Source organism: Aquarana catesbeiana, linkage group LG04 (assembly GCF_042186555.1).
Source record: "Aquarana catesbeiana isolate 2022-GZ linkage group LG04, ASM4218655v1, whole genome shotgun sequence".
Classification (NCBI taxonomy): Eukaryota; Metazoa; Chordata; class Amphibia; order Anura; family Ranidae; genus Aquarana; species Aquarana catesbeiana.
The window spans coordinates 412,798,501-412,942,679 of NC_133327.1; the positions used below are offsets into that span (position 1 = coordinate 412,798,501).

General features: G+C 42.1%; 1 protein-coding gene across 1 annotated transcript; it reads right to left on the reverse strand.

The window, feature by feature from the left end:
- Positions 1-11,465: 11,465 nt before the first annotated feature.
- Positions 11,466-116,024, reverse strand: MOXD1 (monooxygenase DBH like 1). Its single transcript, XM_073627293.1, has 12 exons — positions 115,413-116,024; positions 79,486-79,632; positions 79,194-79,358; positions 67,775-67,858; positions 36,597-36,776; positions 36,189-36,291; positions 23,796-23,962; positions 22,536-22,727; positions 20,238-20,297; positions 18,878-19,020; positions 18,394-18,562; positions 11,466-11,758 (listed from the first exon to the last, which is right to left on the reverse strand). The coding sequence occupies exons 1-12, from the start codon at positions 115,719-115,721 to the stop codon at positions 11,603-11,605; spliced, it is 1,875 nt and encodes a 624-aa protein (XP_073483394.1). The 5' UTR covers positions 115,722-116,024; the 3' UTR covers positions 11,466-11,602.
- Positions 116,025-144,179: the final 28,155 nt, after the last annotated feature.

Here is a 144,179-nt window from a genome sequence, read left to right on the forward strand (position 1 = left end):
GAATAAAAAGTTAAAAAGAAATGACTATAGAGCTGTAGCACCTACTCGATGAGACTAAGACCCCTTTCACACTGTCAGCGTTTTCAGGCGATACAGCGCTAAAAATAGCGCCTGTATAGTGCCTGAAAAAAAGCGGCTCCTTTCACTCCAGTGTGAAAGCCCGTGAACTTTCACACTGGAGCGTTGCCCTGGCAGGGCGTCACAAAAAGTCCTGCCAGCAGCTTCTTTGGAGCTGTGAAGGAGCGGTGAACTCACCTCTCCTCCACCGCTGCTCCCCATTGAAATCAATGGGGCAGTGCTGTGATACAAGCGGCAGCGGTGTTTTGCGGGCGCATTTAACCCCTTTTCGGTCGCTAGTGGAGGGTTAAAACCGCCCCGCTAGTGGCCGAATAGTGGTGATAAAAACCTTTACCACCGACGCCCCCCACGGCTCGGTGTGAAAGGGCTATTAGAGTAATATAGGTATACAATAGGTTTGATTTTTAACCACTTGCGGACCACCCACCGTACATACAGTATGCCGAGGCAGGGTGGCCACTCTTTGCCAGATCATGTACCTAGTATGTGGTACACTTCTGGGTCTGGGGCACATGCACACTGCCGGCGACCCGCTCCTGCTGTAATCACACACAAAAGGAGCCCAGCGGCGGGTAATGTGCACTTGATGTCCACCGGCACCCATCGGTTGTTCAGTACCCAGGCAGAGAGGATATCTAACTATGTAAACAAGGCAGATCACCGTTCTGTGAGGAGGGAAGGCATTGATTCTATGTTCTTGCAAAGCAGGGCAACAGATCTTGCCTTCCCTTAGTAAAAACACCTCCCCCACAGTACACAAGCACTGGCTAGGAACACATTTGACCAATTGATTGCCCCAGATGTTAACCCCTTCTTTGCCAGTGTCATTAGTACAGTGAAAGTGCACATTTTTTTTAGCACTGATCACTGAATTAGTGTCACTGGTCCCCAAAAAGTATCAAAAGTGCCAGTTAAAGTCTGATTTGTCCTGGTCAAGAAGAGGGGTAAATCTTCCGGAGATCAAATGGTTAATGTAGAAGTAGAGCCTGTTCACTTAGCAAAGTGTAAGTTCTCATAGTGAATGCTAGTAAAAAAAAGGTGAAGCTGTGTTCATTTTGAAGGAAATTTTAAAAAAAAAGGTTTTTGTTAGCACATGACTGGTTAAATGGCATGAACACAGCTTTACTTTATTTCAGTGGCTCTCAACTCCAGTCCTCAGGACCCACCAACAGGCCAGAATTTAAGTATTAATGGGGAGATGCAGACTAGAATACTGCAATCACTGAGCAGCAAATGATATCTTTCAGTTATCTTGCAAACCTGGCCTGTTAGTGGGTCCTGAGGATAGAAGTTGAGAACCACTGCTTTATTTACTAAGCTCAGGGAACGTTTACTTTCTCAAGTGAACAGGACTGCATGTTTAGAAAATCAGCCCAACTCTCTGTCATGTGGAACACCAAACATTGTTGAAAAGAATGCTGTGTGTAATTTGTCACTGTAAAGTTTAATGCCAACTACACATTGCCCAATGAAGGTTTTTTAAGCATACCCCTACTTCCAGGAGGAACAATAGACAAACCTGCATACTTTCTGAAATGTAAGAACCATGCTGCAAGCTGTTGGTGCTCAGTTAACCCCAAAAGAATCCTGTATGGAAAAAATACATACTGTAGGGTGCCATGGTAAACTTCTTCTAAGAATTCTAGTTGTTTGACTTTCATGCTAACAACTTTAATATTTTCTGAGGTACTGACCCGGAACTTATTTCCTACTGAGGCACTCTCTTCAGATAAGGAAGGAGGATAGTTAGCCCTAAAGTCATAGCAGAAACCTTATGGCACCACTTATGCAGAAATTATATTTCTTAAATTTAAAGTGACTGACATAAATTCACTTTTAAGAACATAACTTGCGATTATTTCCAGGATTGAAATGCACATCCTTTAAACAACATCTTTAACTTCTGAGTTCAAAATAATCTAAAAATATTATGCCCATGTTTTTTAATCGCCTCAGCCCTGGAAGATTTTACCCCCTTCCTGACCAGAGCACTTTTTGCGATTTGGCACTGCATTGTTTTAACTGACAATTGCGCGATCGTGCTACGTTACACCCAAACATAATTGATGTTCTTTTTTTCCCACAAATAGAGCTTTCCTTTGGTGGTATTTGATTACCTCTGCGGTTTTTGTTTTTTGCGCTATAAACAAAAAAAAAAAGGGTGACAATTTTGAAAAAAAATAAATAATTTTTACTTTTTGCTATAATAAATATCCCCCAAAAATATATAAAAAAATGTTTTTTTCCACAGTTTAGTCCAATATGTATTCTTCTACATATTTTTGGTAAAAAAACCCGCCAAAAGCGTATATTTATTGGTTTGCGCAAAAGTTATAGCATCTACAAAATAGGGGATAGTTTTATGGCATTTTTATTATTAATTTTTTTATTAGAAATGGCGGTGATCTGCAATTTTTATCATGACTGCGACATTATGGCAGACACATCGGACACTTTTGACACTATTTTGGGACCATTGTCATTTATACAGCGATCAGTGCTATAAAAATGCACTGATTACTGTGTAAATGACACTGGCAGAGAAGGGGTTAAACACTAGGGGTGATCAAGGGGTTAAGTGTGTCCTAGGGAGTGATTTTAACTGTGGGGGGATGGGCTTCCACTCACATGACAGCGATCACTGCTCCCGATGACAGGGAGCAGTGATCCCTGTCATGTTGCTAGGCAGAACAGGGAAATGCCTTGTTTACATAGGCATCTCCCCGTTCTGCGGCTCCTTGACACGGTCGCCCGCTGGCCCAATTAAAGCCCATTTGCCCGCCGCTGCCATTGTGCCGACGTATATCGTTGCATAGCGGTCGGCAAGTGGTTAAAGCTTACCAAATAATTGGCATTTGCAGATTCTGTAACAAATACTGGATGGTTTATGATAACCCAGCAATGTTGACTAATAACAAATTTAAAGCTTGCTGCATAGTTAGAGGGAACAACCATGCTAAGGCAATTTTACCAAATATGCATGAGCCTTTAATTATTTACAGTACAATCAATACTGAAACTTCATATTAGAGGTTCATTCAAATTAGAGTTTTTGCTCTATAAAGAAGCTAATTTTCACATTTTTTTTCCTGCTTTTGTACATAAAATAAATGGCACCTCAATAACTTGGAATAGGGATAAGCTAACCAGCACAGTTTGGTTCACTGGTTGTTTGGCAAACCATGGGGGGGTTTGCAAACCCTGAACGCCGAACTCCATTGAAGTCCATAGAAGTTGTGATTTGTTATTTTTTCAATTCTTTTTCCACGGCCAAATTTCAAGCTTCTGTAAAAAAAAAAAATTGAATGGGTAACTCGCCACTGCGTGGGGGACGTGCACCCATGTAAAAAAAAAAATCTGTAGAGAGACGATATTTTAATGCTCCTTAAAAGGCAATGTTAAAAATACACAAATACTTTAAATAACCAGCTTTGGAAATACTGTAAAGCTTTATTTGAAGTTAGCAGTAGGATGTAGTCCTTAAAGTAACATGTTTTGTTTACAAACAACTGTCATTTACACCCCATTCACACTTGTGCACCTCGTCATATGACTTTGGACATCAAAGTTGCACGACAAGTTGTACCCCATGCTTTCCAATGATAACTATTCATATATGTGCGCCTTAAAGTTGTAGTGACTTCAAAGTAGTTAATGCACTACTTTGGTCCGACTTTCATGTAACTTGAGAACCACAGACTTCAATGTTAACCCTCAAAAATGAAAGGAAAATCCGGATGGCTGCACACCAAAGGAAGGAACCGCTTACATGTTTCGCACACATGCTTACATGCTTTATTTTGTGCAAAACATGTTCATGTTCTTCGTGGTTTTATGCGAATAAAGGCATTTGGATCTCAGTTTGGTGTGCAGCCATCTCCATCTGTATTTTCCTTTCATTATTACTTCAGCTGTGACTGGGCGAGCACCCTGCAGTGGGGAGATCATGCTGTTGGAGTCGACTCAGCGTGGACCTTTTGTTTGTTAACCCTAAAAAGTTGCATGAACATCATACCTGAATGTTTTTACATTCAACAGTGTGAATGGATAATTAGCGGTAGAATTACTGCTGCTAAAAGATAAATCCCTGGCCTGCTTTTTTTTTAAGCAAACCTGCATGGTCATAGGGATATCTGGTGGTCCCTGTGGTAAAATGAGGGATTCCATATTTTCAAAAAATTCCTTCCTCCACCAAATCTTCTTCAACATGGGGACAAAATGCCTTGCAATGGGGGAGTGAGGAGGAGGCTTTGCCACCCTCCCCCACAGGTAGTTTACCAATGCTGAGGGCATGTGGCCTGGTCTGGTTCAAGGATTCAAGAGTGGAATAAAACACATTTGCTGCCCTCCCTTTCCTGGCCACCCAGGGCCAGGTAAAAATCTTAAGGGGGGCCCTTGTCATTTTTTAAGTGTACTGTTCCTTTAAAAAATAAGGTGTGTTATCCTCCTTTAAACTAACCTGGCCCTAGGCATGCAGCCTGGTTGGCCAATAAAAGGAGGGCAACGATTGTGCAAGGCACATAGTCCTTATGTTGAGAGGACAAAGGCCTAATTTGCACTTCATGTGCCCAAAAAAGGATGTTTCAGAATCTGGAAGCCCCCTTTATGATAAGGAGGGTCCAGATTTCCAGCCTTGCCCTTTATGAGAATAACTATGGGGTACATAGTGCCACTTGCTACTTATCCCGCCTAAAAATATAAATAAAAAACCTCTGGATGACGTCATTGGCCAAAGGGAAAAAAAAACGCATGGAATTCCTCTAAAATGTATACCAGGTCTAGTATGTAAAAAAAAAAAAACATACCACACAGACATTCATAACCCTAGTGAAGGATGAGTACATGGCTTTAAAGTGGTGCCATACAGAATTCAGCAATAAAGAGAAAACCAGCACGTCAAGTAAATTCTGAAGCAGATTTACTAAAGTTCCATATCAGCTAAAAATTTGAAAACAATGTTTCAAGAGCACAGTGTTCCTCTTTTTCAAGGTGACAGATAGAGGTCAGTAAATCTGTTTCAGAACTTACTTGGTGTGTTGGTTTTTTTCTTCACTGCAGGCCTGGGTGTCTAGAAAAGGAATGTAGCATGCTTGTCCCCTCCCCGAACCATACCGATTGCTGTATGTTGCTCACCTATTGTGATGATTACCCATGTGTTATCCACATATTCGCACAGTTGCTCATTTGCTGTCCATGTATCGTCAGAGTTATCTGTTTCTTGATTGTGTACTGTATTGTTAATAATTTTGTGTTTGTTGTCCATAAATGATAGCCTCACAATTTGTCAGTATAACCCACTTATTTCTGGTATATTTCTATGAAAGCTTTTTTTCTTGTACATTTTCATGCCTGTCACTATGGACCAATTCTTGTTTGCTTCTGTTGGAATATCTTTTCATTTCAAACCTTTTGTTTATTGTGCCAATTCTTCCTTATTGCAACATTTATTTTTATTTTTTCTAGGGTAAAAGAGACATGTAGTACCTTTTTTGCTATGAGCTATTATTTGTGTAATGTTTCTGGATATACTTTTTCCAGAAAAAAAAATCAATCAAATCAAAAATATATTACATTTCATTAAAGAAATTGCATTTGCTTTTCCCACACTACACACTACACATTTCTATTTCATTCTTACTTGTTTGCTAGACTGGATGTACTGTAACCTTATCTCCAGATACAAATTCTTTCTAGTAATTCTTCAAAACATATTAGCTACAGAACATCTTATGCTGCGTACACACGATCACACATTCCGACAAGAAAAAACTTAATTTATTTCGGGTGTTGGCTCAAATTTGTCTTGCATACACACGGTCACACAAATGTTGTCGGAAATTCCGAACGTCAAGAATGGTGATGTACAACACGAGCAGAGAAAAATAAAGTTCAATAGCCAGTGCGGCTCTTCTGCTTGATTCCGAGCATGCGTGGAATTTTGTGCGTCGGAATTGTGTACACACGATTGGAATTTTCGACAACGGATTTTGTTTTCGAAAATTTGAGATCCAGATCTCAAATTTTGTTTGTCGGAAATTCCAATGGAAAATGTCCGGTGGAGCCTACACACAGTCAAAATTTCCGACAACAAGCTCCCATCGAACATTTGTTGTCGAGATTCCGACCATGTGTACGCGGCATTAGAGGAAGCAACATAGAAGCATAGAAGAGTGACGTCAGAAAAGACAAAGTGTCCCGTCGAGTCGGCCCTTTTTTTTTTTTTTTTTTTTTTATTTTCCAAGCCTTCCGGTTTTAGTTTTAATTAGTATTTGTCCCAAACATGCTTAAATCATTCGGCATTAAATCGTTTAAGTTGACTGACTCAGTACAATGCCCTCCTAAATCTTATTCACATCCTTGATGTATTTAAAGGTTTCCATCATTTCTTCACTTTCTTTTCTTTCCTCCAAACTGTACATATTAAAGCACAACACTAGGATGAAGGTAATTCCTCTCCCAGAACCTCCCTCAAAACCTTCTCTCTTTGACCGCTGGCTTTACAGAGAAAAATAATAATCTCAAAACCCTCTCTCACATCCCTGAAGCGGCTGTCATGTGATTATCCAGTGCTGATTTTTCTTCTTCTTGATTTCCACATCACTGCCTGTGTGATGTGGAGAATTCCCATTATTTGGCCAGTGGAGGGGTCCTCTTAGGTTTGTAGGACAGGCGGGTGACATTCCCTCCATGTCCCATGTTCCCCTCCTCATGGGCGACACTCCTTCCATGTTCCCCTCCTCATTGGGCGCCAAGTGTTGGTCACATGGAAGGCTTACCCAGGGGTGGGTTCTTCTGGGCTATGCTTGGCACCTTGAACAGGCTCTCTTGCCTTGCACATGGGGTACCTTTACTTGTGCCATGAATGCCATGCACGGCACCATACTGACCCTTTTGCATTTAGTTGGGGCACACTGACCCTCTGCCCTCTCCACCTGTCCAGCATATCTCTGTTACCTCACTAATAGTAATGGAATGGGATCCCGCTGAGCACCTAGCACAGACTCCATACATGCTCTATATTAACTCGTTCTCTTCTGTACCTGTACACAGACCGAGAACCTCTGTGATGCTGATCTGTTACTATGGGGGATGGACCGCTCATAGAGAGAGTGCGGACAACAACTCCTCCTGCATGAGGCTATCCCACCTGTCACCTGTAGACACTTCATGACAGGATGCTAGAGAAACCTTTGTTACCCTTGGTAACCACTTGCTTTATTCCACACCACATTACTCCTGCAGTGCTGTCTTCATACTCCAATGTGCTTTCTGACCCAGGCTGAAAACTACGTGTGTGTTCTGGTTACTTGCATTACACCTCTTTAGTAACTTCAAACCAGGCAAGCACAAAGTTTCAAAAGCTTTACTGAAAAACATGGTCATTCCAGATAACAACAGTAATAGTCTTTCTCCTATCTTCCCTAATCCCTAACACTAGGCCTGTGGCTGCCCCAGCATTCCTACACAGGATGAGAGTCCATTCATGGCAGAGTCCATAGGAGCAGGTCTCCAAAACTGGTATCTTCAGGGAGGACTGCAGGTCCCAGCAATCCCACTACATGGTGGATGTGACAACAGGCAGGCTTGCTCTCTGCGGTGGAACTGCTCCCCCTTCTCTCTTCTCTGTAAGCAGCTGGAGATTACAGCTTATGTGGCTTGTCTGTGTCTTCTTTCCCATGTAGCAAACTGTCCCTGTCTGGGCAAAACCCTCCCCCCTTTTATGAACAGCATAAGGAAAGAGGCAGAGCCCAGCAAAAAGTGTGGGAAACCAGGTTTAATGTTACCCTCCCAGCCGTGGCAGCAGCTATTTCACTAACCATCATTTCAACCAGCTTACAGGTTTCTGAAGAGAGATGATGTCAGACCAATGGGAGTGAAGGTGAGCTGTCCATGCAGGAGAAAACGGTGTCAGCGAAGAACCTGGTTGGGGGACCCAGGCGAGTAAAAACTGAGTTCACAAGGCAAAGAAAACTTTACTTTGGGAAGGATGGGTTGAGGCGGGGGTGGTCAAATAATCATTTTTGAATGAAGTTGGGCTTTAAGTTCCTGTGATATCTTCTGATATTATTTATCCCTCAAATCTTTCACTATTTTTATTGCCTATCTCTTGACTTTCTCTGTCTTATTGATATCTTTTTGTGACCCCTCTAGTGAAACATCCCAGATATCTAACGCCTTTCCTTACAGCTTGGCATACTGTTTGCCCATTTTGCAATCATCTAAAATAAGCAGTCCCTATTTGTTGCTCTGACCAACACAGCGCCCTAATATTGTACTCTGTCAGAAGACTTCTTTTCCCTAGGTATATTCATTGGCATTTTAGAAATGTTGAGTTAAAGTTTTCATTGTCAAACTAAATGCAAAATCTTCCCCCATATAATAAAAATGTACAAACCTGAGTCTGAGATTATCCCATACTATTGCAGGCTCTAGACAACAGTCTAGACAACAACATATCGTAAATGTTTTAGCTGGCTCATTTCCTGGCTGGAGGACAGCAAGCATCATCTAAACCTTTCCTCCTGAGCCTTACTGTTTGGGGGGCACTACTTTCATTCATTATATTTTGAGTTTTTCAACCATGGAGGCTAAGCAAGCATCACATGTGGGTGTTACCTAGGGCAGTCTTTATGCAAACACAGGGTATATAAGAATGTCCACTCCTCAAAACTGACATCCACCCATCAAGGCATTTTGATATTTGTATAAAGCCTCCCAAGAGCCAGCCCACTGCTTGCATTATGGTTAAAAGTACTGATGCAGGTTGTTGTGATGTTTTGAGGATGCTACGAACAGGATACTGCTATCCCCTCCCACCAAGCATGATCTGCCTGCATTGCATAGTGAAGAACGGATACCCAGTGATGATGTCACAGTGTTCATAATAGCTAGATAATATAAATCTAATGGTTTTATTTAAAAATGTATTTAGCATTTTGATGGTTGGAAAAGGAGGAATAAAGGAAGGAAAAAATAAGCTTAAGTGTACTAAAGCTTTACTGTTGCAGACCAAGTTAACAAGATGCAAATCAAATAACTCAGTGATGAAGAGTTCAGATTTCTGGTCCAAATGTTAAGACTTTAGTACTATCTTGAGAGGGTTGTTTTTTGCCTATAAAATCATTAATTAACAATCTTGGATACTTATAAAAAGTGATGACATAAAAAAATTCAACAATAAACAATCATATCATTGTAATGTATACAAGATAACAGTCAGTTTTACGTGAAATATAATATTTACCTTTATACAGACATAATAAGCAAGAATATTTTTGATGAGGCCTAACGATAACAGTCATTTCTATATATGGGGAGTCTAAACAAATGTTTGGAAAGAAGGAATAGTATGTACGGCATAAACACAATAATGTTTGTTTGGGTTAAAATAAATATTACCATATGAGATAAGACATGACAATGTTGTCAAGGGAAAATAAAAGCCGATATGGGAATCCTTGCTTATTGATATGATGTGAATTTTATCAAATATGATATGACAGGAAGATGTCACAACAATGAGTTTTTAGAGGAACACCACCAAAAACCGATCTAAAATAAATACAAGAATTCCTTATTGATCCACCTTTTGAATGTCCTCCGAGCAATGGGAAGTAAAGCCACCAACAATAGGAGGTTGGTTTACCAGAGTGGATATTCAGCCATTATGACAACAGAGGATCTAAATGCCTCCCTCACAAACATGACTAAGGAATACACAGAAACCTGGTACTATGGGGTCCAATTCCAGCAAACCAAGAAATACTTGGATATTCTATAAATTGAGAAAGAGAAATGAGAGCACAAATGGGCAAATCAAATTTACTGGCTTGCCTACAATTTCTCTGTCCCTACCCCCTTTTAATTAATCTACCTTCCCCAACCAGCTTCTGCTCCCTTCCTCTTCAATTTTCATATATACCCCAAGGTAGCCAACTATGTCTTCCCCATGTCTGTCTCCCCTGTTAGACTCCTATACATATACAGTATCTATATTTTGACTAATAGGTAAACACCTCTTAAGGAAATAAAATGTTTAAAAACATTGTATGTGCTATACATTAAACCAGTTAAAAACATTAATTAGATGAAGACATTAATTACTAACCAAGCTAATTAAATATGGTGCAGGTACTGCCTATAAAGAAGTTGGTGATATGCCTAGATTGTGAGCTCTCTGATTCCTAATGTATTAAATGTATTGCAATTGTACTGTCTGCTCTCATGTTGTAAAGTGCTGCGTAAACTCTCAGTGCTATATAACTACTTTATAAAAATAATAAAAATAATAATAATAATACATATATATATATATATATATATATATATATATATATATATATATATGTGCCAAACTATTGTTATCACCATGTTCTGCCTTGTTCCTACACTTTAGGGGATAATCTGCATGATTTTTGAGGAGCCAGCCTCTGTTTGAATCAACTGGTGTCGGACTAAGCCTAAGAAATATTTCTGAAAAGTTTTACCATTTTTTATTATTTTCAATAAAGTTTTTTAAACTGGAGATTTAACCTATTGATGCTTTCCGTTGAAATACACTATTATTCGATGTATATTTTAAGCTTGTCATCTACTTTATTATTTGAGCATTTGTCATTTAGGTCATTTGGAAAATCACTAGTTCTGTGAGGGGAAAAATGAGGATACCACGCTTCATATTATTGCTCTTAGATTTAAAATAGATGTACATCTCTCTCCTCCCTCCCAAAAGCCATTTAAGCATTTCCTGAGGCAACTGTACTTTGCTTAAGTGGATGTCCTTCATTTTCATATACGATAAGTACAGAGCGCTCCAGAAATTTAAAGCACACAGCAAGCTGCAAAGGCGATGCAGTGTGAAAAGACCTTTTTCTATTAATGATTTGCCAGGCTCTCACTTTGCCACATAGATTTCAGAATAATATATTTGGGGCTCATTTGTGGTGTTTTGATATTCCATTATTACATCATCTAAAGTAAAACTTTTTCAAGCCCCTGTAGATCTCTCCTCTGAATTTTAATGTATATAAGTCTGAACAACATAATTATGGTGAGTCTTAGAGGAATAAAAGGAGATTGTCCTGAAAAACTAGGACACATTATAGCCCAAAGCATATTTTACTGTGACTATATATAGTACATCTTCATAGCAAAAAAAGCCCTTTAATACACAGAAAAGCAAAATAAATCTAACATAAAAAAATTAGTGGAGAGGTACAAGTGGAGTTTTTTTGCATTTTTTTTTGTCTGAAGTTGGCTGAATGCTTTGAACACGATCCCTACACCTATGTACCCAAACATTATCCAGTTATGGTTCGATTTCCATGAAACTGTGCCTACTTTGTGTCAAGAAATCCAGACAAAAAAAATCCAACAAAATAACATAGTAAAACCCAGATCAAAAATTTTAATATAAAATATTTTACTTTACTGTGTAAAAAACATAATTTTAATAGTGCAATTATACATGGACCTTAATGATAACATTTGTGTAAAAGTATAATGCCTTCTAAAATCTTCCAATTTATAACATTTTGTGTATCAGTGTACATGCCGCAATCACCAGATTTCTGACAGTTGTCGTTGAACAAGATGATAGTGAAGGCAAAGGGGAGACACATTCATTTTCTTCTAATGTATAAGATTTCCCTTCGGGTGGTGATATGAGCATTCCGTGAATCTGTAAGAAAACAAATATTTCCAATAGAATCAAAAATATTTTTAGTTCAATTGCACAGTTTTTGTTTTGAAGTGTTCATGGTGATTAAAGATAAGATTTTTTTTTTTTTTTTATCTGGGTTTACCTGGGCTTATGGAGGAGAAGGGAGCATAACGGAAAATTGTATACTCACCTTTCCGTAATTTTCCTTTCCTGTCGTATCTTCATGGCAGCATACACTTTGGGGTTGTGACTCCGCCCCCACAACCTGATAGGACTACATAGCTATAAGTTGTAGAGATGGCCCCTGCCCAGTATTCTCCGTATATATATATATCTCACCTTAGACGGGTGGGAGATTGTATGCTGCCATGAAGATACGACAGGAAAGGAAAATTACGGAAAGGTGAGTATACAATTTTCCGTTTTCCTGTCGCATCATGGCAGCATACACTTTGGGGAGTAACTCGCAAAGACTGGGTGGGAATTCAAACTAAGTTTATTAATCAAATAATAGAGGAATTGGCCTGGATAACGGATCTTCCGAAATCCACCGTGGATAAGCAGGCGGAATCCACCTTGTAATGAGACATGAAGGTGTTCCTGGAGGACCAGGTAGCCGCTCTGCAAATCGTCTCCGCCGAGACTCTACAATATGCCGCCCAGGAGGTTGCCACTGCCCTGGTGGAGTGTGCCCTTAAGCCCTCAGGTACTTGATGGTTACTCAGTGAGTAAGATCTCTTGATGGTCTTTACTAGCCATGAAGCAATGGTGCGTGAGGATGCCGCTTGACCTCTCCTGAAACCATGTGGGATAATTAGGAGGTTTTCCGACTTTCTGATGGATTTTGTTGCTGAGAGGTATTCTATAACGGTACCCTTAACATCTAGTGGATGAGGGTCTCCCTGATCCGTGCTGAGTGCTGGAAGATTAATCTCCTGATTAAAATGGAAGGATGAGGACACCTTGGGGATGAATCGATCCGAAGGCCTTAGGACTAGCCTGTCTGGAAGAACAACCAAGTATGGTTCGTTAACCATTAGAGCTTGCATCTCTGACACTCGCTTTGCCGATGTTATGGCTATTAAAAATGAAACCTTCAGCGTCAGATCCCAGAGGGATATGCTCTGCATTGGAAAAAAGGGTTCCTTGGATAATGACTCTAGAACAATTGAGAGATCCCAGACCGGGAATGACGGTTTTCTGGGGGGCCTCAGCTTTAGACAGGCCCTCTGAAACTGAACCACCAGAGGCTCTTGCGCCCATTTAACTCCTGTCAAGGCAGACAGGGCCGATACCTGGACCTTCAGGGTGCTTGACCTAAGGCCTTTCTCTAGGCCTGATTGAAGGAACTCCAAGATGTGAGACACCGACGGGGAGGACGAGTCCCAACCTTGCTGGTGGGAGAAGGAGACAAATTTTTCCCAAACTCTTCTGTACGTGATGTTGGTAGTAGGCTTTCTGGCCTGGAGTAAGGTATCCACCACCTTCTGGGAACAGCCCTGCTCTAGGTACCTAGCCCTTTCAGTCTCCAGGCCATCAAGTGTAGCTTCCCCGGGTTCGGGTGAAGAAGATGTCCCTGGGAGAGTAGGTCTGTCGTCAATGGGAGAGGCAGAGGCTCTGCCGTGTTCAGCTGCATGAGGGTAGTAAACCATGGCCTCCTCGGCCAGAAAGGGATCACTGCTATCACCAATGCTGTTGACTTCTTGAGCCTCAGGAGGAATCTCGCTATGAGAGGCGTCGGGGGGGAAAATGTACCCCAGGTGAAAGTTCCAGGGGTGTTGGAGGCAGTCCGTCCCCTCTGCCGAAGGAAACGGTGTCCTTGATAGGAATCTCTGACACTTTGTGTTCTCCGGAGTTGCTGCTAGGTCTATCTCTGGAGGACCCCAGGTTCGGGATATGAGAGCATAGGCTTGTGGACTCAGAGACCATTCGTTGTTGGAGTGGAAACTTCTGCTTAGTGAGTCGGCTAAGGTGTTCTGGACTCCCGGGACATAAACCGCCCTTAGGTCCAGTAGATTCAGCTGCGCCCATTCCAGAACAGGACGGACCTCCTGTAACATGGACCTGCTTCTGGTGCCCCCCTGCCTGTTGATGTAGGCAACGGCCACCTTGTTGTCCATCCTTAGGAGGACGTGCTTCCTCCTCAAGTGAGAACTGAAGGCCAGGAGAGCCTGGAACGCTGCTCTCATCTCCAGAACGTTCGACACTGTATCCTGTGCCCTGAAAGGCCAACGACCCTGAGCCGCAAGGTCCTGATAGTGGGCTCCCCATCCCTGTAGACTGGCATCTGAGGTCACGGTTTCTTGATAGGGAGTGACTATCTGCCTGCATCTTCCCAAGTTGTGAGGACGTACCCACCACATCAACGATTGCTTTACCTCCTGAGAGATGAGGATTGGTTGGGACATTGATGTGCCCTTCCACTGACGTAGGAAGGAGATCTGGAGAGGCCTCGAATTCCATTGCGCCCATTGGACCATTGGAATGGTGGAAGCTAGGGAGCCCAGGATACTGAGACAGGTCCTGGCCGGGAGCATTGTAGCGGAGATTGCCCTTTTCACCTTTTGAATTAGAGGAGGGATTTTTTCCCCCGGAAGTTCCACCGTATTCTCCCTTGTGTCCAATTCGGCCCCCAGAAAGACCATTCTCTGTGTGGGATGGATGTTGCTCTTTTTCCAATTTATCAGCCACCCTAGGGACTGTAATGTGGAGACCAGGATTTCCCTGTGAAGGACAAGAGAGTCCTGGCTGTCTGAGAGAAGTAGGATGTCGTCCAGGTAATGGTGGACCCTCAGCCCGTTTTCTCTCAGGTGGGCTATTACAGGTAATAGGACTTTTGTAAACGTCCTGGGTGCGGTAGAGATCCCGAACGGAAGGCTTCGGAATTGGAAGTGCCGATGATTTAGGGTAAACCGGAGGAATTTTTGGAACTCGGAATGGATAGGGATATGCAAATACGCGTCCTGGAGGTCGATTGACAGCATCCAATCTCCCAAGTTTATTGCTTGGAGGATTGATTGAAGGCTTTCCATCTTGAATGTTTCCAATCGTATCGACCGGTTGAGGTTTTTTAGGTCCAAGACTGGACGAAGGTCCCCTGATTTCTTTTTCACTAAGAAAAGTGGGGAGTAGAAACCTTTGCCTCTTTGGGATGGCGGTACCTCCACTATTGCTTGTTTCTGGAGCAACTCTTGGATATACTGGACTAGGGATAGTCTTTTCTCTTGAGAGGGAGGAAGTCTGGTTGAGCAGAATTGGTCTCTTGGAGGACGACCTCTGAATGCCCACCTGTGTCCGAAATGAATGGTGGACACCGTCCATGGGTCTTTTATCATTCCCGCCCAGACCAACTTGAACTTTGTGAGTCTGGCCCCCACTACCGCTGGTTGGGCGGGCGAACCTTCAAAAGGACTTCTGGTCATTGGAGGCAGGGGTCTTGGGTTTCTGGAACTTAAGGAAGGACGTCTGGGGGTTCTTCCAGCTCCTTCTGTATTCCTTCCCGGGTCTATAGGATTTCGCATCCCTATATCTTTCCGGAAGGTTACGTTTAAAGGGAGGTGGCCTTTGTTGCTTCGGCCTTCTGTCCGATGGTATGAGACCCGACTTCCCGCCTGTTACTTTAGAGATTGCGGTATCCAGCTTTGCTCCAAAGAGGTTCACCCCATCATATGGAATCCTGCACCAGTTTGACTTTGAGGCGGGGTCAGCCGACCAAGGTTTAAGCCATAGCGCCCTTCTGGCCATTACAGAGGCTAACATGGACCTTGATGTGGATCTGATGGTATCTACGGAAGCCTCCGCCACGAAATCTCCCGCAAGGCTAAGTTCTTGTAAGGCCTTAGTGATCTGTCCTTGATCTGCGCCCTCAGTGACGAGCCTCGCTGTAGCTGAGGACCAGCTGGAGATAGCTTTCCCAACCGCCGCTAATGCCACCGCTGGCCTGCAGGCGCCTCCTGCGAACAGGTAAGCTCTCTTAAGGTCTGTATCCACCTTCCTGTCAAGCACGTCTCTGAACGTTACTGCATCTTCAATGGGGAGCGTCACGTGCCTGGCTAGACGCATCAAAGATGCATCCACTACTGGAGGAGAAAGTAAAGGAGATACTTTGGGTTCCTTGAGAGGGTACAGTTTGGTGAGTCTGTTGGACAGACTGAACTTCTTTTCCGGATTCTGCCACTCCTCCTTAATGAGCTCTTCTAACTCGTCGATGAATGGGAAAGCCTCCGGAACCTTCTTGAGGTTTGGGAAATATTTTCTCTGTTTAGGCTGTGTCTCCTCAAGCTCCTCCCAGTTAATCGCTTCCTTAACCGATCTGATGAACGGTTCTATGAGCGCGAAATCAAAGCCAGCTGAAGCTTCCGGCTCCTCATCATCCGACGGTAGGTCTTGCTCTCTTGATGCACTGGGAATGGTGGGTGAGGTGCTATAGGCCGTAAACTCCACATCAGGAGTTGAGACCTGGGGAGTAGAGACTCCAGTGGGTTCTATGGAATCCGGCTCTTTCTCCCTGGTGGCTTCATCTATGCACTTGCGGCAGGCTAGTTTGTCTGGGAGGGCCGTGGCCCCACATACCCAGCAAGCGTTCCCGGCTGGACGGGAAGGGTGCGTAGAGGATTGGTGTCCTCGTGCAGGGGATCTTCTGCGGTGGGAACGGCTATGCCTTGAGTGGGATCGACTCCGTCTGCGACTCCCCTTGCGGCCTGAGCGGCTTCTTCCGCGTGAGCGGCTGCGTCTATGGCCGGAGCGGCTTCTCCTGTGCGAAGATTCTCTTCGTCCTGATTTAGATGATCTTGCGGACCTGACAGGGCTGACCAATTAGGTAGCATTAGTACGGTCCTGCTCTCTTTTTCAATCTTCTCTACTTACCGCTGGAATCCCCCCCCCTTACCTATTAGGCTGGTGGTGATCTGCTGGGGCAGCGGCCTCCATAGGAGAGGAAGGTGAATACCTGAGAAAGGTATAGGAAGGTAAGAGCATGCAGCCAGGTCCCAAAAAACAGTGCATAAGTATTAGACACTTACCCAGAGGGAGAGGGTAGCTTTAGGAATGCAGAAGTTCAAAACAGCAGCAGTCAGAAGTCTTCCAGGGAGCAAGGAGAGTTCAGAAATGAAAAACAGGGCTTTTAAATCTGCCGCCATGGCCGCCGAGGTCACGACCCGCTCGCACATGCGCAGTAGCGGCGCGATGCGCCCGGCGCCATCTTGGAAACTGGCAAAATCGAAAGGACGCCCTGACGGCGCGCACTGCGCATGCGCGGAAGTGCCGAGACGCTCGGGAAGCCTGTAGGGAGGCACAGAGGGACCACAGAGCCCAGCATAGAGGGAAAAAGACAAAAAGTGAGAAAAAGAGGCATGGCGACCGCTGCACAACAACTAAGCCTGTTTAAGGCTTATACCAGACCGCAACATACCCCCGAGATCACCAGAGCGGGGCTCCTTCCATCTAGCTCGTTTAGAGGCTGTACAGGTAAGGACTTCCACCCAGGAGAGGCTAGAACCTGGCTGGGGCGAATTCGGTAAGGGGGTGCTTCTGATATGTTCAGTCCTTCAGGTGAGGAAAAATAAGAGAATACTGGGCAGGGGCCATCTCTACAACTTATAGCTATGTAGTCCTATCAGGTTGTGGGGGCGGAGTCACAACCCCAAAGTGTATGCTGCCATGATGCGACAGGAAAGGTGTTGTCCATCAAGTTTCCTAAATACTGCACTCATTTTTTAAGTCAAACACACTTGTAAAGGAAATGCAAATGAAAATATTGTAGAGATAGGGGGTTTTGCTAAACAAGCTTTTTAATTTAGGTTTTTTTTTTTTTTTTTTCTTACTGGGGGACAGGTGTTGCTGTCAGCAGTGGCAGCATAAATAATACTTGAATGACAGGTTTTGAAGGAAACCCTGAAGTGATATTAAAGCCTTGTTTTTTTGTTTTTTTTTGTTTAAAAATAACAAACATGCTAAACTCCTGCTCTGTGTAGTGGTTTGCATCCTCCTCTTCTTGGGTCCATATTGTGCACTCTCCAGTTTTGGTAAATCAGTCCCCTTATGATACTTTTATGTTCTTCACGACCTCTCTGCAAAATACTCTAGGTGGTCAACCCTCGACCATCCTGGCTAAACAGCAGGGTGTGCCAAATGTTAGAAGTGTGCCCTCAGTGGCTTTGCCCATGTGCATTACACTCTCTTTCCCTCTATCAGCAGAGGCTGAGCTCAGCTTCTGCTGATAAAGGAAGATACGGTAGACTGCACTGGGCCTTACATACAACTTAAAGTGACTCTGCCACCACAGGATCACTTACAAAAAAAGTCCAGACCTTTAACTTTTTAACATATCACAAGTTGAAATGCTGCCACTTCAGAGGCAGCTGCAGGTTATACCACAATTCTAGATGTGGGGATACCTTCTTCTTACACTGCACACAGTGTTTTTTACCACCAGCTCCTACATTATTACAGGACATACAAGCCAGTGGGAGGAACTAATGCATGTGGCAGGGGAGTCTAAAAAAAAAAAAAAGTTTAAAAACCTAGTGTGTTCTCAGTTTTTACTATTGCTTTGGTTCCTTGAAGTGTGAAAGACAGTGTGTGCAGAGAAAGCCAAATAAAAGAAAATGATTTGCATCTGTATAGTTAGTTTTGCAGAAGGTTTGAGTACTTACCGACCATTCTCCACTTTCATGTTTAGAACACCTCACATTTATTGGCATTTTTCTGACTCGCTCATTGAATGCATTTCCTTTCTTCCTAGACCACTGAAATATGTTCATAGCTTCCGTAAAGGTTAGATTATTGTATCGTTTTGGGCTCTTAATTATTAAGGGCCAGGACCTGTAGGTGCAAAAAAATGTTTTTATGATACACAAATAAAACATCTTCATAATCTATCATTACTATTAAATTGAGGTATTTTAATTACTGCCAGAGTAGAATAATCAATAAGAATATTAATATGGTCAAAGGGTAATGGTATTACATACAGGTATCTACTGTATGCATTTTCCTGGCACCTTGATTGAAATCTAAACTCCAGGCAGGTGTTAAAAACAACAATTAATAAATATATTGAACATTTTACTTTGCAAAAAAAAATAAATATAGGATTTGACATTAGCTTTAACTGCTACAAAAACTGTATTTACTTACGTAACTGGCCTGTATATTTCTTTCACACCAATGAACTGAAGTTGCTCTTTTATTTCAGGGATGCTTTCACATCGAGCAAGATTAATCTTTGGATAGTACATTAAATAGGAAAGGCACATCTCATCTCTTGCACTTAGACCACCCTAAAAAAAATTAAGAATGTAGAATTGATTGGTGATGAAATTCCCTACCTGTTGCAAATTCTTATACAATAATTAGTTAGCCCCATAGGCATGCGCACGGGGTCTGCCATTGTGCCTGGGTACACCCTGATCATCCTGTGCGCTACTGACCCCAGGGGCCCAAGCAGCTGGGGAATCGGATGTTGGCAGGAGAGGGGGTGATTGGTGCAGTGGGGAGGCATTCAAAAGAACTGATCCCGTTATGTGTCTGTCACTGCAGCAGCTGAACGCTGGCTTCTCCTCCTCTTCCTCCTGCCTCTCCCTCCTCTCTCTCCTGCTGCAGGGAGAGACACATAACAGCATTAGTTCTTTTAAGTGCCCCCCCGCCACACCTATCACCATCCCTGTCCAAGATTCTATCCCCCTCCTGCCTAGGCCTCCCCTGTGTGCTACCCAGCTCCCCCCCCCCCCCGAAGTGCTACCGGCTTCCCTCAACTCCTCTCCCACCAGTTGCTGCAGGCACACAGAGCGTGGGATCTTCAGGATGGAGGGTGGGGAAGGGGTTGATAAATATGTAATTTACTGGCCCCTTCCTTTTGTGAATGGACACAATGAGTGATTGGTACAAATCAGTTCTTTGAAATGATAAAATAGATATATGTCGTTAATAATTTGCTAAAACTGTTCCCAATTCTAATACATTTAGATATGTTTGATATATTCTCTTTCTCAAAGCCTATCTGTTTCAGGATTTGCAAAAATTAGGACTTTTCAAAGGATTATTTTAATGTAGACATTAAAAATATTAGGCTCAATTTACAAAGCTACCAGAATAAGTATCCTTATTTTCAAAAAAGGGACAGTTACTTTTTTACGAGTCCAACAGAATTTGAAATGACAGGCACATGGCTGAAAACAGATTGCTTTGGGCTGGTTTTAAAGCTTTGGGAATTGAGCCTACTGTGTAAAAAGGTTGTATTTACTTTACTAACAATAGCACAACTATGTAATTATTAAGCATATACCGTATTGTAGCTATTTCCAATGGTAAATCAGTGTAGTGAAACATACAGTAGGTTATAGCTGGCAGAATCAGGTTCCATATAATAGGTTTAAGTAAAGACATAATTCTGTTCGGAAAATGAATAATGGTACCTATGTCAAATGTGTCAATTCTATCTATGAAATATCATTATAGGCAACAACGTGTATTAATTGCATCACTCTCTCTTTCTTACCCACGTCATTGTGGATCGGCTCTTTGTATTGTACTGGCATTCTGTAATGATGTTATCTCCCTAAAAAAAAAGTGGATTAATTGGTTGACTCTAGAAATGCAGTTGTTTAGTATGAATACATGCAGGTTTGTAAATGAATGTTTATTGCTTATTGTTTATCATTATTGAGCAATAATCCATACAATGTTTGACTAATGACCCACGTTGAAAAAAAATCTATGTAAGGAATTATACAGGGGTTTGACAAAAATATGAAAACTCTACATGATTCGCAGATACAAAAGTAATGACATGTTTTGCATTGAAAGGGGAAGTGATGTAACATTCTTTTGCTTCTGCCGTGATGAGACACTTAGCTAGGTGGGAAGCCTCACTTTCGTCATTCACTGCGTGCGCTGCTAGTAATACGGAGTCATGTCAGAGCTTACTGAGTTTCAAAGAGGACAAATTGTTGGTGCCCACTTAGCTGGTGCCTCTGTGACTGAAGTTGCCAATTTATTTGTGGTATCGTGAGGTACAGTATCAAAGGTTTTGACGGCATATCCAGTTTCCGAGAAAACGTCATCTGATAAGCATAAGTGAGGTCGACATGGTCAACTGACCGAAAGAGACAAAAGGACATTGTGCAGGATTGTGACCTGGATTTTTGCATGAAGAGTGGTGTTATTAACTATTTACCATTGTCCACCATCCAAGGCTTATATTTGTCAATTCCCAGGAGAATTCAGGCCGTCTCGGATGCCAAAGGAAGTCCAACACCATATTAGGTAACAAATTTTTCTTTTACCATACTTGTTTTCATAATTTTGTCCAACCCCTGTATATAGCATATTTGAGCTTCAGATAATAGGCATAATTCACAAAGCTTTAACATAGGGATAAGGCTCTCTAACGTCAAAAATAAGTATAATTGAAGCTGTCATCTTAGCCTTTGTTTGATCTGTAGTTGCCATGGTGCTGCACATGTGATCAGCTGTGGCAACAGCCTTTTGTTGACTTAACATTTCAGTTGGGAACTAACATAAACACACTAGAAACTGTAACAGCTATCATATTGAGACATGCCTTAAATGTAACTGTTTTTGGAAACAGATGAATCATTGTGTTTAGTTCCACTTTGAATATATTCTAACAGGTAGATGTAGATGCTTAAAGTGAACCTGTGGCTGAAAAAGCTTTTTGGAAGCAGGTACTTAGAGGTGCTTACACATTGCTTTAAATTCCCTTTTAATTAAAGCCAACCTTCACCCATTTAAGAAACTAATTTGCATCTGACTCCTACCCTCTTCCACTTGTAATGCTGCCATGCAGCACTTTTGTCTTTCTCACCTTGGTGTGCACATGTGTGTAGATATGCTGCAGGGCTTTGGGACCACCAGAGAACTGTGGCAAGTATGTGCATGTGTAGGGGTTTTCCCACACATGAAGGAAGATGACAAATGTATGAGGTCCCGAATGTCAGGGGTGCCTCTGCATGCTTGGGAAACCCAGCGCATATGTGCAGGTGTGCTTTAGGTCTCTGCTGTCTGCTGGTTCCCATAGTCCAGGCAGAGCCCATCTGTGTACCCACCAGATTTTTAAACCTGGATGGGCCAAATCATGGTGGACTGAAAGCTCTTTAACCAGAGAGTTTCATGCTAGAGTCAGTGTTAGGGATAAGAATGCACTTTAGATGTTCATTTTTGGAGGATGAGGATAAGTCTTAAGGGCTCATTTTCTGAGTTAAGTTAAGCATTATAGTTGGATAAGTTAAATGTTCAGGACTTGTTTAAGGGGTCTGCTGTTGGGAACATAATTAAATGTTAATGCTCTTTTTTAAGGAATGGTTACAAGCAAATAGCTAAATATACAATTGAAATACATATTCGAGAACAAAGGGGTTGATTTACTGTGCATGGTAGTCAATCAGCTTCTAACTTCAGCTTGTTCAATTAAGCTTTGGCAGTAAAACCTGGAAGCTGGTTGGTTTCTGTGCAGAGTTGCACCTGGTTTTGCGCTCTCCTGCTTTAGTAAATAACCCCACAATGTACAGCTGTATAATTTTAAGCTGTTGGAAGTGATAGAACTCAATAAGAAACTGAAAATGTCTGCTGGACCTATGTGTGCAGGGTCTGTATATATCCCTGTGTGCGGGGGTTTGGTGGTTGTCAAAGAACACAAAATTTGGCTTGGTTTGTGTTTGATACCCATTTGGAAGGCTGAGCGTTTTTTCTTCTAAAAAAGATGCACAATGCTATTATTAAAATAGTGTTAAGAAACCTATATTCTGAAAGCATGCCTTTTTTTAAAAACACATACAGGTAAGATAGTTCTTTCTTCGTCCAGATATTGGAACTCTTGAAAATTGAAATCAAATTCATTGTCATAAGCAAGTAACTTCTGCTCAACTCCTTTCCTGAAATGGCGAGCTCGGAGGACATGACCAGCTTGATGAGCATGTAGAAGAACAGCAAATACATGGATACCATCCGGCTTTTCATAGTTCAGGGCCTAGCAAAAATGTAAATAAAAAAAACCTTTATTTTATTGTACAGATGTCCTAAATAATATCCTACAAGAAAAAGGTTTGCTTACATTTCCCTGATAAATGTGTTTATGGATAATATGATGCAAAAGTCTTTTCTCTAAATTACATGTTCCTAAGAACACTGAATGTTAAAGGAAAAAACATTTGTTGTCAGAATTCTTTTTTTTTTTTACATCTTTGACACATCTGGTACATGGGGAATGGAGACAATTATCAGCTTCTTGATTTGGCCACAAACAAATGTTTTGTTTCTTTGGTTCAAAACACAAGATTTTTAGTATATTAGAAATGTTTCTGCTAGGGTTATTGTCTACAATCTTTTAGAAAACTATGCCTATAATGTGATTATATTTATGAGTTGTAATATGCTATATATATTTAGTGAAAAATGTACCACGGTCGTGTAAAAATTAATTAACTTCAGAAGATTCCATCATTGTTTTAACTGTTAATGTCTTAAAGTGCATGAGAGTCTGGCGTTACAGCATTCTTTCCAACGCTGTTGTCTGGGAAAACCACAGTGTATTGGCTGAAAAAAAAAATCCAACCGAGTCAAAAGACAGTCATTTTCATTCAGAGAAAACTCAACATGTAATCCTAATGAAATTGCTAGGACAGCACAATTATATAAGGTTCCCATAAAACAGGGTTGTGCAGATTGGCTAAGGGGTAGATTTAGTTCAGTTCAGAGATGGGATTTTGCACCTTTTTCTTTCACATACTTGTATGTATAACCATTTTTTACAGCTCTAGCTGTTCAGCACCTAGACTGAGCATTAATTTGTGCATAGAAAATAAAAGTATTTGCATTGTGATGGAATACATAGAAAATAAGAATTTTCACCCAGTAGATTTGATATTGAAAAGGCTCTGAACAAGCAGGGAGCCTATTTCACCCTCAAAAAAGGCCAGCTATGATCAAATTTGGCAATTTTAGTATGTATGGGCACCTTTGGTTAACCAATTATTTAATTGCTAAAACAAATTCTGTTAAACAATTTGATTAGTAATGTGGCAGTCATTAAACACACCTCTTCCAAACATTCCACAGTGCAGTGTCCTTCGGAGCTGAATGCAGGCATACCTGGTGGGACCATGTGATATAGGCTAACCCAAATGCCTGCCTCTAAAACACCAGCATCATATTTTCTTGTGTGCGGAGTATAATAGAGTTTAAGTCCTGAGTTATCAAAAAAACCTTTCAAAACAAGAAAACGACGTGGTTAAATAATACAAAAACAGTACAAAAACAGTTGGACTATACTGTACACTATATATTAGTATGGAATGGACATAATCCAATCCACTGAAATTTCAACTTGCTTTGTAAATTAGCCTTTATATTGTTCAGGACTACAAATTATATATTTTAAAGTTTACTTAATAATTCTAAAACATTACATGTAAATATGAAATATTAACCAGTTGCAGTTGGCATTTGGTGAATATAAAAGGTAGCTGGTTTCTTACCAAGCTGTGATATCAAATTACACACACAAAGACAGGCATGAAAGTCAAAGCAGGCTAAGACAGGCCATACACAGTGCAAATTTCTTTCCTTCAACCAACCCGCCAGGAGAAGACAGTGATTATCACTAGTGGCTATAGCAGCCACTAGCGATAATTGCAAGAGAATCCAGCAGGCTGGTTGTACCCAAGTTAATCGATCAATTTGGTGCATTCAGCCTGCCCATTAATGGTTCAGCAGGAATTGAATTGAAATTATTTCCGTACAAGGAATAGCCATTTATCAATCACACCGCAAGTCATGGTTTGAAGCGAAATTGTGACATGAGGTATTCAGTGTACAATGTAAACCATAAGTTTTAACATTACAGATGGGTGTCATGACAGATATGAAAGAGTAGCGGACAAATATTGGGTAACAAAGCATCAAATGTGTAGTGCTTTCTTAGGTAACTGAACAGTAAAGTATATAGATAAATTGAAGGAAGGTGTTGAAGAACAAGGAAAGGGGAGAGGTCAGGGGAGGGGAGGGCATTAAGGTTCTCACTCCTGGAAAAGGGGTAGTATGTATTGAAAGGCAGGGGAGGGCGTATTAAAAAAATGTCAGAAGAGGAAAAATAACAACTGAGGCTAATATGATCCTCCCAGGTAAAAGATATTCTAGGAGGTGAGTGTGTCCCGTCAAAGTATGAAAGAGGGAGAGAAAGAAAAAAAAAGGGGGGGCGGGATGAGGAGAGGGGAATTGAGGCAAGGAAGGGATAGTGGGGGAGGGGAATCCTGTCTATGTTTTTTTTAATCTTCTAGAACATGCAACAATCTCAGAATTAGTCCTGGGCTTTCTTATTAGACAATCATTGTTGCATGTTTTTATGATAAGGATTGTATTCAGATTAGCAAAAGTATACTGCTTGCAGATACTGGTTAAGCAGAGGGTGAGCTAGCTAGAGAGGAATGCCTTATAACTAAAAAGTGAGATAGCTGCGAATGCATGGGCTGTGACCAAAGGGTGTGGTATCTAGGAAGGAATGCACATGACTTGTGGATCATATTACTGCCTCTCTTCTTTCCAGACGGTGTGCTTCTTCAGCCTGTTCCATGTGACGCATGGGTTATCAGTTGTGACTCTGCTCCACAGCATGGTCTTCACCTACTCTTTGTGGCATTATATACTCCTTATTTCAGCAGTGGCTACAGTGTGGGGCACACCTTCCTCTCTTGGAAGCCTGAGACTGTTTTTGCAGTAAGAAATGCTGGGCTACAAGGAGAGGAAGGTAAGTCCAACATCCATGAGAGTGCCCCTGGAGCAACAGTGGCATAGTGTGAGAGTTAAAGAAGAAAATATCTGCATAGAATCTACAGTACATGTAACTGTCTCCATTGAAGGTGTCATTTCCAGTCACTCCCCTTTTAGTACTATAGGATCATAGAAATGCTATCAAGTATCAATTTATGAATTTTTCAAAAAATAAACATACAATTGTCCAACAAAGCTATAGTTTCCATTTAAATACGACATCTATCCAAAGTTAATATTTTAGTATTGCATGATTGTTAACACATTGAAAAATGCTGGATCCTATTATATTTCCCCATGTGGTCACCTCACAATGAGCCCATTACATAAAAATCACAATCTTCTAGCTCTAGCTAAATTCTCACTTTATTTGTTTATTTTACATGATGTTGAATTCATGTGGTGCAGCTGTATCAGGATTTTTGATGGAAATCTTTATGATAAAATACATCAATGGAAAATGAGGCTTTCAAGATTAAAGGACCAGTTATTTTTTTATTGCCCTTTAAAGCAAAACTATAATGGTTAGGAGTCTGTTATTGTATTTATTTTGAATTTCTGTTTTTACATCCTTTGTTTTACAAACAATACATGACAACGCATCCCAAAGCACTATAGGTTAGCTAACAAAACATCACAGCAGAAGCTACATGCCTTTTACCTTACTATGTCTGACTGAGGTGTCAGATAAAGCTGTTTAATAAGGTATACGTTATTGTTCTGACTCATTTACTTGTATGTGTAAATTTCATCTTGAGTTCACCAGTCTTTTTGCTGCCATCAAATTCAAAATGACCTTACTTTTTTCTTAAAATGGTAAATTTTCTAATTTTAAACATTTGATATGTTTTCTATTGTATATAATATATGAGTGTATGATATTTGCAAATCATTGCATTCTGTTTTTATGTAGATTTCACACAGCATCCCACCTCTTTTGGAATAGGGGTTGTAGAATGTTCTATTTACCTGACTGAAAAATATTTTTTTACATTTACATTTTTTGCTCTGACCATAAAAAGGAAGAAAGATATACAAAACCATTATACAGTCTCTTTAAGAACAGCGCCATAGTTAGGATTGTATTAACCAAGTTCAAAATGCCTAATTGTAATGCCTAGAACGAAAGTTTTTTTTTTTTTACATGACCAAAAGTTCATGAATATTTGTGGTCTGCCATAAAATAACTGCTTTTACTACAGTGGCTAGCTGGGCAATCTTTTTGATCTTATCAATAAATTAAAATCAAAAGCAATCAGTGCCAAAAGAATGTTTCATTAACTATTTAAATGTAATATCCTGCAGATATTTAATGAGTTCATATGTAAGCAATGTTAGTGCAAGGATGTAATCACTAGTACATTTTAAATGTTTTAAAGATAAAATTCCTTTTCAGAGTGCAGATTCCACAAAGTACATGGTACATGCTATAATCTTTCTTAGCCTAAATATTGTCTTCTGGAACCATAGATCCCTGATTGCTTTTTGTCAGTAGAGCCTAACTGCTCCAATTTTGGAGTTAAGCCATAAAACCAAGCCATGTGCACTGCCTATCCCAATGTCCAATAAGTGCATCTTAGTACCCAACAACAAAATACTCTGACTAGAGTGGATATTAGGGATGAGCTCCCAAATGAGCTACATATGTTTGAACTGGACTTTGCTTGTTCAGTCATTCATCTAAATTGTGGACTTTCAGCCCATTTGACAGAAGCTGAACATCATATATATGAGGGGGGGTTCTCTTGTTACTGTACATGACAGCTTCCTTCATCCTGTCAATAGTTGTCAAGGAATCAGCAGGGGCCGGAACCTGCTGTGACCTTAGCAACCAGTGACAGCATTTGGCCAATTGAATATCTGGGTAATCCCTAGACACTGTAAACAAAGGAGCCAGGGGGAGGAAAAAAAAAGATGTGTTACCCCAGGTCCTTCAAATCTAGTATGAATTTTAAATGGGACACCACACAAACAAAAGAACAAATGACATGTGATCCCCGTAGACCGTTTGAGCCTGGTATGGATTTTAAAGGGAAACTCCTTGCAACATTCAAGAAAAAACCCATGTGTTCCCCCCAAAAATTCATACAAGACCCTTATCCAAGCATGCAACCTGGCAGGCCAGGAAAATGGAGGGATGAGCATGTGGCCCCCACTACTGAAACTTACTAGGCTAGGTGCCCTCAACATCACCTTGCCAGTGGGTTTTACGGGTGGGGCGGCTTATCTAAATCTGAAAGCACCCTTTAATAATAACAGGCTCCCAGATACCATCTCTCATGTGAATGAGTAGGGGGTACAAAGCACCCCTACTCATTCACAAAAAAATACAAAAAAAAAAAAGTTTTTTGACCAGTCCTTAAATACCGTTTTTACATAGTTCACCTTTACAACCCTCCTATGTTCCAGTTAGGGAGGCCCATATTAACAAAAAGCACTGTGCAGATTAAATAAAAGCAGCTTCTTTCATTACCTTTAGCCCCAGTAAAGCTGCTACTTCCAGTTGTAGGTATTTCAAAAGGCACATTTTAGATTATCCTTATCTGTACCTCCTCTTCCTGAATCCCATGATGCCTTGCTGTTCTCCTTCTATCTCTCTCTCTCTCTCTCTCTCTCTCTCTCTCTCCCTCCCTGCATGCTCTGCACTTGTCTGTGATGCCCCCTCGTCACCAGAACTAGCAGAGCTTGTGCACAAACATCTATAGGGGGTATAGGGGGGCAGTGTGCCTTTCCTATAACTCTCCATGATGCCTCCCCTCCCCCTCAGCATTGGTAGGACCGGGTTTTTGTGTTTACTAACTTGCCTATCTACAAATATATATATATAGAAATAGAGAGACTACCTAATTCTGAAAAAAAAAAAAAGAAAACCTTTATAGCAACATGCGCTTTACTAATAAACATACAAATCCCATGTGTAAAAGTGTATACATATGTGAAATATCATCTAAACATACATTGTGCAGCATTATGGGTGAGACTACCCAAAACAATTCCCTTTTCAATTAGTATGTGGAAAAAGTAACACACACAACATATACAGCAAACAATTTCCCAATAATCCCCCAAAAGCGATTTATAAAAATAATAAAAATTACATGCAGTGTTTAGTAGCGCTGATATATCAGGCACTTCTCAGACCTCTTATAACATGGAGGAGTGTGGAGGAGTGAGGGCATATCATTATTGATGTGGGATAGGGTGTGTTGAAGAGGGATTTTTTTCTGGATATATCAGCATTACACTGGATTTGAATTCTTCTTTTTTTGTCACTAATTCCTTTTGGAGAATTATTGGAAAATTGTTTACTGTATATGTTGTGTGTGTGTTATTTGTTTTCCACATACTAATTCAACTGGGCCGTCTCACCTACAACGCTGCACAATTTATGTTTAGATGATATTTCACATATGTATACACTTAAACACATTGGATTTGTATGTTTTTCATTAAAAGACATATTTCTATAAATATAGATAAATGGAGAGAGGTGTGTATGAGGAGGCTGAGAAATAGAGAGGAGGAAAGAGATACAGACAGGGAGACAGATAGAGAGAGGCTTGGAGAGAGAGAGAGATACAGAAAGAGTGAGAGGTATAACAAGATTTCTTATATTTCTTGCAACTCCCCATTCTTATTATTTTTACACTCATAATCATAGACTAGTGAGACAGAATATCTGTGTCTCTTCTAGTTCCCCCTCCCCAAGTCACAGCAGTGTGGAGCTCACAGGGGGGGAGGAAAAAGCTGAGCAGAGTGAAATGCTAGTGCACGTGCCAGCCCCTTCTATACAGGCACAAGGGTAATGTTTCATGGGACTTGTAGTTTCTTATTAGTTCAGTGAACTACAATATCAGAAGGCATTGCCAGAAGAAAGTAGGTAGCAGAAGAGAAGCTTTGAATATTTTTTTTTTAAATAACTCACAAAAATGGGATAAGCAGAACTCAGGGGTGAGTAATTAAAAAAAAAAAATATGCACATGAAGATTGTCACCAATGTTAGGCATGATTTATATAGGAATTCGATTTTTAGTCCTGAAGGTGAACTTATGCTTTAAATACAATAAAACACAAGAAATCTCACGATGTACATCCATTTTCAATCACATCCCCTAGTGTTGTAGATCTACGTCAATCAAGATGCCCGAAGCTGGCCAACCCATTGAAAGAAAAAAACACTAACATACAGTATGTGTATTCCAATTGCTTCCCTCAACCAAATGACAGCCCTGGTGGATGACAGATGATACTGTATAAATAAAGGGGAAGAGTCTCCCGAGGGACATCATTGACCAAATGTGGACACGTGGACCATATTTTGTCAATGACAGCATGAGGATCCCTGTAAAAAGTATTGGTGTTTCCAATGTCATCCTTGAAGTTGCATAAAAAGAGGACTTTCTCACCACTGTACCCTACATTTTTTATTAATTTTTGTTGCATTGGTACATGTCCAGCAGAGCATGGCCCAGTTTCCAGTGACCTTTGTTTGATGACCCCTTGCCCATTGGCTTTGAATATGGCCAGAATAGATTTTTAGGATTTGCAGTCATCACTAGCTACTTATTGAAATACAGTTTGATAAGCAAGCATGTCTTCTAGATCCTTTCTTCAGCAATATAAAAGGCTTTTACCTCAGTAACAATACTATGTTCACAAATATTAATGCATATATACTAAATACATCTATTTATATTAAAAATAAGAAATGAAATGATCACATGTTTGTGTTATGCCCCGTACACACGGTCGGATTTTCTGATGGAAAATGTCCGATCGGAGCATGTTGTCGGAAATTCCGACCGTGTGTGGGCTCCATCGGACATTTTCCATCGGATTTTCCAACACACAAAGTTTGAGAGCGGGATATAAAATTTTCCGACAACAAAATCCGTTGTCGGAAATTCCGATCGTGTGTACACAAATCCGACGGACAAAATGCCACGCATGCTCAGAATAAATAAAGAGATGAAAGCTATTGGCTACTGCCCCGTTTATAGTCACGACGTACGTGTTTTACGTCACCGCGTTCAGAACGATCGGATTTTCCGACAACTTTGTGTGACCGTGTGTATGCAAGACAAGTTTGAGCCAACATCCGTCGGAAAAAATCCTAGGATTTTGTTGTCGGAATGTCCGATCAATGTCCGATCGTGTGTACGGGGCATAAGTGTGTTGATAGTGTCCTATACTGTTATAAAACTGGTGGTTTTGTGGGGTATTTAAGAAGGCTTTTTAGATGACCTTATATATTATTAATAAATATGTTTGCATTTTGATAATACCTGTTTTTTATTATCTTTTCTTCTCATTGTTAGTTTGGTTATGTTACCATATACCTGATTTTGGATCCTCTAGGCCAGTGTTTCTCAACTCCAGTCCTCAAGGGGCCCCAACAGGTCATGTTATCAGGATTTCCCTCAGATGAAATGGCTGTGGTAATTACTAAGACAGTGAAACTGATCAAATCACCTGTGTAAAATAATGGAGAGCCTGAAAACATGACCTGTTGGGGCGCCTTGAGGACTGTAGTTGAGAAACACTGCTCTAGGCTACCCACTAAACACAAATCTCTTGCAATCCTTCTTTACATTCCTTCAAGGAACAAGACTTCACGTATGATGTACTGAACAAGCTGCAACTTACACTTGTTTATGTTACTCATTATCTAAAAATGTCTCACTTCAACCTTTCAACCTATTCATGTGATGGGTTCATAATATGCTATCCTATTATGACAAGGACCACTTCATTACAATGGTAAAGAATCCCTGTTATTTTAACTGCTACATACCCATACCCATACCATACTGTACTTTTAACTGCTACATACCCATAACATACTGTACTTAAAGTTGAAAATTCTAGCAAAAAAAATAAAATCCCGTATTCCTTTCTATGAAACAAGTAATCACCTTTCCTAATATACTTATTTATTCCTGCCCAGTTCAGAAGTAATTTGTAAGAAGTAAGTAAGAGTAAGTAAGTAAGAAGTAATCCTGACATTCTGCACCACTCCTGTGCGTTTCTGCTCTCAGGCTAAAGACTTTTGGTAATGGGATTACTGAAATAAGCATTGGAATTGAATTACCATAGATGCCAGTGGACTTTTTCATGTTTTCAAGCTTTATAACTGCTTTACCAAAATTTCTGTACTGGAGAATCTCAAATATAAATGAACAATACATTACTTACTACTTGACACGAACAAAACAATGACCAAAATGCAGCCAATTTGGTTAGGAGTTTTTGATATAGCTAACTTTTGAAACAATACTCATTTTCACTTACTGGCTTCAGAGGCAATTGCTGTAAATAATAGGTTATATGCACACACAGTTAGTGTCCATAAGTATTCCAGTAGACAAACTGATGATGTAGAGATGGTGCTTTAGATGTCTCCTTGCAACTGAATTGTTGTGTTATAATTGAATAATTTGTTGGAAAAAACTGACAGATTGTTCTTGATAACTGACCACTAAGGATGAGCCAAACACCCTCCTGTTCAGTTCGCAGCAGAACATGCGAACAGGCAAAAAATTTGGCAGAACACACAAACACCATTAGTCTATGGGACACGAACATGAATAATCAAAAGTGCTAAGTTTAAAGGCTTATATGCAAGTTATTGTCATAAAAAGTGTTTGGGGACCTGGGTCCTGCCCCAGGGGACATGTATCAATGCAAAACATTTTTTTTAACATGGCCGTTTTTTCGGGAGCAGTGATTTGTTTTATACTTAAAGTGAAACAATAAAAATGAAATATTCCTTTAAATATTGCGCCTTGGGGTGTCTATAGTATGCCTGTAAAGTGGTGCATTTGTCCCGTGTTTAGAACAGTACCACAGCAAAATGACATTTCTAAAGGAAAAATTGTTTAATAAAAACTGATCATGGCTGTAATGAATTGTCGGGTCTCGGCAATATAGGTAAAACTCATTGAAAAAAAGAGCATAGGATTCCCCCCCCCCCAGTCCATTACCGGGCCCTTTGGCTTGGCCCTTTTTATTTTTTTATTTTTTAGTAAAGCACTTGTCCCAAGCTGTCTCTTGTCTTTTTTACCATTTTGACACTTTTTTTGTGAAATGGTAGGGTTACTTGTACCCCGGTACCAATTCACACAGGGGGGAGGCCAGGATATGGGGGTCCCCTTGTTAAAGGGGGCTTCCGGATTCCGATAAGCCCCCCGGAAGACCCCCACAACCACCCAGCAAGGGTTGTGGGGATGAGGCCCTTGTACCCATCAACATGGGGACAAGGTGCTTTGGGGGGCTACCCCAAAGTACCCTCCCCATGTTGAGGGCATGTGGCCTGGTAAGGTTCAGGGGGGGGGCGCACAGTTCTGGAGGGGGGTGTTTTATGCTGGTGGCATTAGATAGACAGAAAGAAAGAAGCTCCAACAATTGCTCAGTGAAAATGGAATCAACAGATGTCTTAAATACCATATACAGCTGTAAGCAAGAGAAATCTGGAGCTGGTCTAAAAATGTAGTGTATTGAAAATACAGTAAAACCTTGGATTGTGAGCATAATTGGTTCCAGAAACATGCTTGTAATCCAAAGTACTCGTATATCAAAGCGAATTTCCCCATAAGAAATAATGGAAACTCAGATGATTCGTTAAACAACCATTTATTCATAAGTCCTTCAGTTTATAGTCCACATAAAAAGATTATAGCAATGTGACCAGGTTGTGTAACAATAAAATGTCAATGGAAGCCTCCACAAGGGGATTAGAAGCAAAATCCAGCAGGAGCTACAGAGTATAAAAGGTTAGAGAGGCGCCTCTAAGTGTAACAATGTGGTTACATTTAATGAAGATACAACATTTAGCAACTCACATGGTTGATGATTAAAAGAGGCACATCTAAGTATGCAGGCATCCGGGGTAAAGCTGTCCACATAGACCATCCTCCGCACCGCTGTTTCTCACCGCTGTCAGTCTGCAATCGTGACCAGGAAGACTACCCTGCAGTAGAGTGATCTGAAAGCGAGGCTTGAAGGGCTCAGGGAGCGCTGGGTGGAAGGGATGACATTGATGGCTGTGCGGAGGACAGTCTATGGACAGCTTTACCCCGGATGCCGGCATACTTAGATGTGCCTGTTTTAAACAACCATGTGAGTTGCTAAATGTTATACCTTCATTAAATGTGACAACATTGCTACACTTTTAGGGGCCTTTTTTCTCTTGTATACTCAGTTGTGACTTGACGCTACTTGTATATCAAGACATCACTTGTTTATCAAGTCAAAATTTATAAAAAAAAAAATAGCTTGTCTTGCAAAACACTCTCAAACCAAGTTACTCTCAGTCCAAGGTTTTACTGTATACTTATTTTTACAGAAAACTTGGCAAAACCCAATTATGTTAATCTATCTGAAACCAGAATATTCATTTATTTATTTTTAATAGCATTGTTAGAAGAACCTCTGTCGGGCATTAAATTTAGTCTCTGTTACTGTTGTTGGGGTGAATCACCTACTCTATTTGTTCTGTTGACCATTTTACAGTTTTCACCAAAACGGAGTAAGGCGATAAACCTCCAATGTAGATACCTGTACTGGTGACAACTGGCTAAGTGGAGATTTCCACTCATTTCCTGTTAGGTTTCTGGTACAGACATGAAAAGAAATCTTGCCAAAAATGAAAAGAAATCTTGCCAAAGGTAAAACAGCCAGTAAAATGGTGAGCATATGGATAAGAAACTGGTGATTGTACTTCACAAAATTGCTTACATTAGATCATAAAGTGGGAGTAAACTCCCATGTATGATTTTTACCTATAGGTAAACCTACAATAAGGCTTACCTATAGGTGCACCAAATATCGCCTAAAACGTGCACCATTTAGGAGATATTTACTTTAGATGCAGCCGGTGATGTCACTGGCGTATACGCTCTGAAGGAACGGCATACCCGTGACATTCCTTCAGAGCCGCGCTGTAAACTTGTGGTAAGCATGCGTGGGAGTGACGTCATTGCTGACTCGGCCATGCATATTGCCAAAGCCCGCAAACCCAGAAAGAAGACCTGGTGAAGATGGAAGATCCTTCAGCAGTGACAGCGCATTTCACTGTGGACGGGCAGCTCATACAGACACAATCACGTACCTGTACGTCAAACGTGTCTACCGGGTTCAGGGTGTGCACTCCCCCCCCGCAAACTTTTGTCAACAGGTTTCAGCCAATGATTCATGTGCGTTGACACACAGGGCTCTGTACACAAGGAACGGTCTGTGTGTTTCTTCTCTCTGCACAGCAGGGAGAAGGCACAAACAGATATTTAATAAAAAGCAGCACAAATTACACACGTTTACACTTGTTAGGCATACACTTAACCTCTTGATTACCCCGAGATGTTAACCCTTTCCCGGCCAGTGTCATTAGTACTGTGAAAATTGTATAGTATTATCACTGATCACTGTATTAGTGTCACTGGTGATGTCAGTATCAGTTAGTCAGTTAGTTTACCTCCCAGCCAGTGTCAGTTTGTGTCAAATTTCTCACCACACTATCACAGTCCCACAATAAATATATGGCACGCAATCATATGGCAACCTTAGGGGGTCTCCTCTCCGGCACATAGAGTAATGTCTTATTCTCATAATTACCTCTGAAGAATGAACTTCACATCACAGAACAAACAGACCTATCTCTGGGCCAATTGAAGACAATATTGAAGATTTTCTTCAATCACAGAAAAGAACTTGCTACTTAACTGGGCCAAGCTCCGGGACCAAAATGTGGCCACAGGTTTGCTTTAAACCTAAAGTGGTATTAAACCTGAAACCAAAAATATAATATACTGCAGCTTGCCAATCATTAGATGTGGTGGCTGCATTTGTTCACTTTTTTAGGCTTTTTTCCCTTTGTTTTTACCAAGCGATCTGGCCAGTAACCATATGGTTGAACTAGATGGACTTTTTTCTTTTTTCAACCTGTATGTAACACACCTCCTGTATTAAAGTACCTACACTCTGGATGAAGGAGCACAGAGACAATTTTGGACAGCAGCCTTCTTAATCTGGGGAGGGTAGAGTTAGATAAGCTAACTAATTAAAGCAAACAGGTTTTTTTTTTTTTTTGCTCTTGGGATAAAGATTTATATAAATATTTAAAAGCTGACCATTGTAAACATCCCTGTCCGTGTTAAAATGGTTTATCTCAACCTTCTAACTGCTACATCTGCAAGACAGTTTGTTCTGATGAAAAACAACAGACCTACTGTCTGGATCACAAGGTGATAATAAAAGAAAGAAAAAACAAAACAATGCAGCCACAATATTTAACAGTTAGTAAGCTGTAATATAACAAATGTTTTACTTTTGGGTTTAATATAGCTTTAACTATCAATTTCAGTCAGCAAACCAGTGAACACTGCACTAGTTTTAGGTCATGAAGTTAACTCTGTTTAATTTGAGTTTTAATCCACTGCAGTCACAGCAACTGATCGGGGCTAGTGTTAGGGGCAGGAGCACATTTATAGAGCAATGAACATGACTTTCAATAAACATTCACTGACTGTGAATTAGGCGCAATTATTTAAAACACATGCAGCTGGAACATTCACCCAAGTTGAATGTTTGGCAAAGTTCGGACTTTTTGCTTTATAAATACGCCTTTTAGAGATTACAGTCTGTTTTAATTTGGGACAAGCCTCCTTACCTTCTTGCTGAGATGGATTATCATAGTGGATTTCCATTAAGACATATGTTGGGTCCTCAGGCATCCCAATTGACAAGCCAACATTAGGTGGATATGTGAATCCCTGCAACAGTTTTAATACACAAGGACAAAAATAATAAGCAAAAACACAAAACTACAGCAAGCTAAAAGTGTACAACAGGCTGGTAAATGGTTAAATGAGTGAATGAATTTGTAAGGAAAATGAAAGGAATATTGCATGTAATCATACTCTATATTCACAGAAAAATATAAATAAATGTGATCCACATCTTGTGCTGAAAAGATCATTGTGTGTTTTGAAGAATTATAGCATTATAGTCCGTTATCTGATTTGTCATATATCTGGTACACTTGTAGTAAAGTGATGGTCAGAAAATAAAAGCTTACCTCTCCTCCAATAGCCCAAGCATATAGTACTGTCTCACATGTAAGAAATACATCAGGCATATTGGGGTGGTAGCATTCATGCCCATATTCAAGGACACTGTCATTTGCATCTCTTTCGCATTCGTACAGTAGTATGTGATGTACCAAACTCTCGTGACCCTTTTGTATTAGTGGTTCAACCTAGAAAACAGGTGTCAAAAAAGATTACGTATCTCATAAAGCTCGCTGAAACACCATACGACAAAGAGGAGAACGTGTACATGCGTTAACCACTTCAGCCCCAGAAGGATTTACCCACTTCCTGACCAGGCCATTTTTTGCGATATGGCATTGTGTCGGTATAACTGACTATTGCGCGGTCGTGCGACATTGTACCCAAACAAAAGTGATGTCCTTTTTTTCCACACAAATACAGCTTTCTTTGGTGGTGTTTGATCACCTCTACGGTTGTTATTTTTTGCACTATAAACAAAAGAAGACCGACAATTTTGGAAAAAAAAAAACAATACTTTTTATTTTCTGATATAAAATACACCCAATAAAATAAAAAATCTAATTTCTTCATCAGTTTAGGCCAATTTGTATTCTGCTACATATTTTTGGTAAAAAAAAAAAACAATAACCGTATATTGATTGGTTTGCACAAAAGTTATAGCTTCTACAAAATAGGGGATAGATTAATGGCATTTTTATTTAATAATATAATTGTTTTTACTAGTAACGGCGGTGATCTGCAATTTTTAGCAGGACTGCGACATTGTGGTGGACAGATCGCACACCTAACTGACATTTTTTACACTTTTTGGGGAACCAGTGACATTTTTACAGTGATCAGTGCTAAAAATATGCACTGTACTAATGGCACTGGCAGGGAAGGGGTTAACATAAGGGGCAATCAAGGGGTTAAATGTGTTCTCTCACTGTGTGTTCTAACTGTCTGGGGGGATGGGCTGACTGGAGCAACACACAGATCTGTCTTCCTTTATAGCAGAAAGACAGGATCTGTGTGGTCCCCTGTCAGAATGGATATCTGCCTTGTTTACAATGGCAGATCACCATTCTGTCACAACGGGGAACAATCACAGGTGGTCGGCAGACATCGAGTCCGCCGGACCCGCAGATTGGCTTCCCCGCTGGCCAATGGGTGCTCGTGCGCGCAGAAAAATCGCTGTGTACGTGCTTGACGCACACCTATGGCGTTTTCGCAGTCGAGCCTACCTGCCGCAGTATAACTGTGGCGGCTGGTTGGCAAGCGGTTAAGAGGTTTTCTTTGACCAGCAACAATATTTACACAAAGATTTTTCATATTTAGATTTGATCTTCTGTAGTGTTATTAATGTGGTTGCTGGTATAAATTAATTTTTGGCACATTCATGTGAATTGAAAATCTGAGCCAAAAATTAAAAAACAGAGAGGCTAAGAATTAAGCAAAGACCTTGCTTTTTAGGTGTCTCTAGGAAATATGACTTTATGTCAAATGTGTGCACTGAGATTGTACTTTACCCCCCTCCCTGACCAGGCCATTTTTGTGATACAGCATTGCGTTACTTCAACTGACAATTGCGCAGGCGTGCGACACTATACCGAAAATGTATGTCCATTTTTCCCACAAATAGAGCTTTCTTTTGGTGGTATTTGATTACCCCTGCGGATTTATTTTGCGCCCTATTTGCAAAAAATGTTGAAAAAAAAAACAATATTTTTTACTTTTTGCTATAAAACAAACCCCAAAAAAACGTGTAAAAAATCTAACCTCTTTATCAATTTGGGCCAACATGTATTCTGCTACATATTTTTGGTAAAAAAAAATCCCAATACGTGTATATTGATTGGTTTGTGCAAAAGTTACAACGTCTACAAACTATATATAATGTTAAATGTGTTCCCTGGGAGTGCTTTCTAATTGTGGGGGGAGGGGGGCTTTGACTGGGGAAATGTAAAGATTTGTGTTCCTGCTTGGCATGAACACAGGATCAGCAGATTCCCCTCCACAGAACGGCAATCTGTGCCCCAGACCCGGAAGTGTCAGATCACGTACCAGGTACGTGATCTGGCGCAGATCGGCCATCCTGCCACAGTAAATCTACGGTGGACAGTCACTAAGCGGTTAATAAGCACCAATAATTAAACAATACTAAATTATCACTCTTCCCTCCCCAACACAACTGTAAAGCGCCAGGGTCTGCCAAATTTGTTATTAATTGAAAAGATTGCTTAGGTAGGACTTCACATCACATAATGTATGGATGTTCAAGTGCATGTTTGCGTAAAATAAAACAAAGTGTGATATATCTCTGCAGTACATGCACATTATGTTTTACCTCTTTTAAAAACACTGCAATTACAGAAAAATACATGTTGACCCTGCCAGAAATTCAGTGATCTTCTAACGTCCTGTGCACTCTGTCCCTGCTGCAATGACACTCCAAGCAGTGTTAACAACTCTGCCCAGTTTTTTTCCACTGCACTACAAAACATTTCACCGGTGTGTTAAGGAAAGGTTGAGAGTGGGAAGAGGTCTTATGTGCAGCAGAAAGTGGTCTGGTAGTCGTATGCTGGTAAGTGGACTGGCTCACCACAAGCTCTCTGTTTGTTGCTGATTTTTATAATAAATATAGTTTATATTGAACTTTTATCATCATTATTATTACTGGGCTCATATTTAATAGATTTTTTTTATTTATGGTGGCTTACAGCCAGTAATGAGGGCACTTTTATATTGACTTTGGTATTCTTAGTCTGTTAAGTATGAGTAGTTAATTCCTGCCCTTAAAAGGCAAGTGGTATTCTGAGTTATTGTATTTTCCATGTAACTGCTGTTATCGTGGTCATTTTTTGTGAAATGGTGAGTATATGTGTTTATATACTGTATGTTATCAAGTCAAGAAAGGTTGTTTAGGCACTCTGCACAGATGAAGTCCCTTTTTGGGCAGCAGCTGACTTTTGAGGCTTTAAGACATTCATCAGTTTACTGAATGAATCTGGACATACACGGAAAGGTTTTAAAACAGATTCCTCCATCCAAGCTATTTAGCACACATGAACGTATCTGTAGTGCCTGCTATTGCATTCTGAGAGCAGGCACTTGGCACTGCATTTAGTCCCCAGATAACATGAATGGTTGGGGCATATACCTGTTAAATTTTGCCATCACTGAGGATGACCACATTTGTTATATATTGGGCTACCCGCTATCAGGTAGAAGAAGTCAGTACCAAATTAGCTCATGCGTGCATAGTTTAACAATAAACCAATCTCACAGTATATACATGCAGGAATCAAAATCATAAATAACAAAAATGTATAGGCACCATAGCTGCTACAAACCTATGCCCTCTTTGTGAACTGTGCATATTTATCCATAGACCACTTTTGGAAAGCAATTGAACACTGCCAAGCCTAAGATCTAAATCCTTTAAAGCTTGTGCTTAGAACAACATCAATTGCCGAAAACAGATATATCTTTGTTTGAAATCTATTGATGTCTTTCCTCTAAGCCTTCCAAATGTCTTCCAGTCAACTGATGTTCTAACAAAGAAATTCATGACAAAGTATGACATTTTTTAAACATAATATTAACCCTTTTGCTGTATGCAAATAGTATTCAACATTAGGACGTATTATGATTACAGTCATATAAAAGCTTATTGTAATTTTACAACATTTCTCTGTATTTAAGACTCTTTCTTAAAATGTCAGTCTCAGTCAAAATATTCACTAGATTAGGAAACAGCTACTTAACATTTCGCATGTTTTGCAAATATTTGAGTCACATGTGTTGATTTTAAAATATGGATTTTCTGTTTTTCTTTCATTCTGTCTTTCATGTCAGCCCCATTAAATTATTTTCAAGGAAAATGGTGAAATACATACATTGTTAACACATGTATTGTGTAGCAATGCCATGCTTTATTTGCTAAATTATCTGTAACAAATGCACAGACTTAAACTTAAATACAGCATGGTTAACCTCATAACCAGTTCGAACAGATCATATATTTTAGAAAAAGAATTTAATTAATTGAAACATTTCTCCACAAGAAAGATAAGACATAGGGGGGATTTACTAAAACTGGTGCACACGGAATCCAGTGCAGCTCTGGATATTTTAACTAATCAACTTCTAACTTGAGCTTGCTCAATTAAGCTTTGTCAATAAAACCTAGAAGCTGATCAGTTACCAGAGGCATCGTTAGGGGGTGGCTATTGGGGCTATAGCCCTGAATCTGGGGCCCGTAGCCCCGAGTCTCTTGCCCCAGGGGGTCCCTGCCTAACCAGTGGGCCGTGGCCTCTCTGCAGCCTGGCCGCGCATGTGGCGGGCGGGCTGCATGAGAGAGCCAAGCAAGCCGATGATAGAAGCGAGCAGGCAGACGAGCAGAGATTACATCATCTCTCTCCGCCCGCCCCCCCCCCCCCCTGCATCACCGCTCTCCTACTCTTACTCGCAACCGACGTGTCCCATCTGGTCTAGCTGTTAGCGGAGCTTTCCTCAGTCTCCCGGCAACCCCTGTGTCCTGTGACAGCTGCTTGTGATCCTCCCCTCATGGTTTCTTCAGTCCATTCTTCAGTGGAGCCCTTCATGGATAAACAGGATATGGTGGCTCCTGACGTTGACCTGGTGACTGCTAACAGGTATCTCACACACACTCAGATTCCCCTGGCATCCCTGGTGTGTGCAGTCTGGCTCTCTGTCTCAGTGGCCGGGAGACCTGCTGAACCATCCATCTGGGGATCCTAAGTTCTGTACACATATAAGAGCAACCTAAATATGATATTGGACTATCTATCATTGTTTTTAATAAAGTGAATTATCTTCTTCTTCTTTTTTTTTTTTTTTATATATATTTTTTTATTTATTCGAACTTTGGCTACCTTGCTCTTTCTGCTTGCAGTTCCTGTAAAAGCTCAGTATATGATGTGGACTCTTTGGGACACACTGGGTTGACTGCTTGTTGTGACAAATACCTTTTTGTACACATGAGTTTGCGAACTGTAACATTTCAGTGGTGTTTTTCATGGACCTTCAATTTAGATTGATTTAATTTGATTCAATCTGATTTAATTTTATATATTTATTTATTTATCTAATTAATTGTCATCGATTCAATTCAATTGATTTATTTATGTATTTTTTTGTTTTTTTTTTTATAATAAATAAAATATTTTTAATTATTTTGAAATTTATTTACATTTTTTTCTCCTTTTTCGTTTGTGAAAGTTTTTTGCTGGCTGAGAAGTAACTTTAACTGTAATTTTGTTAGCAGCAGGCCTGCCATGATCTCCAAATTGTAACCGCCATGGCTCTGCCTATACCCACCGCCCAGCTGTGAGTCATTTAATATTACAATGTAACAATAGAAATAATGCACTACAATCACTCTGACACCATAACAACCATGGTGCCGTGATGATTGAAGCGCCCCCCCGCCCGGCCAGCAAAAAGGTTGGTGACAGCTGTTTTGGGCTCCAGCCCCAGATCTTTTGTAGACCTAGCAATGCCCCTGTCGGTTACTATGCACAGCTGCACCAGATTTTGTGTGCACCAGTTTTAGTAAATCTTCCCCATAGAGTCAGATTGGCTGCTAATGCATTTAATGTACCCCTATACTTAGTAATACAAGTTTGGCTGTCAAGCAGGGATTCATTAGCACAGTTAATGTGACAAAGAATTTAAATAAAAATATCTGTAGCATGAGTATGAAGAAGAGGGGCACCACTGCCCATATGACAGTGCCTAGGTACCTGCCCTTTTTTTAGCCTCATATGTGCCTGTTGGGACTTTGATATCATTAGAGGCATATCCCACCTTCCCGTGTCACTGATTATCGGTGTTATGTACAGATACCAGCCAAGTGATCTGACAAACAGTAATGTGCAACTTATAGAATGTAGATATAGATTTATAGATATATACAGTAGCTCAGAAAAGTGAGTACACCCCTCACATTTATGTAAATATTTTATTATATCTTTTCACGTGACAACACTGAAGAAATGACACTTTGCTACAATGTAAAGTAGTGAGTGTACAGCTTGTATAACAGTGTAAATTTGCTGTCCCCTCAAAATAGCTCAACACACAGCTATTAATGTCTAAACCGCTGGCAACAAAACTGAGTACACCCCTAAGTGAAAATGTCCAAATTGAGCCCAATTTGTTATTTTTCCTCCCCAGTGTCATGTGACTTGTTAGTGTTACAAGGTCTCAGGTGTGAATGGGGAGCATGTGTGTTAAATTTGGTGTTATCGCTCCCACTCTCTCATACTGGTCACTGGAAGTTCAGCACGGCACATCATGGCAAAGAACTCTCTGAGGATCTGAAAAAAAAATTGTTGCTCTACAGAAAGATGGCCTAGGCTATAAGAAGAATGCCAAGACCCTGAAACTGAGCTGCAGCATGGTGGCCAAGACCATAAGGCGGTATAACAGGACAGGTTCCACTCAGAACAGGCCTCGCCATTGTCAACCAAAGAAGTTGGGTGCACGTGCTCAGCATCATATCCAGGGGTTGTCTTTGGGAAATAGAACATGAGTGCTACCAGTATTGCTGCAGAGGTTGAAGGGGTGGGGGGTCAGCCTGTCAGTGCTCAGACCGTACGCCGCACACTGCATCAAATTAGTCTGCATGGCTGTCATCCCAGAAGGAAGACTCTTCTAAAGATGAAGCACAAGAAAGCCCACAGATTGCTGAAGACAAATAGACTAAGGACATGGATTACTGGAACCATGTCCTGTGGTCTGATGAGAACAAGATAAACTTATTTGGTTCAGATGATGTCAAGCGTGTGTGGCGGCAACAAGGTGAGGAGTACAAAGACAAGTTTGTCTTGACTACAGTCAAGCATGGTGGTGGAAGTATCATGGTCTGGGGCTGCATGAGTGCTGCTGGCACTGGAGAGCTACAGTTCATTGAGGGAACCATGAATGCCAACATGTACTGTGACATACGGAAGCAGAGCATGATCCCCTCCCTTCGGAGACTGGGCCGCAGGGTAGTATTCCAACATGATAATGACCCCAAACACGCATCCAAGATGACCACTACCTGCTAAAGAAGCTGAGGGTAAAGGTGATGGACTGGCAAAGCATGTCTCCAGACCTAAACCCTACGGAAGGTGGAGGAATGCAAAAGTCTCTAACATCCACCAGCTTCATGATATCGTCATGGAGGAGTGGAAGAGGACTCTAGTGGCAATCTGTGAAGCTCTGGTGAACTCCATGCCCAAGAGGGTTAAGTCAGTGCTGGAAAATAATGGCGGTCACACAAAATATTGACACTTTGGGCCCAATTTGGACATTTTCACTTAGGAGTGTACTCACTTTTGTTGCCAGTGGTTTAGACATTATTGGCTGTGTGTTGAGTTATTTTGAGGGGACAGCAAATTTACACTGTTATACAAGCTGTACACTCACTACTTTACTGTCAGAGAAATGCCAGAAACCTGATTTGCCGTTATCGGCATTTTCCTGCATGCATGTGTGGTAGAATAGCGCTTTGGGGGAAGCGGGCGCATGCGTGGTGGAGCGCGCATAGCGTGAATCCCTCTGCTGGCCTATAAAAGGCTGCTCATCTCCATGCTAAATTGCTGTATTGTCTTTCAGCTTCCTGTGTTCCTGGTTCTGCATCCTGTTATCAAGTGTTTACCTGTTGTGACCCGGATTGACCCTGACCTGCTCTGTTCTCTCTCCTATACTTTGATCTTGGCTTGCTTTAGGAACTCTGCCTACCCTGCCTGCTCCCTGCATTTTACCCTGGCTTGTATTAACCCCTTCCCGCCGACCATACGCAGATATGTGTAGTCGGCTTTCCGGGGTTATACTGCAGGCATCATCCCAGTACCGTTGTTTACAGCGGGCGATCGGCTACCCGTGTATAACAACCGATGCGGCTAAAAGCTGCTCAGTTGTTATACCGGAGGAGCGGGAGGGGACATCCCCCCTCCCGCCGCCTCCCGCCGCTGTTACCGGGCCTCCCGTGTGATCGGGAGGCCCGGTGTCCAATCGGGAACCTTCGGCAGCTGGGGGCGGGCTGGAACGAAGCTGTGAGCTGCTTCGTTCCAGCCTTCTTGTTGTAAACGCGGAAGCGACGTCATGACGTCACTTCCCGTTTACTCGGCTGCCAATGGCGCCGAATTTAAAAAAGTAACAGTATTCAGAATCGCCATTTTCGGCGATCTGAATACTTTGAAGTGTAAAGGAGGGATCCCTCCATAAAGAGTACCTGTCACCACCTATTACTGTCACAAGGGATGTTTACATTCCTTGTGACAGCAATAAAAGTAAAAAAAAAAAATTTTTTTGGAAACACAATTTATAAAGTAAAAAAATAAATAAAATAAATAAATAAATAATAAAAAAAAAATTTAAAGTGCCCCTGTCCCCGCGAGCTCGCGCAGCGAAGAAAACGCATACGGAAGTCGCGCCCGCATATGTAAACGGTGTTCAAACCACACATGTGAGGTATCGCCGCGATCGTCAGAGCGAGAGCAATAATTCTAGCCCTAGACCTCCTCTGTAGCTCAAACCTGGTAACCGTAAAAATTTTTTAAAGCGTCGCCTATGGAAATTCATAGGTACCGTAGTTTGTCGCCATTCCACGAGTGTGTGCAATTATAAAGGGTGACATGTTTGGTATCTATTTACTCGGCGTAACATCATCTTTCACATTATACAAAAAATTGGGGTAACTTTACTGTTTGGATTTTTTAAAATTCATGAAAGTGTCCCTTTTCCAAAAATTTGTGTTTAAAATACCGCTGCACAAATACCGTGTGATAAAAAATATTGCAACAATCGCCATTTTATTCTCTAGATTCTCTGCTAAAAAATATATATAATGTTTGAGAACTCTAAGTAATTTTCTAGCAAAAAATATGGATTTTAACTTGTAAACACCAAATTTCAAAAATAGGCTTAGTCATGAAGGACTTTCCACTGCCTCATCTGCCTGATCACATGTGCATGACCTCAACTATTAATATGGATTTGCTTCTGCCTCACTTACCTGATTACCTCTGCTTGACCCTGGCTCTCTCCACGGACTCCTCTACAGAAATCATCTGCTTGACCACCTGGGTTAGAGCCTCAGCCGGGCTTCTTGTTCAAACTTGTTTTAAGCCTAAACATCGCACAGAGTTACAGCTCTCTCAGGACTTATCTCCTTCAAGTGGTTTCCCAGTGATCATCACTCAAGTACTGCTAAAACCTTGTGGTGACTCGTGCTTCTTTGTGCCTTATACCCACTGTACTGCCTCCAGGGATATAGTGCGCTTAGCCGCAAAGGGACCCACTCTCAGCAACTCGTCCTCTGAAACGTATGTGACATTTACATTGTCACAAAGTGTCATTTCTTCAGTGTTGTCAAGAAAAGATATTATAAAATATTTACAAAAAATGTGAAGGGTGTACTCACTTTTGTGAGATACTGTATATAGATATATTGAATAATAACTGGTAATAAAAGACCCAGTACAAGTCAGTCTAATGCAAACAGGTACTTGCAGTTTCCTGGGGGTAACGCCTCGTTCACAAGGTGTCTGGCTGTAACTGATAGCCCAGGTAGTTGATCCACAGATGGCAGGCAAAAGGGGGTCTCTGGTCTGGAAGTCCAGATAGTGGCAGTCTCATCAGCTGAACATACAGGGCCACCTTACTAGAAAGGCACTATTCTGAGGCCAATTAGCACAGTGCCCACCACAGTAACTGTGTGCCATTGGGCTCTCATTTGGTGGCCTGCAAAACAAGAACATTAAAGAAGAACCCCCTACCTGGTGTCAGCTAGCATGCTCAGACATGTACTGTTAGGTTTAGTCTCTCTGAGCACCCAAGGAAGGGAAACAGTGGAATTAAAATCCCCTGGCGATGTTCAAAATGAATGTGGATTGTGGGGTCCCAGGGGATTATGGGAGCCCACTGGACCATGGCAAGAGGAATTAAAGAAGCCTATACCTACTGCTGGACAAGATGGGTAAAGATGGATTCCCCTACTCTGGATTATATTGATGATGTCATCAGGAGTCTAGGAACAGAAAGAGCTGTCTGGTGATAGCTTGAAGCTCCACTCATATGGTAGCTGCCTAGTGATAGGTTGCACCTCCACTAATATGGTAGCTGCCTTGCATCCACACAGCACTGAATAATGCTATCTCACACATTGTATGAAGAAAAAGTTTCCCTGAGTCTAGGTCTAAGTTTGCTTTAACAAGAAGCCTCTGTATGTGGCAGTCTATCTAAAACAAGAGTCTCTAACATGACTGCATCTCTGTAAACACTAAAGCACTCCCTTATAATTATGGACCATTCTCTGAAGTCAAAACTAACTATTGTGGACCAGGTGCATGCACCAAAGTTTACACTAAGCTCTAGTATTTTGTAAGCAGCAGATAATTCATACACCTATGTAAAAATTACTGTACATTTCCATGAAGGCAGACTGTACAGTACAACCAAGCTTCAAATGAACAGGGGCTCCTCATCTCTTGGAAATCCTATGAACATCTGATGAGATCCAGTAGGACTCCCACGTTTAACTGCAGGTGGCAATGGGACAAAAATCTCAGATTCTTTTGACAACAGTGGGCTTTTATTTTTTTTTAACATTCTGACAGGAAGAAGTACTAAACACCTTTAACCAAAGGTGTAGGAAGTTAACTTACCTTTTCTGGCATCCTAAATAATAAGTGCTACATTTTTAACAGTGCCCATAGTTTTAATTATACTTTGTTATGACTTTCCTTCTTTAAAGCCTATGTACACTGTACATATATTTATGTTCATAGCAGACATTTGCTTGCCCTTCTGTGTAATCTAGATACACACATGCATGTGAACATTGTAAAGAGCTACCTCAATGTGATTTACTCCTGCATACTAGGCACTCAAAGTTGACATCTTGAATATCCTCATTCTGTTTTTTTTTTTTTGTTTTTTAATAGCTGGTACCTCACTCAGTTGATAAAATTAAAAAAATGCCTATAGTGTTAAACACTCCAGTTTTGATTCAAACAAATGTAGTTCATCACCTGTATACACTACTTGCTAATGACACAAAATTATGAAGTTAAATAGAAACCATGTAACATGTAGAAGTTACAAGAAAAACTAGATGCAATGGGAATGAATTACTAAAGGAGTAGAGGTTGTTCACTTTGCTAAGTGAATGTTTACTTAGCTTAAAGTATATTTCCACCTTTGCAATCAAATTTGAGGAAAACCCCTACTATGTGTTTGTTATGTGTTCCCATTCACACAACATGCCTATTTTTTTTAAAATATGGCTTACCTGTGTCATGGCTGACTGCAAGGTTTTTGAACAATGTTAGAGCGAGCCTGTCCTAAGTCTGTCCTCTTACATTCCAAGAAGCCCAGCCTCTACACATTTAACCCTTTGTTAGAACAAACGGTGTACAAACAAGTTACAATTGATAGTGAGGGGCTGCCTGCACAGTACAAATGGGATTATTTATGGCAAACACAGCTGCCCAGCCCCTCATAAACAAGAACTACTTAGGATTTGTCCTTGCTGGAGGGTCCAGAATAAAGCATCTAAATGTTAAATTGCAATTTTTTTAAATATAATCTAGTCAATTGTCTATCTGTTGTTAAACTATCTCTTTGGTGAAACACGTAGATACATGACACTTACTTAGGATCATAAGATGTGGAGTTACATAAACTTAAAGCTTTAATGTGATATGTGTTACCTGTTGGTGAAAAAATGGCATTAATTGTTTTATCTTTACTTTTAATTTTTTTAAATATAATCTAGTCAACTGTCTATCTGTTGTTAAACTATCTCTTTGGTGAAACACGTAGATACATGACACTTACTTAGGATCATAAGATGTGGAGTTACATAAACTTAAAGCTTTAATGTGATATGTGTTACCTGTTGGTGAAAAAATGGCATCAATTGTTTTATCTTTACTTTTTATGATGGTTTTATACTTGTAAAAAAATGGTGCTGTTTTTATTGCAGTGTGTGGATTTCCCTGAAAGGCACCACTATCCATGTCTCTCTCTTCTTCTGGTTTTCAGGTTGACAGCAGATAGACAGTTGACGAGGTTGTACTTTTAAGGGATGATTCCCTTAGGGAAAATTATATATGTTATTTGGCATCACCCCGAGTACTAATTGAAAAGCAATTTTTTTTAAGTTCTGCTATGTGAATGGGAACCTGTAAAACATAAAGGTGTTATTCCAATTTGGTTGCAAAAAAAGTGGAAATATATTTTCAGGGGAAGGTACATTCGCTATGAATACCCAATCATTCATGCTTTTGGGGTATACCCCCTTCTCCTAAAGTCCAACCAGTTTACATTAAAGTGTATACTCCATTCAGAAACCAAAACCAAATAGAAGAGTTGTACAAAACGGGGTGGATTTACTAAAACTGGAGAGTGCAAAATCAAACTTCAGTTTCATCAATTAAGCTTTGACAATAAAACCTGGAAGCTGATTGATGTTTGTGCAGAGCTGCACTGGATTTTGCACTCTCCAGCTTTAGTAAATCAACCTCCATGTGTCATCTGTTAACGAGCTGTGTGCTAAAGGTATATCTCTTTCCCATTTTGGAAAGTTGGAAGGTATGTATAAAGTGAGGCCCTGAGTGTACTGTGAAAAGTTATATTCTATCTGGAAATTGATATACTGTAAAACAGCAAAAGTTATAGCTAAAAACTGTTTATCAGTGTAGTGGAATTTCGATAATGGTTTTAGCTGAATCTTCATATAACTATGTGTAGACATTGTCCTTGGATGACTACTATAAAATTTAAATTCAAATGAATAAAGATTTGTTAGTGAATAAAACATTTCCACGTGTATCAGTTCGGAATCAGTATAAATCCCAGCAAATGTACAAACAGTATCCCTTTGGTTATACAGTTCACATATTTGTGGGGTAGCACACTAAACATTGTATTAATTAACGGTCTATGGTAGTAACTGTAAGTAGAAACAGACAATGCTGCCTGGATCATCCTGTTTATATGTGAGTCTAATTATCGTTGAAACAGTTGAAGAAATACTGTAGCTTTGATACAGAATGTATTCATAATGTTTTCAATGCACCTAACATAATTTGAAAAGCCATTTATATATTTTATGTATTATCTGCAAGCATTCTATAGTCATCTGAATGCCTGTTATCAAAGGTAATTATAAAGTCCTTTTTTCCTTTTGTTTAGAAATAGGTGCAGGTGTTGTCCAGTTGTAGCTGTCATACAATCAGGATGTATACCAAAGCAGCTGTTATCACTCTACATTAGCATTAGGGCTGGTTCACATCAGGAATCACAAAGGAATGCACTTGCATTGCTGTGTGATTTGAGTGCAGTGTGTTTTCAGCATATTCATTCAACAACAATGATAATTGTGATTTGACTTTTACATACAAAATGCCAATCCGATGTGTGTGGCAAAAAAAACCCAGTGATTTGAAAAAAATGTACTATAAAATATGGTAAATAATGAAAAACAATAAAAATACTAAATAACTTAGCTCTTGTGAACTAGGTATATTGTGTTCTCAAATATCAGAGGGGCAATGATTTTAAACTGACACCGAAATAGGATCTGCCAATTTTCACTTGTGAAATGTTTAAAGTCATGAAAAAGTAACTACATTTTAGCCACCTTTTACAAATGTAACAGCTGAACACATTTGTGCCATTGTTTCTATAATGGAATTCAAATGTCATTTGTGGAAGGGATCCTAAATGCAGTCTTTTTACGCTACTTACAGTTACACTAAACAATATCCTTATTCTCCACAAATAATCAATACACATCCGTTCCTTATTGCCCCTTTAATCTATTTCTCATGAATCTGTTTCTTACTATGTTTTGTTTTTTGCCTCCTTGTAAGGTTCTCTGTGAACTTCAAAGGCTCTCCTTTTCCCTTTTCTTTCCATTTGGTTGGAATGAGCAGTGCACATTAGTTGCTGTTAAGTGCACTGCTCTATGCACACTACAACTCCCATAGTCCATACTACATCTCAGAAGCAAGCAAAATAGAGTGGCTACATTCCTACACACATTTGTACTAACTATAGAGAAGTTACCCTCTAACAGTAAGTCAGATCACAAAAAAAAATTAGATTTGGAAAATTTGGAGGAGGCTGGGAGAAATAGAGGCGATCTTTTTTTTAGTTAGGAATACTGTATGTACTTTAACAGATTCTATTTTGAATCAAAGTTTAGTATCACTTTAAGGCTCGGTTTACACTGCCACAACCTGAAAGTTGGGTGCCTTACGGTGCGACTTTGCCAGGGGACTTCCTGGCAATTTTCTAGCAAATTAAGTATGACTTTGAAGCGACCTTGAAGCGACTTCCAAGGAATGCCTGGGTAATCTTTTTGTAATGTCGGATCCAAATTACATCAATATAGATGAGGAGGTGACTTCCATTAAAGTCTATGGGCACAGGTCGGATAGAAATCACCTTGAAGTAGTACAGGAACCTTTTCTAAGGTTCCTGTACTTCAGTGGTGCTAATTAAGACAGATCTCATTGACTAACATGGGATGTCACATTTTATGCGACTTGGAATCTCACAAATCGGATGCCAAGTTGCGGTAGTGTGAACCAAGCCTTAGATAAAAGAAAAAAAAAACTGTTTGAATATTGCCGCAAATTAGATGGCTTGTAAGATCTTTAGTAAATTACTTTGTCTCTCACACCTCCTATACATAGTCATCCTTACTTTTATTTTGCCATAATCAGATTTCTCTTTTTTTAATTTTTTTGTCAAGTTGTTACCCTTTTCTTCCACCAAACAAATTTCTCATTCATGTTAATTATTTTAGGAGACACAACAGCTGGAGAAAAAAAGCAGACAGGAGGAAAACAAATCTCCACATTTTCCTAAAAATGATATATAAATTGTAAAAGAGATATTCCAGAAAATCAGACAACATTGTATCATTTTGTCTGTAAAACTTTTATTTTTGTTTTTATTTTTATACTTAAAAATAATAACCAATTCTGATTATGTGTTTGGATTCTGAGCATAGATTTTTCTGACATGACTTATCTTTTCAAACAACATCTACTGTTCTGCCAGTGATTAGTCTCAGTACATTATACACTTCTAGTTCCAGTTCCTTTTGATTATTTCTCTTCAGTTCCCTGTAACATTTTTGGTTTCAGGCACATGGAATTCCAGAGATCAGGGCCAAGAGACAAACTAGTTTCATCAGTAGTTGAAAAACAACTATCTGAAATAAAAATTGCAAAACTAACTTTACCCCACCCTGGTAAAAAAAAAAATACAAACAAAATAATACAAAAATTAGACAGGCAATGTCATAAACGAGACATGGATTTAGGCATGGTCTAGAATGCTTTACACACAAAGCGGGGTACCTAACCATGTTGATTTCTATAGTGCACAGGTATGGGATCTATGGCCCAAAATAATCGAGTTAGAGTTTGATTGACATATTTGGAGTTGTATTATGCCCATCTATTAAAATGCCAAAGTGCTTTAACTTTTTGATTAGAGCAGGGAAAGGTAAGGTTTTTACTGCTATTTCCCCTTGCTTCCTGTTCCCTTGGCAACATTTTACCATGGCAGGAAACAAGAGTTAAGCCTCATACACATGAACAGATTTTCCGACGGGAATTGTGTGATGACAGGCTGTTGGCGGAAAATCCAACCGTTTGTACGCTCCAATCAGACAATTGTTGGTCAAGTTTCTGTGGACAAATGTTGGATGGCAGGTTTATAAATTTTCTGCGGACAACAGTCTGTTGTCGGATTTTCCTAGCGTGTGTACACAAGTCCGTCAGACAAAAGTCCAAAGTACAAACACGCATGCTCGGAAGCAAGGACAAGCCAGAAGCAGTCGGTCTTGTAAAACTAGCATTCGTAATGGAGAATTCACATTCGTGGCTTGGCAAATTATGAAATCTCGAAATGCAGCGCACATTCTCTTCTTCTTTAATGGGATAATAATGAAGCTGCTTTGCTGGTGATACTGACGGAGTTCTGCCAAACGTATTTAACCACTTGCTTACTGGGCACTTAAACCCCCCTCCTGTCCAGACCAATTTTCAGCTTTCAGCGCTGATGCATTTAAATGACAATTGTGAGGTCATACAACACTGTACCCAAATAAAATTTTATCATTTTTCCCCCACAAATAGAGCTTTCTTTTGGTGGTATTTGATCACCTCTGTGGTTTTTATTTTTTGTTAAAAAAATTTAAAAAGACCAAATTTTTAAAAAAAGTTTTTTTTTTTTATATTTTGTTATAAAATTTTGCAAACAGGTAATTTTTCTCCTTCATTGATATACTCTGATTAGGCAGCAGTGATGGGCAATAATAGGTGGCAGTGATGGGCACTGATGGGTGGCAGTGATGGGCACTGATGGGTGGCAATAATGGGCACTGATTGGCACTGGTTGCTTACACTGATAGGCAAGCACTGCTAGGTGGCACTGATTGGCATCACTGGTGGGCATTGATAAGTGGCACTCATGGGCATTGATAGGAGGCACTGGTGGGCACTGTGGGCACTGGCAGGTGGTGATGGCAGGTGGCACTGGCAGGGGGTACTGGTGGCACAGATGAGGCAGAATTACCTCTTCCTCTTCGGGACCGATGTCCCTTGCAGATAAGCCGGTGATCGGCTTTTTTTCTCCTCACGCTGTCAGCGTGAGGAGAAAAAAAAACGATTATCGAGCTTTTGTTTAGATCATGTGATCAGCTGTCATTGGCGGACAGCTAATCACGTGGTAAGGGGCCGGGACTGGCCCCTTACTCGGATCTGTGATCACCCGAATCTCGGTGATCACAACGCGCGCCCTGTAGGGGGTGCGTGGGGCGCGTGCACAGGGGAGGCCGTCATATGACGGCCTCCCGGAAATTCAGGTCCGCGCTGTGGCTGTCATTTGGCTATAGCGCGGACGCCAAGACCTTAAAAAGCCTTTTTGTCTAGTGATATCAAAAATAATATTATTATTTTTTAAATTTTTTTTGGTCAAGTTACCATTATCCCGTAGTTTTTTATATCAAAGATACAACTATGTTGGTGTCCCTTGTTAATTTTACATTGTATTTTTTAAAATTAACTGCCTACTCCCAAACTGTCATTTGAAGTAAAACACATAGCCAAGTATTATTCTACACAATTTTTTTATTGTGCATTAAAAAAGAAAATAAAGAAAATTAGACATGCTATATGCCTATAGAACTTAACCAAAAAGTGCATTCTATGCATCCACAAATACTTAAAATAGTACGTCACTATGTTCGTGTTTGCTGGCCGATAATTCCTTGCCGTTTGTATGCAAGACAAGTTCCTGGCTAACACCCTTCGGACAAAAGTCTGAGGTTTTGTCTGTGGAAAATCCCATCATGTGTATGAGGCTTAACTCTCTAAATACATCAAAGATAGAAATAAAAATGTTTTTCTTTAGTAGAGTAGGGGAAAACTATTACACCTGTCTAATTTGCATTTCTCTCTGTGTCTCTGTTGCCGATTTTCTCTTATTTCCTTTATGGTGACACTATTGTCAGTAGGAAGGATTTAGAGTAAACCTCTCTAATGGAGTCTCGGATAGCAGTAAAAACCCAACAACTGTGCTCTCTTTCCTTTTCGTCCTCTATACCTCTTTTCTTTTTTTTTCTGGTCCCCTTTCTTTTTTTTTCTCTTCTCCCCCTTTCCCCTCCCTCTTTATTCTGCACACATTCCAAGTTGGCCTGGTTTGAACAAGTTTGGAAACAGGTGTTGTATTTGACTGAAAAATGTGCTTCTTATCTAAAATCTTCTATTAATTGTACTCTCACAAAATTAACATAGCTTGCATTCAAGAAACCCACTTTACTGTTCAATCAGGCCCAAGATTCCTAATGCCTACTACCCTAGGGATTATTTTTCCAATTCCCAAAAATGTGCTTCTTATCTAAAATCTTCTATTATCTGTACGCTCACAAAATTAACATAGCCTGCATTCAAGAAACCCACTTTACTGTTCACTCAAGCCCAAGTTTCCTAATGCCTACTACCCTAGGGATTATTTTTCCAATTCCCAAACTAAACAGTGAGGTGTCCTTATTATTGTTATAAGTACACATTTTTCCCACACTCAGCAAATTGCTGACTCTGCTGGAAGGTGCCTGCTATTGCAGGGCTCTATTCAAGGTAATGACATTAATATTTTGATGTACCATACCCAAAAACTCCACGCAAATATCTTTTCTGTATTATTTTTTTGCACTTTTACAGCACTATCCAAAAGCTCAGTGATTGTATCTGGAGATTCAAATCTTACTTTAAACCCTGACCTAGATAAATTGGCTTTGCGGTGGGTAACTATAAACTCTGAATCCAATAATTTCAAACATCTACTTGCAGTACTACCCCAGCAGGAGTCACAGATAACTGGTTCTTCCCCAAAAGTGACATATGGCGGAGGCCTTTTGTTGGTATGGACTTCAGGACTTCTCTATGGGTCTCCCTATTGGGATGATCTTTGTCCCCTATTGGTTATTACTCGCTTAATGTGGTTGTTTCTGTTTCTGCAGCTGTTTTTACCCTCATGCATCCTGTGTCTTTGTAGGTATTACTACAGTAGGCAAGTTGCTGCATTCAACCCTTTGAGGGATTAGATACTACATATATCGATATTGTATAGACTTTCAGTACTATTGGCATATGTCCATTGTCCATGAGGTAATATCTGGTGATTACTAATGCTCCCAGGTGAGTGCATGCTATTTACACACCCATTAATCTCTGGTTCCATACATCCCACAATCATACCTTTATTATTATATTGAATATACCATATATTTTTCAGATACTTTGGAGGTTTAGTGACCCATTTCGTACCTCCCACTTTTATTGACCGGTTGTCTTTTGCTGGCCAGTATATCCATATAATGTGTGTGAGATCATGTCTTTACCATATTTTGTAAGTTTGCATTCCTTATGTATCCAAGCTTTATTCTACTTTTATATATTTATCCTATGCTGTACCCCAGCCTTATTAATGATGGTAAGCTTTATATCATACTACTTAAGGCAGCACTTTCTTGGTTGACTTCATTACATACATGTTGCAGCCTTCTGTCTGTGTCCCCATATTTGAAGTCTGCTCCAGTCGTTTTTCAGTGTGGTGTATGGGTGGTCGGCACTAGCCGGACGCATGTCCTATGTATGCCATGTTTAATATGAATACGATTATCTTTAGTAGCAATAGTTATCACTATTATCATTTCTGAATTATATGTTTTGTTTATTTAGAATATTAGCCTAAGCTCCTGAGGAAGCTCTAAAGTGCACAAAATGTAGAGCAACTGTGCATCATATCCACTTACACCAAGCCTTACTGTACACTGGCTATCGTTCCACATGGATGTGTGATATTTACCAGGAATAGGTTGTGGTGGTTATAGTGGTAGTATTAACAAAATAGATCTTAGGCAGTATATGTTGTTTGTGTAATTTTATGATATGTACAGTATCGCACAAAAGTGAAATGACACTTTGCTACAATGTAAAGTATTGAGTGTACAGCTTGTATAACAGTGTAAATTTGCTGTCCCCTCAAACGCAACATACAGCCATTGATGTCTAAACTGCTGGCAATAAAAATGAGTACACCACTACGTGAAAATGTCCAAATTGGGCCCAGTTAGCCATTTTCCCTCCCCAGTGTCATGTGACTCGTTAGTGTTACAAGGTCTCAGGTGTAAATGGGGAGCAGGTTAAATTTGGTGTTATCGCTCTCACTCTCTCATACTGGTGACTGGAAGTTCAACATGGCACCTCATGGCAAAGAACTCTCTGAGGATCTGAAAAAAATAATTATTGCTCTACATAAAGATGGCCTAGGCCAGGGATATGCAATTAGCGGACCTCCAGCTGTTACAAAACTACAAGTCCCATCATGCCTCTGGGTGTCATGCTTGTGGCTGTCAGAGTCTTGCTATGCCTCATGTGACTTGTAGTTCTGCAACAGCTGGAGGTCCGCTTAATTGAAAATCCCTGGCCTAGGCTATAAGAAGATTGCCAAGACCCTGAAACCGAGCTGAAGCATGGTGGCCAAGACCATACAGCTGTTTAAGAGGACAGGTTCCACTCAGAACAGGCCTCGTCATGGTCGACCAAAGGAGTTGAGTGCACGTTGAGGTTGAAGGGGTGGGGGGTGAGCCTGTCAGTGCTCATACCATACGCCTCATACTGCATCAAATTGGTCTGCATGGCTGTTGTCCCAGAAGGAAGCCTCTTCTAAAGATGATGCACAAGAAAGACCGCAAACAGTTTGTTGAAGACAAGCAGACTAAGGGCATGAATTACTGGAACCATGTCCTGTGGTCTGATGAGACCAATATAAACGTATTTGGTTCAAATGGTGTCAAGCAACCAGGTGAGGAGTACAAAGACAAGTGTGTCTTGCCTACAGTCAAGAATGCCAACATGTACTGTGACATACTGAAGCAGAGCATGATCCCCTCCCTTTGGAGACTGGGCTGCATGGCAGTATTCAACAAAATAACAACCCCAAACACACCTCCAAGATGACCACTGCCTTGCTAAAGAAGTTGAGGGTAAAGGTGATGGACTGGCCAAGCATGTCTCCAGACCTAATCCCTATCCAAGGGTCTTGATGAAGTCACATGTGTTGTGACGCAACACATCGGGAGGAGCTTGGTGACGTCACCAAGTGACGTTACGGCCATGACCGGAAGTTCTTACATTGTTTGACATGTTTTTTGCTGCCTGGCTTTTATATGCCATTGTTTGTGAAGGAGAATTTTAATTGCTAAATATCTTTTTAATAAATACAAATAATTATTTTTTTAAACTTACTACACTATGGAGAGCTTTCTTTTTTGCCTTCAGTCTCATGGATTGGGAGACATTTTCCTCTAGGAAAAGACTGTGGAATACCGGAGAAAAGCTGCAGTGATTCCTTGGATCCAGTGAGGAAGATTCAGCAACATTTTGGTCGTTTATCGAAGCTTCACTAGACCCGTTTGGGGTCTATCCATAAAGAAAAGACAGTAGAAGATCTGAGAAAAGTTGCAGTGATTCCTTGGATCCAGTGAAGAAGATTCAAGAACAATTTGGTCGTTTATCGATGCTTCACTAGACCCGTTTGGGGTCTATCTATAAGGAAAAGACCGTGAAAGACCAGAGAAAAGCTGCATTGATTCCTTGGATCCAGTGAGGAAGATTCAGCAACAGTTTGGTTGTTTCTCGATGCTTCATTAGACCCGTTTGGGGTCTATCCATAAGGTGAGAGGTTAGCACTACTGGGGAAGGATTGCAGAAAGTTATCAATACCAGCTTACATTTGTAAATTGGACTCCTACATTCGTCCCTTTCCCCCTCATCTGTATTTGTCTGCATAGGATTACCTTTGTTTATACTCTTAATTTGGGACTGTCCATCTCTCTGAATCAACAGATTCCTTTGGTTGTGTTTTTTATTATAATTTGAGTATTCCCACGCAATTATTTATTTGAAGTTTATTTTAATGTGATGCACTTTATTGGACTTTATTGCACCTATGTTCAGTTTTATATTACTTGGATGCGATACACTTTATAGGATATTGAACACATATTTATGTGTCTCTCTTCACGAAGAGTACTTGAGAGACCCTTTGATACTTATATAATTGTTGCTTATTTTGCACTTGTGATGTGTTTTATTAATTAGCGCTACTTCATCATATTTAAACGTATGTATTTTTACTGTTGCCCTTTATGTCAAAAAACCTCAAAGGGTATTCTGAAAAAAAAAAAATTGGTACATACAGTTTCCCCTATGGCAGTGTCAAGTTACTCATGCCTTTTTTTTAAAGCTTGTACATTAGCCTTATAAAAAAAAAATATATATATATATATATATATATATATATATATATTCAGCTGCCATAGACTATGTTGGGGTTTGGCGCTAAGTTTGGCATTTGCAGATTTTACACTGGGTTCACAAAACTTTCTTTAAACAGAATTCAGGTCAACTTGCTCATCCCTGAAAGTAACAAGGTGTGGTCACTGAGGCAGAATGTACACCTTTTTGCTCTGCCTCAATCTAAGCTCATGGGAGAAAATGATCATTTTTCCATGTGAATGATTTATTGTGCATGTCGCCCTCTGGCTGGGACATATACATGATGTGGGCAGGGGAGGGGGGAGTCTTAAAAGAGGCTCTAACTCTTCCTCTTACAATCAAAAATGAAAAAAAAATGGCTAAAGCTGGGCTTCAAATTAGAGGTACGGTAATACACTGTCGGATGACTATTTCCAAGTTAGCCAATAGGATGCAGTCGCAAAGCCTAATAAACTGATGTTTTTAAACAAAATCACAGATTTAGGAAGATTAACATATAAAAAGCACTTATCAGTTTGCCTGTTTGAAATTAGTTTTAACAGATAACGATGATGAAAAACTCTCATCCCATGCCCACAGCATGACTGTAAATTACATAATGACTTATCAGTTATGTTGGTCACCTATTTTTATAGCATACGTTTTAGATGATCTGCCATTGCCAGTTCCATATGAGAACTGCTAAACAGTCTTATGTCTGCATGATTGATGAATGGTAATACAACCATTTTGCCTGCAGCTGTTGCAGCTGATAGAAAGCCAACAGTTATAGCTGGTTCTTGGGCATGAATAATCTACTTTATTTGCAAATGTTGGGAAAGAAACATGCAAACAATGTCTTATGTCCTGTTAGGACATAAAGTATACATATAATAGAAGAGAAATTAAATTTATATGTTATGACAATATAACTTACCATGTAACCAGAATACATAACAGTATGTTTGACAGAAGGATAATGAATTGGCTGTCTGTCTCCATGAGCATGATGCAATGTAAAGGGAGGGCAAGAAGCAAGGGACTTAGAATAAAAGCACTGATTATACACGGGATGGTATGCTGTCATTCAGTGACATTTATTAGGTACTGGAGGTCAGAATTTGCCTCTTCTGCACACTATCATTAACTCTCTTATTGAACTTTAGTCTATTTGTCATTTGGACATACACAGACTATGACAAAACTGAAACATTCTTTACTATGAATGGGTTTTCCTAGAACACTGCATTTTTTTCTACTGGACAATTACCTTTTACATTCTTCCCAAAATAGATTGCAAATTAATAGAACATACTGTAATTGACAAGTGGCTGTAAGCATAGTCAGCTTGTGCAATTTGTGTCCAGTACAGTAGCACACAGTGCAATTCAATGGGGAGTGCCCAGAGTCAGATTACTAGCTGGGGTTCCTACTCACTGACCCATTGAACCTCTGTACATCCCTTCAGTATTACAGAATTACCTTTGCTGTTTTGTTTTGTGCATTTCCTAATGTGTAATGTATACCCCTTAGTTTAACATTAGCCTGCAATGGTCAAAAAGATATTAATAGTGGGTAGTATATTTCACATAGTTATAATAGCTCTGATAACAAGGGATCATTACCTCAGATATGGTGGCATCACACTAGTAATGTGGTATCACTCTGGTAAAACTGAATTAAACTTTTTAACACTAATCAAGGATCCCTTTCAAGTATTGTTTTTGGTATACTGTATTTATTAATATAATTCTGGAATTCATGTACTCTCCTGTTTGTAATCCGTCAAAATTTGTTAATAAAAATATATTCAACCTTAACACGAATCAAGTAAAATACTAAAATATCATTCTGGTAATATTGCATGACATTGACATCATGTAATTGTTCTGCTACCAGAAACATTGGTATATTATAGCCCTACAGTGGGTGGCCATTTTTGTATAGGGTTTCCTGTTACATGATGCTGGACCGAACAAAAAAAAAGTCTGTGGAACAGGACAAGTGGTATTTTTGTTCAGGAATAATGATCATGTTTAGATGTTTAGATTGAAGTAGGATCATATATAGATTGTTTTTTGTATATATGATTTTTATCGATGTTTCTTTCATGTTCCTGTTGTTTGTATTATATATATATATTTCAATAAATGCTAATATTTTTGTATATTTCTTCTGTTTGTTGTGCCTTTAAAGTCTGACCACAGGTTTTCTTTTTTTGGAATTCTTTTTCTTTATTTCTTCACAAATTTACAGATGAGGCATTTTGAGTTCTGTTTCTTTTTTGTATTGAAGTAGGATTCAGTCAAACGAAATGTGGTGTTCGCTTGCCCGTAAAAGCGAACCATCGACTGCTTCTGGAAGTCATACATTTGGATGCAGTATCACTACAGCTGCTAAATGTACCAGGTTCAAAATGTCTCCCTGGCAATGTACCCTACCCTATCTGAGAGTCTTGTATTGTTCAGCAGGGGGGTGTACATCTGCTCCCTCCTTTCCTTGTCAGTCAGGCTGCATGCAAGAATAAGGGTCTGGTATGGATTTTGAAGGGACCTCATGCCAATTTTTTGGGGGTCCCCCTTCAAATCCATATCACATCTTCACCTAAGATAATGGTCTAGTATGCGTTTTCAAGAGGAAACCCCAAGGATTTTTTTTTGCTGTAGGATGTACTATAGAAAAAGTGACATTTTAGCTTGAGAACCCCCTACGGGTCCCTCAAAATAAATACCAGAGCTTATGGGGTCTTGTCTGTGTATTTTGGAGGTCCCCATGCCATTTTTTACAAAAGAAAAAGTTGGCAGGAAAATGCTAATTACCAGAAATTTAAATGATATTTGACAGACCTCTTGCAAACCAAACACAGGTATGTTGGCCTCATCCCTATTCAGGGTCGCAGAAAAGAATAAAACAAGAACCCATAAGCACCCCCACATTGATCTTGCCGCCTTTTACGTACATAGCTGCAAGAGCATTCTGTTGCAGCCAGCTAAATATAGAAATATGTTACAATTTACCTATGTATAGTTTAGCCGCACTTCCCACTTTGTAATCAATGCACAGCAAAGCAATTTCTTTTAAAATCCTTGAATTGCATGTGCATGGTGCAGGTGCATGGGTTTTACTTGAATCAGAAGAATAAATAATTGTCGGGACCATTAGCAATTTTCGCTGTCCTATGGACCATATAATAATTCTTGTAGTCCTTCAAAGCTCATCCTCTGCATTTAATCTTTCTAAAACTGTTAAAAAAATGAAGCCTTTACTGGGAGACATACAACATCCAGAAGGAAGCAGCATAAAACAATTTTGTGAATATTTCTTACTTTTGAAAGAATCAGTCCACTCATAAATGTTATTTCTGTTTAGGGTAGATTATGGAGGGCATCCACTGGCAGTTTTCTGGTAGTCCCCAGTGGTGAATACTACAGGATGCCCCTATGCTTATAATTGATAGTAGAAGTAGTCTTTTATTGTTCCTGTGGGATTGTTCACTCATTTATGGAGAATATTTCTTTAATTTATTGTTTTATCTTCTTAACTTTAAAAATCACTTGTGTATAAAAACTGGACAAGGAGCTGCTGGCCAGTCAGGAGTGGCAGATTTATACGAAATATTCACACACATTTACAAAATACATGCATTTCTATTCTTTTAAAGTTGATCTGTCACTTTGCCCATGGAGAGCAAAGTGGAAAGTGAACCAGGTTAATTATTTTTCTTATATTTTTATGTAATAAATTATATTTATTAGGAAAAAAAATTCCATCATCAAGAAGACATTGATTGATAAGGAAAATTGTCACCTTATCATGCAAGCTAGGACTTAAGGTGTTTTTAAAACTTTTTTTTAGCTTTGGATAGAGTGGGGAAGGGATAGATTTTCTATCAATGTTTCATTCCAATAGGTTGATTCACACTCTATTTTTTTCCTGGAGACCATTGTCACTGAGACAGAAAGGTGGGGGGATCCAAAATTTTTGAGTTGTCACCAAAGTAGGGTGTGGAGGCAAATCATCCAATGTGTATTAGATTTAAATAAGTGCTATGTGCTCAGTGCAAAGACCACACGTGACAAATTAAATCGTGGCGCTACTACTCATAAATCTATTTCACCTCCTAAGGTAAAAAAACTAAATCTAACAAACACCTCTTGACCGGTGCTCATCTATATATAGTGTAAAAAATGGATAGCTGTGTACAATAGTACTAAGATGAAAACATACTATTGATGAATCCACATCAAAAAAACATGTGTCTAAACAATATGTCAAAACACCACAAAAATAAATAAACGTGACTTAGTGTCAATCTCACTCAGATGCTGTTATAATATGATAACTCATATGTATAAGCCCATCAGATGGCGATCCGTGAGCATCACCACACACTTCTACATAAAAGTGAATATATAAATCAAGTCCCTTTAAATATCACACAAGTGTGCCAACAAGTGTCCAAATCAGTGCTCATAAAAGCAATAAAACTGGTGCATCCGCAAGTTTCTCTATTTCAGGAGTGTAGATTCTTCTAGTGCAATCTTCCACCACACCTCTGTGTTCAGTGACCACTCTCCCTATGGACAGCCACTCACCAGCTCCTCATGCCTCCACTTACGTATGAGGCTAAAAGGCATAGATGTCTGCTCCTGACGGCAAGGGTAAAACTCTTATCCATCCGGAAGAGCGTTCCATATAGAAACAAAAAAACTCCCAATAGTGTAATACTGTAAAACACTTTTAATGATTCACACTGCAAATACCACTTCAACAGTTTCACTCACATTGTGTAAAAAATAAAAACACAGCAAACTCCACAGCAATCTATCCAGTGTAGTATTAACCGGCTGCTAAGATCAATCTCCTAGGGGGTATGCGGTCACGGCGGACCCTCTAAAAGCCAGCGTATAGGAAGTATCTCTCACCCTCTCCCCGCCTGCTTCTTGAATGAGTATAGCCGTCTCCCCCACTCGGTAATCCGTGCAGCTAACTTTCTCCTGTCACTCGTACGTGGTGTTAACCTTCATGCGGCCACGCCCCCGACATGTTTCGATACACCTGTATCTTAATCATGGGATAGGCCGCTCTAGATGCCCATCATTCCTTTTATCCCCTCCTCTAACCAATCAAATGAGGAGTCTCAGTGCGCATGCGCACCTATTTACTCGGCACTTGCGCCTTACGAGTGTCCCCGTGAGCGCAAACCCCCATCACTCGTGACAGCAGAACATGACATGCTGCTGTCTCTCCTAAAGTTGTTAAAACAATCTCCCCACCTCTTTCTACCACCATTACCATAGCGGCATCCCGGGGTGGTGGAGCATACAACAGCATTAATTAACCCTGACATGTCATATATGAAACCAACACTGTGCTTCACACCTGTTAGAGCGATATGTACATATAAAATCCTACATTAACATTACAATGCTTATCAATATAAATGATATAAGTATCCTCACAGTCAAATATATTGAAACAACCTCTTAAACATGGTTATAATCAGGGACTCTATCTAATTTCGAGCTTACTATATTCTGTGTAATTAAACAATATTAATAATTAAAAAATACACATAGAATAGATATTAAAAATATTAAAAATATTAAAAATATATAGAAGTGGCTAAATAATATCATTTAAATGACCAGATCTCAACTTTCAATGGAAAATGGTCATTAATTGATATTGAAAAATAAAATATAATACTTCTAAAAAAGTGTCAATAATTCTATTGTTGAAATAGTACAGTAGATCGACTTATTGACATATCTAATTAGTCAAACTACAAGGACATAATAATGTATGTAAATGTAATGTAATGTAAAATCCATAAAAATGACAATCCGTAAAAATAGCCCCCCATTCATAACAACGTAAGGGCATATGTGGGATAGGGAACTATGTAGTCTGCCTACCAATAGAATCTGTCTAAAAATCATTTAAAAAACAGTTTAGGTCCAATTCAATGTTGAGGCCTCTCGGGGTCAAACTCTTAAAGAGAAATATCCATTTCGTCTCTCTTTGTGAGAGGTCTCTTACCCTGTTGGACCCCCTCCAGGATGGATAGACCACATCGATGCCACAAAATTGTAACAGTGAGGGGTCTTGTTGGTGTTTGACTCTAAAGTGCATAGATACACTATGATACTTGTATCCGTTTTTTATGTTGGTGAGATGTTCATTAATACGAACTTTCAACTGCCTCTTGGTCCTCCCAACGTAGTACAGGCCACACGGGCACCACATCAGATATACCACATGTGTAGTAGTGCATGTGCTAAATTCTTTAATTTCAAACCTTTCCCCTTCTCTGTTAGTGACACTCGTAATGCCTCTGTTGCTGACCCTAACTGTTTTACAACAAATGCATTTCCTACAACAGAAAAAACCTTTAAAATCAAAGGACAAAGATCTTGGTTTTGGTGGATCCAGGATCTTTTTTACTATCTGGTCACCTATATTTGGGGCCTTCCTGTAAATAAACTTTGGCCATGCTGGACCAGATAGTAAAAAAGATCCTGGATCCACCAAAACCAAGATCTTTGTCCTTTGATTTTAAAGGTTTTTTCTGTTGTAGGAAATGCATTTGTTGTAAAACAGTTAGGGTCAGCAACAGAGGCATTACGAGTGTCACTAACAGAGAAGGGGAAAGGTTTGAAATTAAAGAATTTAGCACATGCACTACTACACATGTGGTATATCTGATGTGGTGCCCGTGTGGCCTGTACTACGTTGGGAGGACCAAGAGGCAGTTGAAAGTTCGTATTAATGAACATCTCACCAACATAAAAAACGGATACAAGTATCATAGTGTATCTATGCACTTTAGAGTCAAACACCAACAAGACCCCTCACTGTTACAATTTTGTGGCATCAATGTGGTCTATCCATCCTGGAGGGGGTCCAACAGGGTAAGAGACCTCTCACAAAGAGAGACGAAATGGATATTTCTCTTTAAGAGTTTGACCCTGAGAGGCCTCAACATTGAATTGGACCTAAACTGTTTTTTAAATGATTTTTAGACAGATTCTATTGGTAGGCAGACTACATAGTTCCCTATCCCACATATGCCCTTACGTTGTTATGAATGGGGGGCTATTTTTACGGATTGTCATTTTTATGGATTTTACATTAAATTACATTTACATACATTATTATGTCCTTGTAGTTTGACTAATTAGATATGTCAATAAGTCGATCTACTGTACTATTTCAGCAATAGAATTATTGACACTTTTTTAGAAGTATTATATTTTATTTTTCAATATCAAATAATGACCATTTTCCATTGAAAGTTGAGATCTGGTCATTTAAATGATATTATTTAGCCACTTCTATATATTTTTAATATTTTTAATATTTTTAATATCTATTCTATGTGTATTTTTTAATTATTAATATTGTTTAATTACACAGAATATAGTAAGCTCGAAATTAGATAGAGTCCCTGATTATAACCATGTTTAAGAGGTTGTTTCAATATATTTGACTGTGAGGATACTTATATCATTTATATTGATAAGCATTGTAATGTTAATGTAGGATTTTATATGTACATATCGCTCTAACAGGTGTGAAGCACAGTGTTGGTTTCATATATGACATGTCAGGGTTAATTAATGCTGTTGTATGCTCCACCACCCCGGGATGCCGCTATGGTAATGGTGGTAGAAAGAGGTGGGGAGATTGTTTTAACAACTTTAGGAGAGACAGCAGCATGTCATGTTCTGCTGTCACGAGTGATGGGGGTTTGCGCTCACGGGGACACTCGTAAGGCGCAAGTGCCGAGTAAATAGGTGCGCATGCGCACTGAGACTCCTCATTTGATTGGTTAGAGGAGGGGATAAAAGGAATGATGGGCATCTAGAGCGGCCTATCCCATGATTAAGATACAGGTGTATCGAAACATGTCGGGGGCGTGGCCGCATGAAGGTTAACACCACGTACGAGTGACAGGAGAAAGTTAGCTGCACGGATTACCGAGTGGGGGAGACGGCTATACTCATTCAAGAAGCAGGCGGGGAGAGGGTGAGAGATACTTCCTATACGCTGGCTTTTAGAGGGTCCGCCGTGACCGCATACCCCCTAGGAGATTGATCTTAGCAGCCGGTTAATACTACACTGGATAGATTGCTGTGGAGTTTGCTGTGTTTTTATTTTTTACACAATGTGAGTGAAACTGTTGAAGTGGTATTTGCAGTGTGAATCATTAAAAGTGTTTTACAGTATTACACTATTGGGAGTTTTTTTGTTTCTATATGGAACGCTCTTCCGGATGGATAAGAGTTTTACCCTTGCCGTCAGGAGCAGACATCTATGCCTTTTAGCCTCATACGTAAGTGGAGGCATGAGGAGCTGGTGAGTGGCTGTCCATAGGGAGAGTGGTCACTGAACACAGAGGTGTGGTGGAAGATTGCACTAGAAGAATCTACACTCCTGAAATAGAGAAACTTGCGGATGCACCAGTTTTATTGCTTTTATGAGCACTGATTTGGACACTTGTTGGCACACTTGTGTGATATTTAAAGGGACTTGATTTATATATTCACTTTTATGTAGAAGTGTGTGGTGATGCTCACGGATCGCCATCTGATGGGCTTATACATATGAGTTATCATATTATAACAGCATCTGAGTGAGATTGACACTAAGTCACGTTTATTTATTTTTGTGGTGTTTTGACATATTGTTTAGACACATGTTTTTTTGATGTGGATTCATCAATAGTATGTTTTCATCTTAGTACTATTGTACACAGCTATCCATTTTTTACACTATATATAGATGAGCACCGGTCAAGAGGTGTTTGTTAGATTTAGTTTTTTTACCTTAGGAGGTGAAATAGATTTATGAGTAGTAGCGCCACGATTTAATTTGTCACGTGTGGTCTTTGCACTGAGCACATAGCACTTATTTAAATCTAATACACATTGTTTTTCTGATATTAAGTGGCAGCTTTAGGTAGGAACTCTTAACCAGGTGAATAAGATCATCAGTGTTAACCATCCAAGGCGCAGTGGGGGTTGACCTAGTATAGGAGGGACTTTTTTTACCTAGGAAAAACCGCATATTTACAAATCATCCAATGGATATACATTTTTGAATGGCAATTGTCTAATGATGATCCCTCATTTTGGGGAGATTTTCTCAAATTTCCTGTTGCTTCTTTAGGTCACATAGTGAAGGAAAATCTCCCAAATGAGAACAAAATTTAGCCCTTCCCTCTTTTTCAAAAATTAAAGACAAAAATTGTCTTTATATACATAAGTACAATGGTTTGATCCAAAATGATAATGCAGTTGCATTTTACAATTTAAGATGAAATACAATAAACCTACCTTAATGATGTGATGCTTCTTGTCCAGTACTGGCATCTTAAACATCTGGCACCAATAAGTTGTGTCTTTATATGGAATAGGAACCTATCTTGAAGAGAAATAGGAAGCTTGAAGTTGAAATCTAGACATATACAAATGAAGGCAGCTCTATCAATATTGTTACACCATTAAATGTATTTTTATTTTTATAATATTTTTTGTTGATTTTTTTTTTTCATTTTATTACAAGCAGTATAAGTATCTGAATTTGACCATAATTCCAGTATTGCAAGAGTGGGGTGAGAAAGGATGAAGCAGCAGAAGGAGCTAGTCATTTATTTTTGCTAACAAAGAGAGTGCTAATAGGATGGCGATCAGAAAGATTTGCTCATTACTGTGCTTACGATGCTTCTCACTTTACTGTCCATTAACAGGCTGAGGCAGGTCCAAGAAGATTTGGGTTCAGAGTAAGTGGGTTAAATGATGATGAAGAACATCAGGGGTAGCTCTGGACTGAAGGTGAATATTGCAGTGAAAACTGTTTTTTATATTTTATTTTTGCATGGGCTGTTTATTTTTATGCTGTTATTTTTGGTTAGAGTTCTGCTTTAAATATTTTAACAGCAAAAATATCACACATAGCAGGTTATAATGTATATTCTTTTAAATTTAATGTTAAATTTAATGAAACTGAATTTAAATGTAGACCAAAAGGATCACCATTACACATTTAAGTTATTTCCGCCCAAAAATTATTTTTCTGAAGTGGATTGAGATCAGCATGTTATAACACATATACCATTGGAGCTCCAAATATTAAATTGTCCTGGTGGGTTTACTGTTTCTTGTCCCTACTCAGCCAATATGACCTTATTTAGCTTTAGTGCAGAAAATATGGCTTTCTGCTTTGAATCTTCTATTAAATTCTTTTAGAAAATAGAAAGGGGAGAACATAAATGTCTTGCCTGGCTTAAAGAGTAAATGCAATGCTTGGGAGGGCTAGAAACTCCAACTTTGAGATTTACAAACAGGAGTTCTGAGAGGTTTAAAGCAGTTGGCCAGAGAGTAACATGCTAGAACTGATGTTAAATATCAGTTCTAAGCAGAGATGCCTGATGTCTTGATTAAAAAAGTCATTTATTAAGAGTTTTGATTTACATGTGACATTCTTACAACAGTTCAAAGTATTCTAAGTATACTGACTCTCAATTTCTGTTTTCAGGATGACTCATATCACAAAAGGATTTAGTAACTCTAGCAAACATTATCTGTAATAAATAAATTAATAACACATTTACATTATTCTTTAAATAAAAATATAAAATCAGTGCCAGCCCATAAGTGCCGCCAATCAGCACCCATCAGTCCCGCCTATCCGTGCTGCCTATCAGTGTCCATTAGTGCTGCCTATCAGTGCTCATCAGTGCTGCATATCAGTGCTGCATATTAGTGCCACCTCATCAGTGACCTTCAGTGCCATCTCATTAGTGCCCTTTAGTGCCACCTCATCAGTGCAACCTATCATTGCTCATCCTTGCAGCCTCATCAGCGCACTTCAGTGAAGGAGAAAAATTACTTATTTGCAAAATTTTTTAACAAAAACTAAGAAAAACTTTTTTTTTTCAAAATTTTCAGTTTGTTTTTTTTTAGCAAAAAATAAAAAAAACAGTGGTGATGAAATACCACCAAAAGAAAGCTCTATCTGTTTCAAAAAAATGATAAAAAATGTATTTGTGTACAGCGTTGCATGGCTGCGAAATTGTCATTCAAAGAGTGGCAGTGCTGAAAGCTGAAAATTGGCCTGGGAAAGAAGGGGATGAATGTTCCCAGTATTGAAGCGGTTCATTTCCTGACCAAACAATGTAACAGGACGTGCGTGGAAATCTCTACTAAATGATAAGAATAAAAACTTGAGAGAAGTTTTCCATTCTCCACTCCATCCAAAACAAGAAAAAAGTTTTGGCTTAGACATGCTTTATCTGATGGGTGCTGTCATCAGCACGACCTTGTGTGGAGTCAACACCATTCTGCATCCCCCAAAAAGTAACATCTTAACCACTTAAGGACCGAGCCTCTTTTTGAGATGTGTTGTTTACAAGTTAACCAGTTGCCAACTGCCGCACGACGATGTACGTCGACAGAATGGCACGGGCAGGCAAATGGGTGTGCCTGTACGTCCCTGCCTCCCAGCGGGTGGGGGGTCCGATCGGGCCCCCCCCCCGGTGCCCGCGGCAGTCGGTTTCGTTCCAGCAGCAATCCATGCTGAGGGGGAGGCCACCGATTCATGGCCACCCCCTTGCGACCGCTCCTGGCGAATCAGAAGCTTCCTCTGCTTCTGTAATGTAAACAGAAGCAGAGGAAGTGATGTCATATCTCCTCATGCAGCCTTTTCGTTCTAGCGCCCGAGGAGAGAAGACATCAATGTGAGTCTGCACCAACACTACACTAAGACCAGTACACGTAGGCACATAAACCCCCCCGATCACCCCCTGCACCCCCAGTCATAGTGTCACCGATTGCAGTATTTATTTTTTTACTGATCACTGCATTTGGTGTCATTTGTGACTGTTATAAGTGGTAGGGCAGTTAATGGTAGGCCCCTTTAGGTCTAGGGTACCCCCCTAACCCCCCCTAATAAAGGTTTAACCCCTTGATTATCCCCCAGTTAACCCTTTCATCCCCTGTCGCCAGTGTCACTAAGCGATCTTTTTTATGATCGCCGTATTAGTGTCACAGGTGACGCTAGTTAGCCAGGTAAGTATTTAGGTTCATGTCAGCTTTTTATAGCATCAGGTACCTCCATATACTACCTAATAAAGGTTTTAATCCCCTGATTGCCCCCTAGTTAACCCTTTCACCAGTGATCACCGTATAAGTGTTATGGGTGACACTTGTTATTTTGTTTTTTATACCCGCCGTTTATTACCCAATAAAGGTTTAACCCCCTGATCGCCCGGCGGGTGATATCAGTTAGGTTTTAGGGTCAGTTAGGGTCTGCGTCGCCCCAGGCAACGTCAGATTAGTGCCAGTACCGCTAACACCCACGCACGCAGCATACACCTCCCTTAGTGGTAAAGTATCTGAACGGATAGATATCTGATTAGATCTATACTAGCGTCCCCAGCAGTTTAGGGTTCCCAAAAACGCAGTGTTAGCGGGATCAGCCCAGATACCTGCTAGCTCCTGCGTTTTGCCCCTCCGCCCAGCCCAGCCCAGCCCACCCAAGTGCAGTATCAATCGATCACTGTCACTTACAAAATACTAAACACATAACTGCAGCATTCACAGAGTCAGGCCTGATCTCTGCGATCGATAACATTTTTTGTGGTAGCATTTTGATACCGTTGCTGACGGCCTAGGAGCTTTTTTACCTGTGAGTCTCACTAGTGTACCAGTAAATTTAGAGCCCAAAATGGCAAATCGAAGGTACACTAGTGAAGAGGCCTACACGTTTCTGAGCATGACAGATAGTGAAGAGGAAGTCATTCATCTGTCAGATTCAGGCTCAGAATACGATCCTGTAGATGACAGCGGCTCCATGACAGATAGCTCTGACGACGGAGTTGTGGTCCCTGCCAAGGTCAGGCGTACCAGACCCCAATCTTATTCTGCTGTTGAGGTGCAAGAACCGCAGGGCTCTCATATGGAGCAGAGAAGTACTAGCACCACTATTCCTTCTGGTGAACTGGCAAGCACCAGCGGCCTAGTACACCCTGGTCGTTGTCAAACCAGCACTGCAGTAACACATGGTGATGTGGCAAGTCCCATATGTGCAGTTCAAGCTGGTGAGGTGGCAAGCACAAGTAGTGTCCCGCTGCCTCCAAGACAAAGACAGGCCCGTCGTGCCCATAGTATCCTTTCTGCAGAATTCGCCAATCCGAATTGGGAGCCCACCACTTCTGCAGTACCCTTACCCCATTCACTGGCCAACCCGGCATTCAGGTGGAAACAGTTGATTTTACGTCACTTGATTTTTATTCGCTATTTTTCACAGAAGATCTCTATAAATCTATTGTGGACCAAAGCAATTTGTATGCTGGTCAATACATCGCCGCTAATCCCCAGTCCTCCCTTGCCAGAGATTGGAAACCAATTACAGTTTCCGAATTTAAGACCTTTCTGGGCCTATCCCTCGACATGGGCATAACGAAAAAGAGTGCGTTGCGGCCATATTGGTCCACTGACCCGATTCACCATATGCCCGTGTTCTCTGCTTCCATGGGCAGGGCATGATATGAGCAGATCTTGGGGTTCATGCACTTCAACAACAATGAACTCTGTCGTCCTCGTGGAGACCCTGGATACGAACGGCTGTACAAAATTCAGCCCCTCGTAAACCACTTTTACCAACGTTTTGCAGTCTTGTTTGTGCCCCATCAAGTTGTCTGCGTTGATGAGTCCCTGATTAAGTTTTTTGGCCGCTTGTCTTTCAAACAGTATCTTCCCAGCAAGCGTGCCAGATGTATAAGCTCTGTGACAGGGCCACAGGCTATACATGCTGTTTTATGGTTTACGAGGGAAGAGATAGTCACGTAGAGCCGGAGAACTGCCCAGACTACATAGGGAGCGTTGGCAAGATTGTGTGGGACTTGGTGTCACCCTCATTTGGAAAGGGGTACCATTTGTATGTGGACAATTATTACATGAGCATGCCACTTTTTAGTCACTTGTTTGATCATCAAATTGGCGCATGTGGCACCGTGCGACCTAATCGCTGGGGCTTACCCCAGAGGCTTGTAGATTCCCATCTTAGGCTGGGAGAGAAAGCCTGCTTCAAGTGTAATAATTTGGTCGCTGTGAAGTGGAGGCATAATACTCCAAAGACATGCTGCTAGGTTTATTGGCTTCTGTCCAAAAATTGGCCCTGGTGTATGAGTGTGAGTTGGGGACCTTGGATTGCAGACCCCTTGGGGGTGGGTGTGTGTGGAGCGCTGCATAGATTGATGGCACTACATGGGTACCTTAAATATATATATTAAAAAATAAAAATATAGTGGATAGGCATCTTGATGGGATGCAATGTGCGGGGATGGGGACAATTGTGGGTGCTCACTCAGGTTGAACTGGATGGACTTGTGTCTTTATTCAACCTTACTAACTATGTAACTATGTAACTAATAAGTAATGTTTTCGTTCTTTCCTCCCTTCATGCAGACACGACGGTCCAAATTCCTACAGCGACCGGTGTTGTGGAGAAACCCCTCTGTGTCCACGAATACAACCTTAACATGGGAGGGGTGAAGCTCAATGAATAGTTGTTGGTGCCCTACCTAATTGCCCGTATGGCCAGACGCTGGTACAAGAAAGTGTCTGTATACTTTTTTCAGTTGGCTTTGCTGAATGCTCATGTGCTATACAGAGCTACAGAACAGACTGGATCCTTCCTTAAATTCCAGGAAGAGATCGTCCGAGCCCTTCTGTTTCTGGCTGCATGAAAGGCATTTTCTGTATGATCTTCCGAGTACCCCTACCCAACGAGCCCCCCAAAGGAAATGTTGTGTCTGCAGAAAGCACGGATATAGGAGTGACACCCGCTATTTTTGTCCCTCCTGTCCTAACAATCCTGGACACACATTCACAGGGTCTCCCAAAATGCTATCACATTTTGAGAGACCCGAACCTGGAACCGAACAGTTACAGTTACAAATAAAAGTGTAAAAAAAAAAAAAAGTAAAAAATAAAAAAAAACACAAAAAAAATAAAATGAAAAAAACAAAAATAGTTGTCGTTTTATTGTTCTCTCTCTCTCTCTATTCTCTCTCTATTGTTCTGCTCTTTTTTACTGTATTCTATTCTGCAATGTTTTATTATGTTTTATTGTTAAACATTTTTTTGTTTTCAGGTACTCCATTCAGCTGCAGTGCGGATTTATTTATCTTGACAGCAACAGCGTTTGCTCCCACGATATATAAAACCATGACTCCAGCGCTGTATTAAGTGATTTCACCACCACAGTTAAAAAAAAAGAGCATATATGCCGAAGCATGTGGGCAGCAGGGGTGGAGGACCGATTTGCTCCTAACTTTTGTGGCGGATGCCCCCATGCTTCGGCAGGGCCGGACTGGGAATAAAAACCAGCCAAGGAAATAATTTCATACCAGCCAGATAATATTTTTATACCAGCCCAACCGCATAATGTTGTTATTTTCTTGTTCACAAAAGGGAAAACCATGCATTTTAAAGCACATTTGAAGAGTGTATTATATATAGATAAGAGAGACATGGAATTTACAAACAGCAGCAATTTTTTTTCTGGCAAAAATCATGGCATTTACTGGCACATTTTTTATTAACACTGCAAAAAAAGGTGCCGTAAATGGCAGTTTTCAGTGCAAATATCAATATTTAAGCTATAAACTGCTATTAGCAATGTGTTAAGTTAAACAAGAGTCAAAAACCATATTTCTCCATTTACATGAAAGTCAGATTAATATAACCCAACACAGAGTTCCCCCATGCATCAGGAGGATTCCCCTTTACAGTGAAAGGGAACTCTGACATAAAGGGGAACATTGCAGATCATGATCTAAGCGGGAACTCCGATATAAAAGGGGGGCACTGGTGGTGACCAGGGACCCCACTTATATCAGAGTCCACTGCATTCCCCTTTACATCAGAGTTCCCCCTTGCACTGTAAGGTGGAATCCTGCAGACTATGATGTAAAGGGGAACTCTGGGAATGTGGGGAGGACTCTGGTGACCAGAGACTACCTTCCGCAGAAAAAAAACACTAAAGTAAGGGGGTTTACTGATATAAGGGGTAAACCTTTATATCAGTGCCCCTTTACAATATTGTATTGACCCCCCCTCTCAGGCTGGCCTGGCGGCGCTGTCACTGACCTCCTCTCAGGTGCACCATGCAGGGCTCAGTCAGTCGGCTCCAGCTCGGTGGCTCTGGTTTTATCCCATAGTTTCCTCTCCACAGTCCATACATGTCTGACTTCTCCCATGACCCCCATCCCTGCGGCACTCCCACTCTTGACTCCACTCCAGACTGCAGACGTGATATAAGACAAGGGATGGTCAGAGGCTGCGGATGGTACAGGAGAGGTCAGAGGCTGCGGATGGTACAGGAGAGGTCAGAGGCTGCGGATGGTACAGGAGAGGTCAGAGGCTGCAGATGGTACAGGAGAGGTCAGAGGCTGCGGATGGTACAGGAGAGGTCAGAGGCTGCGGATGGTACAGGGGAGGTCAGAGGCTGCGGATGGTACAGGAGAGGTCAGAGGCTGCAGATGGTACAGGGGAGGTCAGAGGCTGCAGATGGTACAGGGGAGGTCAGAGGCTGCAGATGGTACAGGGGGGTAAGAGGCTGCGGATGGTACAGGGGAGGTCAGAGGCTGCGGATGGTACAGGAGAGGTCAGAGGCTGCAGATGGTACAGGGGAGGTCAGAGGCTGCGGATGGTACAGGGGAGGTCAGAGGCTGCGGATTGTACAGGGGAGGTCAGAGGCTGCAGATGGTACAGGGGAGGTCAGAGGCTGCAGATGGTACAGGGAAGGTCAGAGGCTGCAGATGGTACAGGAGATGTCAGAGGCTGCGGATGGTACAGGAGAGGTCAGAGGCTGCGGATGGTACAGGAGAGGTCAGAGGCTGCAGATGGTACAGGGGAGGTCAGAGGCTGCGGATGGTACAGGAGATGTCAGAGGCTGCGGATGGTACAGGAGAGGTCAGAGGCTGCAGATGGTAAAGGGGAGGTCAGAGGCTGCAGATGGTACAGGGGAGGTCAGAGGCTGCGGATGGTACAGGAGATGTCAGAGGCTGCGGATGGTACAGGAGAGGTCAGAGGCTGCAGATGGTACAGGGGAGGTCAGAGGCTGCGGATGGTACAGGGGAGATCAGAGGCTGCGGATTGTACAGGGGAGGTCAGAGGCTGCAGATGGTACAGGGGAGGTCAGAGGCTGCAGATGGTACAGGGGAGGTCAGAGGCTGCAGATGGTACAGGGGAGGTCAGGGGCTGTGGATGGTACAGGGGATGTCAGAGGCTGTGGATGGTACAGGAGAGGTCAGAGGCTGTGGATGGTACAGGGGAGGAGGTCAGAGGCTGCATGGGGGGGCAGGAGGTCAGAGGCTGCAGGGGGGGCAGGAGATCAGAGGCTGCAGGGGGGGCAGGAGGTCTGAGGCTGCAGGGGGGCAGGAGGTCAGAGGCTGCAGGGGGGGCAGGAGATCAGAGGCTGCAGGGGGGGCAGGAGGTCAGAGGCTGCAGGGGGGCAGGAGGTCAGAGGCTGTGGGGGGATGACAGGAGGTCAGAGGCTGCGGGGGGATGACAGGAGGTCAGAGGCTGCAGGGGGGGCAGGAGGTCAGAGGCTGCAGGGGGGGCAGGAGGTCAGAGGCTGCAGGGGGGGCAGGAGGTCAGAGGCTGCAGGGGGGGCAGGAGGTCAGAGTCTGCAGGTGGGGGCAGGAGGTCAGAGGCTGCAGGGGGAGCAGGAGGTCAGAGGCTGCAGGGGGGGCAGGAGTTTAGAGGCTGCAGGGGGGGCAGGAGATCAGAGGCTGCAGGGGGGCAGGAGATCAGAGGCTGCAGGGGGGGCAGGAGGTCAGAGGCTGCGGGGGGGGTGACAGGAGGTCAGAGGCTGCGGGGGATGACAGGAGGTCAGAGGCTGCGGGGGGATGACAGAAGGTCAGAGGCTGCAGGGGGGGCAGGAGGTCAGAGGCTGCAGGGGGGGGCAGGAGGTCAGAGGCTGCAGGGGGGGCAGGAGGTCAGAGGCTGCAGGGGGGGCAGGAGGTCAGAGGCTGCAGGGGGAGCAGGAGGTCAGAGGCTGCAGGGGGGGGCAGGAGGTCAGAGGCTGCAGGGGGGGCAGGAGATCAGAGGCTGCAGGGGGGGCAGGAGGTCAGAGGCTGCAGGGGGGCAGGAGGTCAGAGGCTGCAGGGGGGATGACAGGAGGTCAGAGGCTGCGGGGGATGACGGAGGTCAGAGGCTGCAGGGGGGGCAAGAGGTCAGAGGCTGAAGGGGGGGCCGGAGGTCAGAGGCTGCAGGGGGGGCAGGAGGTCAGAGGCTGCAGGGGGGGCAGGAGGTCAGAGGCTGCAGGGGGAGCAGGAGGTCAGAGACTGCAGGGGGGGCAGGAGGTCAGAGGCTGCAGGGGGGGTAGGAGGAAGAGGCCACCAGATGAGTACTCACTGCGGCGAGCGCTGTAACTGCATTTCCGAGAATTGCTGAGTGTGTACGGACTTCCGAGAACAGCGCTAGCGCATGCGCAGTTGCATGTCAGCCCGGCGGCCCCGCAGCCATATTTCTTTCAGGCGCCGCTGCCCTCACAGCGGCCCCAGGGGCAGCCAGACAGCCGGCCCACAGGGGGATTTCCCGGTATCCCAGTAGGCCAGTCCGGCCCTGTGCTTCGGCATATATATATTTTAGGCACGGGTTGCATTAAAAAATGTTTTATTTTTTACTATTTTTTTTTGTATTTGCTTTGCAGGTATGGTAAGTCCTACTGTTATACTGTAATGTTACTTTGTTTTATTGTTAACCATCATCAAAAAAAAAAAAAAAAGTAATTTAAAAAAAATGTAACAAAAAATGGCCCTTTAAGAACTGTGGCCGGAAGTGACGTTTTGACGTCGCTTCCGCCCTGCATTGTTATGGAGACGGGTCGGGGCCATCTTCCCCTCACTCATCTCCATGCCCAGCCAGGGTGAAGATCCGATCGCCTCCGCTGCTGCGACGGAGGGCATAAAGTGATCTTGCAGAGAATCTGCCACAGAGACCACCCTTATCAGAAACCGCACTGCAGGCCAAACACGAGGTTACCAGGGTTATGGCAGCTATCTGCTGCCATAACAACGATATGCCCCATCAAAGTTAGGATGTATATTGGCATGTGGCAGTCCAGAAGTGGTTAAGCTATTTGAGTTGCCTAATAACCCAATGCATTTACCAACAAGCAATTCTTTATATCCTCCTAAAATAACGCAAGCATTGTAAAAACCAGTTGAAGTCATAACTATAGCAAATACTCATCACATCAATGTGAAAAAAGTTCAGCTCATATAATTCTTTATAAACTTCTACTGTTCTGTGATGTGTGCTGTTGAAAGAAAGTGTTGTAAACAGACACAATATTTTTGTGAATGTGAGTTCCAGGGCTACTGGCTACTCACCTCTATATGAAAGGTGCATTGACATGACAAAACCTGCCTCATCTCCCCCTCTTAGTTGCTGCCTAATCAATCTGCTTACATACTCTTCAGCAATTGTACAATATGTGTGGGTATTATCTCTGAAATAATAAACACTAACATTTTTATTTCATGATAAAAACTGCCATATCTCTCCCTCTTATGTTGTAGCCTAATTACACTACTTTTATACTTTTCAGCAAATGTATAATATTCATGGCTATTGTCTCTGAAATAATACCCTCTTGACTTTTATTTTATGATAAAACTGCCTCGTGTTCCCCTTTTACATTTCAGCCTAATCTGCTTGCATACTCTCCATCCACTGTATTATATGTGTGGTTATTGTCTGTGAAATATTATAGCCTCATTTTTATTTTATGTTAAAAACCGCCATGCAGCCTAATTAGGCTACTCTTCAGCACGTGTACACTAATATGGCTCTTGTTTCTAAAATAATACACTGTTTCTGAAATATTTTTTTTTCACGTTAAGGACAGTCTAGTCTCTTACTCCTACAGTGCAATCTAATTAAGATGCTTACACACTCTACAGCTAATGTTCAATATGTGTGGCTATTTCCTCTAAAACAGTGTATCCAAATGTTTAGTTCTGGATAAAAACTACCTTGTCTCTGACATGTAGGGTTGTGGTTTTGAAGTGTTTTGTGCACTTTTAAGATAATACAGTGTAGTACTGCCAAAGCACTCACATATGATAATTTGGTACATAATTGATGGCTCTACCATTTTTTGGTTTAAGATTAAACTTTCCTATAGAATTTAGATGTGTTGTGACTGCTATTTTCATCATTCAATTCAGGCCTATTACTACTGAACAGCATAACTGCTTCTCCCATGCATAGAACTGCATCGTTGTATGTTGTTTTTTGTTTTTTGTTTTTTTGGTAAATCCTTCCCATGACAGGACAGCTCCTCATACCTTTTTTGCTTAAGAGAGCTCAATAAAATCAACCAAGGCTTTTAAACATTAAATTGCTTCACATCTTCTTTGAGAGTTTGTGGGTAGAATTTATGGAGCGGCTAGTGATCACCGGTAGCAAGCACCCTGAGTTAGAGGTTCAGGGGGGATGTGTGCTTGTAGCAGAACACAGTTTTTTGCATCCCACCACTGCATATTAATGCACCACACTTCAAAACAGAGATGTGAATACATCCTTAGACTGAAATTCTAACAAAAAACTGAAAGATTTACTGCAAATGCAATCTCCTAACTGGAGGTAAATTTGAGAAAATATTGTTTTTGCAAAAGGTTATGATTAATTATTGGTGATGAAAGTGTGGTATCAATATAACAGGACAGAAGCTTACGTTCTGATGTGTAAAGTTGAAAGACTGAGCTTCAACAGACATCACATTTTTTTCTGGGTTGAGTAGGCGTAAGCTCTTCTGACCCCGATTTGACCCGTGGTAGGTTGGCCCAGTACCTTCAATGTCATCATCATGGTATGCCCAAATTATTCGTATTGTGCTTTCCTGAAATAATATAAAAATAAGATGTAATTCCTTCCATTTAATATTTTATTATGACAGTAAACACTAAAATGTAATTCTATTTATTAAATATTTTCATCAGGATATTAAAGACTAAAGTGCAACTTACCGTTATATTTTTATCATACAGGTCACAGGTTTGAAGAGCTCGGCTGAACTTAAGGGTAGTGTGTGTGCCATTTTCTATTGCATACTTAAGTTTATAATTTTGCTGGGTGTCTCTGTGAAGAACTCTTTTACTATCTGTAAAGTAATCCTATGAAAAAACAAAGATAAATAGCAAAAGGAAGGTTGATCAATAATCCCAAAGGCATATAAATTTATTTTGGGCCCATTCATTCTCTATATTTTAAGGTACTTGTATATTTCATTGAAATCAAAGGAAATGCATGAAAACATGCATGAATGTGCATAGTAATGTATGTTTACATTACACATAAACAAATGTAAAAAAAATATTCAGATCTGGCACAAAGAATAGCTATAGACAGCTGCTTGCTGTGGAAAGCATCTAAATAGGACATGTTGTTATTTGACCAATATGTTACTGGGACTTTAGAAAGTCTTGTGATTCTTGTTCTTTACAGCCCTGCACCTCCACCAAATACTCTAGTTTAATGCTGGATTTAGTAAAAAAAAAATCCAAATTAAGTCAGAAAAATAAAACAATTGCCATAACTTTTATGTCATACACTGGTTGTGCTTCCTTCTTAGATTGCTTACTTTGGACACAGAAGTACCCTATTGTAAATACAGTTGTACCTACAAGCAGCACCATTTTTTTATCAGAAAAAGGAAATTCCTGCAGTGCATGCCATGGCAGTACCATTCAGTGCATATCAAATAAGCTGTTAGTTCTGTATATCTATTTGAAAACTTTGTGGAGTAAGTGGGCAGCAACGTTATTAGGGGTTATAAATAAAGGACGGCATCTTGACAGTGGATTGGGATCAGAAGGGGGGGGGGCATTTACTATGCGAAATTTATCAACAGAGGGCATGAAGGTAAGGCCCATAAAGACATGGATGAGCGAGTTTGGGGTAGAGGAACTTGACAGAGTCCTGACCTCAACCTAATAGAACACCTTTAGGATGAATTAGAGTAGGGACAGCGAGCCATGCCTTCTCATCCACATCAGTGCCTGACCTCACAAATGTGCTTTTGCAAGAATGGTCAAACATTCCCATAGACACACTCCTAAACCTTGTGGACAGGCTTCCCAGAAGAGTAGAATCTGTTATAGCTGCAAAAGGAGGGCCAACTCAATATTGAACCCTACGAACTAAGACCGGTATGCCATTAAAGTGTAAAAGCAGGCGTCCCAACACTTTTGGTAATAGAGTGTATATTTTTATTTGGACCCCAGAGATGAAAAACAAAATGTTTGCTGTCAAAACCAACATACAATTACCTAGAAACCTGCATGGAGAGAAATAGATCAGACAGATTGTTATTTTAGCACTTTTCATTTACCTTAAAATTAAATGGCCATTCCGAGGCATGCTGATAAAATGTAATCTGTAAAATACCCTTCACTAGGGATGAGCTTTCTGTTCGGGTCGAACATGACTTGAACATTGGCTGTTCGCCCGTTTGTCAAAAACCGAACATTATGGGCCGTTCACGCCAAATTCGAGTGGCGCGTAACGGCCCATAATGCACTGTGGGAGTGCAGTGCATTGCTGTATGATGATTGGCCAGAGCATGCACCATGACCTGCATGCTTTGGCCAATCACAGCGCCCTCAGCTAAGAGAGCCATAATTGGTCAAAGGTAGGGTGCCTTTCACCAATCTTGGCTCAGGGGGACTCAGTCCATGCCCCACACTATATAAGGCCGCCTGCACGTCGGCCTCGTGTAGTGTGTTGTTGGCATGGACAGAGAGAGAGTCTCATTTAGATTGAGCAGGCAGGCAGATTATTCAGTTAACTGCAGTGTATTTAATATATATATATACAGATAGTCTTGTATATGTGTGTATATATATATATATATATATATATATATATATATATCCACTGTATCCAGGTTAGCTATATCTCACTGCAGGCCATTCCTGGTGTACTGTTTCTAGTATACTTCAGGCAGGCAGGTGATTCAGTTAGCTGCAGTGTATTTAATATATATATATATTACATACAATTATATAATACAATTATATATAATATATATATATAATTCCAATTTTTGATCTAATATTTCACAGCAGAGCTCGTTCCTGTGCTCAACAAAAGTATTTGTGAGGCTTTACAGTGTTGTGCCACCACCACCGCCTAAGGCCCAATTTTAACAATGTTTAACAGGGGCACATAATTAAATTTTTTGATCTAATATTTCATAGCAGGGCCTGTTCCTGCTCTTAACAAAAGTATCTGTGAGGCTTTACAGTGTTGTGCCACCAACACAACCGTCTAAAACCCAATTTTTATGCCCCTGTATAACAGGGGCACATAAATACAATTTTTGATCTAATATTTCACAGCAGGGCCTGTTCCTGCTCTCAACAAAAGCATCTGTGAGGCTTTACAGTATTGTTCCACCACCACCACCACCACCTAAGGCCCAATTTTTATGCCCCTGTTTAACAGGGGCGCGTAATTACAATTTTTGATCTAATATTTCACAGCAGGACCTGTTCCTGCGCTCAACAAAAGTATCTGTGAGGCTTTACAGTGTTGTGCCACCACCACCACCGCCTAAGACACAAAATTTTCTGCCCCTGTTTAACAGGGGCGCGTAATTACAATTTTTGATCTAATATTTCACAGCAGGACCTGTTCCTGCGCTCAACAAAAGTATCTGTGAGGCTTTACAGTGTTGTGCCACCAACACAACCGCCTAAGACCCAATTTTTATGCCCCTGTATAACAATTTTTGATCTAATATTTCACAGCAGGGCCTGTTCCTGCTCTCAACAAAAGTATCTGTGAGGCTTTACAGTGTTGTGCCACCACCACCACCTAAGGCCCAATTTTTATGCCCCTGTTTAACAGGGGCGCATAATTAAATTTTTTGATCTAATATTTCACAGCAGGACCTGTTCCTTCGCTCAACAAAAGTATCTGTGAGGCTTTACAGTGTTGTGCCACCACCACCACCGCCTAAGGCCCAATTTGTATGCCCCAGGGGCACGTAATTACAATTCTTGATATAATATTTCACAACAGGGCCCGTTCCAATTCCCACCAAGAGTAACTGTGAGACTTACAGTGTTCTGGTACCACCAACACCTAAGGCCCAATTTTCCACCGAGTGTATAGGGCAGGCTGTATAGTATATATAGGCGGTCCCCTATTTTCAAACATCCGACTTACAAACGACTCCTACTTACAAACAGAGGGAGACAACAGGAAGTGAGAGGAAATCTACCCCTAGAAAGGGAAATTCTCTCCTGTAGGAGTTAATATGGGAAAAAAGTGTCTCCACTTATGCTTTATCACCAATCCTTGTTTCTAAAACAACCCAAAATTTTCAAAATCCAATTCTCATTGGGATACAAAGTGAGGTGAAATCTTCTGAACACTTTTAACCCTTCCCTATGTTATCCAAAAAGCTTAAAAATAGATTTTTTGGCTGGAGCTACACTTAGAAAATGTACCTGTTCCAAATTGCAAACAGATTCAACTTAAGAACAAACCTACAGTCCCTATCTTGTTTGTAACCTGTGGACCGCCTGTATACTGCTGCTGTTCAGAGTATTTAGGGCCTAGGGGCCCCACGCCTTTTTTTTTAAATTTGGGTGCAGGGTTTACCTTAATATCCATACCAGACCCAAAGGGCCTGGTAATGGGCTGGGGGGGGGGCAACATTACATTAGCAAGCAGTTTTAAATGACTTTTATTCCTTTAGAAATGTCATTTTGTGCAGGGACTGTTCTAAACACGGGAAAAATGTGCCACTTTACAGGCATACTATAGACACCCCCCAGGCACAATATTTAAAGGAATATTTCACTTTTATTGTTTCACTTTAAGCATTATTAAAATTACTGCTCCTGAAAAAACGTCCTTTTTTAAAACTGTTTTTTGCATTGATTCATGTCCCATGGGGCAGGACCCAGGTCCCCAAACACTTTTTATGACAATAACTTGCATATTAGCCTTTAAAATTAGCACTTTAATTTTTCTCGTTCGAGTCTTATAGACTTTAACGGGGATCGCGTGTTCGCACAAATTTTTGGTCTGTTCGCATGTTCTGCCGCAAACCGAACCGGGGGGGTGTTCGGCTCATCCCTACCCTTCACCTTACAGCAGTTTTTCTGTGCCAGCTAAAAATCTTTTCAGTTTCCTGAAAAATACCCCGCTGTAGTTACCCAGCTATCATGTCCTTCAGACACACTCTGATGCGCTGTGGATCTCTCAGAGTGTTTCAGAAGTAGGCTCTATATCTTTTGCCATTTATAAAAGCTGTTTTAGAATTTACTTATATCAGGTTAAACATACTAACACATTGTTGTAATATAACTTTTTTTGGCTAAAAAAGTTCTTAGAATTTCCCATTCAATTAACTTGCTCCCTATGGGGAGATTTCCTTCCGTTTATGGAACAGCTGTCTTAGCACTTTCACTCTGAAAATCCAAGCCTTCATGTGAATTTACTTTCATGTTCCTGCATGTTTCCTTTCATCTGTGAGATCTTAGAGAAAGTCATGGTGAAACAAATAATGCTACTTGTCATCCCAGTCTAAACTCCTGTTGCTCTTTTTTCCTACACCAGCAGAAATCATTTTGATGTTTTTTTTTTTTTTTTTTTTTTTTTTTTGTTCCCAGGGGATACAAAGATATCATTTTAAAGATTTTAGATTCTCAGCTCATACTGACAGTGTCTGATAGAGAACACAAAATGAGGCCTTAACTCTTTGCATACTTATACGAGGAGAATTTTGTTTAATACTTCAATTTTTTATATAACAAATCCATGTAGAGATATAGAAAATGCATTGATTGATTACATGTTTGTATTTCAGGGCTTTGTGCCCAAAATTATACATCATACAAGTACACTTTTTGCAATGGATCCTTAGAGTTCTGAGGAATTAAAATGTGTTCTATATTTCTTTACATACTATTTCTTGTGATCCTAAATATAACCAATTTATGACCAATCATAGTTAATAAACGACTGCTTACCACCCCTACTGTGGTGGATGGATGTACCCATAGATCCTCATATACTGTATGTGCACTGTGTGCCTGTTCAGGTTTACACACAATCCTGTGATCCATTGTGATTGAACACAGCAGTACACAAGTAAAAGACACAGTGCCAGTGAGAGCAGCTTTGTACCAGGTGATTTCTGTGACCACTCACAGCAATAACAAGTGTAAACAGTATAGTATCCATAGAATCCATTCATTAATTCCTCTAGCTGCAGCAGAGGACCAAAAAAATCAAAGCTGGGGAGATCATTGAGCATTAAAGTATTTCTAAAGGTAATTAAAAAAAAAAAAAAACATGTCATACTTACTGCATACTCTGTGCAGTTGGTTTTGCACAGAGTGGCCCCGATCCTCCTTTTCTGAACCCAGGTACATTCGGTACATCCCTAGTTTCTAGTATATAAAAAAAAAAAATTCAGAATAGTACACCCCGAGATAGTCTAATATTTTCCCATATTTTTGGAAATGAACAAACATGTTGGTATTGAGGTGGTTAAAAAATAAATTACAGTGTGCTTAACCTTTGAAGTCACCCACTGAAGCCAAGTACTTCAAGTCTTCAGTTATTAGTGAAAGAAAATTTCCCAGAGGATGGCTAGATGTTCACAATAACCCCAAAACACTCGAACCACCCTTAAAAACAATTGCACAATTATTGGTAACCAGTGACACTTAAAATCCCCACACCCCATCACTGGTGGTCAGTAGCACTTTAAACAATCCCACAACATCAGTGGCACCTCTCTACTTGTGTTTTGAAGTACTTGGCTTCAGTGGGTGCCTTCAAAGGCTAAGCACACTGTAATTTATTTTTTAACCATCTCAATACCAACATGTTTGTTCATTTCCAAAAATTGGGGAAAATATTAGACTATCTCGGGGGGTGTACTATTCTGGCATTTTTTTTTTTTATATAGTAGAAACTAGGATGAGCCGAATGTACCTGGGTTCAGTTTGAAGCAGATTTGCAGAACATGATTAAAGTTCAGGTGCCAGAAGGGACAAGGGACTATTCCCCACAACTCTGGTCCAGTGATTGTGGGGGTCATTGGGAGGGGTTAACCAGAGTTTTAAACACTCTCACATATGAATGAATAGGGGGTACATTGTACATCCATCATCAATCACTTGAACTAGCTATGTAGATCAATGTCAATCATGATGAATAAAGCCCACCAAAAGAAAAAAATATCCCTCCAGCTGATACATCTGATTCTCCCACTAACTAGTGCTGAATGACATGTCCCAGGCCAAAGTTATGGGGTCTCCCAGGTGATGCCATTGTCCAAATGTATTTACTCTCATATCTGGTCAATGTCGGTGTCAATGTCCATGTGGTCATATTTGGACAGTGATGTCACTCTATTCCCGCCCATGTGTTTACATGGCCTGGGATTACTGGCCAGTAAATAAATGGGTCAAGGTGATATCACTGGTTGCTGAGGTTGCTGAGGTTGCAGCGGGTGCTGGAACCAACTGCTTTCTTAGCAGTCGTTGACAGATAGGAAGCTGTTATAGATAGTAGCGTTAGAAATACACCTACTATGAATGATAGTTGGCTCCTGCCAAATGGGCTAAAAGTCTGATGAAAAGTTCAGATGAAGTTCAGATGAATGCCTGAATAGCCAAAGTTGGTCCGAACTTGTGTTTGGACTGAAACTTCAGCTCATCTCTACTAGAAAGAAAGGAGGAGCAGTTTTTCTTTCTTCAACATTCTCTATATTGTAAACAATAAAAGACCCAGTTGTTACTAAATTACACAAAAAGAATTCTGTCTGTCTCAGAAAACTGATGCAAAATTTATTTGGGTACAGTGTTGCATGACCAAGTAATTTTCAGTCCAACTAACACAGCACTGAAAATGGAAAAATGGCCTGGACAGGAATGGGATGCAACATGCAGGTCCTGAGGTGGTTAGATGGTTAAATAATTATCCTTACAGCAAACGTATTTCCTTTCCAGCTGCTGGATTGTTGGCTATACTTACCTATTCTGAAGTCATTCCATTTTGATCACATGATCAGGTCCCAGCACTGGCTGGGAGGAGGGAACAGCGGACAATGGCTGCCCCATAGCTAGCATATGGGTGACATTATCACCTAGGTTTTGCAACTGTTGTCGGTGATTTTTCCTTTACACTGAAGCTCTGCTGGAGAGATCATGCGACCGGACTGGAGCAACTTCAGAATAGGCAAGTATACATATCTCTACCTTTTACAGGGTAGATAGAACAGGCTTAGAATGGGTGTGGGAGCTGATTTAAGCTTAGTTAGGTTTTGACTGGAATTACACTTTTTTTCACATTTCCTACACTTTACCTTCATTTCAATTCAACAATAGAAATTCTTGCAACAATTACAGATGTAAAGTATTCATAAATAGTTTTAAATTAGGAATAATATACGTACTAACAATTGCTAAATTAGCTACCTAAGTCTGAATTTTAGTAAGATATACAAAACTTTTTTTTTTATTATCAGAATTTTGAGTACAATATCTGTAAAACTCTGAATAAGTTGCACACACAGAATGTTGACTGTGGAAAAATGAGATGATAATTCATTTTGAAATGCATCGCTATAGGCAAAACCTTAAGGCCAGCTGGGTGACCCAGGAAGAAACTTCCTTATACCAGCAGTTTGCACATACAACAGTCATTCTATTCCTGATAGTTACTGTCAGCCAAATGGCTTTGAAAAGAAAAGGAAAGGCCAGCATAAGATGAAAAATTATAGATTGCATTAAACAAACACTGTACTATTATAAGCTCAATGTTTACATGTATTATATTTCTTTTTACGTGTATTATATTTCTCTTTTTTTTCGACTCAAAACTATCAGTGATAGTTATAGAGTATCAGTGAGACTCTTTCACCTATTTGTTAGTCCAGATGCAAAACCACTTGATCTAAACTAAACACATTAGCAATAAAAGCAATCTAAAAGCTACTTATTTTAAGCTTCATTCTCATGCCCATTCACCTAGGCATGCAGGAGCACATTCCCACAAGATTTGGGATCCTCTGGTATTTCAGGTCGCTGTATTGCCGTGTACACATGACTGGTTTTGCCGTCGGAATAAACTCCGAAAGATTTCTCCGATGGAACTCCGACGGAATTCCATTCAAGCGGTCTTGCCTACACACGGCCAACCCAAAGTCAGACCAAAGTCTGACCGTCCAGAACGCGGTGACGTGCAGCACGTATGACGGGACTAAAAAAAGGAAGTTCAATAGCCAGTAGCCAATAGCTTCCGTCTTGTACTTGCTTCAGAGCATGCGTCGTTTTTGGTCTGTCGGAACAGCATACAGACGAGCGGTTTTCCCGATAGGAATTGGTTCCGTCTGAAATATTTAGAACATGTTCTATTTCTAGGTCCATCAGAATTTTCAAAAAGAAAAGTCCGATGAGGCACACACACGATCGGAATAGACAATGAAAAGCTTCCATCGGACTTTTTCTGTCGGACATTTGGCTTTAGACTTCACCGGTGCCTAGGTGAACTGGCCATGAACTGGAGTTTAAGGTGAGTAATCTTTACTTTTTAACACATTTTTATTTTGTTTAGGTCTAGTGATGTTGCATACGGTAGTAGGAGGCTAATAGATAAGAGTTTTTAACCATAGACTCGAGAAGCAGAAAAACAGAATCACCTTTTTTCATCCAAAACAGCTATACTGGACTAGCATTCCCCAAGCATGCCAGTAAACATAGAGATACCTGCATAGACCACTCCTTCTTTCCCCAAAACATGCAGCATAAATGGTTTAACCACTTCCTTGATTAATGCACACAGCAGTAATCAGGGCTTTTCCAGAGAATAGGTACAAGAACTCAACCATGTCCTCCCAAAACAACCTCCTCCCCCCAACATGCACACCCACCAAGCAGCATCAAATAGTAGGAGTGAAAAAATTTCACTAACACTGGTCGCTTAAAAGGGCATTAAAGAGTGCAGAGTGCAGAGTTTAAGGGTACACTACATAAAGAGGGAAGCGTTCAGGGGTGTGCTACGCATAGAGAGCAGAGTTCAGATGTGCCACATACAAAGTGCAGAGTTCAGCCCTCTTCCATAGCTGCTTACCTCTGCATTCTCCATCGACATCTTACTTTTGCCCCTCTCCAGCTCTGACCTCTACACAGAATCCTCCCTCCGCTTACCTCATCTTTTTTCCCACTCCTTAAAAGCTCCACCATCTTCCATATATCTTACTTCTGCTGCCGAATTAAGCTGAAGCACCCAGTCAGCTTTAGTACCTTTCGACACACTGTAGGCAGCTCTGCCTCCCACTCTAGCAAGGAGATCATCCAGTGGGGGCATCAGCATCTGGGCACCAGGGAAAAAAAGGGGGTTACAGAGGGTGCAGCCTACCACACGTACTAGGATGTGTACTAGGATACACATCCCGGAGTCACTTGACATGCACAGTCAATTACATAAGGTGGACGATCTGCAGTATTCAAAAGTGAAAGCATGTGCAGCACCTCACAGCTATTTCCCTCTATTTTCTTCTCCACCCAGGGTCATCTGCACACACAGGCATACAGTATCTCACAAAAGTGAGTAAACCCCTCACATTTTTGTAAATATTTTATTATATGTTTTCATGTGACAACACTGAAGAAATTACACTTTGCTACAATGTAAAGTAGTGAGTGTACAGCTTGTATAACAGTGTAAATTTGCTGTACCCTCAAAATAGCTCAACACACAGCTATTAATGTCTAAACAGCTGGTACCCAAAAGTGAGTACACCCCTAAGAGAAAATGTCCAAATTGAGCCCAATTAGCCATTTTCCCTCCTGGTGTCATGTGACCCGTTAGTGTTACAAGGTCTCAGGTGTGAAAGGGGAGCAGGTGTGTTAAATGTGGTGTTATCGCTCTCACTTTCTCATACTGGTCACTGAGAGTTCAACATGGCACCTCATGGCAAAGAACTATCTGAGGATCTGAAAAAAAGAATTCTTGCTCTGCATAAAGATGGCCTAGGCTATAAGAAGATCGCCAAGATCCTGAAACTGAGCTTCAGCATGGTGACCAAGGCCATACAGCGGTTTAACATGACAGATTCCACTCAGAACAGGCCTCGTCATGGTCGCCCAAAGAAGTTGGGTGCATGTGCTCAGCGTCATATGTAGAGGTTGTCTTTGGGAAATAGATGTATGAGCGTTGCCAGCATTGCTGCAGAGGTTGAAGAAGTGGGGGGTCAGCCTGTCGATGCTAAGACCATACGCTGCACACTGCATCAAATTGGTCTGCATGTCTGTCGTCCTAGAAGGAAGCCTCTTCTAAAGATGATGCACAAGAAAGCCCGCAAACAGTTTGCTGAAGACAAGCAGACTAAGGACATGGATTACTGGTACCATGAACTGTGGTCTGATGAGACCAAGATAAACTTATTTGGTTCAGATGGTGTCAAGCATGTGTGGCGGCAACCAGGTGAGGAGTACAAAGACAAGTGTGTCTTGCCTACAGTCAGAAAAGAAAGTAAAGGAGCACCCGGTATCCAATGAAGGTAAATATATTTGTATTTTATTTGAAGTTTGAGCGGTAAAAAGAGGCCAATGCATTTCGGGGACTAAGGACTTCCCCTTCATCAGGGCTACTAGTGGAAGTGGATATGGAATAATCCTGTTGAAGAGTGCCCTTGGCACATGAATCAAGCTGTTAGATGTCCACACTGCTGGCTGTATGTTCAGAGGCAGCAATTTGCTGAATAGCCACATTGCTAGTGGAACAGGTTTGCATCTGATCCTTCCAACGTGACATTCAACACTCAATTAATTGATGGAAGGAGATAGACTCTACTAACCGATCCATCTGGAGATTTTAGCACCAGCATCTTGATCAGAATGATTCTCATAAAGCTGAGAAACCAGACGATGTGAAGGACCTCCTTTTTTTACTTTGCAGGGATTCTCTAATGAAGGAATGGTGACAGCAGGATCTAGAAGAAGCTGGAGGAATTTGAGTAGTGTATTGGCCTTACATGTGCTATAATGATGAGGCATAGCCCTGTCTGCCAACAAGCTGGTGCTGCCTGTCTGCTGAGCTTTTTTTTTAGTGTACATTCCTTCATTAACACTGCAAGACATGCAAAAGCAGACCTCTGTGTGGGGAAGTGGTTAGGAGGTGGTGCCTGATGGTTTTGCCAAGTACGGTTATGTTAGAGGAGAAGGTGATGGCCCTGCATATGTTTGATAAGCAAAGAAGTCCCCAAATATGTGACAAAACTTATGTAGGTAACAAAGGAACAGTCTAGACTGAACCTTTAGAGCCCCAAACTGATTTTTAAAGGTGAACTTCTTTGTTTAAGTTTGCTGTGCCCATCCACACTTTTTTTATAGGCTTCTGGCCCTTGTCCGGGCACTGATATAGGCTTTGACTTTTTGCCAGAGGAAAAATTACAGAAAGCAATGGACGCCCTGAGGAGGAAGACAATGTGAGATGACTGTAGGTTAACAGGCCTCTTACAATAGGAGGAAGTCACAAGACGTGACGTAATACGTAGGGCAGGGATATGCAATTAGTGGACCTCCAGCTGTTGCAGAACTACAAGTCCCATGAGGCATAGCAAGACTCTGACAGCCACAAGCATGACACCCAGAGGCAGATGCATGATGGTACTTGTAGTTTTTCAACAGCTGGAGGTCCGCTATTTGCATATCCCTGGCGTAGGGAATGGCCTGAGCGGACAGCAGACCGAAAGTCATGTGAGAGGTGGAAAACGCTGTTGTTTTTACAATTCCATGTGCTTTTGTCTTTGCTTTAATGTAGGCATGTTATCATCTTTTAAACAAATGGATTTATTTTAAACGTTTTACAGTATTGGAGGCATATTGTCTATTTCACCCCCCGTATGGAGCCGGAGCCCTAGGAGTCTGGACCCTTGACTGTAGACAGAGGAAATACAGAGGAGGTCCTGGGAGGAAGGATCACTAACCCCACATTGGAATTTGACCAAGGGCTCTTAATATGTGTTTATGAGGTGAGAGTTCTGTGAGCAATAATAGGATTTTTCTATAACAGCTTACCTGTAAAATCCTTTTTTTTTTAAGTACGTCACGGGACACAGAGCCATAGTAGTCACTATGTGGGTTATAGGCCACCTTCAGGTAATGGACACTGGCACGCCCTAAATTAACCACTTAAGGACCGCCTCACGCTGATGTACGTCGGCAAGGCGGCACGGGCAGGCAAAATCACGTACATGTACGTGATTTGCCTCCCGCGGGTGGGGGGTCCGATTGGACCCCCCCCGGTGCCCGAGGCGGTCCCGTTTTCTTGCCCGGCGATCGGAGTGGAGGGGGAGGCCATCCGTTCGTGGCCCCCCCCTCGCGATCGCCGCCGGCCAATGGGAACACTCCTTTGCTGCTGTATGCTAAACAGCAGCAAAGGAAGTGATGTCATCTCTCCTTGGCTCGGTAGTTTCCATTCCGGCTCGAGGAGAGAAGACAGGTATGTGAGTGCACCAACACACACACACACAGTAGAACATGCCAGGCATACAAAACACTCCGATCGCCCCCCGATCCCCCCCCCAATCACCCCCCCCCCCCCCCCGTCACAAACTGACACCAGCAGTTTTTTTTTTTTTTTCTGATTACTGTATTGGTGTCAGTTTGTGACAGTTACAGTGTTAGCACAGTTACTGTTACCCCCCTGTAGGTCTAGGGTACCCCCCTAACCCCCCCTAATAAAGTTTTAACCCCTTGATCACCCCCCGTCACCAGTGTCGCTAAGCGATCATTTTTCTGATCCCTGTATTAGTGTCGCTGGTGACGCTAGTTAGGGAGGTAAATATTTAGGTTCACCGTCAGCGTTTTATAGCGACAGGGACCCCCATATACTATCTGATAAATGTTTTAACCCCTTGATTGCCCCCTAGTTAACCCTATCACCACTGATCACCGTATAACCGTTACGGGTGACGCTGGTTAGTTTGTTTATTTTTTATAGTGTCAGGGCACCCGCCGTTTATTACCGAATAAAGGTTTAGCCCCCTAATCGCCCGGCGGTGATATGCGTCACCCCAGGCAGCGTCAGATTAGCGCCAGTACCGCTAACACCCACGCACGCACCGTACACCTCCCTTAGTGGTATAGTATCTGATCGCATCAATATCTGATCCGATCAGATCTATACTAGCGTCCCCAGCAGTTTAGGGTTCCCAAAAACCCAGTGTTAGCGGGATCAGCCCAGATACCTGCTAGCACCTGCATTTTGCCCCTCCGCCCGGCCCAGCCCACCCAAGTGCAGTATCGATCGATCACTGTCACTTACAAAACTCTAAACGCATAACTGCAGCGTTCGCAGAGTCAGGCCTGATCCCTGAGATCGCTAACAGTTTTTTTGGTAGTATTTTGGTGAACTGGCAAGCACCGGCCCCAGGCAGCGTCAGGTTAGCGCCAGTACCGCTAACACCCACGCACGCACCGTACACCTCCCTTAGTGGTATAGTATCTGAACGGATCAATATCTGATCCGATCAGATCTATACTAGCGTCCCCAGCAGTTTAGGGTTCCCAAAAACGCAGTGTTAGCGGGATCAGCCCAGATACCTGCTAGCACCTGCATTTTGCCCCTCCGCCCGGCCCAGCCCACCCAAGTGCAGTATCGATCGATCACTGTCACTTACAAAACACTTAACGCCTAACTGCAGCGTTCGCAGAGTCAGGCCTGATCCCTGCGATCGCTAACAGTTTTTTTGGTAGCGTTTTGGGGAACTGGCAAGCACCAGCGGCGTAGTACACCCCGGTCATAGTCAAACCAGCACTGCAGTAACACTTGGTGACGTGGCGAGTCCCATAAGTGCAGTTCAAGCTGGTGAGGTGGCAAGCACAAGTAGTGTCCTGCTGCCACCAAAAAGACAAACACAGACCCGTCGTGCCCATAATGCCCTTCCTGCTGCATTCGCCAATCCTAATTGGGAACCCACCGCTTCTGCAGCGCCCGTACTTCCCCCATTCACATCCCCAACCAAATGCAGTCGGCTGCATGAGAGGCATTTTTATGTCCTCCCGAGTACCCCTACCCAGCGAACCCCCCAAAAAAGATGTTGTGTCTGCAGCAAGCGCGGATATAGGCGTGACACCCGCTATTATTGTCCCTCCTGTCCTGACAATCCTGGTCTTTGCATTGGTGAATGTTTTGAACGCTACCATTCACTAGTTGAGTATTAGCGTAGGGTACAGCATTGCACAGACTAGGCACACTTTCACAGGGTCTCCCAAGATGCCATCGCATTTTGAGAGACCCGAACCTGGAATCGGTTACAGTTATAAAAGTTAGTTACAAAAAAAGTGTAAAAAAAAATATATATATAAAATAAAAAAAAAAATAGTTGTCGTTTTATTGTTCTCTCTCTCTCTATTCTCTCTATTGTTCTGCTCTTTTTTACTGTATTCTATTCTGCAATGTTTTATTGTTGTTATGTTTTATCATGTTTGTTTTTCAGGTATGCAATTTTTTATACTTTACCGTTTACTGTGCTTTATTGTTAACCATTTTTTTGTCTTCAGGTACGCCATTCACGACTTTGAGTGGTTATACCAGAATGATGCCTGCAGGTTTAGGTATCATCTTGGTATCATTCTTTTCAGCCAGCGGTCGGCTTTCATGTAAAAGCAATCCTAGTGGCTAATTAGCCTCTAGACTGCTTTTACAAGCCGTGGGAGGGAATGCCCCCCCCCCACCGTCTTCCGTGTTTTTCTCTGGCTCTCCTGTCTCAACAGGGAACCTGAGAATGCAGCCGGTGATTCAGCCAGCTGACCATAGAGCTGATCAGAGACCAGAGTGGCTCCAAACATCTCTATGGCCTAAGAAACCGGAAGCTACGAGCATTTCATGACTTAGATTTCGCCGGATGTAAATAGCGCCATTGGGAAATTGGGGAAGCATTTTATCACACCGATCTTGGTGTGGTCAGATGCTTTGAGGGCAGAGGAGAGATCTAGGGTCTAATAGACCCCAATTTTTTCAAAAAAGAGTACCTGTCACTACCTATTGCTATCATAGGGGATATTTACATTCCCCGAGATAACAATAAAAATGATTAAAAAAAAAAATATGAAAGGAACAGTTTAAAAATAAGATAAAAAAATCAAAAAAATAATAAAGAAAAAAAAAAAAAAAAGCACCCCTGTCGCCCCCTGCTCTCGCGCTAAGGCGAACGCAAGCGGCGGTCTGTCGTCAAACGTAAACAGCAATTGCACCATGCATGTGAGGTATCACCGCGAAGGCCAGATCGAGGGCAGTAATTTTAGCAGTAGACCATCTCTGTAAATCTAAAGTGGTAACCTGTAAAGGCTTTTAAAGGCTTTTAAAAATGTATTTATTTTGTTGCCACTGCACGTTTGTGCGCAATTTTAAAGCATGTCATGTTTGGTATCCATGTACTCGGCCTAAGATCATCTTTTTTATTTCATCAAACATTTGGGCAATATAGTGTGTTTTAGTGCATTAAAATTTAAAAAAGTGTGTTTTTTCCCCAAAAAATGCGTTTGAAAAATCGCTGCGCAAATACTGTGTGAAAAAAAAAAATTAAACACCCACCATTTTAATCTGTAGGGCATTTGCTTTAAAAAAATATATAATGTTTGGGGGTTCAAAGTAATTTTTTTGCAAAAAAAAAATAACTTTTTCATGTAAACAAAAAGTGTCAGAAAGGGCTTTGTCTTCAAGTGGTTAGAAGAGTGGGTGATGTGTGACATAAGCTTCTAAATGTTTTGCATAAAATGCCAGGACAGTTCAAAACCCCCCCAAATGACCCCATTTTGGAAAGTAGACACCCCAAGCTATTTGCTGAGAGGCATGTCGAGTCCATGGAATATTTTATATTGCGACACAAGTTGCGGGAAAGAGACAAATTTTTTTTTTTTTTTTGCACAAAGTTGTCACTAAATGAAATATTGCTCAAACATGCCATGGAAATATGTGAAATTACACCCCAAAATACATTCTGCTGCTTCTCCTGAGTATGGGGATACCACATGTGTGAGACTTTTTGGGAGCCTAGCCACGTACAGGACCCCGAAAACCAAGCACCGCCTTCAGGCTTTCTAAGGGCGTGAATTTTTGATTTCACTCTTCACTGCCTATCACAGTTTCGGAGGCCATGGAATGCCCAGGTGGCACAAACCCCCCCCCCAAATGACCCCATTTTGGAAAGTAGACACCCCAAGCTATTTGCTGAGAGGTATAGTGAGTATTTTGCAGACCTCACTTTTTGTCACAAAGTTTTGAAAATTGAAAAAAAAAAAAAAAATGTTTTTTCTTGTCTTTCTTCATTTTCAAAAACAAATGAGAGCTGCAAAATACTCACCATGCCTTTCAGCAAATAGCTTGGGGTGTCTACGTGATCCCACGGAAAAAACCAAGGCATCTGTTCCATATGCCATTGGATCCCTTGTCCTTGACACAAAGTTGTCGATCTTGTTGTTGAAACTGGATGCAAACAGTTCCACATCCGGAACTCTCCATCTTTGGCGTATTGACAGAAAGATGTTGGGGTGAAGGGACCATTCTCCCGGGAACAATTGTTGGCAACTCAAGTAGTCCGCCTGCCAATTCTCTATCCCTGGAATGAAAATTGCTGATAGGCAAGGAATGTTGTTTTCTGCCCAAGATAGAGTATGATTCACCTCTTTCTGGGCCGCATGACTTCTCATACCCCCCTGGTGAATGATATAGGCCACAGCTGTGGCACTGTCAGATTGGATCCTGACAGGACAATTCCGAAGTTTGAGCGTCCAGGCCTCGAAGGCCAGGCATACTGCCCGAATCTCTAGAATATTGATGGGCAAGGTCATCTCTGATTTGGACCATTTCCTTTGGACAGATGCTTCTTCCAGGACTGCTCCTCAGCCCAGAAGGCTGGCATCTATTGTTACCACCTTCCAGGTAACTGGTAGAAAGGATTTTCCTTTTTGAAGATTATTGGATATCAACCACCAATTGAGGCTCTGACACACTTTGGGGGATAAACGCATTGGGAAGTCCAGTGCTTGGACCTTCTTGTTCCAAGTTGACAGGATACTGTTTTGCACCAGTCTTGAATAAAACTGCGCATAAGGAACGGCCTCGAAGAAGTCACCATCTTACACAACAACTTCATGCAAAGTCAAATAGAAGGATTCTTCTTTGTTTTAATCAACTGAATGGAACTGATCCTTTCCTGGGGAAAAAAACACCCTCTTATGAGCTGTATCTATGATCAGCCCCAAGTACTGCAATCTCCTTGATGGTTTTAAGGAGGATTTCTCTTGGTTGAGAATCCAACCTAGGTATTCCAGGTAGCTGACTGCGATGACCAAAGTTTTGGATTAAGCGGGCTACTGATTGATCTATCAAGAGAAGATCATTTAAGTAGGATAGTATTGTTATACCTTGAGCCCTTAACCTGGCTAAAGGAGGAGCCAGGATCTTTGTAAACACTCGAGGTGCAGTAGCTAGACCGCAATGCAGAGTGACAAACTGGAAATTAAGTTCTACATCAAAGCGTAGAAATTTCTGGTGAGTGGGGAAAATCAGCACATGAAGATAAGCATCCTTGATGTCGATTGACGCCAGAAGTTCTCCCCCTTGTAGGATGGAGACTACTGATCAGATTGACTCCATGTGAAAAGAACGGATATCCAAAAATTGGTTTAGAAGTTTGAGATCTAAAATGGGTCTGACATCCCTGTTTGGTTTTGGAACCGTAAATAGGGTTGAATAAAACCCTAAACCTTGCTCTTCCAAGGGGACCACTGATATCACTCTTTGAGACAAGAGATGTCCAAAGCTAAAAAGAGAGACTTCTTTTTCACTGGATCTCTGGGAACGTTTCATCTGCGAAAATGAGGATACGGGAACTCTCGGAACTCTAGTTTGTAACCTAAAGAAATTGAGGAAGCCACCCATCTGTCTTGACATTGTTCCTGTCAGACCCTTGAAAACTGTAAAAGCTCCCCCCCCCACTAGAGCGAGCGGGGGCGCCCCTTCATAAGGAGGCTTTAGTATTTGTTTTGTGGGTTTCCTCCCCCAGGTCCTCTTTGACCCTGGGACTGACCCTGAGGTTTACCTCTTGAACCAGAGGCTGATGTCCCTGGCACTGGAGAAGAAGCACGTTTAAAAGAAAAAAATGCTTAAACTTCTTCTTAACCGGTAAAAGGAACTTTCCCCATTAGAAATTTTTTGGATATACTTATCCAGATTGTCTCCAAATAACCATTCACCATGAAAAGAGAAACTGGTCAAGAGCTTTTTGCATGACGTTTCAGCTGACCAATTTTTTAACCATAGGATTCTACGCACATGTACCAGCCCTAGCATGAGCCGTGAGGCCTGGAGAATAGAATCTTTCATAGCGTCTATTGTAGAACACAACGCTTCTGATATCCCGGCCAAATCCTGGGACTGCTGAGCAGGAATAAGTTTGAGTACCTCTATAAATTGGTCCTATAAGGACTGAGATACTCTGATCGCTGCCAGCGCTGGTTGAACGACTGACCCTGCGAGTGAAAGAAAGGAGCTCCAACTTTTTTATCTGTTGGATCCTTTAGCAAATGAGCATTGTCTACTGGACAAGTCAGGTTTTTGATTACAGAGGATATAGCAACGTCAATTGCCGGAATTCCCCATTGAAAAACTTTTTTCAGAGGAAAAAAACTGTTTATCTGGGTGCTCCCACTCAGAATAAGCTTTCTTAGCAATGAATGGATAGGGAAAGCATGAACAGATTGGGGAGGCTTTTTGGTGACCCCAAACCAGAAGTGGGCTCATTGACTGACTGCGTTACTGGCAGAAAAAATGTGGAGCGGACCAATTCAGTGAGAGACTGTACCAACAACCTTTCCTGTGAACCTGATACTTCCGTATCAGGTTCTTCAGAAGAGAAGACATCATCCTCTTCCTGGTCCTTTGGGAGAAAATCGTCATCTCTCGCTCCTTGTTGCACAGCAAGAGGGTCCTGAGCAATGGACGGGAACCTACTATGCTTAGACCCACTCTGGGATGCGATTAAGCATCAATTTTTGTTTCAAGCTTAAAATGGTTGGAGAAAAAAAACTCCTTAGTAATATACACAGGGGCTGCAGTGTTAAGAACAGCTGCAAAACTTGTGCCTTCTGATGGCTCACTCTGACCAGCCATATTACTCTCAGAGGAGGATGCCATCTTTACTGGGATGGATCTAGGCTTCCGTGTGACTGTAAAGTCTTTCTAGAGCCCTTTTTGAGGTGTTTTTCACCCCCCTTCTGCCATAGCCCGATGCACAAAGCAGAGGTACTATCAGAAGGAATGCATCCACTGCTTGAGCAATAGTCCAGCTTTGTCACTGCTATTAATGCTCAGCCTGATGCAATAGTAAAAGTGTCAAACCTGTGTCACCAAACTCTTATATGAGTCTGGAAGCCGCTGAGTGGCATGCTGTTCACGCCTTTTTTTTTATAAAACTTGCAGCGCTTTTTCCCCCAAGAAGAGGGGAAGAAAGCCAGCACAGGGGGGCGTCTGGTGGGGAGAGGAAACCCCCCAGACTTACCAGAGGTCTGCTGCTTGACCGGAGGAGGAAGAATCTGCAGCTTCCAAGACACAGCGTGGGCTCTCTGAGAAGCTTGAGACGGTAAGTGCTCAATACAGCCACCAGTGGTGACACATAGGTGTGACAACATTTACTAAAATAAAGGAGACATTCATAAGAAAATTTAAAAAATTTCTTAGAAAACTCCACTTACCTTTCCCACCGCAGGGTTTTCTGTGATAAACCAACAGACCCAATCTTCACTCTTCACGGTGGGTATCATTAAACCTTCAGGAGCTGGGGATCCTCGAGGAAACCCACAATCCTGGACCTGTAATAGCACCACCGCCAGTAAAAACTTTATGGACTTAATACCAAAAAGTACTGGATCCCGGGGTCCAGCTCTCTAAAAGAGAAGCGTTACAGGCAAGACCTCGTTTCTTCGGACATGAGGCCCGGGTACCATTCAATTCAGCCAAAAAGATGCTTTGAATGGATCCAGCTGCATGGCTAGCCCCAACAAGGATTGCTCCAGTGGAGCTCAGCACAGCACATCTTTACTCGTGACCAACACCTTAGACACTGGCGAAAAAACTGAGGTACTCCCATCAGTGGGAGGGGTTATATAGGGAGTGCACTTTTTAATTTAGGGCGTGCCAGTGTCTTCTGGATTGTTTGCTTATTTGCATGATACATTATTGGACATGTTTATATTGTATGTTTTATTCACTGATTATTATACACAAAGGAATAGCGCAAGACCACTTATACATTTTACTTTAGGCCTTTTACAATGCTTGGAAAAAAAGGGAAAAGTTACTGTGTGCTGCAGAAGCTGGTTTGCCCGCCACTACCTACTTTTCTACCTTTTACATTTGGGTTTGAGTGGAGAGGACACAAACATTCTTTAGTCTATATTCATAAAAAAGTAACAAATAGCACTGATCCAGACAAATCCCCAAACAAAGAAGGCTTACAGTTTTCATTCAAAAGTAAAAAGGAATTTCAGAAGCTTGGTAAGTGAGATACATTTCTATTTTGTGTAAAAAGCTTGATTTTTGTATTCATTCTGTCATGCTGTAGAACTAAACTAGTAACTCTAGCTGGTAAAACAAAAAGGTATTCTGGCAAAACAGGCCTCAAGCAATTTTACGCAAAAATGCATTTTTTTGTACAGACTAGAGAAAAAAGAATGTTAAATATATTGTACACTTTCAAATGTTTTCATTGTATTAATTAGGTATTGTCATAGTTATGTTCCCAGTGTCATTTGTTTGCTTTACCTCTAATAAGGGACTCACATTTTGCAGCTGCAGTTTGTAGTGTTATAGCTAATTAATTCCAGTATATCCATTTATTAATCAACCTATTTGCTAAAGGGATAGGCAACTTATTCTGGGTCACACAGGGGTTGATTTACTAAAGCTGAAGTGTGCAAAATCTGGTGCAACTGTGCATGGTAGCCAGCTTCTAATTTAATGTAATTCAATTTAGCTTTGACAAAAAAAAATGGAAGCTGATTGGTTACAATGCAGAGTTCCACCAGATTTTGTACTCTTTAGTGTTAGTAAATCAACACCCTTAGTGTCAAATGCGTAACTCACCATTTCCTCTGTGTTGCATCAAAAATGGTAAGATATCTGTTAATTGCTCTGCCTGCTTGTGGCGCTGTCAGATCTAATTACTGTTTAGCTCACCAGACTGAGAAAATTAAGCACAGTGAGATATATCGTTTTTTCACAGGCAATTTCAGTTCTGTCTAGTGCCATATCGCATGCCTCATGTTTGAACACAAACAGAAACATCTAATACAAGAATGTGAAGATTTACTCTACTATAGGTTGTGTGCAGAGGGCAACAAATAACATTGGGGCTGGAGTGCGAGAAGAAGTAGCACAGGAAGCCAATCATTTCATTTGCTGACAAGATACTTATTGATAAGGAGAGAAAGCAGAATGACAGAGGGATGATCTCATCACTGTGATGCTCTTCTATTACTGCCCAGGCACAAAATGGGGTTAGTCCAGGATGACCTGGATTCAAAGGAAGTAGGTTGAACGATGCAGACCTTCAAACTGAGGACATTTAGTGGCAGATAAAAGTACTGCAGATATAATTTCTAGATTAAAGTTGATTTTTGCAGCATATGCTGATTTTGTTATTTTATCTTTTAAAGGGTTCCTTTTTTTTTCTATCAATCATCTATTTTAATCAACATTAAAAATTAGGTTGAAGCTTGCAGACAACATGATTCTTTCTTTGAGAAAACTACAGCTAAAGTTCTGCTTTACCTATTTTACCCCTTCCACCCAAAAAAAGGTCATTTTTTAGCAAAAAAAAAAAAAAAACAACAAAAGCTTGGAAAAGAAATGGTACTTCTAGCATATGTTTTTTTTCCAGATATTAAAGCAACATATTTTGTGAAAGCACACTTCTATTTTTAACTAAATAAGTTCTGCTTTATAGAGATACAGTTGGTTTGAGAGTAACTTGGTTTGAGAGCGTTTTGCAAGACAAGCAAAATGTTTTATTAAATTTTGCCTTGATATACAAGCAATGTCTTGATATAAGAGTAGTGTCATGTCACAGCTGAGTATAAAAAAGAAGAGAGGAGTCTCTAAGTATAGCAATATGGTTACATATTATATACAAGTGCTTTGGATTACAAGCATGTTTCTGGAACGAATTATGCTCGCAAACCAAGGTTTTCCTATACATCTTTCTATTTTCCTAGATTAGTACAACTTTTAATACACTGAGTTTGATAAACGTGAACTCTTCAATCTAATACAGCAATGTATTTTTTTTTTTTAAAGTTCTACTTCTCCTAAATAAGTTCAGCTTTTGTATCTCAAACACCCTTCATTTATCTATCTCCAGTCTGAATTTCAGTTACCTCCTTATAGGACCTTCACCCTCCTGTGCCAAGAAATTTTTGAGGTTTTGTGACAAATGTCCCTCCTATCATGAAGAATAAATGTACTTACAATGCTATTAAATTCTGTGTCCTCTGCTCAGCTGCAATATCTATAGTATACTTCTTGTTCCATGTCACCATTTTTTTGCCATCTGGGGCCAGCTGTCTTTTATGGATTCTAAAAGCTGACCCCATGATGACGTAGCATGAGATCTCACCCATGCATGGTCTCTTTTCTCTATTGTGTAGCTGCAGAAGCAAAATATCTCACAAGTTTGGGGATCTGTTGCTTTCTAAATAATGGGATGTGGGTATCCCAGGAGGCTCTAGAAAAAGGCACAAACATCATTCTCAAATAAGGTGAGAATTGAGGAAGGGTGTATGTGCAAACAAAACACAATAAAAAAAAAGTAAATAAAAGCACAAAATCAACATTTTTTTTATTTTGTTTTGTTTTGTTCTTTTCTTTTCTTTTTTAAATAGTGGTGTTGGTAAAATGCTGGCTTTTTATATTATGCTATGCAGTGGGAAGATTCAAATGTGGAGTAATGTGTTTTTAGGGTAAAGGTCAACTTTAATTATCATTGATGCTTGCAGGCAACATGAAACTTCGACATGAAAACTACAGACATGTGCCCGGCCTCTTAGTTGTAATCTGCCATAATAATGAAAAATTAGGACCGCAATCAGGCACAGCAGACAGCTAGGGAAAAGAATCATGCAAGCTAAGTGATGCAGTGTGATATTGTTACACACTAAAAATTTGGGACACGGGTTGAATAGGATGGCCAGGGGTGTCTTGAGGTGCATTGACTGATGCCTGCAGACCTTCAGAGCTCATCATAACCCACATTATTTCTAATTCAATAATTAGGCTATAAGCCTACACATGCATAGCACTGTTGTTTTTATGAATAATAAAAAAAAATAGTTTCCAATGGCTGAAATGAGTCAGAGATCACTACTTATTAGCGGACGCCAGGGATATTGTGGCCTGAGGGGCAAACTAGTTGTCCTTATCACACTATGTCCACTCTACACATAGCAGTTGGCTCTTATGGTTATTGTATTGGACGTTGGACATCGGAAGCACAGAGCCTGAAGATAGGGTCCTGGAATGCTGAAAAAGATGAAGCATGAATGCTGAGGAGGGTATCTTGTGACACTGAACATAAAGTAAAGCAAATGATGCTGATAGCAGGTGAAACATTTCTAGAACTAAAGGTTCTTTGTCAAGGAAAGCTTGTATCTTGATTGAGACAAGGTGGGACAAAAGGTAATGAAGCCCCAACCCCCCCCCCCTCCAAGTGAAAGCCTTACAAAACCAGAGCAATGCCGTTTACTGTATATATGTGTAATCTTCCTTAGATTGAAATCTAAAACCAACCCTGTTTAAATAGTGTAGTTAGGATAAGGTCGAAATTGCAATGAACTGAGACTGATTAGGGTAAATTTATGTACAAATGTAAGCCCTTTTGTGCTGTAGCATGTGATACCAAAGAAGGATCCTCTGCCATAGAGGGGGAGAGCTAAAATTGTAGTTCTGTACTCTTAACAGTAGGGAAGCCCCTCCATAAAATTAAACACATAAGAGGGTAACATATGATTAAAAATGTAACATATCCTGCTTTATGATAACTTAATATGTATCAATGCTTAATGCAAATTCCTAAAGAGGAACTTTGCTGTGGAAAAAAATCAGCAGCTACAAATACTGTAGCTGATGACTTTTAATAAACATGCAATTAGTAGTCCAGGGATCCAGTGTTGCCTTCATCAAGGTCAGTTCTACACCACCATCTTGGATGTGGAAAGCAGGCTGTGACTTTCTGGTGCTTCACAGCTGGCTTCCCATTGCCAATGCAGTGGTCCCACAGCCTCCTGGGACCTGAGACTTGTCCCAGATGGTTGTGGATGAGAGTGTGCCGAACCTCCGCTTGGATCACCTAGGAGATCTGAGCAGAAGTGGAGTGAGTACCTTTCAGAAATAAGTATCTGCTCAAAATAATAAAAACATCCAAAAGTAGTAAGGAGGGAGGAAGATGAGGAAAAGTAGTACTTCTGTTTTTAGGTGAAGTTCTGCTTTAAAGCAGACTGAGGTAGCAAAGTCAGAGACACAGTGTGAACAAAGAACAGTAAAGTCTGGTTCACGTTTTGCTCAGGCACAGCACCCCATTTGAATGGGCTGCCGTGTCTCCTGAAATGCAAGCAGAATGTCCCTGCTCCATTTTTAGAATCACAGCCAGCACAGGAACTGCAAGTGCAGTGCGGTGTCCAGTGTGGGAGTGATTTCCAGTGCTTGCGGCATGCCATTAAGATTAATGCCACCCACACACATCTCCTGCATTTTTCTGTGCGAGTGGTTGCACCTGCGGGAACAGGTGTGGACCCACAGTGTGAACCATCTGCACAGATTTGAACCTAGGCTAAGTTAGTCCTGGGAAAAAGATCAGCTGCAAGAGTAGCTGGTGATCTGTTGGTCTAGTGATCACTTCCTGGCCAGTGCTGCACTCTTCATTTCCCATATTAAATTACATACAGTAACAATGTGCTTGATTAATCCTGTAGTGCTCTAAGCCACATAGAAATGCCAAATCTCCAGAAGCTCCTTGTTTAGCTCAAAGTGTATGATTTTTTGCAGGCCCTGTCCTCTGTCATGTGACCTGATAGAAGAGGAAGACGAGAGGTGGTGGTATAATCCAGGAAACAGTGTTGGAGGGAGTGACCAAGTAATTAAATTAGGCAGGGAAAAGGACCACTGCTTGATACCAGAAGCACAACTGTACACTATGCATGATGACTACTACTCAACAAAAGGATTGTTCCTTAATGCACTCAGAGCCTGGCCACAGGGTTGACCTAGGGCCAGTTCACATCATGAATCATAAAGGAATGCACAGTGCATTCCTGTGCAATTCACATTCAATCTGGGTAAAGTGCACATTCAGCCCATTCATTTGAATGAGCTGAAATCACACCGGACCACATCAAACGTAGTTCATGCACTACTTTACAAAATGCACAGCAACTGGATTGCATAGTACTACTGTACCATGAGATACGGTGCAGGAAAACGCACTGCATTTGTGATCTGTGTTAGGGGTGTCATTAGGTTAACATTGTGTCACCTGCTGCAGATTGTTAGTACAGTGTGTTTTGAATGTAGTGCAGGAAATGTGCATGGAACACGGGTATCTGGCACCGAGTTTTGATGTGAGCTGGCCCTAAATTATGCGGCCAACAAATTGCTGCAGCTGCAGTCACAGCACAACTTTGGCAATAATCAGGAAATAACAACCAAAAAATGAAAAGTACCCCAAAAGCCAAAGAGTGACTGTTACTTTAGACTATCCATACCCCCTACCACAGTCAAACAATGACAACTACTCTAGCACTGCTACAGCCAAAGGAAGACCATTACACTAATACTGGTAAAACCGGGGAGTGACCAAAATTTTACCTTCACTAAAACTAGTGATAGGTTGCACTACTCTAAGGATGTAGAGCCTCTTGTATACCTCACCTGTCCTCTTTTCCCATTGATGGTTCCAGTCTCTGTATCCATATGAATGGCCCAGGCATGCTGTTCCTAGGCATCTATGTATACCATCTGGTGGAAATATAGAATGTAATGCATGTACCTTTCAAGCAGAACTGCAACATTACAGGAGTAAGAATTATCATTGTTTTGTAAACTGGATCGATAGCTTGAGCAAAAAATGTTGCTTTAGTACTTTGTCAGGTGATCATTCTTTTGGTTTTGATCTTGGCCCATCCACTGGCATTGGCTTGTTAGCCTCTGTTGCCTGCCCTGATTTGTTTCAATGTTAGGACCCTATCTGAATGTTGTCTGTTCTGCTGTTTTCATATATTTTTGCATGTTGATTTGGATATTACCTAGAAGCATGGGGCAAAATCCTTGTGGGGGCTCCTGTTGTTGGGGCTCAATATCAAAGCAGAGCCAAAACTAAATTCTGGTGACACTGAGGGTTAATATGACCCATTATAACATCAGTCAGTGACTATTAGCTCTGGGTTTTAGGCTGTAGATTTAGAACAAATTTACCCAGCTATTATCATAACTTTAAAGTAGGTCTGTACTGACAAACACTCAATGTAACACAGATGCTGTACAATAAACTCCATGAGGTGGCCGTGTCCACCTTCTCAGCATCACCCACATCCATAGTTAACTGCTTGCCTCAACTGAAATTGATGAGACCAATTCATGGCATATTAAGCTTTGCTGATCTCTGTCAAATCTGGACTGTGGAATGGTGGTATTTCTTTTTATACCAGTTTACTTTTAATGATTTCATTATGCATTAAGGTGACTGGGCAGCTGGCAAATGTGTAATAATATTTTTATGCAGAAGAATTTCTCAGGCTGTGTTCACACTAGTGCAAATTGGATATGGGTTTCTCCGCATCCAGTTCTCATGTCAGGAGATTGTGACTGGCTCCCTATGCAGCTGGTTCACACATCTCTGGAGCGACTCCGGTGTGAATTGCACAGGAATCCTGTGAGTCTTCTGGTCCATTTTAGGTCTGAATTCATCCAAAAATTCGGCTGAAATGGGACCTGAAACAGTGAATGGGGATGCACTGGACCCCTGCTGTGAGCCGCTCCATGCTGCAGTGTGAACCCAGCCTCAATAAATTTTTGAACATTGAAAATGGATGGCTCCATTAAATCTAAAAACTTACAGTGCCTTGCAAAAGTATTCATACCCCTTGAAATTTTCCACACTTTGTCATGTTACAACCAAAAACGTAAATGTGCTTTATTGGGATTTTATGTGACAGACCTATACAAAGTGGCACATAATTGTGAAGTGGAAGGAAAATGATAAATTGTTTTCAATTTTTTTTACAAATAAATATGTGAAAAGTGTTGGGTGCAGTTGTATTCAGCCTCCCTGAGTCAATACTTTGTAGAACCACCTTTCTCTGCAATTATAGCTGCACGTCTTTTTGGGGATGTCTCTACATCTAGAAAATTACATTTTTACCCATTCTTCTTTGTAAAATAGCTCAAGCTCTGTCAGATTGGATGGAGAGCGTCTGTGAACAGCAATTTTCAAGTCTTGCCACAGATTCTCAATTGGATTTAGGTCTGAACTTTGACTGGGCCATTCTAACACATGAATATGCTTTGATCTAAATGATTCCATTGTAGCTCTGGCAGTATGTTTAGGGTCGTTGTCCTGCTGGAAGGTAAACCTCTGTCCCATTTTCAAGTTTTTTGTAGTCTCTAAAATGTTTTCTTCTAATATTGCCCTTTATTTGGCTCCATCCATTTTCTCATCAACTCTGACCAGCTTCCCTGTCCCTGCTGAAGAAAATCATCCCCACAACATGATACTGCCACCACCATGTTTCACAGTTAGGACGGTGTGTTCAGGGTGATGTACAGTGTTAGTTTTCCGCCATACATAGAGTTTTGATTTTAGGTCAACAAGTTCAATTTTGGTCTCATCTGACCAGAGCACCTTCTTCCACTTGCTTGCTTTGTCCCCCACATGCCTTTTCGCAAACTGCAAACGGGACTTCTTATGGCTTTCTTTCAACAATGGCTTTCTTCTTGCCACTCTTCCATAAAGGCCAGATTTGTGGAGTGCATGACTAATAGTTGTCCATTGGACAGATTCTACCACCTGAGCTGTGGATCTCTGCAGCTCCTCCAGAGTTACCATGGGCCTCTTGGCTGCTTCTCTGATTAATGCTCTCCTTGCCTGGACTGTCAGTTTAGGTGGACGGCCATGTCTTGGTAGGTTTGCAGTTGTGCCATACTCTTTCCATTTTCAGATGATGGATTGAACAGTGCTCCGTGACATGTTTAAAGCTTGAGATTTTTTTTATAATCTAACCCTGTTTTAAACTTCTCTGCAACTTTATCCCTGATCTATCAGGTGTGTTCATTAGCCTCCATGATGCTGTTTGTTCACTAAGGTTCTCTAACAAACCTCTGAGGGCGTCACAGAACAGCTGTATTTATACTGAGATTAAATTACACACAGGCAGACTCTATTTACTAATTAGGTGACTTCTGAAGGCAATTGGTTCACCTAGATTTTAGCTAGGGGCATTAGTGTAATGGGGGCTGAATACAAATGCACGCTACACTTTTCAGATATTTATTGGTAAAAAATTTTGAAAATCATTTATCATTTTCTTTCCACTTCACAATTATGTGTCACTTTGTGTTGGTCTATCATTAAAAACCCAATAAAATACATTTACGTTTTTGGTTGTAACATGACAAAATGTGGAAAATTTCAAGGGGTATGAATACTTTTTTAAGGCACTGCATCTTATTAGTTCCAGGCAATGTTAAATATACCACCTCACTATGTCACTTTGCTGTTCATATATAAATTAGTGCCCCTGTTAATCTTGTTCCAAGTACTATATTGACTGGGAAAAGCACTGATCAAGAAACCAGTTTTCTGGCTTTCTATATTTCTTTTACTTTACTGAAACATTAAAGATAAAACAGTCAACTGAAGTCCCTATAACAACAATAGCTCATTGCTTTCAAGCAGCCTTTTGGTTTGCCAAGTCTTTCATCTCAACATTAATGATCCATGTATCTTGTATTTTATATTTAATCACTGATCCTTCAAGCTTTACCTTTGTCATTGTTCTTAACACAAGTAATTATATTTTCAGTATGCATCTTTTCTTACAGTGAAAATCCCTGATTATCATTTTGGAATAGAAATTTGTATGCACTGTATAATGTGTAATATTATCACTCTCTGCAATGCATGCCCAAACTCAAATATTTTGACTGTCTCATTCATTGAACCAAACTTTAAACATAATGTAGGCCTCTTGAACCCCTTGGGAAAGAGAGCCCTGACTGATGGGGGCATGGCCAGGGCGGAGTAAAGTGACTATGGGGTCACTGGGGATTGGTGCTAAGACGGGACGGGGTTGGGCCTGAGCTCACTAGTGTGGCGCCCCAGGGGATACTGGGTCTTTTCGGAAGAAGATTTGGTAAGAGCTGCCCACCCTCCCGCCCTAATTATGGTTGGTATGTCACAGCTTGCTGCGGTTTTTGGTGACCATGCCAGCAAACATGGCTGTAATAGGTATGCCCTTGATGTTAATTGGGAGATAGACGGCCGGTCCGGCACTTATGGTAAGGACAGGCCCCTCAGTCATCTCCCTTTCCCCATTTGGAATTGTGTGCTCACAGTGCAACTGTGACTGGCACTGTTGAAATGTTTGATGTTATATGTTCAAGTTAATAAAAGCTGTGGCCTTGCCCTTTCCAACATTAATGGTTGTAAGTGGTTTTATTGGATGGGAAGAAGGGGTAAGGTTTTAAAAGTTGGCTATAAAATGTTATGGTACGGGACCTGGGCTCATTGCACCTCAGCAGTCATGACATAAACCACACAGTAGTAACAAACCTTTCTTGGCTACTAGGGCCTACAGTAGTAATATGTGGCACTTGGACGAATCATGTCTCAGGGTTTGATGAGGAAGCCGCAGCTGTTCACGGCGAACTAATACAGCTTTATCATCAGACCCTGAAACAAAAATGGTATATCGTGGCTGGGGTTGGACAAATTTAGATTGGGGGAGGGGGGGCGCCCAATTTCAGTCTTGCCTAGGGCAGCACAAAACCAAAATATACCACTGTACTAGACCACATAGCAGACTCTCTCTCTGTGGAGAGAGAAGAACAAGGAGTGCTGGAGAGAGGTGTGATAATAAGCTCTGAAAACCAAACATCTATTTTATAGAAAGCACAGAAAGTAAAAAAAAAAAAAAATATATATATATATATATATATATATATATATATATATATATATATATATATATATTAGGTCCTATGACCATGCAATCATTCCCCCACATGCATGTTCTTGTACAGCTGTTTGCAAAAAATTATTACTCATAAAAAGTGGATCTTTCAATGCCCAACCAGTATCTAATGTCTATTGTGTATGGCCACCTTTACATTAGGATACATATAAAGCCAGAGTAATCCCAACATTTTTTAAGACTATCCATACATATTATAAATCTTAAACAAATAGCACATTTGACCAAAGTGAAGAAAGGATATCTTATCAGTACTGAAAGCACTTCATTAACTGGGTTATTTCTGCCAACCTAGCAAGTTTATGTAAATAGAGAGGGGAGAAGGAGAGCATTGCGGGTAGGGTATCCTGGCATCACTTATTTGAAGGGGGAGCAGTTGCAATCAGGAAAGATTTTCTAACAAGCCCAAGGCATCTGGAAGGAGGACTGATACACATTAGATTGTTGTCCGATTTGGCTGGATCAAGTAGCTGACATTTTACAGCTTTGGGTAACTTTACATGGAAGAATACAACTGAATTATCCCTGGAACTGTGTTCCTAAGCTAAAACAGAGGAACATTGTTCAAGGTAACCTGAATATTTTTTGGAAAATAATAGCTCCATATGTAAGCAATAATGAATCATTTACAAGCACTGGACATATCGGAACAATAACTTGCATAAGCAGACATTTTCTTTTACACAAACTTGCAGAGCTGAATGGTAGCAGATTACTGTAGTTATGGCATAAACTTGCATCTAAACATGTGACAAAAAATAATGTTTGCAAGTAAATTTGATATGATTAAAAAAATAACAATCTAAAATAATATGAAGCCATCAACCTTTAGATAACATATAGTATTGACTTTGTAATTAGACTGATATTCATCTGCACATTTGTAAGGTCAGGCACTGATGTAGGACGAGAAGGCTTGGCTTGCAGTCTCCACTCTAATTCATCCCAGAGGTGTTCTATTGGGTTGAGGTCAGGGCCATGTGCAGGCCAGTTAAGTTCTTCCATCTCAAACTCACTCATCCATGTCTTTATGGACCTTGCTTTGTGCAATCTTAAGGCGTCAGCATGCCAAGACATTTTGGACAATTTCATTCTCCCATTTGTGGGTACAGTTTGGGGATAGCCCCTTCCTGTTAAAACATGACTGTGCACCAGTGCACAAAGCAAGGTCCATAAAGATATGGATGAGTGAGTTTGAGGTGGAGAAACTAGACTGGCCTGACTTGACCTCCACCTGATAGAACACCTTTGGGATGAATTAGAGCGGAGACTGAGAGCCAGGCCTTCTTGTCCACATCAGTGCCTGACCTCACAAATGCGCTTCTGTGCAGCAAGTGCAGCACAAATACTTTTGGTAATATAGTGTATCAGCTCAACACTTTAGAAACCTCTTGCATATACAGTATAACCAATGTGTGCTCAGGATACTGTTTAGCATTCACCCTCACTGGCAACATTGTCTTTGAAAGCATAGTTATCAATGTGCTCCCTGTAATTATGACATGTGTCAGCTACAAGGAAATGTCAAATGTATGCTCCATATCTAAGTAATAAATTACCAAGAATAAAGAATAATTTAAAAAAATGCATTACCAAGTATAAAGAATAATATTATAGTAATACAGTATAAATATAGTTATAATTTTGGTATCACAATAATGATATGAAATGTACTCTATGTGCATTTTTCTATTTTGGCCACGCATGGCTTTTCTTTAGCTTCTATCCAAACTCATTTAAAAAAAAAAATTAGCTTATTTACATTTTTTGGTTGAAATTTAAGGTTTTTAAAGAGAGTTTTTCATCTTAGTCAGGGAAAAGTGACATATTCCCCATCCGCTAAACACATACATACACACCCACTCACTATTCCTATGCTCCCCCAATGTTACCTGCATTTGCAAAGGAGCATGCAATTTTCTCCTTTTATCATTTTCTGCCTAAGTTGCAGTTCTCAGGCCTATTGGATCAATTGCCTGCCCCAAACATGCTCATGCAAGTAAAGCTGCCTCTTGGCTAGTAAAATTTGCTTTGTTGCCTCTGTTATTAATAGCAAAGAGGTCATAAGGTCATAAGCTTTTTCCTAGTAAAAGTAGCAACCTTACATGTGAGGGAAGGGAGCAGGTCACGAACCCCATGTAAACACTGATATGGAGCTTATACAGAGTTTAGACTTCATGCTTCTTCAGGTAAATGAAGCAATGGAAAATGACTTTCAGGAGAATCGGTCACTTTTGTACCTTCCAACTGTCCTAGGCTCTGTGGAACTATGCCAGGATTTTAACACAATACAAGTGTCCTGAATGTCTGTCCTGTGTCCAAGAGTCAGTCACCATAACTCTTGTTATGCTCTACAGAGTTTGTATAGTCCCGACAGCAGAAGGAGAAGAGAGAACAACAGCATTGGAAATAGACTCCAGGAAAAGGTAAGTTTTTTCCACAGACAACAATGTTTACCCCCACCCCTTTGGGCACTACTGTTATCCCCACCCCTGCTGAACACTTTTGTCTTCCCCCATCACCACTGTGAACTATTGATCCTCCCCACCTTCCTGTGAACACTATTGTTCTCTTCCACCCCCCCGCTGGGAACTAATGTTCTCCTCCACATTACACTGGACAATATTCTTACCCTTCCACCCCCAAATGGGCATTATTGCTCTCCCCCACCCACTACTAGTCATCACCGAGCTTCTCCTCTCCCGCTGAACACAAATGTTCTCATATTTTGTTCCCAGGCATTTTTCCTCCCACTTACCTTGGACCAAAGGCATTTTCTGACTCTCACTAATGCAAGGGTATTCTTTCTTTCCATGGACCACTGATTTCAGGGAAATGCCCCCACAGCTGATGCTGGAGAATATTTTTCCTCCCACTGATTAGGAAGTAAGGGGCTCTTTACTTCTGCACTCATACACTATGTTGTACATTGCATTGTTTTGATTGCCACACTCTGTGCTGTGTTTACATAGAATTGATGCATGCACTCTATACTCTACATAGTAATTACCAAGATGTTTTCTTTTCTCAATAGTTGCTCCACGCTGAGTAATTTGTAACTTTTTTAATGAAGTTCTTCTTCAAGGTAGGCTCAGACAAAATAATAGTTCTCTGTGTATGTTCATTTTCTTTTTTTAATGATCTGTTAAATTAAAGAGGAACTGCAGTCTGCTCACATATTTTGTAATAAAAACATCTTTGCCATTCTGAAGCTTCCCTCCAACCACTTTGCATATTATTTTATATATACTGTGATTCTGTACTTGCCAAATATGCAGCAGAAATCTCCCTCCACTAAGTGTGGCTGCAACCATTTTAACTGTGGGCAGCTGATGCTGCTGCCTGTTCACTTCCTGGATTTACACAGACACACAGAGGCATGCCTCCAGCTCTGCAGACCTGCAGCTTTCATTGGCCCTCTTATGACTCATCCCCCCTCCCTTCCTGACAAACTCTCACAAGAGTAAGAGATAGAGCTGGGCATGATGTCATATGCCTAGGCTAATGACCAGACAAGGAACAGGAAGTGGGCTGTATAAGGTATTTACTGGCAGAAAAAAAATGTTCTACAATCAAAAGTTAAACAACAAGTGCAGAAAATTTAATAGATTGAAAGTTGAAAAAATGACTGAAGGTCCGCTTTAATTTAAGTGAGTCTCTCACACATAATTTAGTAATTATGGAGTAAGTTGTGGGTACAAGGACTGTGTACATTGCATACAGTATGTAGGCCTGACTTTATTTAATGTTGCTCCTTTAAAGAAGAATTCCAGCTAAATCTTAACTAGCCTTAAAAATTATCCCCACCCCCCCTAAACATCTATACTAACTAACCTGTGTAAAAAAGATGTATATACTTACCTATTTTCAGCCTGCTCCACTCCAGTTATGTAATTCCCCCATATCAGCCAATGGTGGCTGCAGGGGAATGGAGAGAGCGCCAACAATGGCTGTGAAAGCCGGATGACATCACCCATAGGCTCCCATGGTGCAGCCATTGTCAGCAATACTTTCTCTCCCCTGCACCGGCTGCTGGCTGACACAAGGGAGCCAGATCACGTAACTGGACCAGAGTGGGCTGAAAATAGGTATATACACCTTTTTTACACAGGTTCGTAAGTGTTGGTGTTAGAATAGGGGAGGGAGCATTTTAAAGACTAGTTAGGCTTTAGGTGGAATTCTACTTTAATCCTTGCCCAATATTCCCTGAAACTGAACATTATTTGCCCAAAAATTGGTTGGTCTAATGAAACTACTTTGCACATGTAGACATTTGTCTGGAATACTTGCACATTCAAGTAAGAGCTGTTTCATAACAATTAATCAAGCAAACTTTTCAGTTAGGATATTTTAAAAATGTGACATGACATCAGGCTGTAGTTATAACCTCTGCCAGGTTTTAGTTGCTGTTTTCTGTGTTCCTGCTGGGGAGATTCATCCTCTTTATTTCTCCTAATGAGCATTGTCAATGGTATAGAAAGTAATGGAAGATCTAAAATATTAGACTTGCTATAGAAACAGGAAAGGGAAATCTTAAAGTGGATAAACCTGTTCTTGTGATAATTATCCGGGAGGAGATATTTCCTCATTTTGGAGAGATTTCCTGTTACTTCCTACAGTGTCTCTGTGACATGAAGTATAGAGTCAAATTTCCGCTACAAAACAAAGTCAAATTAAAAAAATAAATAACATTGGGGTTGATATACTAAGAGTTGAGAATGCAAAATCCGATGCAGTTTTGCATTGTAGCCAATCAGCTTTTAACTTCAGCTTGTTCAATGTTTGACAAAAACATGGAAGCTGATTGATTTCTATGAGGAGCTGCACCAGATTTTGCACTCTCAACATTCAATAAATCAACCCCAGTGAGTCTTATCTATTCCCTTCTCTACCCCAAAATGAAATTTTACACTAAGCAATTTCAGAATTAAAAGCAATATAAATATAAAACACGTTTTTCTGTGACTATACAAGCAAGCAATCTAAACCTATAAAACAATTCCATTGTATTTTAAACATTACTGTAAAACTTTTGCAATACAACTTTTGTTGCCTTATCACATTTAAACTACTGATATATCCTAAAAATGATCAATTAGTTTATCAATATTTGCTACTGATGATTATATGCATAATTAATATTCATTGCAATCATTTTTCTGTGATTTATATTCACAGGAACTCTAAACTAACGTAGACAAATGTATCCATTTACACATTACTATTCATTATTAATGTTTATTGACATTTCCATTTGACATTAGAATTGATTAATTTATATGAATCTTGTTATATTTATTTGCACCATTTTGTATTTATATACTGATCTATTTGCTCATTAGTTATAAAATACCCTTTATCAAAGATTAATTGAAAAAGTAAATCTTACACCACTTAATTTTATTGGGATGCTACATTCTCATTTCCTGAAAGTGAAATTCATCAGTTAGAAAAATATTCAGGCATAAGTGAAACGGGATAGAATTTTTACATATGTATAACAGTTCTAAATGTTATGACAAAACTCTAGCATTTGGAGACCTATTATATCAGTTAAATAAAGACTTTAGCAACACAAAAGATAAATCTAAAATGAAATGTGCAAGCTTAATGCATACCTGGAAATAAGACTTTCCTCTGTAAACCCCTCCAATAACTATATCGGAAGATGCCATGGCTCCATTTGGTGAAAATCCAAATCCAACATAGCCCAACGTTTCCACTTGAAGCAGAAAGGTAATGATGCCGTCCTTGTGGGTCCAACTTATTTTATATTTACCCTGGGCATCCAGAACAGCACTATGGCTATGTGTCAGTAGATCCATGTTCACTGATGTAACAAATAGCAGTAAAATTGTGTATATATGCATCTTCATGATTCTTTCCTCTCTGTTAGGTAGGATAAGAGGTTTGTAATATTTTACCATTCAGCTCCTTCCCATTCACTATACTACTTAATGCTCTCTGCCTTAGCTTAGTAATGTGTTCTCTGAAGATTACAGGAAGAGAGTGCTGTGAGCTTGCACTGTTTGTCCCTATCAGAAAGAAATAAACATAGTTAAAGCTCTAGCCAGTCAATTATGTTCCTTACTAGCCTGAGGCAATGCTGTCTTGATGTATAGTGCTATTGGCATGCTGTTACAAGTGGGTACTCGTCTTTGTGTGAGAGAGAAGTTCCCTTTTGTATTACTGCTCTGTGCCAAAAAATAAAGAAACCTTAAGAGCTGCAGAAGCATAAGCTTTTTTCTATATCTATAAGACATTTTACCCCCTCTCGTGGTGAGATGAAAACCTGCATATGAATTTCAGAAATCACACACATTGAAGCTTTGACTCAGGACAAAAAAATAAAAAATAATATAACAAAGTAAAATAACATACTGCAATGCAACCAAAAATGTGTTATGAATGCAATAAAAAGTATTTATATCTAAAACCTCAAAAAACTGAAACTGTAAAGGCTAAGTTTATCTTTTCCAGAGAATAGCCTATGTAGTCAAAGGGCATCAGAAGATATTAAATATCTGTGCAGCTCTGTAAAATTATCATTCAATTTATTGTTTTACCTGTAGGCCATTTGAGTTCCCTCAGAAGCCTGACTAAAAAAACTACTAGTTAGCAAACCCCACATCCTGACTTGTTTGCTAGGATGTGAAAACCATTGAATGCTCATCCCCAGCATTGCAGGAGTAAAATCCAATGGTTTTGTTTCCTAACAACATGCCAGGATGCAGAGTTTACTAACTAGGAGTTTTTTAGTCAGGCTTCTGATGGGGACCCAAATGGCCTACAGGTAAAACACTAAAATCACTTGCCAAAACTGCACAGATTTTTAATATCTACTGTGGCCCCTTGACTGCATAGGCTGGAAAAGGTGAACTTAGCTTTAAAAAAAATATATTATTTCATATAAACTGCAAAGGTTTCATATAAACTGCAAATGTAAACATCCTATGTAATAGGAATAGGGCTTGACAGGTCCTCTACAGTGAGATTTGGGGTCAATAAGTCCTCAGATCTTACCTCTAGTCTGGAAAGCCTGAAATAAAAAAAAAAAGATCTCTGCTTCCCATCCGAGGTGGCGGCATTTTTTCAAATGCAGAGGCAGGGCGTGACGTCATAACATTGCGCCCAGAATCCAAACATTTATAGAGACTCTGGGGACCATTTGGCCCACCAGAAATCTCTATGGTCAGCATCCAGGGCCGGTCGGTTCCTTCTCTGGTTCGCAGATGGCAGGGGTGAGCCGGGAGAAGCACCGGAGGGTGGCGGGAGGGGGGACGTCCCCTCCTGCTGCCTGTAAGAAGGATCAAGCAGCTGAACAGCTGCTAAGATTATTCTTATGGTGAAGGGAATTGCCGGCTCTAAAAGACTATATCTGAATGATGCCTGTAGCTTCAGGCATCATTCAGATATCACGTTCAAGGTCTGCGGCGTGATATAATGTTACACGGGCGGCAAGCCGTTTAAAGGCTTTTAAAAATGTATGTAGTTTGTCGCCGCTGCATGGGTGTGCGTAATTTTAAAGCATGACGTGTTTGGTATCTATGTACTCGGCATAAGATCATCTTTTTTTTTTTTACCAAACATTTGGGCAATATAATGTGCATTAAAAATTCAAAAAAGTGTTTTTTCCCCAATAAATTGCATTTGGAAAATCACTGCGCAAATACTGTAAAAAAAAAAAAAAAAATTGAAACACCCACCATTTTAATCTGTAGGGTCTCTGTTTTACAAAATATATATATATAATGTTTGGGGGGGGCAAAGTACTTTTCTAACAAAATAAAATATATCTTTTTTTTAATTGTTGATTGTCATCAACAATTTACGCCCTTAGAAAGCCTAAAGGTGGTGATTGGTTTTCGGGGTCCTGTACGCGGCTAAACTGCCAAAAAGTCTCACACGTGTGGTATTCCCATACTCTAGAGAAGCAGCAGAATGTATTTTGGGGTGTAATTTCACATATACCCATGCCATATTTGAGCAAATTATAATTTAAGTGATTTAATTTTTTGTGTAAAAAAATAAAAAATAAAAAGTTTTTGTCATTTTCCCAAAACTTGTGGCAAAATATAAAATATTTCATGGACTCAATGTCCTCTCAGCAAATGGTTTGGGGTGTCTATTTTCCAAAATGGGGTAATTTGGGGGGAGTTTGTGCTATCTTGGCATTTCATGGCCTTCGAAACTGTGATAGGTAGTGAGGAGTGAAATCAACAATTTACGTTACCTAGAAAGCGGTGATTGTTTTTCGGGGGCCTGTACGCGATTAGGCTCCCAAAAAGTCCCACACATGTGGTATCCCTGTACTCAGGAGAAGCAGCTGAATGTATTTTGGGGTGTAATTCCACATATAACCATGGCATGTATGAGAAATATATAATTTCAATGACAATTTTTTTTGTCATTTTTCAATCACTTGTGACAAAAAAATAAAATATTCAATGGGCTCAACATGCCTCTCAGCAATTTCCTTGGGGTGTCTACTTTCCAAAAAAAAGGAGGGATTTTGTACTGCCCTGCCATTTTAGCACCTCAAGTCATAAACTAAAAGCTCCGTAAATTCCAGTAAATGTACCATAGTTTGTAGATGCTATAACTTTTGCGCAAACCATTAAATATACGCTTATTAAAAATGTTTTTACCCAAGACATGTGGCTGAATACATTTTGGCCTAAATGTATGACAAAAATTTAGTTTATTGGAATTTTTTTATAACAAAAAGTAGAAAATATCATTTTCTTTTCCAAACTTTCAGTCTTTTTTTCATTTATATCACAAAAAAAAAAAAAAAAATCCCACAGGTGATCAAATACCAGCAAAAGAAAGCTATATTTGTGAGAAAAAAAGTATACAAATTTAGTTTGGGTACAGCATTGCATGACTGCGCAATTACCAGTTAAATCAGCACAATGCCAAATTGAAAAAAGTACTCTGGTCATTAAGGGGGTAAAACCTTCTGGGCTGAAGTGGTTAATGCATAGAATGCATTAAGATAAAAAACCTTCTGCCTTTACAACTCCTTTAACCACTTACCGCCTGCCCACCATTAAATGACAGAGGAACAGTGCGGCTCTCGTTCTGGGTGGATGTCATATGACGGTGCACCCGAACGACTGCTCTTGCGCACTCGCGGGGGCGTGCAGCCTGGCGATCGCGGCTGTGCCATGTTGCTAGGACACAGAACAAAATATTACAGCGCACACATGCAAAAAATGGCATTTAACTCTTGCAAGGCTATTTAAAACACCCGAAGGTTTTAAAAAAATATGGGGGTTTGGTCACACCATATGGCTATATGGTGCTTAAGCCCACTTACTGCGACAAAGTACCCCATTATCAGTGGGTCTTACACTATCCATATAATGGAAGATCCTGCTTCTCTGAACCATGGGAGAAATACACTCCTCTATATGGGAGAACTAAAGGACTCCTCCTATAACACAGGTGGACACTAATAAGAGGCAATGATGAGGGAGTGGGGTGCTCCTGCACAAAGGGATTTGGTCAGAATCCATACAATAGACAAACAAAGATTTGGGGGGGCACACCCTAAAAGATGCATTAAAGATGGTGCATAAAACCATTAAGCAGAACAAAATATTACAGCGCACACATGCAAAAAATGACATTTAACTCCTGCAAGGCTATTTAAAACACCTGAACGTTTTTAAAAAATATGGGGATTTGGTCAAACCATATGGCTATATAGTGCTTAAGCCCACTTACTGCGACAAAGTACATGGCGCGACTCCGATCTCTGTAAAGAGCCGCTGGGCTCTTTAACCATGTGATCGGCTGTGTCCACACTGATAAACTGTGTGGCGAGGAGAGCCGATCAACGGCAACACCTTGCAGGGGACAGTAAGAAATGTAATCAGTGCCCTGATTACATTAGAGCGCCAGAAGTGTCAATAATCAATGCTCACTAGTGCCAGCAATCAGTGCCCACCAGTGTCAACAATCAGTGCCCACCAGAGCCAGAAATCAGTGCCCATTAGTGATGCCAGTCAGTGCTGGCTTTCAGTGCTCATCAGTGCTGCCTATTAGTGCTGCCCATCAATGCCCATCAGTAAAGTCCATCAATGCCCATCTGTAAAGCCCATCAGTGCCACCCATCAATGCCCATCAGTGCCGCCCATCAGTGCCGCCTATCAGTGCCCACCAGTGCTGGCTATCAGTGCCCACCAGTGCCACCTATCAGTGCCGCCTATCAGTGCTCATCAGTGCCACATATCAGTGCCACCTATCAGTGCCCAGAAGTGGAGAATATTAGTACCTCCTCATCAGTGCCACCTAATCAGTGCCCATAAGTGCTGCCTCATTAGTTCCCATAAGTGCAGCCTATCAGTGCCCATCAGTGCCACCTTATCAGCGCACATCAGTGAAGGAGAAATTACTTATTTACAAAATTTACTAACAGAAACTAAGAAAAACTTTTTTTTTCCCAAAATTTTCTGTCATTTTTTGAAAAAAATAAAGATCCCAGCAGTGATTAAATACCACTAAGAGAAAGCTCTATATATGTGAAGAAAATTATAAAAATTTCACATTGTTGCAGTGTAGCATGATCGCGCAATTGTCATTCAAATGGTGCAATAGCGCTCAAAACTGAAAAATGGCCTGGAGACACTCTGCAATATGCTGCCCAGGAAGCTGCCACTGCCCTTGTTGAATGAGCCCTGATACCTCCGGGTACCGGCAGATTCTGAATGTCTTAAGCTTTCTTGATTGTCTTGACCAACCAAGATGCGATGGTGCGGGATGATGCCATCTGGCCTCTTCTCCCCCCATGAGGAATCACTAATAGACTTTGGGTCTTCCTAAAAGAGACTGTAGCTGATAGATAATTTCTAATAGTAGTCTTAACATCGAAAGTGTGTGGTTGACCTTGATTATCTATAAATGATGGAAGATTGATTTCTTGATTGTAATGGAAGGATAATGACACCTTTTAGTGAATTTTTCTGAGGGTTTCAGTACCACCCTGTCTGGGTAAAAGACCATGTATGGCTCTGAAATCATTAACGCCTGTACTTCCAAAACTCTTTTAGCAGAAGTGATAGCTATAAGAAATGTTAGTTTTAAAGTTAAGTTCCATAGTGTGATTGAATCAGCTGGATGGAAAGGAGGCTCCGATAGGGTTTTCAGGACTATCGATAAAACCCATGCTGGGAAAGTCCGTCTTTTTGGAGGCCTGATCTTGACACATGCTCTTATAAATTGTATAAGAGGGTGTTTGGCCCAATTGACATCCGTCTTAGCTGATAGAGCTGAAACCTGTACATTGAGTGTACTTGAATTGAGCCCTCTGGATAAACCTGCTTGAAGGAATTCCAAAACTTGCGGCACTTCCATCAGATGGAGTTTCCCTGGGGCTGGATGGAGGAACTAACCTTGGTGAAGAAGATCTTGTGATAATGGAAGAGGTAGTAGGTCCCCCAGACTGAGCTGTAGCAGAGTCGTAAACCAAGGCCTCCTGGGCCAAAAAGGAATGATCACTATCACTGATGCTGAAGATCTCCTGAGCTTCAATAGGAACCTTGCAATCAAAGGCGTTGGAAATATGTACCCCAATTGGAAGTTCTACTGTTGGAGAAGGCAGTCCACTCCCTCCGCAGATGGGTATGCCGCTCTCGAAAGGAACCTCTGACACTTTGTGTTTGAGGGTGTTGCTGCCAGATCAATTTCCGGAATTCCCCAAGTTTGGGTCAGGAGATTGAAAACTTGTAGGTTCAGGGACCATTTGTTGTTTGATAAGAACTCCCTGCTCAAACAGTCAGCTAGCAGGTTCTGAGCTGCTGGGACATATACTGCTCGCATATCTAATAGAAATATCTGAGCCCATTCTAAGATGGGAAGGACTTCCTCCAACAATGTACTGCTTCTGGTACCTCCTTGTCTCTGTATATACGTTACTGCAACCTTGTTGTCCATCCGGACTAGAACACTCTTCCCCTTCAAGAATGGGCCAAAGGCTAGGAGAGCCTGGAAGGCTGCTCTGAGCTCTAGCACATTCGATACCAGATCCCTTGCTTGGAATTGCCATTGTCCTTAAGCCGCCTGGTTCCAATAATGGGCTCCCCAACCTGACTGGCTGGCATCCGAGGTGATCAACTCGAGTTCTAGGTGGACTATTGGTCTGTGTCTCCTTAGATTGTCTGTATGCATCCACCAAATTGACTGCTTCATGGTTCGATAAATGGTGATCAACTGGAGCATTGATGTTCCCCTCCACTGGGTAAGGAATGAGTATTGCAATGTCCTCATATGCCATTGTGCCCATTGGATCATCAGTAGAGTGGCTGACATTGACCCTAGAATGCTCAGACAGATTCTTGCTGGAAAATTTCTTGCTGCCATTAGCCTCCTTATCTTCTGTAATAAGGGCCCTATCTTTTCCTGAGGTATGCTGACTCTGTTTAATAACGTGTCGAGTTCCGCCCCTAAGAAAGTCATATTTTGAGTGGGCTGAAGACTTCTCTTCTTCCAATTGATCAACCACCCGAAACTTTGAAGCTTGTTGATCAGTATATCTCGATGAAGAATCAGTGTTTCCTGACTGTCTGCTAAGAGCAGGATATGTCTAAATAATGATGGAGCCACAGGCCTTTCTCTCTAAAGAACGCGATCACAGGAAGAAGAGTCTTGGTAAATGTCCTGGTAGCGGAGGAGATACCGAACGGGAGACACTGAAAACGGAAATGATGATGGTTGACCGAGAATCGCAGATACTTTTGAAATGCGGGGTGTATGGGCACATGAAGATAAGCATCCAATAACTCTACGGAAAGCATCCAATCTCCTAAGTTTACAGCTAACAAAATTGATTGGAGGCTCTCCATTTTGAAAGCTTCTACTTGAATGCTTTTGTTAAGTCCCTTAGGTCCATAACAGGCCGTAAGTCGCCTGTCTTTTTCCTTACCAGGAATAGAGGGGAGTAATACCCCCTTCCTCTTTGGGAAATTGGAACTTCCAATATTGCCCCCTTCATTACTAGCTCCGCCACATACTTGAGCAGTAATCTCCTCTTGATTGGAGATGGCAGTCTGGTTGACTGAAAATGTTTTTTTTGGTGTTTCTTCTATAAACTTCCATCTGTGACCATACTTTACTTCTACTTGAATGCTTTTGTTAAGTCCCTTAGGTCCATAACAGGCCGTAAGTCGCCTGTCTTTTTCCTTACCAGGAATAGAGGGGAGTAATACCCCCTTCCTCTTTGGGAAATTGGAACTTCCAATATTGCCCCCTTCATTACTAGCTCCGCCACATACTTGAGCAGTAATCTCCTCTTGATTGGAGATGGCAGTCTGGTTGACTGAAAATGTTTTTCTTGGTGTTTCTTCTATAAACTTCCATCTGTGACCATACTTTACTGTGGACAGTGTCCAAGCGTCCTTTATGTGTTCCGTCCATACCTGCTCGAATTTTGGGTGCACCCTCAAAAAGACTTCTGGTTTTCCCCTGACGAGGTGGTCTTATGCCCCGTACACACGGTCGGACTTTGTTCGGACATTCCGACAACAAAATCCTAGGATTTTTTCCTACGGATGTTGGCTCAAACTTGTCTTGCATACACACGGTCACACAAAGTTGTCGGAAAATCCGATCGTTCTAAACCCGGTGACGTAAAACACGTACGTCGGGACTATAAACGGGGCAGTGGCCAATAGCTTTCATCTCTTTATTTATTCTGAGCATGCGTGGCACTTTGTCTGTCGGATTTGTGTACACACGATCGGAATTTCCGACAACAGATTTTGTTGTCGGAAAATTTTATATCCTGCTCTCAAACTTTGTGTGTTGGAAAATCCGATGGAAAATGTGTGATGGAGCCTACACAAGGTCGGAATTTCTGACAACAATGTCCTATCACACATTTTCCGTTGGAAAATCCGACCGTGTGTACGGGGCTTTAGACTTCTGAAGTCTCAAAAAGGATGATTGTGGATTCTTCCAATTCCTTTTGAATTCTCTACCTTGTCTGCGTGTCTTTGCCTCCCTGTATTTCTCCAGGAGATTGCGTTTGAAGGTAGGACCCTTCTGTGGTTTGGGACGCCGGTCAGAAAGAATCAGGCCCAACTTTCCACCTGTTACTTTGGAGATTGCCGAATCCAACTTTGATCCAAAGAGGTTAACTCCATTATGAGGGATTTTGCACCAGTTAGACTTTGATGCAGCATCCGCCACCCATGGCTTGAGCCATAGAGCTCTTCTGGCCGTTACTGATGCCAATATAGCCCTGGCAGAGGAACGAATTACATTCACTGCAGCTTTTGCCACAAAATCACCTGCCAGTTTCAATTCTTGAAGAGAACTGATTATCTTCTCCTCGTCAGCCCCCTCAGGAACAGATTTCTCTATATTGGCAGACCAACCAGAAATCGCTTTTCCTACTGCAGCTGATGCCATCGCAGGTTTACATGCACCACCTGCTGTGCAATATGCTTTTTTCATGTCTTGATCGATTTTTCGATCCAACATGTCCCGGAAAGTTACTGCATCCTCTATGGGTAAAGTAATGTGTCTTGCAAGTCACATCAAGGAAGCATCGACCACCGGTAGTTGGGAAAATGAATTCACCTTTTGTTCTTTCAAAGGATACAGTTTAGTAAATCTATTATTCAGATTAGCTCTCTTGTCCATTCTCTCCCACTCATCCTTTATGAGATCTTCCAGTTCCTTGATAAAGGGAAAGGACTCTGGTTCCCTCTATAGATTAGGGAAGTACTTCCAAACTTTGCGAGGGGTCTCTTTCGCCTCCTCCCATCCTATGGCTTCCTTCACTGACTTTATGAAGGGCTCCACTAGAGTAAAGTCAAATCCAGTAGCGGTCTCCGCCTCAACATTGTCGGAATCTGAATCCGAATCTATGGGCGGATTCTGAGCTACGGAAGATGTGCTCGGGTCGGCCTGGTCTTGTTCAGCAAGTGATTTCTCCAGGATAGTCTCCCATACAGACTCTCTGATTAAGTCAGTCACCTCTCTTACAACAGATTCCTTTTCTCTGGTTGCTTCATTGAAGCATGCCTGGCAGGCCAATTTGTCTGGCAAAGCTCCGCACACCCAGCAAGCGTTTGCTGCAGGGTGGGTGTGATAGCTCCTTTTGTGACGGGGAGAAGGAGACCTTCTATATGAGCCATTTTGGTGTGAGCGACTATAATCAGAGTGGCTGCGACCAGAGTGACGATGGCGAGATGAAGATCTTGAGCAACTTCTTCTAGATCTCCCATGACTCGAAGTATGACTGGAGCATCTGTGATGCTTGGAATTGGTAGATTTAGCCCTGGAAGGGCTACTAGAAATTGCATGATTAGCGAATATGCACGCTTTTTTCTCTCCTTCATACCTACCATGAATGCTGACACCTCTTACCTCATATGATGAGGATGGTCTACTTGGGCAGTGGCTTCCATGAAAACAGTGCAACGGAAGACAGTATCTAGAAACCATACAGTATAGGATTGCATGAGTAGTCACAGACATAAAAAGATCACTTATTAGCACAAGCAAAAGAGATGTGGACTTACCTGAGAGCATCAAAAATGCCAAGGAAAATCCTTTTGTAATATGTAACCATCAGCATAAACTTACAGATTACAAGGCTTTTTAAATTCCCCTCCACCATCGCGCCAGAAATGACATCACTGCACATGTGCAGTAGTGCTATGTAGTCCCGGTCGCCATCTTGGAGAAGGGCAAAAGTTCCAGTAGTATGACCTCACTTCCCCCGGCGCCTGTGCAGAGAGCTGATGAGGACACTGCAGCCATCTTGGAGATTCCCCTTGCCTGTGGAACGATAGAGCCCAGCAGAACTTTAAAACACACAAAAATGAAAGGAAACAACTTACTTACAGGAGTGGAGACAGGTAGGAAGCCACTGCGATTTTTTAAGCTTCTTTAAAGCTTGTATGTGCCAAAAAATCCTTGCCCCTGAGACCACCAGAGTGGGTCTCTCTCCATAAAGACACCTTTAGAGGCTGAACAGGAGAGACTTCCAGTCAGGAGAGGCTAACCTGGTGGGGCGAATATGGTAAGGGTGCAAAGTCTTGTCTTCCCAATCTTGTCAGATGAGGAAAAAAAAAGAGAATGAAGTGGGGTGCCTCTCCTTCAAATTTATAGCTAACCAATCCTGTCAGGTTGTGGGGGCAGAGTCACAACCCAGTGTGTGCTGCCATGGGGATGCGTCAGGAAAAACTGTGTCCTCTTTCCTTGTCCCTTAAAAGCTGCTTTGAAGTACTAGAGAATGATCTGATAAAATGGCCAAAAGAGATGTTTAGAAAATCGTTCGAAAAAACTTTAAAACCCTCAATGGTTTGTCTTTCTCAATGTTAGTGCAATCATTTTGATTCTCGAATTCCAAAGTTTTATGGCAAAAAAAGAACCACCATGTCCGAATTGTGTTGCGTAAATGAACAATTTTCTAAACACCAACAGTGGAATTGATTGGAAACAGGATTCACAAATGTCAGAAAATCTTTATATCATTTAAATGCAATCTTTCGACAAAAAAATCTACCAATCGATTTATATGCCCCCAGCTCTTACGCGGCAATCAAGCGACTTTAACCTGCCACAATATTACCCTAACTTGCCACTATTCCGCCACTATACTACCCTAACCTGCCATTATACCGCCACTATACTACCCTAACCTGCCACTATACCACCCTGCACTACCCAAACCTGCCACTATACTACCCTAACCTGCAACTATACTACCCTAACCTGCCACTATACCACCACTACACTACCCTAACCTGCCATTATACCACCACTATACTACCCTAACCTGCCACTATACCATCCTATACTACCCAAACCTGCCACTATACCACCCTGTACTACCCAAATCTCCCACTATATTATCCAAACCTGCCACTATGCCACCCTATACTATCCTAACCTGCCACTATACCACCCTATACTACCCTACTCTACAACTATACCGCAAATATACTACCCTAACCTACTACTATACTACCCTAACCTGCCACTATACTGTCACTATACTACCTAAACCTGTCACTATACCACTACTGTACTACCCTAACCTACCACTATACTACCCAAACCTGCCACTATACAGCCACTATACTACCCTAACCTGCCACTATACAACCACTATACTGCTGTACCCTGCCACTATACCGCCACTTTACTACCCAACCTGCCGCTATACTGCCACTATACTACCCTAACCTGCCACTATATAGCCACTCTAATGCTCAAACCTGCCACTATACTACCACTCTACTACCCTAACTTGCCACTATACTGCCACTATGCTACCCTAACCTGCCACTATACCGCCACTATACTACCCTAACCTGCCATTATACTACCCTAACCTGACACTATACTGCCACTATACTACCCTAAACTGCCACTATACACCCTATACTACCCTAGCCTACAATTCTACCACCACTATAGTACCCAAACCTGCCACTATACCACCACTATACTTCCCTAACCTGCTCAATATACTGCCACTTTATTACTGTAACCTGCCACTATACCGCCACTATACTACCCTAACCTGCCATTATACTGCCACCATACTACCTTAACCTGCCACAATACCACCCTATACTACCCAAACCTGCCACTATACCACCACACTATACTACCTTAACCTGCCATAATACCGCCACTATACTATCCTAACTTGCCACTGTATCCTCCTATACTACCCAAGCCTGCCGCCATACCACCTTCATACTACCCTAACCTGCCATTATACCACCACTATACCATGGTTGCCAACATTGTAAAAAAATTTATAAGGACACTTTTTTGCCTGTAGGTGGAGTCTTATTATAATTAGGGGCTGGGGCACTCGTTTGCAGACGTGGCATAGCCTGAAGTGAAGCGAAGAGTGGTTTCAGTAGAATATTGTGGCTTAATGGAGGAGTGGCTCAAAGAGGGTGTGGTTAGAGTGCGAGAGAGAGACAGAGAGAGACAGAGAGAGACAGCAGGCCTGGATGCTACACAACAATAGAAATGTGTATTCCTGAAAGTTAACACTTCAATCATCACAACACCATGGTTGTTATAGTGTCAGGATGATTGAAGCACATTATTTCTATTATTACATTGTAATAATAGAAATAAAATCATTTAACTCACCATAATGCAGAATCTGTGGGAGCCCTGAGCGTGTCACGTCGCCTGCCACTAGATGCCATTAGGTGCCCCCAACAGAGTCCCTCCTTACATCAGGTGCCCCAGCAGAGTCCCTCCTTACATCAGGTGCCCCAGCAGAGTCCCTCCTTACATCAGGTGCCCCAGCAGAGTCCCTCCTTACATCAGGTGCCCCAGCAGAGTCCCTCCTTACATCAGGTGCCCCCAGCAGAGCCCCTCCTTACATCAGCATCCCCAGCAGTGAAACCCCTTCTTACATCAGTGTCCCTAGCAGTAGATTCCCTTCTCACATCTGGGGTTCCCATCAGTGGACCCCTCCTTACATCAGTGTCTCCATCAGTGGAGTCCTCCTTGCATCTGTGTCCCCAGCAGTGGAGCCCCTCCTTACATCAGTGTCCCCAGCAGTGGAGCCCCTCCTTACATCAGTGTCCCCAGCAGTGGAGCACCTCCTTACATCAGTGTCCCCAGCAGTGGAGCCCCTTCTTACATCAGTGTCCCCAGCAGTGGAACCCCTCCTTACATCAGTGTCCCCAGCAGTGGAACCCCTCCTTACATCAGTGTCCCCAGCAGCGGAGCCCCTCCTTACATCAGTGTCCCCAGCAGTGGAGTCCCTCCTCACATCTGGGGTCCCCATCAATGGAGCCTTCCTTACATCAATGTCCCCATCAGTGGAGTCTTCCTTACATCTGTGTACCTGGCAGCGTTGCCCTCCTCACATCAATGTCCCCAGCAGTGGAGCCGGCCTCCTTACATCTGTGTCCCTGGCAGCAGAGCCCTCCTGTCAGGGTCCTTACCTCGGCAGGCGGGGCGCCCGCGGTGGTGTGCGTCAGGGTGCGTCGGCGCGCGTTGGCGCGCGCGTTCCTGCGGACCTCGCCGTGCGGGCTCCTCGCGGCGCCGGTGTGTGTGTCCAGGATCGTTCCACTGTGCACGCCGGTGTGCGGGGGCTTGCGCGGGCGTTGGCGGGCGCGCGTGCCTGTGTGTGCCGGGGTGCGCGCGTGCACGTCGTTTGGCGCCAAAAGCCCTATTTAAGCCAGTGAGTTCTGGTGACCAGTGCTGCCTAATCAACAGCTAGTCGTTCCAGAGCCTGACCGTGTACCTTGTCTGTTCCTGCTATACCTGTTGACCCGGCCTTGTCCCCCGACCTCTCTCTGAACTCTGCCTGCACTGACCTTTGCTTGTCTGACCATCCGCTTGCCTGTTCCACTGTACCTCTGCCGTCTGCCTGTTGCCAAACCCGGCCTGCCTCCTGACCATCCATCTGCCTGCTCCCTGGGATCCTATAAGCCTGTCTGCAGACTTCCTGCCTGTTGTCCACACCAGCCTGCTCTGCTCAGTGAAGGTGCTCCAGCCTACTCCAGTCTTTCCAGCTGTTAACCCTGTGACACCCGGACTGCAATACCAGGACAGCCATACAGGCCTTCATACCACTCCGTACTGTCGCACCCCCTGTTTACTCTACCAGGGGGCCGATAGTCGGAGGGTAAGGGAGCCTACTCTCTGCCCGACAGGACTCGCCGGTCTGGTAAGTAGGAGCCTGATAGTATTAGGCAGCCATGACCGAGTCCGGGCAGGGGGCCTCCCCCATGGATGAACTTTGCCGACATCTGGCGGGTCTAACCCAGGCTGTGAAAAGCCTACAAGAGGGATATTCCAGCTTGGAAGAACGTGTACAGGCCTTGTCCGCACCTTCCGGTCCACCAGGGTCCGCAGCAGCCACCTCAACACCTTCTGTGGTCATGTTACCTCCTGAGCCAAAAGTACCAGTACCCGAAAGATTTCTCGGAGACCGAAGTAGGTATCGTGCCTTCCGGAATGCTTGCAACCTTTACTTCGCCCTACTGCCACGCACGTTCTCCCTGGAAGCCACTAAGGTGGGCTTTGTTATTTCCTTACTTTCTGGTGAACCACAAACATGGGCCCACCGACTCTTGGAGCAAAAATCAGTCGCCTTGGATAGTCTGGAGGCCTTCTTTGGAGCCATGTCCCAACTATACGAAGACCCCCAGCTCACTGCCACCGCGGAAGCCACCTTACAGGCCCTTCGTCAAGGCCGTCGAGCAGCTGAAGACTATGCCGTCGAGTTCAGACGCTGGAGTTCTGACACGGCGTGGAATGACGCTGCGTTGCGCCATCAGTTCAGGATGGGGTTGTCAGAACCCCTCAAAGATGAGTTGGCACGAGTAGGGGTACCACAGACCTTGGAAGAGCTTATCAATCTGTCCATCCAAATAGACCGTAGACTGCGAGAACGACATACTGAAAGAACCACCAGTACCTTTCGTCCCACCTGGATGATTCCACAAGTACCCTGTCCTCCCAGCAGATCTCCCGCTCCACCACCTGCCTCGACCTATGATGCTCCTGAACCAATGCAGCTTGGTCTATTCCGTCCTTCTTTGACCCCAGAGGAGAAGACACGTAGGCGGGCACACAACCTCTGCCTCTACTGCGGGGAATCGGGGCACTACGCCAGCGGTTGCCCCAACAAGATGCGTAAGTGTCGTTCTGATGTTCGTACCTGTGCTACTATTGTACCCACTATGGGCACGCACCTAACCATTTCTGTCACTTTACAGCTTCCCGGAAAGGCCATCCAAGTCCCAGCTATCATTGATTCTGGAGCCTGCAGCTGTTTTATCGACCAGACCTTTGCCTCTCAACATGCCATTCCTCTCCAAACCAAAACTCAAAGCCTTGCTGTTCATCTTGCTGACGGTTCTGCTCTCCGCTCCGTCACTCAGGAGACCGTCCCCTTAGAAGCCATCATGGGCCAGCAACACCATGAATATCTCTGTCTGGACGCCATCTCGTCCCCCCTCTTTCCAGTCATTCTTGGAATACCTTGGCTACAGGTGCACAACCCCCAAATCAACTGGGCTTCAGGTAATGTCGAGTTCCTCTCTGGATATTGTCTTCAACACTGTATGCAAGGGACAGGCCGTGAGGTTACCCAACTCCTCTGTCTACATCCAGATGTTGATCTGCTTCAAGCTATCCCTGAGCCTTACCGAGACTTTGCGGATGTGTTTAGCAAAAAGGGGGCAGAATTGCTACCCCCACACAGGCCCTACGACTGCCCAATCGAATTGCTTCCTGGAACCGAGGTACCTTTTGGCCGGATCTTCCCCCTGACTGAGCAGGAGCTGGGCACCCTGAAGCAGTACTTAGATGAAAATCTGAAAAAGAAATTTATCCGCCCGTCCACCTCCCCGGCCGGTGCGGGCTTATTTTTTGTGGAAAAGAAGGATCATTCCCTGCGGCCATGTATTGATTACCGCGAATTGAATAAGATAACGATTAAAAATTGCTACCCGCTCCCTCTGGTACCTGAGTTATTCCAAAGGCTGGGCGCTGCCAGAATCTTTACTAAATTGGATCTCCGGGGTGCTTACAACCTAATCCGCATCCGAGAGGGTGACGAGTGGAAAACTGCGTTTCGCACTCGTTTCGGGCATTTCGAGTACCAGGTCATGCCCTTCGGTCTTTGTAATGCCCCAGCTACGTTCCAGCACTTTGTGAACGACATCTTTAGAGATATCCTGGACCTCTACGTCATCGTTTATCTGGACGACATACTCATCTTCTCCTCTTCTTTGGCGGATCATCGCAGGCACGTCAGGAATGTTCTCGTCCGGCTCAGGCAACATGGCTTATACGCTAAACTGGATAAATGTGAGTTCGAACGCCAGAGTATCCAGTTCTTGGGACTCATTATTTCTGTTGAAGGAATCAAGATGGACCCACAAAAAGTATCGGCCATCCTGGACTGGCCTGCTCCTACAGACAAGAAAGGGGTCCAACGTTTTGTAGGATTTTCCAACTTCTACAGGAAATTTATTAAAGACTTCTCTAAGATCATTGCACCAATAACGGAACTTACTAGACAGGGGGCACGATTCTGTTGGTCGTCCCGAGCACAGGCAGCGTTCGAGAAATTAAAGAGACTGTTTACTTCTGCTTCTATTCTCAAGCACCCGGACCCTGCGTTACCGTTTGTGCTGGAAGTGGATGCTTCTGAGATCGCAGTGGGGGCAGTACTTTCTCAACGTCAGGGCCCCAAGGCCCTCTTGTTTCCTGTAGCATTCTTTTCCCGTAAACTCTCGTCATCTGAGAAAAATTATGATGTCGGGGACCGGGAACTGTTGGCCATCAAAGCGGCTTTGGAAGAGTGGCGCTATCTACTAGAGGGTGCGGTACATCCGGTTCTCATCTTTACCGACCACAAGAACTTGGAATACCTAAGAGCAGCCAAGCGACTCAGACCACGACAGGCTAGATGGGCACTTTTTTTTTCCCGCTTCTCCTTTCATATCACGTACAGGCCCGGATCCAAGAATGGAAAACCTGATGCCCTATCACGAATGTTTCACGACTCCAAGGAAAGTACTCCTCCTGATACTATTTTGCCTGCAGGTAGTTTCTTACTTCTCCAGGGAGATTTAATTTCCAGGATTAAACAGGCCTCCTCTGAAATTCCTCTACCTACTGGAACCAGTTTAAGCGATAGGTTGCTCTGGCATGAAGGCAAGATTTTTGTACCTGAAAGATGTAGGGTACTGGTACTGGAACTATGTCATGACCACAAGCTGGCGGGTCACTTCGGAGCCCGGAAAACCTCAGAATTGGTTCTACGCACCTTTTGGTGGCCTTGTCTCCTGGAGGACTGTAAGAGGTATGTGGGTTCTTGCCGCACTTGTGCCCGGAATAAATGCAACCGCTCAAAGGCCTGGGGTTTATTGAGACCCTTACCGATTCCTGACAGACCTTGGAGAATGCTATCAATGGACTTCATTGTGGAGTTACCCCCCTCTGAAGGTTTCTCAACCATCTTTGTGGTGATCGATAGGCTATCCAAGATGGCACACTTCATCCCTATAAAGGGTACTCCCACAGCCGTAGAAACGGCGAAGATATTCGTCAAGGAAGTAGTAAGGTTACATGGGGTGCCCGCGAATATTGTATCCGACCGGGGTGTTCAATTTACCTCCCGGTTTTGGAGAGCACTGTGTGCCGCTTTGGAAATTGAATTGGCGTTCTCCTCGGCCTACCACCCTCAGACGAACGGCCAGACAGAAAGAACTAACCAGACGCTGGAGCAATACCTCCGTTGTTTTTCTGTATTTACGCAAGACAACTGGGTGTCCTTGTTACCAGTCGCTGAATTCTCATACACTCTGCCATCAACCAGACTCCTTTCTTTGCGAATTATGGATTCAACCCTTCTTTCCTTCCCAGTTCTATCCCGGAATGTTCTCTACCCGCAGTAACGGAAACAATGGAGTTCTTTTCTAGTAACTGTAAGATCTTGCAGGAAACCATGGCCCAATCCCAGGCTTCCTTCAAGAGGATGTTCGACAAGAAAAGGCGAGGAGAACTCGTCCTTGAGCCTGGCAACCAAGTGTGGCTCTCTACAACTAACCTAAAGTTGGCTTGTCCCTCCAGGAAGTTGGGACCTAAGTTCCTGGGCCCGTTTCGGGTGAAAAGAAAGGTGAATGATGTTGCCTTTGAACTTAGTCTGCCAGAGTCCCTTAGAATCCACCCGGTCTTCCACGTTTCGTTACTGAAACCAGTTATCCACGATCCTTTTCCTGACCGTAAGGCCAAGCCACCGGAGGCTGTTTTGGTCAACAATGAGGAGGAGTTCGAAGTCGAGGCAATCTTGGATTGTAGGAAGAGGCAGAATCAGCTCCAGTACCTCATTAAGTGGAAGGGGTATGGACCCGAGGATAATTCTTGGGAACCCGAAGGTAACCTACATGCCAACGAATTGCTACGAGCCTTCAAGAACTCCCATGCACCCAGGCTGGCCCAGCTGGGCATCCGGAGGCTGCCCTTGAGGGGGGGCACTGTCAGGGTCCTTACCTCGGCAGGCGGGGCGCCCGCGGTGGTGTGCGTCAGGGTGCGTCGGCGCGCGTTGGCGCGCGCGTTCCTGCGGACCTTCGCCGTGCGGGCTCCTCGCGGCGCCGGTGTGTGTGTCCAGGATCGTTCCACTGTGCACGCCGGTGTGCGGGGGCGCGCGCGCGGGCGTTGGCGGGCGCGCGTGCCTGTGTGTGCCGGGGCGCGCGCGTGCACGTCGTTTGGCGCCAAAAGCCCTATTTAAGCCAGTGAGTTCTGGTGACCAGTGCTGCCTAATCAACAGCTAGTCGTTCCAGAGCCTGACCGTGTACCTTGTCTGTTCCTGCTATACCTGTTGACCCGGCCTTGTCCCCCGACCTCTCTCTGAACTCTGCCTGCACCGACCTTTGCTTGTCTGACCATCCGCTTACCTGTTCCACTGTACCTCTGCCGTCTGCCTGTTGCCAAACCCGGCCTGCCTCCTGACCATCCATCTGCCTGCTCCCTGGGATCCTATCAGCCTGTCTGCAGACTTCCTGCCTGTTGTCCACACCAGCCTGCTCTGCTCAGTGAAGGTGCTCCAGCCTACTCCAGTCTTTCCAGCTGTTAACCCTGTGACACCCGGACTGCAATACCAGGACAGCCATACAGGCCTTCATACCACTCCGTACTGTCGCACCCCCTGTTTACTCTACCAGGGGGCCGATAGTCGGAGGGTAAGGGAGCCTACTCTCTGCCCGACAGGACTCGCCGGTCTGGTAAGTAGGAGCCTGATACCTCCTTCATGCGTCTGTCCCCATCATCGGCAGCTACACAGTTCCCGGCTTTCTCATGTGTTCAGTGGAGAGGGGAGGGGCCTCCGTTCCATGCAACCAATCGGCTTCAGTGTACAAGAGAATTGTCTACTTGTACACTGAAGAGAGAAGTCGGTTGGCTGCCCCTCCCCTCTCCACTGAACACATGGGGATTAGTCCTCGCGGCGGCCATCTTTTTGTAGCCCGCCGGCCGTTTTTGCCTAAAACCTTCCCGATTTTCTCGGGACAAAGACAAAATCCTGGGAATTTAATCGGGACAAGCTTCGATCGGGACGAGGGTCCCAAAATCAGAATTGTCCCGGGAAAATCGGGACTATTGGCAAGTATACTATACTACTCCAACTTGCCACTATACCATCCTATACTACCCAAACCTGCCACTATACTACCCTGTACTACCCAAACCTGCCACTATACAATCCAAACCTGCCATTATACCACCCTATACTACCCTACCTCTATATCACCCTATACTACCCAAACATGCTACTATACTACCCTAACCTGCCACTACACCACCGCTACTATTCTGCTCTCACCTGCCACTATACCAACACTATACTACCCTAAGCTGCTATTATACTGGCACTATACTAATGTAACCTGCACTATTCTGCCACAATACCACCTTAACCTGTCACAATATCACCCCCTAACCTGCCACTATACTACCCTAAAATACCCAAACCTGCCACTTTAACCACCACTATACTACCCCAACATGCCACTATACTAACTAAACCTGCCACTATGCCACCCTAACCTGCCACTATACGGCCACTTGACTACACTAACCTTCCACTATATTACCCTAACCTGCCACTATACTACCTTTACCTGCCACTCTACCATCCTATACTACCCAAAGCTCCCACTATACTACCCTGTACTACCATAACCTGCCACTATACCACCCTATACTACCCTACCCTGCCACTATATCACCCAAACCTGTCACTATACCACCCTGTACTACCCTAACCTGCCACTATACCACCCTATACTACCCCAACCTGCCACTTAACCAACCTATACTACCCTACCCTGCCACTATACCATCTTAGACTAGACAAATCTGCCACTATACTACCCAAACCTGCCACTATACCACCCTGTACTACCCTAACTTGCCACTACACCACCACTACTATACTACTCTCACCTGCCACTATACCACCACTATACTACCCAACCTTCCACTATACTACTCTAACCTGCCACTACACTACCCTAACCTGCCACTATACCTCCACTATACTACCCTGCCACTATATCATCACTATACTACCCGAACCTGCCACTCTACCATCACTATACTGCCCTAAGCTGCCACTATACTGCCTTAATCTGCCACTATACCGCCCTAAGCTGCCACTATACCACCAATATACTACCCTAAGCTGCCACTATACTGGCACTATACTACTGTAACCTGCCACTATCCTGCCACAATACCGCCCTAACCTGCCACTATACCACCACTATATTGCCCTAACCTAACACTATACATTACTGCACCCTATACACACACACACACACACACACAGTATACACACTATATTAGCAAAAGTATTGGGACGACTGTATATACACTGTATTCAGTTTAGCTAGATCCGCTCCTGTTATTCTCTTCCTAATATACTAACAGGCAAGCAGGTGTTTTTACAGTATTTCCAGTTGCACCTACAGTATAGCTACCTAAAGCCAGGTGCTTGTGTAGGCTCTTGACATATTTCCAGTTACTGTACTGTGTACCCTGCACAGTTGCACCTGCAGTATAGCTACCTGAAGCCAGGTACTTGTGTAGGCGCTTGATGTATTTCCAGTTACTGTACTGTGTACCCTGCACAGTTGCACCTAGGGTATAGCTACCTGAAGCCAGGTGCTTGTGCAGGCTCTTGACGTATTTCCAGTTACTGTGTACCCTGCACAGTTGCACCTACAGTATAGCTACCTGAAGCCAGGTGCTTGTGTAGGCTCTTGGCGTATTTCCAGTTACTGTAGTGTGTTCCCTGCAAAGTTGCACCTACAGTGTAGCTACCTGAAGCCAGGTGCTTGTGTAGGCGCTTGACGTATTTCCAGTCACTGTACTGTGTACCCTGCACAGTTGCACCTACAGTATAGCTACCTGAAGCCTGGTGCTTGTGTAGGCTCTTGACGTATTTACAGTTACTGTACTGTGTACCCTGCACAGTTGCACCTACAGTATAGCTACCTGAAGCCAGGTGCTTGTGTATTCTCTTGATGTATTTCCAGTTACTGTACTGTGTACCCTGCACAGTTGCACCTACAGTATAGCTACCTGAAGCCAGGTGCTTGTGTAGGCTCTTGATGTATTTCCAGTTACTGTACTGTGTACCCTGCAAAGTTGCACCTACAGTATAGCTACCTGAAGACAAGTGCAGGTATTCTCATACTAATAATACTACAGGCAGGCAGTTGATTCTGCTAGCTGCAGTATAATTGGTGTATATATATACATCCCAGTTTTGTGCAGCTACATCTCACTGCAGGCCAATAGTATGTCTGGAAGGCCAACAAGGAGAGGCAGACAGTCACAAGCCAATAAAAGAGGGCAAGCAGCTCTGTGTCTAGAGGCAATAAATAAACGATCAAGGGGTTAATATGGCGCACAATGGGGGTAGCCGAGTACATATAACTATAAATGGTGGGGGGAAGGGGGTGGGTTGGAGGTTCCTGAGAGGGGGAACTTGGTGGTGGTAGTTAATATTTCACAACAAGTTCAGGTATTAGTTCATGTAAGGATAAAATGATGCTGAATAAATGGAAGGCAGCCGGTCTATAAAAGCTAGAAGAAGCTCTGGAACAATAAAAAAGAAAGAAGGACGGTGCCCTCTAAGTGCAGCATGTATGTTAAAAATATTTATTACAATAGATAAAAACACTCACATTTGAGTTGCTAAAAACCAGCGCCAGTGGGGGGGTTCCTGGGATGTGAGTCCTGTGACCGGGGTCCTGGTAGCTGTTCCGGTGGTGCCGAGGGTCCTCAGAGCCTCCGGGTGGCCAGGATGTCGGTCATGGATCCTCCGTGAGCGCCGTGCTGACCTGCGTCTTCACTTCCGGGAGCGGGGTGAGGTGGGCGGTGCTTAGCGTTCGGAGCATGCGTGCTCCTTCATCAGGCTATGCTCCCGGAAGTGAAGAAAGAACAAAGAGGACCTCTCCTTGCTCCTCATCAGCTGGGATCTCCAACCCCACTATACCTTTAGTCCTCTCTGAGACGTGCACTGAGAGGAATGAAGGTGTAGAATTAGGTGTGTCACAGCCAAGTACTTGCGGGCAATTAGCTATTGGTACACCGACGTCAGATTGTACCAGGAAAATTTCCCTGCCCCAGCTGCTGCACTGCAGAAAGAAGTTCACTCCCAGTCATCCACATGCCCAGCGGTTGAACGCTAGCTTGGCAAAATTGCTAGCACTTCAACTGCTACCTTTTCAGTTGGTAGACTCTGCCCCCTTCCATGAGTTTGTGGAATGTGGCATGTGGAAGGCAATGTTTTGGCCTCGCTGGACAGGGCAGTCAGCGGTAAGGTGCATATTACCGCTGACTCATGGTCCAGCAGGCATGGACAGGGACATTACCTAAGTTTTACTGCGCATTGGGTGACTCTGCTGGCAGCTGGGAAGGATGCAGGACAAGGTGCAGTAGTGTTGGAGGTTGTTCCGCCACCACGCCTCCAAAATGCCACTACTGGTGATTCTGTCACAACTCTCTCCTCCACCCCTCCTCTTCTTCTTCCTCCAAGGCCTCTTCCTGTGCTTTGTCCTCGGAACCAGCGGTGCTCCGTAGGCGTTCAAGGGGCTACGCAAGTACGCAGGCCAAAAGATGCCATGCGGTGCTTGAGCTGGTGTGCTTGGGGGACAGGAGCCACACTGGGGCAGAGATTCTGTCAGCTCTGCAGGGGCAGGTTCAGAGGTGGTTGACACCATGCCAACTTAAGACAGGAATGGTGGTTTGCGACAATGGCACCAACCTCCTCTCCGCCCTCCGACAGGGACAACTGACCCATGTGCCCTGTTTGGCTCACGTCCTTAACTTAGTGGTGCAGCGGTTCTGAGGCAGGTACCTGGGCTTACAGGATGTCCTGAGGCAGGCCAGGAATGTGTGCATTTCCGCCGGTCATATAATGCCAGTGCTCGGCTGGCTGACCTCCAAAAGGAATTTAACCTGCCCAAGAACCACCTAATCTGTGACATGCCCACCAGGTGGAACTCAACGTTGGCCATGCTGCAGCGGCTGCACACGCAGCAGAGGGCCATCAATGAGTACCTATGCGACTTTGGCACCAGGACAGGGTCAGGGGAGCTTGTTTTTTTTCCCCACGCCAGTGGGCCATGATCAGGGATGCATGCACTGTCCTGTCACCATTTGAGGAGGCCAAATGGTGAGCAGTGACAGTGCATGCATCAGTGACACTGTCCCCCTTGTCCACTTGTTGGAGCACACGCTGTGTGGAATAATGGATAGGGCACTTGAGGCAGAGCAGAGGCAGGAAGAGGAGGACTTCCTTAGCTCTCAAGGCCCCCTTTATCCAGACATTGTTCCTGCGTGCCCGCCGATCACACAGGAAGAGGACGAGGAGGAGAAGGATGATTGTGTCAGCATGGAGGTGGAGCCTGGCACTCAGCATCAGCAGCAATCTTCAAGGGATCATTTACAGTCCCAAGAAACCCATGGACTTGGCTGGGAGGAGGTGGCTGCGGATCATGTCGTCCTTAGTGACCCAGAGGACTCCGGACCGAATGCCTCAGCAAACCTATGCTGCATGGCCTCCCTGATCCTGCAAAGCCTGCGGAAGGATCCTCGTATTCGTGGTATCAAGGAAAGGGATCGTTACTGGCTGGCAACCCTCCGTGATCCACATTACAAGAGTAAGGTTGCAGATCTTATCTTGCCGTCACAGAGGGAGCAGAGGATGAGACATCTTCGGGAGGCCTTGCAGAAAGGTCTGTACAATGCGTTCCCAGAGACTGGGAGGTTACAAACTCCTTTTCCTGGACAACGTGTTGCAGAGGCTTCTGTCAGTCAAAGAAGGAGCGGTGGAGAAGGTGGCCATCTGACTGATGCGTTCAGACAATTCTTTAGTCCGCAGCCCCAAGGTATGACAGGTTCCAGCAACCATCACCAGCGTCTGTTTTACATGGTGCAGGAATACCTAGGGGCAAGAGCTGATTTGGACACCTTTCCCACCGAAAATCCTCTGGGTTACTGGGTCTTGAGGATGGATCATTGGCCAGAGCTTGCACAGTATGCAATTGAGATACTGGCCTGTCCTGCATCCAGCGTTATTTCGGAACGTACATTCAGTGCTGCTGGAGGTTTTGTAACCGATCACAGGGTGCGCCTGTCCACCGACTCGGTCAATCGACTGACCTTCATAAAAATAAATCAGTCTTGGATCACCACCAGATACCAAGCACCTGATGCTGATGTAACCGAATACATTTTTTTGAAATGTCAGATCCCTTCAAGACTGCCTATGCTGATCCTGAGTGACTATCCTGTTATGCTGAGTGGACTATCCTCTTCCTCCTCAATGATCATGCTGATAGCTTGTAAGAATATTTTTGTTTATGGGCGCCGCCACCAGTGGCTAAGGCCCATTTTTTTCAGCCCCTATTTAACAGGGGCATGTAATTACAATTTTTGTTGCAATACTTTGCAGCAGGGCTCGTTCCTGCGCTCCAACTAGAGTATCTGTGAGGGGTTGCAGTGTTGTGGCACCAGTGCCTAAGGCCCAATTTTTCAGCCCCTGTATAACAGGGGCGTGTAATTACAATTTTTGATGTAATACTTTGCAGCGGGGCTCGTTCCTGCGCTCCAACTAGAGTATCTGTGACGGGTTGCAGTGTGGTGGCACCAGTGCCTAAGGGCCAATTTTTCAGCCCCTGTTTAACAGGGGCGTGTAATTACAATTTTTGATGCAATTCTTTGCAGCAGGGCTCATTCCTGCGCTCCAACTAGAGTATCTGTGAGGGGTTGCAGTGTTGTGGCACTAGCACCAGTGCCTAAGGCCCAATTTTTCAGCCCCTGTTTAACGGGGGTGTGTAATTACAAGTTTTAATGCAATACTTTGCAGCAGGGCTCCTTCCTGCACTCCAACTAGAGTATCTGTGAGGGGTTGCAGTGTTGTGGCACCAGTGCCTAAGGCCCAATTTTTCAGCCCCTGTTTAACAGGGGTGTGTAATTACAATTTTTGATGCAATTCTTTGCAGCAGGGCTCGTTCCTGAGCTCCAACTAGAGTATCTGTAAGGGGTTGCAGTGTTGTGGCACCAGTGCCTAAGGCCCAATTTTTCTGCCCCTGTTCAGCAGGGACATGTAATTACAATTCTTGATCTAATATTTCACAGCAGGACCCGTTCCAGCGCCCACCAAGAGTAACTGTGAGGACTTACAGTGTTGTGGCACCAGCACCACCACCACCAAAGGCCCAATTTTTCTGCCCCTGTTCAACAGGTGCATGTAATTACAATTCTTGATCTAATATTTCACAGCAGGGCCCGTTTCTGCGCCCACCAAGAGTAACTGTGAGGATTTACAGTGTTGTGGCACCAGCCCCAGCACCACCAAAGGCCCAATTTTTTTGCCCCTGTTCAACAGGGGCATGTAATTACAATCCTTGATCTAATATTTCACAGCAGGGCCCTGTGAGGGCTTACAGTGTTGTGGCAACACCAACACCTAAGGCCCAAATTTCTGCAGAGTATATAGGGCAGGACCCTACTTTCAAACATCCAACCTACAAACGACTCCTACTTGCAAACGGAAGGAGACAACAGGAACTGAGATGAAAGCTACCCCTAGGAAGGGAAATTCTCTTCTGTAAGAGTTAATATGGGAAAAATGTTTCTCCTTTCCACTGATGTTTATCACCAATCCTTGTTTCACTAAAAACCCCAAATTTTCTAAAAACAATTGTCATTGGGACAGAAAGTGAGGTGAAATCTTCTGAAGAGGAGCACAGACAGCAAAACAAATGTCACATGGGTGATAACCCTTCCCTATGTTTTCCAAAAAGCTTAAAAATAGATTTTTTGGCTGGAGCTAAACACGTTAAAAATGTACCAGTTCAAAATTACAAACAGATTCTACTTAATAACAAACCTACAATCCCTGTCTTGTTTGCACCGCCTGTATACTGCTGTTCAGTGTATATAGGGCCTGGGGGCCCCACGCCTTTCTTTTTCTTAATTTGGGTGCGGGGTTACCCTTAATATCCATACAAGACCCAAAGGGCCTGGTAATGGACCGGGGGTTACCCATGCCGTTTGTCTCACTGATTTTCATCCACATTACCGGGACCCAACATTACATTAAAGCTGTAAGCAGTTTTAAATGACTTTTATTCTTTTAAAAATGTCATTTTGTGCAGGGACTGTTCTAAGCATGGGAAACACGCGCCACTTTCCAGGCATACTATAGACACCACCCAGGTACGATATTTAAAGGTTTTTAAAAGTTTTTTTTGCATTGATACATATCCCCTGGGGCAGGACCCAAACCCTTTTTAGGACAATACCATGCAAATTAGCCTTTAAAATTAGCACTTTTGATTTTGAACGTTCGAGTCCAATAGACTTCAATGAGGTTCTAACATTTGTGCGAATGTTCGGTCCGTTTGCAGGTTCTGGTGCAAACCGAACTGGGGGGTGTTCGGCTCATCCCTAATCCTTAAATGGAAGACATTTGGGATGACCAGAACCCTTCCTAGAGCTGGCCGTACTGAGCTATCGGGGAGAAGAGCCTTGGTGAGAGAGGTAAAAAGAACCCAAAGATCACTGTGGCTGAGCTCCAGAGATGCAGTCGGGAGATGGGAGAAAGTTGTAGAAAGTCAACCATCACTGCAGCCCTCCACCAGTGGGGGCTTTATGTCAGAGTGGCCCGACAGAAGCCTCTCCTCAGTGCAAGACACATGAAAGCCCGCATGGAGTTTGCTAAAAACACCTGAAGGACTCCAAGATGATGAGAAATAAGATTCTCTGGTCTGATGAGACCAATATAGAACTTTTTGGCCTTAATTCTAAGCGGTATGTGTGGAGAAAACCAGGCACTGCTCATCACCTGTCCAATACAGTCCCAACAGTGAAGCATGGTGGTGGCAGCATCATGCTGTGGGGGTATTTTTCAGCTGCAGGAACAGGACGACTGCAATCAAGGGAAAGATGAATGCAGCCAAGTACAGGGATATCCTGGACGAAAATCTTCTCCAGAGTGCTCAGGACCTCAGACTGGGCCGAAGGTTTACCTTCCAACAAGACAATGACCCTAAGCACACAGCTAAAATAAGGAAGGAGTGGCTTCACAACAACTCCGTGACTGTTCTTGAATAGCCCAGCCAGAGCCCTGACTTAAACCCAATTGAGCATCTCTGGAGAAACCTAAAAATGGCTGTCCACCAACATTTACCATCCAACCTGACAGAACTGGAGGGGATCTGCAAGGAGGAATGGCAGAGGATCCCCAAATCCAGGTGTGAAAAACTTGTTGCATCTTTCCCAAAAAGACTCATGACTGTATTAGATCAAAAGGGTGCTTCTACTAAATACTGAGCAAAGGGTGTGAATACTTAGGACTTAATATTAATACTTAATACCTAATATGTGATATTTCAGTTTTTCTTTTTTTAATAAATCTGCAAAAATGTGTTTTTGTGTCAATATGGGGTGCTGTGTGTACATTAATGAGGAAAAAAATGAACTTAAATGATTTTAGCAAATGGCTGCAATATAACAAAGAGTGAAAAAATTAAGGGGGTCTGAATACTTTCCGTCCCCACTGTATATATTGTGGTAGCGTGGTACCCCACCAGTGTATGAATACAGGATTTTCAACCAGGCAGGTTGAGGGGCTCCAGTGTATTTGCTTGTTTGGGAGGAAACTGGCTTTTCAGTTTCCTCATTATTTAATAAAGTCCACTTTGGGACCTGGAGCCTGGGATTTCTTAGAGATCCGGGTCGGATGAAATCCTCAGTCCTGGGTCCGGGTTTTGAGACTCACCGCCACACTGATTATTCAGGTGTGTTTGGGCCTGATAGTAGAGTCAGGACCAGGGTTCTGGGCTCCACCCTCCTGAGGAGTCCAGAGAGTGCACTGGAAAAGCCAGAGACCCAAGTCTGAGGATCAGAGCAGCGAGGGGCTGCTATCTATATGGACAGTGTTGGCAAAGGAATAGTCTGAAGGAGACAGATGAGAGCCTGATGTGAAAGGCCTGAGCAGCAAGGTACTGCACCCAAGGCTGAGCGAGCCTTAACAGCCTGGTAGATTGGCATTTTTCATTTATTTTTGGGAGAAGAACCCCTGTGTGGGCAAGTGGGCAACCAAATGAATGTATAAACTTTCCTTTTTGCTTACTTTCAATAAAAGTGGGCTACCATGCCCTTAAACTAAAGTTCCTGTTGGCTGGGGACTCACTGAAAAATGCATCTACCACCTAGCTAGACATCCCCCAATGTCACTAATATATATATATATGTGCCCCCTTAACAGTAAGAGAGCCACCAGATACTACACAAAAAATGTAAATCAATAATTCCATCAATCCATACACTAGCATTGCAGAGCCACA

Bases quoted from the DNA above. Each gene is read 5' to 3' on its own strand.
- MOXD1 (XM_073627293.1), bottom strand. From the start codon at position 115,721: ATGGTAAAATATTACAAACCTCTTATCCTACCTAACAGAGAGGAAAGA. The intron at 23,963-36,188 runs GTAAGGAGGCTT...TTGTTTTGAAAG, and splicing joins TAATCCATCTCAGCAAGAAG to GTTTTTTTGATAACTCAGGA. The intron at 20,298-22,535 runs GTATGTGTTTTT...CTTTTTTTTTAG, and splicing joins AAGAAAGAACTATCTTACCT to GGAGATAACATCATTACAGA.